Source organism: Phoenix dactylifera, chromosome 1 (genome assembly GCF_051530095.1).
Source record: "Phoenix dactylifera cultivar Ajwa chromosome 1, Ajwa_hap1_PhDact_Kaust_v1.1, whole genome shotgun sequence".
Classification (NCBI taxonomy): Eukaryota; Viridiplantae; Streptophyta; class Magnoliopsida; order Arecales; family Arecaceae; genus Phoenix; species Phoenix dactylifera.
This window is the reverse complement of record NC_143190.1, coordinates 68,261,554-68,402,390: the sequence shown is the minus strand read 5'-3', so window position 1 is coordinate 68,402,390 and position 140,837 is coordinate 68,261,554. Positions and strand designations below refer to the sequence as shown.

Below are 140,837 nucleotides of genomic sequence, written 5' to 3'. Positions count from 1 at the left end.
TTATTGTATAATATTATGTAATGTTTTTTTATCGTTATTTTGTCATAACAAAATTATTTTTTCAATTTATTTATCAAACAAAAATTAAAATTTTATAGTAATTTAAAAATATAGTTATCAAATAGTAAATAATATTTAATAAAAAAATATTTTTAAATAAATTCTATTTGGAAAGTTCCTGCCCTGCCAAACGGGGCAAAGTGGGAGTGACCCGCTTACCGTTTACCGTAATCGAACGCACTTCTTGGAAGGCATTCTTCTATGTCGACGGCCCTTGTCTCCGCGATCCCCTCGCCGTCACCTCGCTGAGGAACCCTTTCCCCTGTAGATGTCGCTGCCGTTGCTTCACTGCCGCCCTGGATATCTCCTCTTGGCCTCAAGTACTCCATTCCGCTGCCGCCACCCTCATCGAGCCTGCCTTCGGCGGCACAGCCTCGAATTCGCGGCAATCCCGCTCCATGGGCTCTTGCGGCGCTTGTTGACCAGAATGTGCATGCCCGAGCGATGAACATGAGGACAGCGAGAGCCCCCAGCGGGTAGACTGCCAACAACGCCCACAAGTTCTGAAAGAACTGGAGGAGGAAGAGGGAGGAGATCGTCGGGGCTCGCCCACTGATCTTCTTTCTCGCGGAGATGGCCAGGGAACATGCCAAACCCACAATCATCATCGCCGACCCCAGGACCAGGGCTGCCCACCGGAGTCTTGCCGCCAGGCCCCGGTCCGTGTCTCTCGCCGGATCCGCCATCGTGGTAGGAGACTAGAGAACAAGAATGGAGTGAAGAGGAGATCTAGAGAGGTAAGCTGGAGTTTTCTTTTCTTTTCTAATTCCCTCCTCCTGAGGGCATGGGAAATTCAAGAAGGGAGCATTGGAGGATGGCCGCTTCAGGATTCTTGCTTTTTCGTGCCCTTGGCTTCATACTTCTACTACTACGCTGGTGGTTGTGGATGGCCACTTGCTACCTAAAAAGATAAATAAATAAACAAAGTAGTTGTTGTTACCTTTTAGCGTAGAGGAGGGGAAAGGAAGTTGTCAAGGTGGGAGAAGGATGGAAGAGAGAGAGAGAGAGAGAGAGAGAGAGAGAGAGAGAGCTCGTCTTCATTTGGATTTGGAGGGAGGAGGAGACCGAGGGAGAAGGTGACGGTATCCGGAGGCGGGGATGTTGGAAAAAAACAATAAGGAAGAAGAGCAGAGTGCGTGGGGACTGGGGAGAAGGAATTGTACTTGATTTTGTTACGGTGAGAGATTGGAGGCTAGATCCAGCGGCTCGTCTGATGATCAACGGACCTAAACCGAGAAATATGTGTGTACATTTGATGACGCAAAAAAAAAAAAAAAAAGTTGTTTGGTGACGTGACACCATTTGAAAATGATCCTCAAGTGGTATCTGAATCGTGCAGCACATTCAATAGACCTAGACGCATGTCATGGCCGTACGTTAAGGTTCAACGTTCACGGGGGAGGAAAAAAAAAAGTTTGCTTAGCAAAGATGTATTTATTTAAATTTCTTTGAAAGATGTATTAGATTTTTGTTTTCATTTGATGAATCTTGTAATTTCCTAACAACCACGATACATTTCGGTGTTTAGAAAACAACATAAGGTTTTCGAGTCTCATACCATACGAGCACGTAAGCGTTTTTAATTGCCAAGTTGACCGGAGGGCACTATAATTAAATGGTGTGTCCAAGGGGTCAATCTCAATGCTTATTGAACCTTTCATCTTTCATCTGCTTTAGGATATGCTTCATGCACTGCCCTACGGAGCTTGCCTCTGCACATGTGATTCACGAAAGGATTCATCACCATCACCAATTGCTTGTTCACTTTCACATTCACTACGAAGAAAGAACATGCATGCACATATGCATGCATGCAAGTACCAAAAAAGAAAAATTACCAAAACAAAAACAAAGAAAAAGAATGACTATTTTCTTCAACAAAATAGATAAGAATCGAATACTTATATCAGGTTGAACCCTAATGCACCTCATCCAAAGATGAACCAACATCATACTATCACAAATCTATACTATCTATGCTATCATACAATGAAAACGCCTGCATGATATATGGATACATATATCCGGCCGGAGATCATCGAATGCAGATGTTTCATCATCTAAATCCTCTGACGTTAAATCCCACGAGGAGCAGATGCTCCCTCACCTGCATCGCAGGTGGCTTGCACTAGTATCATAAAAACCTTCTCTCTCTCTTTCTTATATCGCAGTCTGTTTTCTAGGGCACAATCCCCCACTTCGGCAACTTGATGGATGTACCCGTTTCGGGATCCCAAATATGCCTGGTAGACAATTCTTTCAATGCTGCCGGTTTCGTTCCTTCCTCCAAATCCCATTCCCTTCGCTCTTCCTCGCTGCAGATGCTTCCTTTCTTCCCAAAGTCTCTTCCCTCATGGGCCTCATCCTCCCCTGATCTATCGTCGCTGCCGGCTGGTCGTCGGCTTCGTTGCCAAATCTTAATCTTGCCCACCATAGTGTAGACCAAAGCGAGGAATACGAGGACGCAAAGCACCGCCAACGGGTGCTCTGCCAAGAACCCCATGAAGCGTTGGAAGGAGCTGAGGAGGGAGGAGGAGGAGGATATGGTCAGGTTCCGGCCAGTCTTCTCGACGGCATAGAGTGCCAGGGAGCATGAGAGCCCGATAATCGCAATCGCCGAGCCGAGGAACACTGCCAACAACCTGACCCTCGCCGCCATCCCACGGTAATCGCCGCGCGCTGGAATCGCCATTGCTAAATGGCTAGCTGAGAATGAACTGTTTTTTCTTGAGAGAAAGATGCTCGGACCAATTGAGATATATATATATATATATATATTCCTTAAGGAGGAGGGAGATCGAGGAGATACCTCTATTAGTTCGGCTTCTTGCTTTATATTTGTTTAGGGTGGTTGCTGTGGGATGGCGCCTATCCACCGGAAAGATGTTAGGAAAATGAAAAAGGACAGTTGTTGATGGTTAGCGTAAAGGAGAGGAGAACCGGGGAGGGGGGGGGAAGGGGTGGTTGAGAGAGAGGTGATTCGTCTTCATCTGGTTAGCTTTGTGCGTGAGTTAGAGCGAGGGAAGCCGCGGGCTATATATCAGAGAGCTTCGGAACGAGGGATCTCGTTGTCATCGTTGGCTCGTTGCTTGGTTTTGTAACCGGGATGGGGTTTGCCCCCGAAGCCTCGCTGGTTTCCGCGGGAATTGGGGCGCCAATTTGAACGTACGTCCGTCCGCGAGCGATTTTTTTTTTTTTTCCCCTTCCCCTCTATTGATACCTTTAATATATATATATATATATATATATATATATATATATATATATATTAAATTTTAAAATGCTCTAAATAACTCGCTTTTTCTAATCCACAAACTTTTCGAGTGATCAGCACATATAAGACGGGCGTGAGACTTTGGGTCCCCTTCGGCGCACGTTTCATGCCGAAGATAAAACCACGAGATATCATTTATCTTGAAAATTAGATGGCTGCAACATAATTTGGCCATAGATGGCGCAATACATTTCGAGACGAAAAAAAGCCTTTTATTTTTCAGTTGAATGATGTGATAGTTATTCAATACAAAATATGCATAACAAAGTACTTAGATTCTAAACAAGTTGTTGTTTAATAGTTATAACGTTTACAAGTATAAAGAAATTATCACTTTCCCTCCCTCTCTTTAGAGACACATAATATACATTGTCTATATAGCATCCCAAATAAAGTTAGTCTAGGCTAGATGACCTGAGATCTAACATTGATAATCCCAATTAATCAATGCAATCAATTATTTTACTTTCAAAAAAGTCATATGATATGAAATTTTCTAACTTATATATGTATCCAATGATAAAAAAAATACACATCCATCGTGTTATTTCAACCGTTAATTTTGAATGAGATGAAGAAGTTATCTATGTGAGGAATCTCCTAAGTGCTCATACTATATTGTATCAAAAACTTAACCATTAAAGAAAGCAATAGGTATTAATAGATTTTTCTTATCCAAAATAAAATTTATTTAGTTTTTATTTAGTGCCACTCAATTCTTCCTCATTGACTCCTGCACTATCCTAGTGCGACCATGACGCGTTTATAGACTCTACCAAGGATTGGCAACGGTCTTGTACGTTTTGCAGCATTCTTGCACATCTTTTTTCTCTCTCAATATTGAAATTGAAATTATAGGGGCCTGCGTGGGCCTTCCCCCAGCGTCACAGCTTATTCCTTGAATGGTTGATATGGGACAGGCCTTAAATCGACAAAGCTACCTGGGGTCAAGCCCATTCGATCCCAAAATCCAAGGGAATGGCATATGAGAAAAACATTATTTAATTAGAGTTTTTAAATAAAAAAAGATAAAAAAATAATCTTCCTATAGAAATAAAATTTCTATATTTCATGAAAAAAAAACTCATATGGGACATAAGAAAATCCAATTCCCAGTGGCTAGCAATTAAATTTTTTTTTTGAAAAGTGCCCTAAAGCTTTTAAGCTTTTAGATAGAATAATATAAGATCTTTTTAATTTATTAAGAGTATTAAAGGTATTTTATATAATTTTTTCAGAAAAGTAGATACTCAACCAAATATAAATTACTTTAAAATATGCCACTTTTTCATGATCAACTAAATATTTAAAAATTATTTTTTCAGACATCATATACTTACTCATTAATTTTTTAGAAAAAAAATTTAATGAGGAAAATTTTTTTCTGAGGAAGAAAAAGATGAAGGGATTAGGTCTGCTATGCTTGCTGCGAGAGTGATGATCGCATATGAATTATCTGCCAATTTTTATGTTTGTTAATTTTTATCAGTTTTTATGTGCATGTTAAATTGAAAAGGAAAAGAAAAAAAGAAAAGGATGAATCATACGTTGTTGTGTGGAAACATACATAATTCAATTATGCTCTTATCCTCGACAAATTTTATATATGATTGAGGTGCACTCACAGCGAAACATGATCTTGTCCTCTCTACAATTAATTCAATATACATATAATACAAAATAAGTTTCAATTAACAAGGAATAATTTCTATTGTCTGCTATTGGTTTCCATAGCTAGTTCCCATATTCCATTAATAAAGTGGAAGCCACATTTTTGCTTTCATAGGTAGGGTAAAATCAAGTGGTTTGCTTAAAATAATGTTTCAAATAGTTATAGATTAAGCATTATAAGTCTTGCTAAGTAATTAAAAATGAGAGGTCGCGGTGTTGTTTTCATAAAATATTAATTAATATCAGGTGGAAGCATGTAAGCTAGCCTAGCTCAACTCCTAGAGGAGTTGGTGTTAATTTTCTATGTGACTTGACCCATTCAATACATGATCTTTTAATTTACTTAAGGTGCTACAACCTATAAGAAAGGTGTGATCAAGATATTCATAGAAAACCAAATCATGCATTCCATCCATACTAATATTATAAGAAGAAATGTGTATTGTATATAATCAGATTCATCTACCGTGTTATCTGATATTTTCTTCATTTTTTTGGGTCAACAATATATATAATCGAGGGTAGGCAGGTAACACTTGCATAGTACCCTAAGAATCTCCCAAATTAAGAGAGGATGGTGTCAATCTCAAATTTCTTAAACTACTAGTATGAGGCAATCAATAGTCTAGATGGCACCTAAGTGATGCCAATCAACTCATACCATCACTATGTATCAAATTATAACACCAACAATGGAAAACCATGGTATTTTTCGCAGTTGAAATATTTGAAAAAATAAGAATAATAATAAAAAAGAGAAAAAAAATAAATTTATTATTTTGTTGCTTCATATTCGGTACATCTCAGAAATTATATATATTTGTATACAGACTGTATACATGAATAGTAATTTAGGTTGATATAGGATCTCATTAACAATGAAAAATATTATAGGTAATACAAATTGTCATATAATACCTAAAATCATTCTAACAAAATTATGCTGATAAAGAAAACTAATATAGATTGATACGGAATCACGCTAATAAAGAAAAATATTATGAAGGATGCAGGTTGTTACGTGATTTCTAAAATTATTCTAACAATAACAACCATGACGCCATATTTATGCTGTTGATGTTGCTGGGAAAAAAAAAAAAAATTCTCTTACTACAATAGCCCAGCATTATATCTCAAGATAGCCAAGCAAGTATATACGAGAAAATATATCAAGATACAGAGGCTCCTAGCGATTGGAAAAGCAGAGTACTATTTTTTGGTAACATCATGGGGTCAGGACTCTGTTGAAGCGCCTCCGCCGCGCTCGCTGGCTCCCTTATCCTTCTCCCGTGGATCACGTGAGACGACGGTAAGTTACACTGGCCGGCGGCCCCCACAGTATTTAAATTCAAACTCTTTTTGGTAACCATTTAAATTCAAACTTTACGACGGTCCCATTCATCAGACCTTTTAGAGGGAGGGAAGCATATTCCCCAATCCCCCAAGGCTCAAAATTCGGTGCAGAATATAGAATAATTAGGAAAGAAATCCCTAATTACATTCTCTTTTCCGGATTGCCTGCTTTGGAGGGAGACGTAAAAAGCCAAAAACACAGTGTAATTAAGAATCTTCCGCAGAAAATTCTCAAATTAATCAAGAACTACATCTTAATTAATTAATTAAACGAGCATAAGAAGGTTTAACAACTTAAACACGCTACCTAATATTAAATTAAACATTCTTGGCAGCTTTCGTATACGGGGTCAACACCCCCCCGGTCCTTTTTGCCCTTCTTTTTGCCCAATCGTGCCCGATCCTGTTCCCTGTTCTCCCTAAATATCCAATCCTCCATTCTAAACCTACCCTCCTTCGAAGGTATCCAATCCTTCATTGAAAAACACGTGCAAAACGGAACGTGAACGTTTACACTACTCCGCGGACTATTATATCAGAAGGCTCGTTTGAAAAACAAACTATTAAAAAAAAAACAAGCAAGGCATCCGCCGGTGTCCATACCGCGCTGGCGTAAATTAACTTCGAACCCGAGCCCCGCCGATCCCGTTCTCCCTTGTTCTCTCCTTCCTTCTCTGTCGGAGCAACCAAGAAGACCAGCTCCGGGGAACTCGTTTACCGGAAATCGGTCGCCCGTAAGTCGTCTTCCCGACCTCTTATTAAGGCTTTCTTTCCTGAATCCAAGATTCCCGATTCCTGTTTTTGTATGCATCCGTGAGGAGCGCAATCATCGGTAACTTGGATTCCGGGGAGGTCATGTTGGGAAAACGGGTCTCTGGCAAGGGAAACGCCGCCGGCGACCCCGGGAACGCCCGATTCCTCCACGAGATCGAGACCCTCAGCAAGGCCCTCTCCCTCGATCCCAAGAACCCCCGCCGCGCCCTTCCCCCCTCCACCGCCGCCACCGGCGGCGACCACCACCACCCCCGATCCGTCTCCGCCGGCAGAATCCACTCCTCTGGCGATCCGAAGGAGAAGCCGCCGTCGTCATCGTCGTCGTCGCGCAAGGAGAAAAAGGCCTCGTCGTCGTTCTGGAGCTGGAAGCCCCTGCGGGCGCTCTCCCACATCGGCCGCCGCCGCTTCGACTGCCGCTTCTCCCTTACCGTCCACTCCGTCGAGGGCGTGCCCCCGGCCCTTGCCGACGCCGCCCTCGCCGTCCACTGGAAGCGCACCACCGACCCCGCCGCCGCCGCCGCCGGCACCCGCCCCGCCCGCGTATTCCACGGCGTCGCCGAGTTCGAGGAGACTCTCACCTACCGCTGCGCCGTCTACGGCACCCGGAGCGGCCCCCACAACGCGGCCAAATACGAACCTAGACATTTCTTGATCTATGTCACGGTGGTCGGCGCCCCTGGGCTGGACCTCGGGAAGAATCTGGTAGACCTCACCAGGCTGCTGCCGCTCACGCTGGAGGAGCTGGAGGAGGAGGGGAAGGGATTCCGGAAGTGGAGCACGAGCTTTCGGCTCTCAGGGAAGGCAAAGGGGGCGTCGCTTAACGTGAGCTTCGGACACTTGCTGGTCAGGGATGGGTCGGCAGAGCCGGCAGGTGGGGAGAAGAAGATTACGGAGTTTTTGAATGCGCGGGCAAGGAAATTTGAGAGGCAGGGCTCGGTGGGGCAGGTCAGGAGCCAGGTTCAAGGCCGGGATCGGTCTCGGTCGGTGGAGGACGTGAAAGTGCTTCATGAGGTCTTGCCGAGCTCGAAGTCGGAGGCATCTGTTCTGGCTGATACTGAAAAGGAATTGGCGTGTGGGAAGTTTGAAGGTGACGAGCTGAGTACTGTGGAAGGTGGTTCAAAATCAGAGCATGAGGTTTTTGTTCAAAAAGAGGAATCAAAGGATTTGAAGCCTTGCACAGTGCCAGAGCCCATCGAAGGGAATGAGGAGTCGCCCAAATTGAAAACTTGCACCTCATTGGAAGAGTCCATTGAAGGCAATGAGGAAAAGGAGTGTGATGAACCTGAATTCAGTGTAATTGAACAGGGAATAGAGATTGCCTCAAAGGATCAAAATTATGAACCTACCTCAAAAAAGGTTGAGCCTGAGGTGGTTGATGATAGGGGTGGTGGGGTTGATGAGAAAGAAGCGGAGGTGGGTGTGAAGCCAGAGGAACAAGAAGAGTCTTCACACCAACAAGAGTCTTCACACCATGGTCATAATTCTGAATGGAGCAGTTTGGATGCAACCATTGATGATTTGGCCTCGGTCTTCCATAGCCTCTCAATTCTTGAATCAAATGTGCCGGAGTCTCCGCAATCCGAAGCCAAGCCATCTCTGCAGCGGAATTATGTAGATGTGAAGTCTAGTTACAAGACTGCAAGCATGAAGTGCAAATCCCAGAGCTTGGATGATGTTACAGATTCCGTTGCTAGCGAGTTTCTAAGCATGCTTGGTATAGAGCATAGCCCTTTCGGATTGAGTTCTGACAGTGACCCAGAATCACCAAGGGAGCGATTGTGGAAGCAATTTGAGAAGGAATCACTAACCTCTGGTAATGTTCTCTTTGGTCCTGATGTTGAGTTGGGGGACGAATCTGATTGGGATAAGTATCCAGACAATTTTGATTTCTCGCCTGTTGTTCGCGAAGCTGAAACAGAGCTTCAGAAAGCAACTCAAGTTGGGTGCAGCAAGTCGAGGGCTAAAGTGCTGGAAGATGCTGAGACAGAAGCTTTGATGCGTCAGTGGGGTTTGGATGAGAAGGTCTTTCAGTGCTCGTCACCTGGAAGCAGGTGTGGATTTGGTAGTCCAATTCATCTTCCCCCAGAGGAGCCACTTGACTTGCCTCCTGTTGGAGAGGGCTTGGGTCCATTTATTCAGACAAAGGATGGAGGATTCCTGCGATCCATGAACCCAGCCCTCTTCAGGAATGCAAAGAACAATGGTAGTTTGGTCATGCAGGTATCTAGTCCCATCGTAGTTCCTGCAGAAATGGGTTCTGAGATTATGGAGATATTGCAACGTTTAGCTTCAGTTGGAATTGAAAAGCTCTCAATGCAAGCAAGCAAGCTAATGCCTTTGGAAGATATCACTGGGAAAACGATGCAACAGATAGCCTGGGACGCTGCACCAGCACTGGGGGCATGTGAGAGGTTTGCGAGTTACCTTATTTAGTTCTTTTCGGTTGTGTTTTGACATTGGGCCCTTCAGTACTCATTTTGTCTAATCCTGTTTTAAAATTTCCCATCTCCTTTCGTTTGTACAGGCAAGATCTGTTGCAGTATCAGAACACAGAAGCAGAGTCAAGGATTGGTCAGAATGCTGCTGGTAGGAGGAAGAAGGGTAAAGGCTTGAATCTAGCTTCATCAGGTCATGTGGAGATGGGCTCAGAATATGTTTCACTGGAGGATCTTGCTCCATTAGCAATGGATAAGATTGAAGCTCTTTCAATTGAGGGGCTGAGGATACAATCTGGCGTGTCAGATGAGGAGGCACCTTCTAACATTAGCCCCAAATCTATTGGGGAAATTTCTGCTTTGGAAGGAAAAGGGGCCAAGAATAGTGTGTCACTGGGTTTAGAGGGTACTGCTGGATTACAGCTTCTGGATGTTAAGGATTGTGGGGATGACGTAGATGGCTTGATGGGTTTGTCTTTGACTCTGGATGAGTGGATGAGGCTTGATTCTGGAATGGTTGACGGAGAAGATCAGATCAATGATCGAACATCGAAGATTCTTGCAGCCCATCATGCTACTTCAATGGACTTGTTTAGTGGGGGGTGGAAGGGAGATAAAAGAGGAGGCAAGAGATCTGGTAGAAGGTGGGGTTTGTTGGGGAATAACTTTACAGTTGCACTTATGGTGCAGCTTCGGGACCCCTTGCGTAACTATGAGCCGGTTGGAACACCAATGCTTTCATTAATTCAAGTGGAGAGGGTTTTTGTTCCCCCAAAGCCCAAAATATACAGCACGGTTTCAGAAAAAGGGAACAGTGAACAAGATGATGAGCCTGAGCCCAAGCCTGAGCCCGAAACTAAACCATTGGCAATGGAGGAGAAGAATGAGGAAGAGGATGCTATTCCTCAATTCAAAATAAAGGAGGTTCATGTTGCTGGTCTGAAGACCGAACCTGGAAAGAAAAAAGTATGGGGTAATCCTACACAGCAGCAATCTGGTTCTAGGTGGTTGCTTGCTACTGGAATGGGAAAGAGCAACAAGCATCCGTTTATGAAGTCAAAGGCTGTGACAAAACCTTCTCAAGGGACGACAAAAGTGCAGCCAGGAGATACTCTTTGGAGCATTTCTTCACGTGTTCATGGCACTGGAGCCAAATGGAAAGAGTTAGCAGCTCTCAACCCTCACATACGAAATCCCAATATCATTCTCCCAAATGAAACTATTAGGTTGCATTGAGAACTGTCAGCCATCTTGCAGTCTATCATTATACCTTTGGCAGCGAAAACAGAGTTAAAGTAGGTGAAAGTCATCAAGATTGGTTTTTCAGCTTATCAGGGCATATATCTGGTATGGATGAATTCCATCTAATTGGGGTCAGAAGGTGGCTGTATCTGATTGTGGAGCTTTTCCCCCCTGTATTTACTTCGAACTCATTTTCAAGATCCATGAAATAAAATTTAACGGTAAATGGATTACCTCTTTGTAGGAAAGAAATATATGTTTGTCTTTGCACTATATACAGGTTTCAGGTCTTATCTGTTCCTCTATGTTTATCTTTGTTTTGAACTGTGTACATGCATGTCTGCTCAGGTGAGTAGCCAATGCATTTTTTATGGAAAATATGACATTTTTAACATCATTTGCCTTGTAATTGGTTTCTTCATTTCTAAGTTGCATATGAACATGTGTTTTCCCATAAATAAAAGCTATGTACTTTTTGTGTCTGTTTTAGTGTTTTGTCCACATTCTAACCCTTGTCATGTTGGGCATCTTCCTAATCGATGGCAATCTAACTACCTGAATGGCTGCTTACCTTCTGTTGTTGGTTATGTTCATGTAGCTGAGCAGCACTGACATTGCTAGAATAGATGGTACATTGCATCCTGCTAATTTGCAGACTTCATTGTATTCCTATGACTTTCCATAATGACAACATTAAAGCAATTTCTTGGTATTGATTATTGGTCCTTATTTTTTGATATTAAGCTTTATGAGCTGCGCCCCTACAATTTTAAGGAGTTTTTCCTGTTTATATCGTGAATGATTGAAGAGTTTATTGAGTCCAAAGTCAAGAAAGAATTTAATACAAGGCAAATTCATCCTACAATCTTAAGCGGAAGAACATCCTGAGAAGAGGTCAAGACAGACTGCAAATCCTGGATGTCTAACTGGTGAATATTTAAACAAGAGTTAAGAAGCTGTCACCTGATTAAAATTACATTTTTCATCGAATGGAGTTGCATGGTTGCTAGGAGTGAGGTTGATTTAGATAGGCAGTTTATGCAGATTCCAGTTATTGTAGGTAAATGAGTCTCTCTTTCATTTGAGTTACTCTAGTCGAGGGGAGAGAAAGATGGAAGGAACATATTAGAAGGCCATTATAAAAAAGATATATAGCCAAGCAACCTACAAACACCATTTTCAAGCATTGTTTAATATCCAAATGAAGCTTGATCCCAATTCCCCATATTACCAACTTAAAGTAACTGCCTTAAATTAAAATTATGCGCACCTCCCCATTTCCCACGTCCTTCAAAACTAATTTTTAATTTTCTTGTTAGGAAGCAAGGATACTTCAAATCACATATTGTGTCCTTATTGGATAGGTATTGTATTCCGATACTTGTCGAATTCTTCTTGGATATGTGTCTGATACTTGTATTAAGTATCCTTTTCTTAAAACTAAAATAAAAAAGAAACAATCTTGATGCTTTGCAAATACACCTCAGATACTTCCCCAATACCTCCAAAAGTGAGGGGAAGCGCTTTTGTTCCTTTTTTTCATGTTAACCTTTCTAATAGTTAATGGTTAATTTCAAAATCTATGATGTTAGTGTTGAGAAAATATGCCTCGAAACTCGAAACGACTGCAGTTGAATTTCGGCTTAAGTTTGCTTGAAAAAGTTTGTGCTAGCTGAATGGAGTCGACCCCTAGCATCTAGGAGTCGACTCATGTGAAGCTTGAGTCGATTCAGGGATGAGAGGGTCGACTCGCTACGTGCCACAGGGAGAAATAGAGAGCTGTAAAATTCTGAGGCTGCAGGAGTCGACCTCACACTTAGTCGAGTCGACTCTAGGTTTCCTGAAGTCGACTCCTGGACTAAGGGAGTCAACTCGCTAAGTGTTGCAGAGAAAGATAGAGAGGTATTTTTCGGGTTGCTTGCAGGAGTCGACTCGAGGTCTGCTCGAGTCGACTCCAAGACTGAAAGAGTCGACTCGAGCAGATCTTTTGAGCCGACCCGAGGATTTTCGAGTCGACTCGAACTTATCAGGAGTCGACCCCTGAAAGTGACGAGTCGACTTCTGATCACGGGATTAATTGAAACAGATGGCAAGATGGACTTTTGTGAACCCTATGTGTGTTTTCTCTCTCTTGTAAACCTTAGAAAATTTTGATCTCTCTTGTAAGCCCTAGTTGTGAAATCTCCAACGGAGAAGAAAGATCGTTGTAATCCTTGCTGAATATATTGAATCTGTGTGTAGCCTCCATGGACGTAACCCATATTGGGGTGAACCACGTAAAATTGCTGTCTTTGTGATTGTTTGATTTTATTCTCTACTACTTCTCGATTCGTCTTTCCGCAATTTGGATCCAGAAAAGAAAATAGTACGATCGAAGGGTGAGTGCTTTCCTCCCCAACAACTGGTATCAGAGCAACGTTCCTGTGTTTCAATGGCTGATGAAGGAATATTGAGGATAAAGAAATTCAACGAACAGAACTTTAGTGTATGAAAGATGCAGATGGAGGATTACTTGCTTTCAAAGGATCTAGATCTACCACTGGGCGGAGAAGAAGCGAAGCCGACGAAGAAGTGGGAGCGTCTTGATAAGAAGGCGCTCGCCGCTATCCGTTTGTCCTTGGCATCGGAGATCCTCGCCAATATATCCAAAGTGAAGATTGCAAAAGATTTGATGGACACACTGGCTTCCATGTATTGATGAGCCAACAGGAGGGAACAAGGTATTCCTGATTCGACGATTGTTCACTTTGAAGATGAGAGACAGTGGGAGTGTTCATTCACATCTAAGTGAATTCAACACCCTATGTGCCCAATTGGAATCTGTGAAGATCACGTTCACTGATGAGGTGAAGGCGTGGGCTCTTCTAGGTCAGATGCCTGAAAGTTGGGAAGGTTTCATCATGGCTGTTAGTAATTCTTTGAGGAAGATTACAGCGAGGTTTGATGAAGTGGTGGCTCTTATTCTGAGTGAAGAGGCTCGAAAAAAAATTCTGGATCCATCAGTGAGTTCATCTGGGAATGCGCTGGCTTTTGAAAAACGTGGAAGGACTTCAAAGAAGGGAGACAAAAACAGGAGTGGACGATCCAAGTCTAGAAACAAGTCTAGACCTCTTGGAAAGTGCTGGAATTGTAGGTAGAAGGGTCACTTGAGGAAAGACTGCAAAGTGCTGAAGAATAATGGTGGTTCTGACACTAAGGCAAGTGCTAATCTAGCCGAAACTGAAAAGTGAAGATGATGCTCTGATACTTTCCTGTGATGTTCATCCAGAGTCGTGGATAATCGACTTAGGTGTCTCATTCCATGCTACTGGGAACAAGGCAGTCATCTCGAACTATGTTGCAGGTGATCACGGCAAGGTGTATCTTGGTGATGGCGACAGTTGCAACATTGTAAGAAAAGAAGATGCTCAGATAAAGACATCAAATGGGATTACTTTAACTCTGAGAGATGTGCGGCATGTATCCAAATTGGCTCGAAATCTGATTTTAGTAAGTCAGTTGTCGGATTTGGGGTTTGTGACCACCTTCAATGATGATGCTTGGAAGATCACTAAGGGAGCCTTAGTGATTGCTCGAGGCGCAAGGTCGGAAACACTATACATGACAGCTGATACTGATTTCACCGTCAGTGCTGCAAATCCTACTGTTGATGCAAGGACATGGCACATGAGACTCGGTCACATGAGTCAGAAAGGGATGAAGGTGATGATGTCCAAAGGAAAACTGGGAGACCTGAAATATGTGGATTTGAAATTCTGTGAAGACTGTGTACTGTCGAAGCAGAAGAAGGTCAGTTTTTCAAAAGAAGGTAGTACCAAGAAAAATTCTAAGTTGGAACTCGTACATACTGATGTGTGGGGACCAACTCAAGTGGCTTCTCATGGAGGAGCAGGGTACTATGTTATGTTTATCGATGATGCTATCCGAAAGCTATGGGTCTACTTCTTGAAGCACAAATCTGATGTATTTGAGAAGTTCAAGAGGTGGAAGGCTCTAGTGGAGAATAAGATAGGTCAGAGATTGAAGTGTCTTAAGTCTGACAACGGAAGCGAATACTGCAGTGATGAGTTTGAGGTTTATTGTGCCTTAGCTGGAATTCGAAGACTGAAGACGGTTCCAGGAGCGCCACAACAAAATGGTATTACAGAACGCTTGAATCGCACCATCAACGAGCGGGCACGGTGCATGAGGCTTCATACGGGGTTGCCGAAGAGTTTTGCGGTCAGTACAGCAGTATTCTGATCAACAGAGGGCTTCAGTTGCATTGGAGCTTTGACTGCCGGAGGAAGCATGGTCTGGAAAAGAGGTGAAACTATCTCACTTGCATACTTTTGGTTGCATCTCTTACGTGCTTGATACTGCAGACAATAGAACCAAGTTGGATGCAAAGTCAAAGAAGTGCACATTCATTGGATACGGTGGTGATGACTTTGGATACCGATTCTAGGATGCGACAGATCAGAAAGTTATCAGGAGCAGAAATATTATATTCAATAAAGAGGTTCTGTACAAGGACATGCGGCAACAGACAGGCCAAGGTGCCAAAGCTATGAAGTCAGAATATGTAGAGCTGGACGATCAAACAGTGTTTCGAGACGATGAAGTTGTTGAGCCAGTGGAAGAAGCACAGCAAGAAGAAGAACCGCCAGCTGATATTCTGATTGTTTTGCGCAAGGGTAAAAGAAATAGAAAAACTTCGTCTAGATATGCTGACTCTTACAGTACTTGTTGCTTACGGATGGTGGTGAGCCAGAAAGCTACAAGGAGGCTTTGCAAGTCGAAGCCAGTGACAAATGGAAGCTTGCCATGGATGATGAAATGGATTTTCTATCATCCAACAAGACGTGAGATTTGGTTCCACTTCCGAAAGGGAAGAGAGCTTTGCACAACAAGTGGGTATACAGACTAAACCTTGAACCGGATGGTTCTGAGAGGTTCAAAGCGAGACTTGTTGTCAAGAGTTTTCAACAGAAGGAGGGCATTGATTTTGACGAGATCTTCTTTCCAATTGTGAAGATGTCTACTATCCGGATGGTGCTAAGTATAGTGGCAGCCAAAGACTTACATCTTGAGTAGCTTGAAGAGAAAATCTACATGTAGCAGCCAGAAAGATATGTAGTGAAGAAAAAGAAAGATTGGGTGTGCCGACTTCAGAAAAGTCTGTATGGGTTGAAACAAGCACTTCGTCAGTGGTACTTGAAGTTTGATCAATTTATGCTGAAGAATGATTTTCAGAGGTGCTACTTCAAGGGATTGAAGAGCTCATATATCATTCTACTTCTGTATGTAGATGATATGTTGGTGGCAAGTGCCAACATGGGAGAGATTGTGAAACTGAAGGAACAACTGTCCCAGGAGTTCTCAAGGACTTGGGTGAAGCCAAGAAAGTCCTTTGGATGCGTATCAATAGGGACAGGAAACTTAAAATGTTGAAGTTGTCTCAGGTAGAGTCCATTGATAAGGTGCTGAAGCGGTTCAATATGGACGGGGCTAAAGCTGTGAGTACTCTGCTGGGCGCACACTTCAAGTTATCCAAGCAGGAGTGTCCTACTACGCAGGATGATCGAAATGAGATGAAGAATGTATCCTACTCATCAACGGTCGAGAGTCTTATGTATGCCATAGTTTGCACGAGACCGGATATTGCCCATGCAGTGGGAGTAGTGAGCAGATACATGAGCGATCCATGCCAGGAGCATTGGAGAGCTGTGAAGTGGATATTGCGGTATTTGAAAGATATCAGAGATTTAGTACTATACTATGGTGGTTCTGATGTTTGCTTACATGGTTTTGTGGGTTCTGACATGGCTGGAGACATGGATAGCAAAAAGAGTACTACCGGGTATGTGTTCATGCTGGGAAGTGCTGCAGTTTCATGGGTTTTACATATTGATATCAGATATCACTTTATTCGGTCACTCCTCGAAGAAGATTTTTTCGGGCTAGAGAAGATACATACAATAGACAACCCAGCAGATATGTTGACAAAAGTGGTCACTCTTGAGAAGTTGCACATCTGTGCATCTTCTGTTGGTCTTCGCAGCTAGAAGTGAAGACAGAAGTTGACACACATAGAGGATGCTTGGAGATTATGTTGCTGATGGGGTTACGGTTGCTTCAGGCTTGTTTCTCGACAAGTGGAAGATTGTTGAGAAAAGGTGCCTCGAAGCTCGAAATGACTGCAGTTGAATTTCGGCTCAAGTTTGCTTGAAAAAGTCTATGCCAGCTGAATGGAGTCGACCCCTAGCATCTAGGAGTCGACTCATGTGAAGCTTGAGTCGACCCTAGGGATGAGAGGGTCGACTTGCTATGTGCCACAGGGAGAAACAGAGAGCTGCAAAGTTCTGAGGCTACAGGAGTCGTCCTCAAGCTTGGTCGAGTCGACTCCAGGTTTCCTGGAGTCGACTCCTGGACTAAGGGAGTCGACTCGCTAAGTGCCGCAGATAAAGACAGAGAAGTATTTTTCGGGTTGCTTGCAGGAGTCGAGTCAAGCCCTGCAGGAGTCGACTCGAGGTCTGCTCGAGTCGACTCCAAGACTGAAAGAATCGACTCTCTTAGGAAGGCAAAGCGTGCCAGTTCTCGGTGCCGATCTTTTGAGCCGACCCGAGGATTTTCGAGTCGACTCGAACTTATTAGGAGTCGACCTCTGAAAGTCACGAGTCGACTCCTGATCACGGGATTGATTGAAACGGTGGGCAAAATGGGCTTTTGACTTAGGGTTTCGTAGAGAAGTTTCCTTATATGTTGGAAACATATAAATAGGGATCTTTTATGAATCTTATGTGTGTTCTATCTCTCTTGTAAACCCTAGAAGGTTTTGATCTTTCTTGTAAGCCCTAGTTGTGAAATCTCCAACGGAAAAGAGAGATCGTTGTAACCCTTGCTGAATATATTGAATCTGTGTATGTGGCCTCCGTGGACGTAACTCGTATTGGAGTGAACTACATAAAATTACTGTCTTTATGATTGTTTGATTTTATTCTCTACTACTTCTTCTTCTCGATTCGTCTTTCCGCAGTTTGGATCCAGGAAAAAAAATAGTACGATCGAAGGATGAGTGCTTCCTCCCCAACAGTTAGTATTAGAATATGCAATATAGATTTGGGTCTTTATAGATTTGAATGATGACTAAATGATGAGCTTGTAAAAGGTGATGCTACCATATAAGTATGGACTACATTATTCTGATAGCTCAGTATGTTTTTTGGATTTTTTTTACATGCATACATATGTACATATATATGTATGTTGATGTTTATACATGTATATACTGAATGTATGTATATTCATTGGCATATCCTAGTCATATCGTATCCTACTTTTTAAGATTTGTTGTATCGGCATATCCTATCGTCTCACCGTATCCCATGTCTATATCTGTGCTTCCCAGTTTGCTTGATAATGTAATCCAGACAGAACTTGCTTTGTTGGTCCTTCAAGATCTTCCCGTTGTGCTATTCATCAAATTTCATGGGCCTTCCATTTGGTTAGATCTGATTGTGCTTGCTATAACATTGGGCCAGATCAAAATGTTTGCAGAAAATGTGGTGGAGATTTGGAAGCATAGAAGTTTATCCACTCATGACTCGAGAGTTCAGGAAACACGAAATTGAAGGTGATGCTGGGTGATAACTGAAAAGGAGCAACGCAAACGGTCCTTAGGAGTTCTTCGGATTTGGATTTCAAATGAGGAGTGTATATTGGACTGTAGAGTTAAGTAAGAGATGCATTATTGTTATGCTGAGTTTTCTGGTATATATTATTGTTAATTTAATTGCTTTATTGCTTTGCCCTCTTGGGAAGGGTTTTACTCTTTGCTCCTTTCTTCTTCTTACATTTTGAGTACATCTAAGTTGCACTGCTTTGCAACAAAGCTGTAGTTATCTTTGCGCTTGGTTTCAAGGATAATAATCAGTCGCCTGAATTCCAAACGGCAGCATCTTCCTGTCAAGTGTTGTGAAGTTAGAAAGATCTTAAAGCTTAATATCATAATTCTGAGAATTAATTTTTCAGATTCTCATTGGTCCTCATCATAAGGATTCTTTAGCTTCAAGAATGAAATATTTAGGGATTGTTCAGCTTCAATCACTATACATGCTATGCGATAATCAATTAATCTAAGGAACCCCAATAGATATCTTGAAAATATTAATGTATCAATAATAGTAATTTGGCTAATACCATGAATATTTATGAGTCCTTCTGGAATTTTTTCTGACCATTAGTATAACTGATAGAATATTTTTTTCTTAATTGTAAAAAAGGACTGTCGAGCAATCGTAAAAACTTTTCTTGTTTGTTGAAAATCTGATAGGGCGAGCACAAACAGTCAGTGTAACATGATCTTATAAGTTTAGGAGGAGACCATGTTCTAAAGGTGTATTAAATGTTGTTCCCATGGCTTATATGTGATTTTTTCCCCCAGATAGTAACCCTGGCATGTAAGAGCTCTTTGTGATTTCACAGGTTTTCATGTACTTTAAAATGATTAAATTTATGTCTTCCATGCTTGCTTTGTTACTTTATTTTTAGGTGATTATTGAAAACATGATATTGCGTAAAGACATCTCATATTTTCTTTTTCTGGCAGCACAATATTGAATCATAAGATGATATTGACTCATTTAGAGCCTGGGTCACTCAATGAATGCCTCTGAATTTCATTTGCTTGTATAGAAAGCTGGTATGCCAAGAAGCTGAACATCTGAATTTTTATCTTGTGCCACCAAGGTATTCTGATCATTGTTATTACCATTTGTTTACTTGGTGTGTAATGTAAAATCATCAATATTGTCCTTGAATCATGCATGTCTTTAAGCGTCTGGTTTTCCTAGACTAAACTCATCTTTTCCACATGTGCTCAGGTTGTTAAGTGTTTAATTTGTAGCTAAAGAGAGAGATGTTAACAAACTAAGGCACCGAATCTTTTAATTCCTGTAAAACAAGAGCAGTTTTGTCATGTTCTTTGAGTCAAATGTGCTTACATTGTCAATTTTTATTTGTAACAAAAAGCATCTAGTCATTGCTAAGTCTTGTGAATGATAATTTTAACCTGGAAACTTTAGAACTACTGGTTTGACACAAGCAAACTGTCATATGCTATGAAACCTCTTACTTTTATGCTCTACCATAATTGACAGAGGTCATTAGAAATGGAAATATTTTGGCACATTAACAATGCCAACCACCAATCATCATGAAATTATTGGGCCACCAATTATTGTGAAGTTATTAAGATAAGCAGAACTTGCCAATGCTTTAGAAAAAGGGTGTCGAATAATTGCCACATGTCTTGAGATGTATCTATGCAACTGTATTGTACTGATTAATAGTCTAGGACATAGAGCAATATCATTGTACTGGATGGATTCATGTTTAGTGGCTTCCCTAAGATATGTAGTTTGGTTGCATTGACATGTTCACAAGCAGATTTATACAAAGTATTCAGATACTTGGCAATAATTTTAACCATTATATTCTTTGCTTCGAGGCTTTCTTCTTTCTAAGGAATTTACTTCAACACTGTTGGATAAATTTATTTTTTAAGCCATATATTCCTTTGTTTCTCCTTGTGTCAGAGGCCTAGATAACTATGACATATCCATTGTTGTTATTTATAGGAAATATTGTTGCCTGAGTCTTACTGGCTTGTGACAATTATTTTATAAAGAATCCTTTCTTCATTCGTTACATATTTTATTTGGTAGCAAAAACATTTTTATTCAATTCAATTTATCTGTATAAAGCCTAGGATCGAAGTAGTATATTGGGTTCAGTAGTATCCCTTAAAGAGGCAGGGTTTCTAAACTTCTGAGGAATCAACCTTTAACATACAAGTGATTAGGAGTACTATGATAGATATCCAAGCTGCTATGCAGACTTGAAGGTCTAAAATCGAATAAAGCAATGATCATGCGAGAATTACTAATAATTACAGCAGCCATTTTATCAGAGTGGGTAGCTATACGAGATCTGTTGTGTAAGCCTAAACTTGAAGTCAGCTGGTGCAAGACTGCAAGGTAAATTCTGATGGCTCTATCTCCAAGTCATCCTATATTTGATGAAGGAATTTGAATATAGTTAAAGGGGAACCTCTTCTCATTCCATGTATACTGGTTAAAAGGGATGGATCTATTAACTTGCTTGAGCTACATGGGCATTGGTTAATTTACAGTGTGCAAACTAGTTACTTTTGCTAGATCTTGACATAAAGATATACTTGGGTAGAAATTGGTCGCTCCTAAACCCCTGTGGGATGTTATTATCTTGCTTAGCAGAATTTTGGATGCTTCTGATCATTTGGTAGGATTTTAGGTTCAAGTATTTGGAGGTAGGACAGTGTGTATTAGATCCTTGCCAGTTTATTCCTCCCTGTCGATCGAAACAACACCCCTCTCCCCTTCCCCCTCAAAAAAAGAGAGGAAAAAACACATGCACATCATCTCTGAATTAATGACCTCTATGCTGTTTGGGAGTTTATGATAATGTGCAAAGGAGGGTGGGGGGGTTGTACCAGAGTTGAGAATGACATCTTGGAAAAGGTCTACAATTTTTGCTGATTCTATTTTTTCTTCCCTTCAATTGACTTTTGCTGATAGAATCTTTCTTTAAAGAAAATAAAAGAGAAAAAAAAAGAAGAAAAAAAAAGGAAGAGAGATAAGTAGATAAGAAAATATATCTTGTTTTTTCTTTTATCTTTTTCATTGAAGTTCTTTGTGGTTCTTTTATTGCAAAGCTTCATCTTTAACATAAGAATTATCCTAATTGAAGTTTATGTGTGACCCATTCCCAAGATCCTACCCTTTAATCAGCACTACTCATACAGAACTCTGTTTGCATGGTTTGGTACTCTGTTCGATTGTGAGGATGTTACACTTAGGTTTCAAATGGTAAACAAAAAAGCTGCTTGTGGACCTGAAACAGGAAGTCATACTTGGGCCAGTTTGTAGAAAACATTTAGTTCAGCTCAATCCTGCTTCTAGCGATTGCTATTGATCTACTACTCCATAAGGAAATTGAAAGGGTATCCTTTTGCTCATTCCATTTATATTTGGCAACAAGATGATAGATGATCACATACAAAGCGAGATTCTATGGGCAACTAGAAATGGCAATGGAAGGGAATACAGCTATTGATGCTAGCATACTTGTCACCTCCTACTGTAAGATAGTCCTACATGAACCTTGTTGATATATCAGATATGGAATGATTAATTGGCAGAGATTGTTGAAGAGGAAAACAAGAGCAAATCAGCTTATAATTATATTAATTTATTGTTATGATTTAGCATCGAAATCTTTTGCATGATTACAGTTTTTGGTTTGAGGACATTACTAGGTGTGGAGTGTGGACTCTGAAATCAGGAAGCAGCTTTCGACATCCTTGACTCTCTCTGTGCCCGCGCGCATGCGACTTACATTACATCCAGGCTTTCAACAGAGCAGGGTTGCTGTAATGTGTACGGTTTTGACATACTTCTTTTGGGTTATGTCTTGACACAATAATGGGTTTCCTAATCTGCATGTGCATGCAATATTTTGTTGGTTCCTTTTGAGTCATCTCTAGGTGCAAGAATGGGTGTACTGGTCTTCATGTGCATGCAATATTTGGCTAGTTGTGCACCATGTTTGCGTGATTCTGTATCTTCCAAAATGACTAAATAATATTTCCATAGCATTATATAATCAACGAGTCAATTTCCAATAGACATCGCAGCCCTGAAAACCCACAATGCAAAAATCATAATCTCGTGCCCCCATGTTTTTCAATATCCATTCCCCAAAATATCAGATACTGTCTTCATTTTGAAGAGGTGCACACTAGGATTTAAAATAATGTTGAAGCAACAGCACTTGATGCAAAAATGACTATCATATACCTAAATGTACATTTTAGTTGAAAACTCTCAGTTCTTTTGATTGGTGAAGTACGTAGGCAGTACACCATCTTAGTAGGCTATGAGCCTCCAGTACCTGTCTTTAATTGATATCTAGAAAAAGCATAATGTCTCCCTTAGTTCATGGCCTGTGCGCTGCCCTTTCTATTATTCTCATTATTGAAGTTAAACATATCTTGCAGTGGATCAAAAATGAGAGAATGATCCAATGTGTGACTGCTATGCAATGACATCTGTTAAGTTGTAAAAATATACATCTTGGTACCAGTGCTGGAACTGGGGCCCGGACCGATTGCCCGGCAGCACGGAACGGTACGCTCTGTACGGTTTCGTGCCGGCCCCGTAGAGGAGGCGGGAGAGAGGGCGAACGGGAGATAAAAAGAGAGAAGGGGGGGAGAGAGGAGGGTGGCGGAGGCCGGCACGGAGGCGGCGGAGGAGGGCTCTGCCACTGAGTCCCTTCTTGCCGACTTCACTTAAAAGTCACAAAAATAAAAAATGGGCCGGACTCCTGTTTCGAACGAAATAGGGGACCCGACCATGGAGCCCGAAGGAGCTTTCTCCGTGCAGTTCGCCGACCGGCCTCCACCTCCCTCTCTCTTCCTTCTTCTCCCTCTTCCTCCCTCGTCCTCTCTTTCCTTCTCTTTCTCCTCCTTGGGCGACGGATTTCGTTTCCGTTGCCGGAGCCGTCCCGGTCCGCTGCCGGGACGATTTCGTTTCCGTTGCCGGAGCCATCCCGGTCCGCTGCCGGGACGATTTCGTTTCCGTTGCGGACCGGGATGTCTCGGTACGATTAGAACCGCTCAGTTCAAAACAGTGCCGCCGACCCTGTTTGGTACCTTGACAGACCATCAGCCAACTTTAGTTTGTGAAAGCACTCTCTTGATTGTCATTACAAAATACAAATATTTATCATGAAGAGAAATCATGGAATTGAGGTGTATCAGGTGCTTGAGGTCGAGATGTTACAGGTAAGGGAGCATGGTGATTATGGACACCCTCATAGGTGGTTAACACATAGCTTGAGTCTTCACGCTCTCTCTCCACTCTCTTCTTGACTTTGCATCCTGCACTTGAGCAGCGATAATAATTCCTGTCAAGTGTCAACCATTTTGTTAGTTTCTAAATTACAAGTTCAGACTTATCTATAAAGCACTGTGAATAACAATAATGTCATTTGGCCGTCGCTGCTGTGCAAAACAAGAGAAAGAGTATAGATGATATTAAAGCTTTTCTGAATTGACATGCATATTATTATCGATTGTTTTCCAGTATTTTCTGTATTATACATCTTTCACCTATTGCTCTCTCTGTTTCTTATTTTCCTTCTAAAGTATGTGCTGTATTCTTGGGCAGATTTTTACCTTGGATTTGGGCTGTTCTTTACCATCTTCTTTCCATACTTCCTCCACTTGTATCCGTCATCCAATATCTCAAGCTCTGATTTTGTTTTGAATGCAACTCTGGTAGTACTCCCCTTCGAAGCAGCCTCCACAACATTCTTATTTCTTCACACATGCACACAAAAGCATCCAAAAACAAATGATTATCTCCTGGTAATATTTTGAAGAATCACAGCTCAAATGTGTGATGAAAATTATTTGAAGTGAAAACTTGCTTGCTGCAGCCACCGGTGCAGGTTTTGTTATCATGACCGCCATTTGCTTGCAGGGGGGAAGGACTCTGCTGACAAGTGGGAGGCGGCACCAGGTGTGCTTTGTCGTCCTCGAGCTGATCATTGAGGGCCAGGTAGTCGGTGATCTCGAACAGCATGTCATCAGGCCAATTGTTCTCCGAAGAATTTGACGATGGCAAAGAGTAGGAAGACATGGCTGCAAATCCCAACTCTGTATGATCCTCTGCTGGAAGATGTAACTTGAAGATTTTGCGAAGCGGGCATGACCATTCTAACGGAGGAGTGCCGTGGTTTCATGGAGACCTTCCAAGTGAGATGGAAGGAAACTTCAAAGCTGACGACACGTGCTGCTCTTCGGGATAACAGACGAACTTGTCCCAAGTCAAGCGGACAAGGACCCATTAGCGACGACTTGGTAGACCTGTTGACCTGAGAGACTTTGTGCATTCTGCCACCATTTTCTTCTGGTATCACCACCTTTAATACTCCTGATATGTATGAAAGACATAATTGTTAGCCGGCCAGCGTGGTCAAGAGAATCCCAAGTCTTCCCCCTGGATTTTGACTTTGGAAGGGAGGCCTGTTCCTTGTGAGATTTGGAGAACCAATGAAAAGCTCTGAGGGTACCAGTTTTTCTGGCCTTCTCTTCGGTTGTTTCATGGCCTTATGCAAATGCTTTGATTCTCAATGCGGCAAACGAGGAATGTTATTCTGACAAGCTCCCAGGGTGACAGTTTTTTCTCTTGTGGGACCTTCACATCAGTGTTTTGTGGGGCCCCGTGGGAACATTTGGTTCTAATTGGGCAAACAAGGAAGGGCTCTGTTTTTGACACGTTTTCTCTTGCATTACATTTTTTTTTAAAAAGAAAAGCCAAACCGTCAATCTCCTAACTAAAAAAAAATGAAAAAAAAAAGCATGCACCAAAAGAGGCCATTTGTGAAGAAAGATCATTCGCGTCCTCTTTCTTTCTCGCCATGTCTCTTTCATCTATGAGGGCTTTTTTTTCTTTCCGAGTTTCTTTCTCTCTTTCTTATAAAAACTGTATATTGTTTTATCTAAAGATGTATATTGAAATATTAGATGACTATTTTGCTAAATATGTATCATCTGATCATGCAGTGTGTAGCCATTAATATCATATTTTAGAAACTATGTATTCAATTACTTGAAGATATGTATCGGATTGCTACTAGGTGTGTATTACAAAAGCTTATAGTATATATCAGAAAAACCGACAAATATGTACTTAACCTTATAATGTATACTGTTGAGCATCATATTGTGGACTGTGTATTGATTTACCAAGAGATGTGTATTGGGATGTTGGATGATTATATTGCTAGGTGTGTATCGATAAGTCATATATTATGTACGGGTGAACATCATATTCTGAAAACTATATACCGATTTATCTGGATATATATATTAGGTTACTATTAGTTGTGTATCAAAAAAAGCTTACGATATATATCAGAAAACCAATGAGTGTTTATCACTTAACGAGGAAGAAAGAAAATGCGACGGTCTTTCTTTGCGCACGGTCTCTATTTGGGCATGAATTTTTTTTATTTGTCTTTTAAAGTTATCATGGACTCCAGAAAAAATTTTATCTTTATTTAATTTCTGAATTTTTTTTAAGATAGGCATAAGAAAAAATATGGCAAAAAAAAAAAAAAGTCCCATCCTATATTTCTTTCTAAAGTGCCCACCCATATGATTTTTGCTCCTTACTCTTCCTACTGTTTTCCACGCAGTGGTGTGAACTGAAAGCCATTTTGGTGCAGAACGGTCAATTCGTGTTCTTCCAACGCAGCCTGAGGCCATGACGCGAAATCTGCTTTAACGGGTCCTCCGCAGGTGATGGCTCATCAACTTCGAGGCCAAGTCATGGGGGGGAAGACCGAAGACATAAATTGGGGAGTTCATTCAGTGCATGCGATCCAACTTGACCGAACCCCTCCGTTGGGGTGCGATGACTGAGATTCCCGGTTCCTGGGTTAACACACAAAAGGTCAGACTTCTTTATGATCTTCATTAACACCATCATTTTCAAATGCGGACGCGCGAGCTCATACTTTTCGCAACTCCGGGGGAAGTTGACGGTCTCTTTCGGACCAAGGTGCTGAAATTGACTGGAGGACAGCTTTAAGGCCCGCCGGCGATGCCCAATGACTCTCGGTCAGTGGGCCTGGTAATAGTTGGTAGAGAAAGTTCTTTGTTAGATTGGTCTACCAGCGTTAAAAATATCAGCTCTAAGGACAGCGGAGGAATAAAATATTTAAAAGAATATTAAGTGTGACCTGCATGTGCATTGGACTACATTGTAATCAGCATATTTTTGGTTGTAAAGTTAAACAATTTTATTCTTCGGGGCCACCGACATGAGATGCGTGTGCGTAAGTACATTGCATGCACCAAGTTGCCGTGCACGCCATCAATCACAACTACTTATTTCTTAACATTGTATCTGAGATACAAACTTGATTAAATGGAGTCCATAGAAACTAGGGTTTATGATTGGTGGCATGCATGGATGGCTAGATTATGCAAACAGTATAAAGTACAAGTAAGAAAGAGAGAGAAAGAGAACTAGTATTTAGGTGGGCATTATATTGGTGTTGTTGTGGTTCAAATTTGGCCTGAGGGTGACCACGCCGGAGAAGTCGAGGGAGCTGCCGGCCGGAGCGGAGAAAGAGGAGAGCCACCTCCCACGCGATGGAGTACCTGCACAAAGCCTCACCAATGATTTCAATGAGGACCCTTCGATGCTCAAGTTAGGGTGGATCTTAGTTGGTCCAAAAAGTCCCCATAGCGTTACCTGATAGTGCTATTTATAGTCCTCGCAAAGGTATCCAGGTGACGGAGGTATGACCCATCCTCATCATGGAAGGAGGTGGGTTTTAGACAGATGGCGCTCAGTTAAAGCTTGCTTGAGGCGCACGACGTAGGCCATCCTTGCGAACAATAAGGCGTGGATGAGTGTGACGGGGTATGGCCGAAGCAACATGGTGTTGTCTTTGGCTGTCGTTGGCCAGCAAGCAAAATATAGCGTGGTGGCGTTGCAATGTACGGCCACATAGGTAGGCGTGGGCACGCACGTGGATGCGACCGTGAGCGAGGCTGTTGCCCAGATAGACAACCCAAGAGGGGGGGTGAATTGGGTTTTAAATTAACTTAGATATTTAAAAACTTATGGATGATTAATTAAAAACTATTGCAAGTTATTTAATTAATGCTAAGTGCTGTGAGTGATGTGAGAGGAAGAAGAGAAGAGACAATCCAATGCAAACACAGAGTTTTATAGTGGTTCGGAGCTACCCCTTGCTCCTACGTCCACTCCCCAAGTCTCTCTTGGGAATTCACTATAACCCCCTTGGATTACAGCCGGTTGTTTTGCAAGCTCACAACCAAACTTGTTGTTTTACGAGCTCACAACGAACTCGGTCGGTTTTCCCAGGCTCACCGACTAGAACCAACCCCGATTGTTTTCCCGGGCTCACAATCAAACCCTTACACACGTTGGTTTTTAACTTGGCTCACCAACCAACCTTAGTCCCCTTGATTCAATCCCCCGATTGAACCAAGTAAATACAAGTTATAGAAAGAAAGGAAAATAAGCTTCTCAAAAGCAGATGTAAAACAATATAATCAAAAGAGGAGTTTAGAAGCCCTCAAACGCTTTTAAGCTGAAGTAGAGGAATGGCTTCTTGAACTCCGATCTCCTCTCGAATGAGTAGTCGACTTGAATGCAGGAGGAGGAGGCTTTAATTGCTGGGAAGATGTAGTTGGTTGCAGTAAATGCTGATCTTCCCCTTTTTCGTTGAAAAGCACGTTGCAGAGCTTGAAAGCTTGAATGCTTGGAGTGAAATGGTTGTTCTCTGCCTTGCTACAGTCTTCTGTGGCTATTTAAGCCAACCCCCACGGAAACTAGCCGTTACACTGCTTTTTCTGTCCGTTCTGCACACTCTGCGCAGCCTGACAATATGACCGTTGGTGGGTTGGAGTCGACTCGCGCGATCAGGAGTCGACTCGACTGTAGCGGGAGTCGACTCAAGTTTTTCCGGAGTCGACTCGGCAACTGTTCCAAATTTGAATTAAAGTTGCCGTCTTGACCCAGAGTCGACTCGTCTTGACCCGGAGTTGACTCGCCAACTTCTGGAGCTGACCTGGCAATTTTGGAGTCGGCTCATCCACAGAAGTCCGTGGATCCAATTTTGAATTTTGTCCACTCGAGTCGACTCGACTGTCCTTGGAGTCGACTCGAATCTCAGAGCCCGAACTCCCGATCCTCTGTCTTTTGGCTCATCCAGTCTTGGAGTCGACTCGAACTTCCTTGGAGTCGACTCGGCTCTCAGTTTCCGAAAGTTGGTCTTCTGCCTTTTGACGTGAAGCTTGTCTTGGAGTCGACTCGAGCTGTCTGGGAGTCGACTCGAATCTCAGAGGCAGTAACATGGTTTTCTGTCTGTCGATGGTCGCGGAGTCTCGGAGTCGACTCGTGCAATGCGGGAGTCGACTCGAATCTCAGAGTCCCAAAAATGCTCTCTGACTTTTTCCTTGTGTTCCGCTGAGAGTCGACTCATGCTTTCTTTGGAGTCGACCTGCCAACCATCGGAGTCGACTCGCATTCCACTGGAGTCGACTCGAATCTCAGACCCGAAAAACTGCTCTCTGACTTTTCTTTGTGTACCTCTTGGAGTCGACTCGTTGAACATTGGAGTCGACTCGTGCACTTCAGGAGTCGACTCGTTGACAGGTTCTGAGATGAGGCTTTCTGTTCTTCTTTCTGTTCTCAGTCGGAGTCGACTCGTACTAGTCTGGAGTCGACTCGAGCTCGTGCCAGTGAACTTGATACGCTTGGAGTCGACTCGTGATACTCGGGAGTCGACTCGAGTCTCAGACTTTGGTTCATGCAGACTTCTTAACTTATCCAAAATACTATGAACCAAGTCTAGAGACACTTGGACAGGATTTTCACTGAAACACTCAATTGAATTCATTAGTAATCACAAGATATACTCAAATGCTTTGAGCTCATCAAAATCAAATAGGGTTTTAACCAATCACTCCACAATCTCCCCCTTTTTGATGATGACAAAACTTTGAGTATATGTAAAATGTCTTGCTCAATAAATAATGAAATAAAATCCATAAATGAATTCAAATGTCTGATAATTTAATTTATCCAAGTTTGAAAGGAGTGAAACAAAAATTTCGGAGTTAAAGCTCCCCCTTTCATTTGGAATTATATAAGCCTTTATATTATGCAATCAATTGTTTGGCTTATATGTCATTAATGATTTAGTTTGATTAAAATTCAGATTCTCCCCCTCAACATATGCATTCAACTATGTTTTGATTCTCTGAATTTCCTTTTAATGCTTTGAAGTTTTTGAACTGAATTTTTTGTTTTTAGAGGAAAAATCTGTCAATTTGTTCTTGAGTAGGATTCAGCTAATCTCCGAATATCCCTTGAATAGATTCTGGAGATTACTCCATTAGGAGCCCCAAAAGAGAGATAATGAGCCTCGAGGTACCGAATCCACTTAGAACAAATTTGTGTGTGTTTTTAAGAGTTTATCTTTTTATTTATTTCCATTGATTTCTTTTACATATTTTTTCATATTTCTCCCCTTTTACACATTATTTCTCCCCTTTTACACATTTTATACATATTTCTCCCCCTTTTTGTCATCATACCAAAAAGGAGGAAATCAACCACAATCAATGCGAGGAGTTCTTTGAAATGTTATGTGTTCGATCCTTCTCAAGGCATCGCTGGGTAAAATGCGAGGAGTCAGTCAATAATGGCCCGTTCTCCGAAACAGCTCTTATAACCATTTCGGTCTTCAATGTTATGATCTCGGAAGATCCATCAAGGGAGCCTTTGGACATGCCACGTGGTGAGATCCGGCTATTTGGGCGTTTGGTTATCCAATCTGAGTCGTCGAGGTAGGCTATATAAGACCCTGGAGGGGATCTTAGAGCCTTCACTCGATTTCTTTTACTTTCATCTTCTTCCCTGGTTGCCATCTTCGCTGTGAGAAATTGTCGGGATGGTCTTCAGCAATAAGACCCCAATGTCTTGACACAACGAGGTGGTTGCGTCGGATGGAGGTCGTTCTGAGGAGAGGTCGAAGAACCTCATCACTGGCGTCACAAAGGGCTTCCACTACAGGATGTGCTTCGTCTATGCCCACAGACGCCGAGTAGATGATGTTCGGGGCGAGCGGGCTGGTCGAGTCGTGCGAGCCCATCGTCGAGGTGATGGTTCGGGATGCCGCAGAGGTTATTGTTGCGGCCGGGTCGGAAGCTGCTCAAGCTAACAATTCTTTTCTAGTTTTCTTTCTCCTTTGCCTTTGCTAATTAGGCTGCTTAGGCATTTTTGTATTTAGCTCGACCTTAGGTTTGGCTATTTTTGTACTCGGCCCTTGGCCTTTCAACATGAATGAAGTGGTCTTTTTTTTACTACTTTGTGTCTTGAAATCTGGCATGGTGTTTGAACTCATTTTGCTCGGAGCTTTAGGCTTAGCTAGTAAGACTTGAACTGCATAGTTTAGGTATTAGCTTAGCCTCCATGCTGCCATGTAGCTCCACCAAGTTGGCAGAGAGCTGGCCGAGGCCGGGACGTAGACCTGACCATGGTTCGGTTCTAATCGGAGAACCGGACTGGAACTGAACTGTTGGCGAAGGCCTGAGGGGCCGAGTCAACGTTGGCGGAGGCCTGAAGGGCCGAGTCAGTCATGCCGCCTGCCAACGTGGATGCGCTGAAGGAGTAGAGTGGGTTATACCATTAGGGGGTCCCTGAACCCACTGGCGAGGCCCTATCGGAGTCCGGAGTCGGGCGAGGCTTGGTCGGAGTCGACTCGTGGCACTATGGGCCCCTGTGCTAGTTTAAGAAAATAAAGTTGCGCCTTTACTAACACCTGCGGATTTTAGTGTAATGGTAGCGCTTGATCCTGACAATTGGTATCAGAGCCATAGCTCTCGAGTTCGAAACCCAAGCATCACGTTTGGGAGGGATTGTTGGCGGAGGCCTGAGGGGCCGAGTCAACGTTGGCGGAGGCCTGAAGGGCCGAGTCAGTCCTGCCACCTGTCAGCGTGGATGCGCTGAAGGAGCAGAGTGGGTTATACCATTAGGGGGTCCCTGAACCCACTGGCGAGGCCCTGTCGAAGTCCGGAGTCGGACGAGGCTTGGTCGGAGTCGACTCGTGGTGCTATGGGCCCCTGCGCTAGTTTAAGGAAATAAAGTTGCGCTTTTACTAACACCTACGGATTTTGGTGTAATGGTAGCGCTTGATCCTGACAATCACAACTCAGGCCCTTCCTCTAGCACCAAATATTGTGGTTCAAATTTGGCCCGAGGGTGACCATGCCGGAGGAGTCGAGGGAGCTGCCGGTCGAAGTGGAGAAAGAGGAGAGCCACCTCCCATGCGACGGAGTACCTGCATAAAGCCTTACCGGTGATTCCGTTGAGGGCTCTCCGATGCTCAAGTTAGGGTGGATCTTAGTTGGTCCAAAAGTCCCCATAGTGTTACCTAATGGGGCTATTTATAGTCCCCGCAAAGGTATCCAGGTGGCGAAGGTATAGCCCATCCTCATCCTGGAAGGAGGTGGGTTTTAGACAAATGGCGCGCAGCTAGAGCTTGCTTGAGGCGCACGACGTAGGCCATCCTTGTGAATGGTAAGTCATTGATGAGTGTGATGGGGTATGGCCAGAGCAGTATGGCATTATCCTTAGCTGTCGTTGGCCAGTAAGCAAAGAATGGCGTGGTGAAGTTACAATGTACGGCTACGTAGGTGGGCGTGGGCATGCACGTGGATGTGGCCGTGGGCGAGGCCGAGCTCGATGAGAGGCCGCACCATACATTTAGGCGAGGGCGGCCTAACATCTCCGATTCTGAGGTTTGCTCGGCAGGGTGCCCCGAGCTTAAGTGTTAAGGCACGTTGTTAGATGGGGCACTTTGAACTTGGCCGAGGCATATCGTCGGATATTAAGAGCACCCCGAGCTCGAGTCGGGGCATGTCGGCGAATATAAAGGGCGCCCCAAGCTCGATCGAGGCGCGTCGGCGAATATAAAAGAGGGCGCCCCGAGCTCGGTCGGGGTGCGTCGGCGAATATAAAAGGGGGGTGCCCCGAGCTCGGTCGGGGCGCATTGGCATATATAAAGGGGGAGCTCCGAGCTCGGTCGGGGCGCGTCGGCGAATATAAAGGGCGCTCCGAGTTTGATCGGGGTGCGTCAGCAAATAGTCTCACGGTCGAAGGAGCTCTTTGGCTCGCAGTTGACTTAGCAGGGCGTTTCGAGCTTGGGCTCGGAACGTCATTATAAACATCAGAGGAGGTTGCTGCAGGTCATGGCAGCGGAGAGATTTGGCCGAGGTCGGTGAGCCTTTGGCAAAGTCCGACGTCGGACTAGCTCTTAGCGAAACTAAGGTCCGGATCAATCGGTGTTGGAGTCTATTGGCTGAAATTAGGTAGTCCTATTATTGTGAGCAGGACGATCCATTTTGCCCCCCGTCAGGTGTGTTTGCATGCTCAAGACTAATTATATAACAATGATTTTCATAAAGACGGTAAGAAAGATTTTTGCATATATATATATATATATATATATATATATATATATATATATATATATATATATATATATATATATATATATATATATATATATATATATATATATATATATATTACAAACATGGCTTTTATATATTTATCTTTTTGAAAAATTATTAGTTATCATGTATGCCCATCATTTCATCTTGTTTTTGCAATGCTACTTTCTCTGGTTGATTTGCGGCTGATGGTGCCAGTAAACAGCCATTTTAAGTATAAAATGACCCTATTTCCGTTTTGTATCAACATCAATGGTTTCCAACCTTTAACTTGTATTATAGAGAGCTTTATTTTTACATAAAATTTTTAAAGGTATTAATATGGAACAATAATAGATATTTTGCACTTAATTAGGCTGTTTATTCACACTGCCATAAAAAAACAGGATGAAATTGGAAATAATTATGCGGAGAGTGATTTTCAAAGTATAACCATGCTATAAACAAATTTTGTAAGGACTTACATGCAAAAAATTCTGTGACAGTAAAATACAAAAGGATGCAAATGCACAAAGACATTGCAAGACTGTTTCAATCCAAGCTGCAATTACTCTTGGATTGAGTTGAAAAGAGGGAAGACACTTTGATGATAAATAGACCAAAATTTGAAAGACAAACTCTACGCACGCGTGTATGTGCATGCAGGCATGTGCGCGCGTGTGTGTGAGAGAGAGAAAGAGTCTATTTAGATGCAATAATTGTCCCTTCGAAGACTTCATCAAATCCCTAAATGAATGAATAGACACATTTGGTACAAATTCACAATGGTCGAGCGCATCAAATCACAACTATTAGTGCATATAGAGAATAGATACTGAACTTGGAAACATGAGAGTAACAGCTTGCAAATGTCAAGCTCCCAACTCCCAACGGTCAAGAAAAGCATCTATCAAGAATGGATATGAGGCTGCAGCAACCAACACTCTCAACTGCTTCTTGTTTCTCAAAATTCAAAAGCATCAAAGAATCGAAAATCTTGAATATTTCAGTCTGTTGAGTCCAGTCATAAACACAACTGAAAGGAACCATGCATCTGCATTATCCCATTCTATATTTCTTTGTTCATATATTTCAAACATGAATTATTTTTCAACTCAGATCAAGTTGCTGTGTGAAACATTTCTGCCCAGCTATTCCTCATAAACAGCCAGCTCTTCTATATTCTGCACATCTGGGCGCATGCAGAAGATCGCAGGATGACATGGTGGCATTGCCTACAAACCTGGGCCAGACCAACACAACCATTTCAAAAAAGTGGCCATGATAACAATAAAATATTAACTTGCTTATTAACTAATAAGAAATATAAAAGTGCCTCTATTTGTTTTAAAAAATTTTGCCAGGAAAAGGAAATTCCGAACATTACACTTGTAAATCACAGTGAAATTGTGGGAGGCATGTAGGAAGCATCATAGATAGGTGTAAGCACATCAATATGAAGGGCATCATGTTCTTCATTAGGGCAAAAAATTATAATTTATCATTGTTTATGGTTGACAAAACCACCAATTATGCCAACAATTTAACTTGTTTCACTAATCAATGGTCAAAGAAGAAGAAGAACATTAACAATGTAGTTCACTTAGGCTTTTAAACCATGCACAAATTGGATGGATAACTAACCAGATATCAATGTCATTCAGAATTATGTTCAGAACATCAGGATATATCTCATGAAGACACTGGAAGTGCTGGCAAAGCAGGGCAGGATGGTATTCCATGAGACTTTCTGCAAACAGGAGCTTCTGAAGTACAGCACATGAGGCTGGGTGGTACGTGTCCAAGATTACCAACTGGTGCATGCAGATATGGATCAACAATGATATATTTGCTGATAGACAAAAAGCAATTGGAGTTTCAAAAGAAATGGCTTCTTGAATGGGACAATCTAAAAATGCATGCTTGTTCATTTTAGCTGTACTTGACTTTAGAGGCCACATAATGGGATGGAAGACCCGGGAGATAGATAACTAAATGTGCATCACTGCCATGTCTAAGGTGCAGGAAGCCCAATCACAAATAATGTTTGAAGTAGAACACAATAGCACTAGTAAATCAAAACAGGAATTGTTACAGAAATTGTTTTTTTTTTTAAAAAAAACACTTTCATAAAAAAAGGACGAGCTTTATACATTTGGTTCTCTGAAACTTGAGAAGCAAATGTTGTACAGATTGCAAGACTGCAATAAGTGCCAGGTATAGCAATAAGGAGAAGACCATTAAACCATCATGATGAAGGACAATCCTAAGCAGGTGTTGAAGGTGTGACCCCTAATGAAACATGGAAAGCAGTTTGGCCCCAAAGAAGCTAGCAGATTGAAGCACACTTCGGACTTAAAGAATATGCCAGAAGATAAAGATGCCATTCATGGATGGAATTCAGCTTTTCTGTAACATGGGCGTTGTAATGTAAGGTCAATGGTCTAGACCTTGCTGGCAATTAGGAAGCTAGCGGATTGTGGGGACAAGATCTAGGAGAAGCAAGGTCCAAGGTGTATCATTCAAGGTGGAGAGAAGAACATGCATAAGCAATGAAGCAATCATCACAGGACAAATGGAAATGACGAGCAAGGATCTGATGACAGGACCTTTAGAATGGCCGATATGTAGCTAATTGCATCTAGCCCATCATGCCCTAGAAGAATAGATGATGAAATATTTTCTGTTAAGGGTTGGGAGAAGCCCAATTGGGTGAGATCAAGATGAAGATACCAACGAGTGTGGGGAGCTGGGATTTTAGGTTGAAATCATGAAGTTGTGAGGGGGACAAAAGTTAATGCCTGAAGTTTTCTAGGGATAGAGGCAAAATGAAGACAATAACCTGAATGGTCTGGCCAACGAAATGCTCCACTATGGGGAGTGGTGTCGCCACAATGGACCTGATGATGTTCCTTTAGGTAGCCAAAGGTATCCTTGTCTTGGGTAGTGAATTGCATGACCGATGGTGCAAAATTCATGGTTTCTCTATTGTCTAAAAACAAGGGAAGTTAGCATGGAATGTTTTAAGGTAATCGAGAAATTGTGATGGGCAGCAGTTTGGACTTAATATATTAAATAAGGGAGAAATATGTTAGGCAGCAACACAAGGATTTGCGCGACAGCTTAAGGCAACCGAGATAATATTGTTTAAAATGTCTTCTCAGTTCAGTGCATGGTATGGGTAAAAATTCAAGTAAAATAAGAAGCTAGGCTTAGTTTCTAGTGGAAGGGATGGTTTGTATAGTAAGAAGGATGATTTGTGGTAGACATGATGGTTTGTCTCACTGGAAGGACTGTACTGTACGACTAAAAATGTGGGTGTCGAGGGAGATTTGACTAATGCAAAGGGAGTCTGGATAAGCATTGCACTAGCTCAGAGCTTGGAGGATCTCCAATGCATGGAAACTTATGCTACTGCTCTTAGCAATCCACAGTTAGTTCAAAAGAATATTATCCTCGACAATACCAGAAAAAATTGTACACAGTTAATCCTGCAGTCATATTAATGAAAGATGTACCAAGAGTCCTGAATAAAGAATTTCAATGGCAATGCTGATTTATAAGGAAGATCACTTTAGTGACAATTATGAATTTCTGTTGTAACCACTAGATACAGAGCACCTCCTGTATAAAGCCATCACTATCGAAAAGCACCATCTGCACCCACCGAGGAGCCAGCATCACCTTTAATAGAATATGCAGAGGCTTCTGCTTCCAAGAATATACGCCTCAGATGCCTGTCTTCCAAATGTTGCTGCCAAGAGTGATGGTGGAAATTTAAATTAAAAAGTTGGAACATGGAGTTTGAGACATCAGAAGCTCAATCCTGAAAAACAATAATCACTAAGAGAAGGAAAAAAAATCTTCCTTATCAAGAAAAGCAAAATGCACGCCAGTCAATAACATTTTCATATGATAGATCAATGCATTTACCATTAAAGAGAGTGAGTTTCCAGTTTATGAACCTAATGGTAAGAGATAATATGCCGGTACCATTAATGGTGCTTGAGATGGAATTTTGTTTCTTTTATTGCTCAACTTCTCCTTTGATGCTTTCTCAAATCTTCATTTATTTTTCCTAAAGACACCTTGCCGATTAGAGAAAATATGTTTGATTAAATCACATAAGTTTATAGCTTTTTCACAATGCAGACCTCCTACTACTACTCATTTCAAAATAGTTAGAAGATTGCATCCCCAACTTCAATTATTCCATTTCTTTACAGTATCCGCAACTAAGATCGACAAGCATAAAAAAACTTGCTTTTCGCTTGCCATGTAACCAACTCCATTATCTCATATCTAGCATAGTCTTCTGTGCATATGGAACTCTAACTCCATTTACCCTAATATAACAGAAACTCAAATCAACCTCAAAATATTGCATCTATATGTAACAAGGTTTCCTTTTTTCTCTTTGATATGCAATTTTACCTCCATACTTCCATTTGAACCAGAAAAGGCACGCCAATTAAATACATTTTAACCAAGAAGACAAAGTAAATAAAAGTGTGACTAGAAAATGACAAAAAATCATGCAATAACAAAGGGGAACTCACAGCAAGGCAGGCTCTGTACTTATCCCACTCTGAGACGCACTCGTCTTTGTCCCAGTGACCCTTTGAGAACTTCTCGGAATACCACCTGACCATTTTTCCCGTAAAAATTCGATCTTTCTTCAGGGAAAAGAAGCAAAAAGAAACCGTACTACAGAACAAAATTTTCGCGTGATGGGATGCTATAAAGGAGAGAAATCAGAGACTTAGAGGAATAGAGAACCTGTTGAAGCAGTCGTGGTAGGCGTTTCTAAGCTGAGCGCAAGGAGACGCAGCAGGGGCTGATGGCCTCCTCTTCGAATTATTTTCGACCCCCATGGGATCCACGGCAAGTCGTTAAGTATCCGGAATCCTAGAAAATCTCCTCGGATATCTAAAGATGAGAATTTCTTTCCCTTTAATCTCGCTGGGATCTTGAGGCGGCGACGGACGAACCCTTCCCGGTTTGCTTGCAGCCTTGGGAGACCTCGAGCAACCGAGAAGGTCGTCGCACGTTTCCCGTTCCCGAATACAACCTGTTTGGCGTTTTGCTTCTTTCACATCGTTTCCCTTAATGGCTGAGTTTGGTTTAAGAGAAGCGGATTAATTATTGGATGCAAGAAAAAATTCTCAAAGAAAAAAAGTAAATGCAAGAAAAGGTTTATGATAGGTTTATGCTACGATAAAAAGGCAAGAAAAATAAATGCATGTTAGACTGAAAAATATGAATGTGGTTTTTTTTTAAAAAAAATAAGTTTTATAACATAGAAAGGAAAAACTTGTAAAAGTATCGATAAATGTAAGAAATTATAAAAAGCAAGCACCTTGGTTCTGCCATGGATGGAAAGATGAGAGACATTGGTATGAGAAAAAGGAGAGAGATTGATTGGGTTGATAAAAGGAGAATGATTGGATGCCTATGTGAGAGATAGCAGAGTGGGAAACATTTTAGATTTAAACAAAAAAAGATTGAGAGGGGATGAACATTGGAAGATGGAAAGCTAGAGAAAAAGGGGATGGCCAAATGAGAGCGACCATGAGGATTAGGAATTTGGTCTTGATGCCGGACTAACTTTTAAATGGAGGCAGGGGAAGAGGGGAAGAGAAGGAGGAGGAAGAAGAGAAGAAGAAGAAGGGAGGAGAAGAGAAGAAGAGGAGACGTGGGGAAAAGAGTTCTTTAATTCTGCATTAAAAACCTAATCATGAAAATAGTTCCCTATGTATAGGGCACAAATACACAACTTGCATAAACCCCCCTTACACAGAAATAAATCCTAATGAACCCACAAATAACACAAATAAGCCCTAAAATGCAAATAAGCCCAGAAATAAAATAAACCACAAATAAACCCTAGAATGCAAATAAGCCCAAAAATAAAATAATAAAATAAATATGCAAATAAATGGATCTGGCTCAATCCGGGGGCTCAGGATCATCTGGATGAAGGGCTCTGATGTCCCCATCAACTCCTCCCGGGTGAGAAAAACTCGACCCCGTCGAGTATAGGTCTGGTCGGCTGTCGTACTGCTCTAGAAGATCGGGGTCAATGCGCTGCAACTGTGCTTTGGAAATCCACGTCACATCAGACTTTGGTCGACCTTTCCACCGAACAAGGTAACGTTGGTAACCACCGTTCCTGCTTGAAATAACCTGCTCATCCAATATATGTTCTATTTGTTCTCTGCGTGCATGAAATTTGGGAGGTGGTGGCTCAACAGCAGGTAATAGGGCAGGGTGTCCAACATGGGCAGGTATATCAATAAAGGGGTCAGAAGGCAGGAATATTATCTTTTTGTATGGGACTAAATCTTCAATATTAAATGTCGCACTAATCCCATAGTCATCAGGAAGATCCACAACATATGCATTCGAACTGGTTTTCTTTAAGATTTTGAACTGTTCTGCACTACAAATTTGCAATTTCTTAAACGTTTCCGAAGAAAGTCGTTCAAACCTAATTCTTATCATGACGTAATCTCTTTCACTTAACTCATTATAACGTCTAGTTAAATCAGCAAGGGATTTATATTTTAAGTTATTAAAGTGACTACAGTTGCTGATTTCTTGATGCAATGAATGTGGATGTGATGCGATTGATTGTGTAGACTCAAAGACTCTATACTGATGAGACATGAAAAATAGGTCTATGGGTTGCCTAGGTTTGTGATCATGCACCAATTCGAATGGATTATTACATGCAAACTCAACTGTTGGTAACATTAAATTCCAGGTCCTAGCATATGCATTCGGTCTGAGCCTATGATGTGGAAGGTTGGACAGGGATGCTCCAGGAACTAGATCGATTGCGCGTTGGATATCACGCATTGGAGAAAGTGCATCCGGAAGATCATCAGGGAGTGCATCATGAAACTCCTCTAGAAGAGAAATTACTACTGGGGAATGTTCAAGGTTGGACTCTGCATGGGTATCTTTAGCTACAAGTGCCAATTCAGGTGACTTGCTCTCAATATCTGTCACTACCTCTTCCACAGTAGTGATGTGAAGTGGCTTGGTTGTACTTAGATCAATAGTCTCCCTTTGGGAATCATTTTGGACAAAGTCTAATTCTGTAGGTTCGTCTTCAAAGTCTTCTTCATAGTCTTCTATATTTGGTTCATAGACTTCTTCGACATATTCGGCCTCTTGGTTCCTAACTTCTGGTTCAGTAATCGGGTAGGTCTTAGTGCAACATTGGGGCGCTATATAGCCGAATTGTTGACACCTAGAGTATTGGGTTTGGTGCCTAGGAGAGTGGGGAAGGACTACAGGTGGTGCGACCAAACCGATTTTAGGTTGGGCTGTAACAGGGGTTGGCGATTTAGGGGTCCTAGAATGTTGCACGAGCTCACGGATCTCTTGTTGGAATTCTTTGTATCCAGCCCGTATGGCAACTATCTGTTCTAGGACAGATCTCAAAATGTCGGAATTCATGGTAGCTACAGGGGTTTTAGGTTTATTGAGATAGTGCTCCATATCACTACAGGTTGGCTTGCACTGATGACACTGGGTGATGATGTGAAATGTAGTGTCACTAATGAAACCCTTATAAGTATGATGCAGGACCAGATTTGATGCAGGACAACCTACTAATGCAATCTATTATGATTTCAGAAATCAGCAAGTTTTCACAAAATAACTTAAAATTTAAATGTTGCTGATTTTTACTTCGGTTATTCAGAATTAAGGATTAAGATTATTCAATTTAAGAAATTAGATTGCAATCAAGTAGTACAGTTGTTTTGATCCTAAAGTAATCTGATCGAAGAATGCCGAGAAATGTCCAGATGCTAGGGTGTGCTAATTTAATATCTAGATTTTCAAAGGCGAATAGGATGGGTTTGAAAGTAGGGCTTCTATGTTCTGAATTTGGACAGCAAAAGTAATTTTTTTTTTTTTAAAAAAAAAATGTAGCTATCATGCAAGAGAACTAGAACATAATTAAATGAACAAGCCCAAGAAAAGTGGAAACCTTATTACCTGTCGTGAAGTAGGCGACCAGAATGTGTGCTCGTGGGCTGGGGCGACGATCGTTGCTTGGTTGCAGCTGATGGACCTTTTCAATTGGCTTAAATTGGCTTCCATTTGGATCTGATCACAGCACCTTGGCTAGTCTGCTGGGCTTGTAAAATGGAGGAGAGTGGACCTGCTGAGTTCGTGAGATGGGATCAGGCCTCAGTAGTGAGGGCCTGCTGGCTTGGGCCTGTGAGGAGGCAGTGGGTGGCCCGGCCCAAAAGGGGCCTGTCTGGGGTCGATGGAGAGGTGCTCGGGTGAGTTGCAATGGGCGAAGAAGAAAGGGATGAGGGCCAGGGGAAAGGGAGGGCGGCGAGCTGTGGGTGAGGAAGCGGTGGTGAGTGGTGGAGGGGTGCGGCAGTGGTGCAAAAGATGGGGAGAGGAACACGGCGGGGCAGTCGGACCGTGAGGAGGAGAGGACGGCGGAAGGAGGGCGGCGGGCGGCCTGTGGAGTCGGCCGGTGGTGAGGAAAATGGGAGGGGATGTACGATGAGGCCGTCGGCGTCAGCTCGGGCCCCGGCGGGATGGTGGCGTCGGCTCGGGCCCCGGCGGGATGGTGGCGTCGGCTCGGGCACCGGCGGCTCGGGCGGTGGACGACGGAGGAGAAGGAGGGGCTCGGAGGCGACGACGCTCGGCGACGGGGAAGCACCGTGAGGGAGCGGCGGCACCTCGGCGGTTCGGCGAAGACGGCGGCGGAGGAGCCACGACGACGGCAGCGGCGGCGGGGCGACGACAACAGCGGCGGGCAGACGATCGAGGAAGATGAACAGGTACCCTTTCTTTTTTTTTTTTTTTTTTTTTTTTTTTTGGTTAACTCTTTCGGGTTCGGATTATCGGATTCGGGTTTTTTTAGAACGCAACCCGCTCCGATACCCGTTAACGACCGCACGTGCAATTCACGTGCACGTTTTTTTTTTTTTTTTTTTCCTCCGGAACGGATCCGGGCTAGTGGGGCGGGCTAACGGGTCTGAGACTTACCCGTGGCCCCAACCTTCTTCAACCTCCCGACGGATTCGGGAGGGCGTCCCGTACTTCGCGGTGGCGGCGGCGGGGCGGGCTCCGATGGCCGTGGCGGAGAGCGGTGATCTCGGCTGCGGCTCCGTGGTCCGCGGCGACGGGCAGCGGCCGGTGGCGCGAGGGTCTTCTCCGGCCGACTGTGGACCGCGTGGTTGGAACCCTTGGCGGCGTTCCTCTCCCGTATCCGGCCACAGACGGTGGCGGCAGGTCGCGGCCGAAAGGGCTTTCCGTCGGACCAGGGGCGGCGGGTTTCCGTGGGGATATGGATCCTTCAACGGCGGGCTCGGGCCTTCACTGGGCAGCGGCGGCGGCGAGGACGTCCGACGGTGGCTCGGCGCTGCTGGCGGCGACTGGTGGCGGTGGTGGGCGCAGGTGTGACGGCGGGTGGGGTGGACCTGGCGAAGGGATTTAGGGCCTGTTCCTTGTGTGAGAACCGAGAGAGAGGGAAGAAAGGATTTTCTTTTTTTTTTTTTTAATCTGTTGAAAACCGAGTGACAGAGAAGGAAAGAGCTGGATCGTGGCCTTGGCAGCAGGGGCAAAGCCAGCCTTGCTCTGATACCAAGTTGATGCCAGACTAACTTTTAAATGGAGGCAGGGGAAGAGGGGAAGAGAAGGAGGAAGAAGAAGAGAAGAAGAAGAAGGGAGGAGAAGAGAAGAAGAGGAGACGTGGGGAAAAGAGTTCTTTAATTCTGCATTAAAAACCTAATCATGAAAATAGTTCCCTATGTATAGGGCACAAATACACAACTTGCATAAACCCCCCTTACACAGAAATAAATCCTAATGAACCCACAAATAACACAAATAAGCCCTAAAATGCAAATAAGCCCAGAAATAAAATAAACCACAAATAAACCCTAGAATGCAAATAAGCCCAAAAATAAAATAATAAAATAAATATGCAAATAAATGGGTCTGGCTCAATCCGGGGGCTCAGGATCATCTGGATGAAGGGCTCTGATGTCCCCATCAGGTCTGCTAGATAAAATTTGAAGAGGGAGAAGTAGCGCTATGTAAAATTTAAAATTTTATTACTAAAAAGTCTATTCTTATAATCTTATTTTTCAAACTATCCATGCATACTATATTCATACAATATGGTTTTAGATATCATCTCATTTATATTCTCTTTATAGGCAAATTTGCTAGAACCAAGGGACCCGAATGCTCTTTGTAATATAGTATAGATTTATTAAATATTTAATCTACATATTCCATATCTAGTATTTAGAGTTTTAGACTAGTGCAAAATTATTGAGAGTCATCTGAATATGTATCATGCTACAAATAGTAAATATATAAGTATAATGGAATTAGTGATTAACTGGATATTTTTATAAAATGACTTTAATAAAATGGAATTCAAAAAGTTTTGCTTATTGAAATAGTCATGACACATCTTGTTCATGTTTTTATTTAGGACATTTATTAGAACAACATTTAATATACTTATTTTATATGCTTATTTTCAAAAGAAGGTGATGTACTGTATCAAAGAAAAAGAAAAGAAGAAGGTGGAGAAATGTTAGCCTCAACGAAACATCAAAAGATTGTAATTAGGTACGGAAGAAATTAATTGTTCTAAGCAAGATTTGATCTAAACTTAGAAGTTGGAAAGCAAAAAAATAATTTGAAAACTAGGAGACTAAGAAAACTAGATCTAAAAGCTAAGGATACCTGGTGGCTTTTTCAACTTGTTGGGGGGAAAAAGGATTGTGTCCGAGCAGGAGGCGACCAAGCCCCCCTCCGAGCAAGAGGCGACCGAGCACCCCTCCGAGCAAGGGGCGCCCGAACGGGTCCCAATTCAAAGGTTTGAAAGTGCCCAAGCGGCTCCTCCGACTAAAAAATATCCGAGCGGTAGAACGCCATTATCATGTTCTCCCACGAAGCGTGCCCTGTCCTTGCCAACAATCGATACGTATGACCTCCCCAGACATTCAGCTTACGCAACAATTAAAGCGTATGGCTTCTCCGAACGCCTGGTTCACTCAACAATCAATGCATGAGACCTCTGCAGGCATGTGGCTCGTGTGGCTCACTTAACAATTAAGGCGCATGGCCCCAGTTGACTACAAATGTTTAGCTCCATACGGCAAACCTGTCTGGCCATAAACGATAGCATGGTTCAGCAATAATTCAAAGACTTCGGCCTGATCTCCTACGAGGATAGTGTTGATCTGTACGATTGAGCATTAACTTCCACTGTACGGCAGCGTCTTCGCTCTATCTCATCACAGGTAAACCCTTTCCCCCTATAAATAGGAAACTCCTGAGGGGGAGGGGGGGAGGATTTTTCGTCCAGACTCTCTGACTCGAGCTCCCCTCTTGCAAATCTTTAGCCCATCTCTCTGACTTAAGCATCGGAGGGCCGGCGCCGGAAAAATCCAGCCACCGGCTTCTTGCAGGTCTCCCGAAGGACGCCACCCATCGCCGGATCGCCGCCGTTCGCCAAGCTCTCCCGGAGCTCCTCCTTCCCGGCCCAGTGGTCGCCCCCGGGTCCGAATTCCAGCAACAGTTGGTGCTAGAGGAAGGGCCCCTCGCGGCCATGAAGCTGAGAAGCAAGGGAGCCTCTACTGCCTCCCGACGTCTTCCACCTAGTCCTGGACACTCTGTCCAGAACTCACCACCTCCGGCTGATTCGGCTCCTCAAGTTCGACCGGAAACAGTTCGATGCCTTGGTGCAGCAGGTTCAGGCCTTGGCTGCTGCCGTCCAAGGCCTGCAACCTAGGGGCGTCCCGACGGTGCCACTTCCTCAGGCTCCGGTTCAACCGGTGCCCCCTCCTAGTGGACCGGCCCTCCAAGGCCAAGATCTCCACGCCCAGGCATCCCCCTGGAGAGAACCCCCAGTGAGGGGTCCTGGTGACTGGCCGCAATCGTCTGAAGTCGAGCCAGTCCCAGGGCAACCTGCACCAGAGCGGACTGCCGCGGCGATCCTCCAGAGCGACGAGCTCGACAAGAAGGTCGAGAAGCTGGAGCGCCAGATTGAGGCGCTCCATGGCAGGAGGACGGGACATGATGGCGACTTCGAGTTTACCACGAAGTCCCCTTTCTCCCAACAAATCGAGGATGAGCCGGTCCCGCCAAGGTTCAAGATGCCCCAGGTGGAGCCCTACAACGGCACGACCGACCCCTTCGACCACCTGAAGAGTTACGGGGCCCTGATGGCCTTGCAAGGATTCTCGGAGGCCATGCTCTGCAAGGCCTTCCCAGCAACGCTTCGAGGAGCAGCTCGGCTCTGGTTTGCCGGGCTGAAACCGAGCACGGTCTCCTCTTTCGAGCAGCTCGGCAGGCAGTTCGCCACCAACTTTGCCGCCTGCCGACCCCAGCGGCGGACTTCAGACTCCCTCCTCGATATAAAGCAAAGGGAGGGAGAGTCGCTTAGGGAATATCTGGACCGTTTTACTGCTGCAACGTGGGAGGTCCGCGAGCTCGACCAGTCAATCGCCATGTCGGCACTCAAGACTGGAGCTCGGTCTTATAGGTTTCTCTTCTCCATCGAGAAGAATTTTCCAGCTGACTTCACCGAAATGCTAGTCCGAGCACGGAAGTACGCAAAGGCCGAGGAAGCCGTCGCTTCTAGGCGGGGTGGGGCCGAGCAGACATCCAAAAAGCAAAAAAGGCATCGTGAGGAGCGCGGCCGTCCCAGAAGCCCATCTCCGCGCCGAGTCAAGAACCCGCCTCGTCTGAAGAGTCCACCTCGGCTGCGGGGATCTCTCCGACCAGGACCCCCGTCCCGTCCGAGATCTCCACCGCGGTCCCGCATATCCAATGGGAGGTACGAAAATTACACTCCCCTTAATGCTCCTCGGACCGAGATCCTCATGGAGATCGAAGGCCGAGAGTATTTCCGGCCTCCGCCCTCGAGGCGGGATCCCGGAGCTTGGCGCAATCCCCGGAAGTACTGCCGCTTCCACCGGGACCACGGCCATGATACGGAAGACTGCTTCCAGCTCCGAGATGAGATCGAGGCACTCATCCGCCGAGGAGTGCTCGACCGGTTCGTACGGAACCGGCGTGAAGAGAAAAGGCCAGCGGAGGATGCCGCACAGCCCGAAGATCCAAATGCCAACAGACCCATCGCCGGCACCATTAACACCATCCAAGGCGGAACCTCGGTCGGACGAGCTGCAGAGGAAGAAACCGCCCCGAAGCGCCTGCGCGCCTCCGAAACAATCTCGTTTTCGGATAAGGACTTGGAGGGAGTTGAAACCCCCCATGATGATGCTGTGGTCATCTCTATAGTTGTGAATAAGTTTGATGTAAAACATGTTCTAGTTGATAATAGAAGCTCAGCGAATGTTTTGTATTTTGACGCCTATTCTAGAATGAGGATGATGGAAAAGCAATTACGAAGGATGAACGCCCCGCTGGTCGGATTTACTGGGGACTCGGTTCCGGTAGAGGGCGAGATCGATCTCCTGGTTACGGTTGGGCTCGCTCCCCGAGAAAGTACTGTGAGGATGGATTTCTTCGTAGTACGTCTGCCCTCGGCCTATAACGCCATCCTCGGACGACCTGGGCTCAACGCTTTTCGAGCCGTGGTCTCAACCTACCACCTGCTTATGCGATTCTCCACCAACCAAGGAGTCGGCGAAGTTCGTGGAGACCAGATGGTAGCAAGACGATGCTACATGACGACCCACGAGGCAAAGCAACCAGCCAAAGCATCGGTTCCGACGCTAGAAGGCAAGCTCCCGGCCGAAACCTTAGAGGCACGGGTTGGCCCTCAGAAGAAGTGGGTAGAGCCTGGTGAGCTGCTTATCCAAGTTCCTCTACGAGAGAATTTTCCCAAGCTAACCGTGCAGGTTGGCTCCGGCCTTGATGCTCGCGAGAGAGATCACCTCGTCAGCTTCCTGCGGAACAACATAGACGTCTTCGCCTGGTCGCCCGCCGATATGCCAGGAATAGATCCGGAGGTCGCGGTCCACCGACTCCAAGTGAAGCCAACCTGTAAGCCTGTACGATAGAAAAAGCGAAGTGCTGCTCCAGAGCGACAACGAGCAGCGGCCGAGGAAGTCGACAAGCTCCTCGAGGCCAGCTTCATCCGGAAGATATCTTATCCGGAGTGGCTCGCCAATGTGGTCCTTGTCAGAAAGGCTAGCGGAAAATGGCGCATGTGTGTGGACTACACCGACCTGAACAAGGCCTGCCCAAAAGACAGCTTCCCACTTTCTAGCATCGACCAGCTTGTGGATTCCACCTCGGGGCACGAGCTACTGTCTTTCATGGACGCATTCTCAGGGTACAACCAGATTTGGATGGCGCCGGAGGATGAAGAGAAGACAGCCTTCATCACTGACGGGGGCACCTACTGCTACAGAGTAATGCCTTTCGGCCTAAAGAATGCTGGAGCGACTTATCAGCAGCTGGTCAGCCAAATTTTTAAAGATCAAATAGGCCGAAACATGGAGGTCTATGTTGATGACATGTTGGTAAAAAGCCACATGGCGCAAGATCATGTGACCAACCTCAACAAGGCATTCTCTATGCTCCGAAGGTACCGGATGAAGCTCAATCCTGCCAAATGTGCGTTCGGAGTCACCTCGGGCAAGTTTCTTGGCTTTGTAATTACACAGCGGGGAATCGAGGCCAATCCCGAGAAGATCCGAGCGCTCCAAGAGATGACGCCCCCGAGGACAGTCAAAGAAGTGCAACGGCTTACAGGCCGAGTTGCAGCTCTCGGGAGATTCGTCTTCCGATCGGCCGAGCGCTGCCTTCCATTCTTTGCGGCTCTCAAGAAGCCAAAGGACTTTTTGTGGTCGGCAGAGTGCCAGCAAGCCTTCAAAGAGCTCAAGTGCCTTCTCGCCTCTCCTCCACTGCTTACGAAGCCTCAGCAGGGCGAGCTTCTCTACCTATACTTAGCCGTTTCTCCCGTAGCAATGAGCTCGGTCCTGGTTCGAGAGGAGAGCAAGCTTCAAAAGCCGATATACTACACCAGCCGGGTTTTGAGAAATGCTGAGATCCGATACTCCAAGCTGGAAAAGATCGTCTTTGCCCTGGTCGTCTCAGCTCGAAGGCTCAGGGCCTTACTTTCAAGCTCACACGGTGGCCGTGTTGACCGACCAGCCAATAAAGCAGATCCTGCAGCGATCAGATCGTGCTGGTCGAGTTACAAAGTGGGCCATCGAGCTCGAAAAGTTCGACCTCGAGTATTGACCCAGACCGGCGATCAAGGCACGGCACTCGCCGACTTTATAGTCGAGTGCACTGTGCCAGACGAGGCCGAGCTCGAACCCGCGCCAGCAGAGCAGACCCCGAGGTCGACGTGGACTCTGCACGTTGATGGTTCTTCGAACTCGGGGGGTAGCGGAGCGAGCCTCATTCTCACCAGTCCAGATGGAGTGGTCGCCGAGCAGGCTTTACGCCTCGAGTTTTCCGCCTCTAACAATGTGGCGGAATACGAAGCGCTCATAGCCGGGCTTAAGCTGGCTAGAGAACTGAAAGTAGAGAACTTGGAGGCCTTCAGCGACTCCCAATTGGTTGTAAGCCAAATTTTGGGGGACTTCGAAGCAAGAAAGCCAACAATGCAAAAATATCTCCAGAAGGTGAGGCACCTCACTTTCGACTCTGGGTTCCTTCCACATTCAACATATTACTAGGTCGGAGAATCTCAGAGCCGAACAATTATCAAAATTGGCGTCCTCCCGCATGAGCGAGCTTCCAAAAGCGGCGGCACTGGAGTACCTCCAGATCCCCAGCACAGAGGAGCCCGAACCGGCTCTTTGTATCGACGTTGAGCCAAGCTGGATGGATGAGCTCGTTAGCTACCTACAAAATGGAGTTCTCCCCAACGATGAGCGTGAGGCTCGTCTAGTCAAGCGCCTAGCCTCGAGATACATACTGTATGAAGGCAAGCTCTACAGGAGATCTTTTACCCATCCCCTCCTCAGATGTCTCCGCCCGTCGGAGGCGGATTACACGATGCGCGAAGTCCACAAAGGCATCTGCGGAAACCATTTGGGAAGCCGAGCACTGGCATACAAAATTTTGCGCCATGGATACTATTGGCCGACACTCCAGAAGGATGCGCTGGATTTTGTTCGGAGATGCGACCGGTGCCAGAGGAATGCCAACGTCCAGCGCCGACCCTCAGCCCCCTTGACTTCAATCAGCTCCCCCTAGCCATTCGCTCAATGGGGAATCGATATCCTGGGACCGTTCCCCTTGGCGACTGGGCAGAGAAAATTTCTGATCGTCTCCATTGATTACTTCACGAAGTGGGTCGAGGCCGAGCCAGTGGCCCGGATCACCGAGCAGAGATGCGGGACTTCGTCTGGAAGTTCATAATTTGTAGATTCGGGCTCCCCCACATCCTCATATCAGATAACGGCCGCCAGTTCGACAACGCTCGTTTTAGAGAATTCTGTTCGGAGCTCGGCATTGACCACCGTTTCACCTCGGTCGCACATCTTCAGGCAAATGGAGAAACCGAGGTAACGAATCGTACTATTTTGCAGGGACTCAAAACTAGGCTCGATCAGTCCAAAGGACAGTGGGTCGAAGACCTATACAACGTCTTGTGGGCTTATCGGACCACATTCTGTGTACCCACCGGTGAGACTCCCTTCAACTTAACGTACGGAACGGAGGTCTTCATCCTGTTGGAAATCGGACTCCCTTCTCCAAGGGTAGAATGTTATGATGCCGACTCCAGTGCCACGCAGCTCAGGAGCAACCTGGACCTCATCGAGGAGACGAGGAAAGCCGCCCGGGTCCGCATGGCGAGATACCAGCAAAAGGTGGCGCAATACTACAACGCCAGGGTCAAACTCAAATCCTTCAAAGTGGGAGACCTCGTCCTTAGAAGAGCTGAAGCCTCCCAGCCGGCCAAGCAAGGGAAGTTGGCCCCGAATTGGGAAGGATCCTATCGGGTCGCGCGCGTCCAACGATCCGGAGCATACAAGCTGGAATCCCTCGAAAGGATCCCCATTCCACGAAGTTGGAGTTCCGAAAACCTCCGGGTGTATCATCAATCGGGCCCCAAGGGGTTTTTTGTTCTGAGCATAAGTTTTATCTTCCTTAGTGATTTTTGCTATTCTTCATTTATGATCGCGTTCGTCCTAATAGGAAGTTTCGTGATTTTTAGACAACCTGATATGCGATCCTGCTAGGATGCTATAATCAATGCCGGACGACGCTAGACGCCTCGGCCAAAAGATCGAGATGCAGCTATCGAGCTCGACTCGATCTCCACCGACCATCGAGCTCGGCTCGATCTCCACCGACCATCGAGCTCGGCTCGATCTCCATCTATCGAACTCGGCTCGATCTCAATTAAGTACCTCGACTGAGGTCGGGATGCTCCGAGTGTCGACAGTGCGTGCCCAGACCCCTCGACACTTCGAAAAGACGGGGTAGTACCTTCACGGTCCCCCATATGCGTCTCCTCGACTAAGGTCGGGATGCCCCGAGTGTCGACAGTGCGTACCCAAACCCCTCGACCTCGGGATGATGGGATAGTACCCTCGCGATCCCCTCCGAAAATAAATATTCGTGATCATCTAAAAGTTCGAGACGCAGCCATCGATCTCCATCATCTATCGAGCTCGGCCCGATCTCCATCGACCATCGAGCTCGGCTCGATCTCCATCGACCATCGAGCTCGGCTCGATCTCTATCTAGCGAGCTCGGCTCGATCCCCATCAACCACCGAGCTCGGCTCGATCCCCATCGACTATCGAGGCTTGGCTCCGATGTCAGATACCTAGATCGAGATCTGGGCGCCTTGAAGCCTGCGACAGCTTCATGTACGAGCTCAAAGGGTTACAACCCCATGCCTCGGATTAAACTCGGGGTCGTCCTCTATGACAAGCTGAGGTACCACTAAAAATAATTCGCGGCACGGGGCATATAGCCCCGAGAAGGTACGCTCTGATTGGCGCATATGTCTTGTTCGATACGCACATTCTATTCATTCTTATGTTGGATATGTAAATGAAAATCCCGGCCAATATCGGGGTCCTCCGCCGAGCCGATTACGAGCTGAAATCTAGTCGAACACGCCCGCACGAACCCTAGTTTGGTTTTTTGGCTGCTCGGTGAAATTTAATCCCGAGCTCGGGCCACAAGCTAGTTACCTAGTAAGATGATTAGAGCACGGTGCCCCGCAGCTGGGGCCCCGAGCTCTACGACCGCAAAACTGCGACTCAAGCTTAGGAGCTTGGCAAGCTCGTGCATTTTTTCGGTCTAAAGTGCCTTAACAGCTCGGGAACCCGAGCAGCAGAGCCTTGGAGAAACGTTAGCTAAGAAATGAACTATAAAGGAATTGAAAGAACGAAAGTTGAAAAGGAATATTTCCATTCAAAAGCCCGGAGGCCAAGTACAAAATTAAGGCTCGGCCGTGCGATAGACAAGGGCTGACCTCTTGTTACAAAAAGGAAAAGAAAAAGTACAAAGTTTTAAGAGGCGGCTCCCGTGGCATCTCCAGCCGAGATCTCCCCGGGCTCGATTTCGATGCCCTCGATGACTTCGACCGCCGGATCTCCTTCGGCAGTGGCCCCAACCTCGCCGCCTTCGGTGCTTTCAGGCACGACCTCGGGAGCGGTTCCCCAAGCAGCTTCTTCCGTGGGAGCCTCCGAAGCTGCCTCTCCGGTCGTCTCGTCCGACCTCGCCCCGAGGCCTTCGACTGCAGCTCCGGGCTGAAGTAGATTGAGATCAAAATTGGGGCAAAGCTGGCGCAGTTGATTGCGGAAGTCATTGAACCCTTGAATAAGGCCATTCATGGCTTCCTCCTCGAGCAGCTCTTGAAACTCTTCCGATTCTCGGAAGAGCCGGACGGCATCCTGAGCCCGTTCTTGGGCCTTCCATTCCCGAGCTTCGAGATGCTCGGCCTTCCGCTCCGCTTCCTTTACTCTCTGCTCATGGATGGCGAGCAGAGATTGCGCCTCGGCCAGGCGGGCCTCGGCGGCCCGCAACTCTGATCTAGCGAGAGTATGAGCGGCCTTCTCTTCCTCAAGCACCATGGTCAGAAGTTGGACTTCGTCCTCGGTGGCCCCCACTGTAAGCAAAAGCTCCTTCTTGTGGAGCTCGAGCTCCGCCGACTTCTTCTCGGCCTCCTCTTGCGCCCATAAACACCGACGAGCTCGTTCCTTGTAGTCTGCACCGATTGAGATTAAGGTCTCGATCTCGTGAAGGTGCTGTGAGCAAGACAAAAATTAGGCCAAGGATAAAATTAGGGCACGAAAGCTAAAAGCGTAAGGAATAAGCAACAGCGAGCGATGAAGACTTACCCGAATGGCGGAGAGGCGAGTCGACTCCAAAAATTGGTTCAGGCTTATAGCCTGAATCTTTGCCCTGTCGGCGGGAAGGAGCGCGACGCGGAAGATCTGCCGCGCCATCTCGATATTCTCGAGGGCTGAGTCGCCCTCGGACACCGTCCACTCTAGAATGTAGGGCCGCCTTTCTTGTTGGCCCTCGTTCGGCGGGTCGGGGAGGCCAGGTCTTGTTGCCTCCGCCGAAGGCGGCCTCGCGGCCCCATGGCTGCTGCCCGGCTCGGATGCCGGGCGCTCGGGTCGGACGGGCGACCGAGGGGGGACTTGCGAGATTGGCGCCGGGCATGCAAGCGCCATTGTGGCTCCAGCCGAGCTCCCAGGCTCGGAGCTCAAGCCTCCCCTCCGAGCAGCTTCGGAGGGCCCGATCCGGAGAGCACTCTTCTCGGCGGCTCCGTCAGCCGAGACCTTTGCCTTCTTCTTCGGTTCGAGCGGTTCTCCTCCGAGCTCGGCGGCCCTCTTTCGGAACCGAGCGTACAAAGCTTCGCTCTTGGTCACCATCTTTGCAATATCTGCAAGGACGAGCAAGATAAGTTCGCAAAATGTTACGCAGAAAAAGAAAAAGAAGGAAAAGAAAAAGGAAAAGGAAATCTTTCTACTACTACCCTTACCCTGAGGACGCGCCGAGCTCAGACCGACATTGACTAGAGCGTCCTCGCTCACGAGGCCGCTCAGAAGAATACCATCCCCGAGGCCGCGAACGGCGTTAAGGATCTCCTGCTCACGTGAAGAAAGCCTGGGGAGCTTGTTGGCGGTTCTGAGCCGGCTCTGCCTCCACCTGGGGTCGAACCTCCACGTCCGCTGGGAACCCAAAAAGAAAAACTTTTTCTTCCAATCATGGATGGACGACGGAGCGCCCTGGAAGAGCGGCCGACCCGCCCGAAGGGCGATATAGAGCCACTCCCCGTCTTCCGGATTGGACTTCAACATGAAGAGCCGCTGGAAGACGTTCACAGAGGTCGGGATCCCGAATGCCATGCACAGGGACAAGAACCTGATAATCGTCCTCCATGCGTTCGGAGCAAGTTGCGCCGGGACGAGTTGGTACTCCCCGAGCAACTCGTTTACGAACCTGTGGAGGGGAAATCGTAGGCCGGCCCAGAGTGCCTCCAAGTACACTCCGATCTGACCTACTGGGGGGTTCGTTACCCGATCCCCCAACCCAGCGGGTTCCAAACGAAACCCTCGCCGAGGAAAAAACCATTCCTCGGCCATCTCGACCTCTAACTCACTCATCATGGATCCGATGTCAGTCGGACCAAGACCCATTAGAAAAAGAAGAGAAAGACGAAGGGAGAGAAGAAGGGTTCCGAGCAATGAAAAGAGGGACCTGTGGGAGTTCACTGGGAGTATTGGAGGATCGGCTGCTTCGAACTGAGAAGGAGACGGGAAGAAGATGAAGACGATGGGAAAAAAATCAAAGATGGCTAAGGAGGGGTTTATATATAGGCCCCACCAACGACTCAGATCCGCTCGGCAGAACGCTCCTCCCTGTCCAGATCACGACACGTGTCAACCCAAGGAGTTAAGGCGCAGCATTCAATTCGGACCGACGCTTTGGAAAAGGAGATGCCTCGTCGGATCGTGCAGCCCCATCATGAGCTCACAGCGCAAAAACGCTTGGGAAAACGGAAGGTACTAATGATGAGACGCTTCAGGAAAGAAGGGACGCCGTCCACCTACTCCCATTAAAGTGCCTCGTAGCGCGCGATAATTCAAAATTCCTCCCTTAATCCACTTTAACTACTTTCCGCACTCGAGCCTGCGAGCAGCTCGAACTCGAAAGTCGGGGGGTAGTGTTAGGATGAAAAAGGATTGTGTCTGAGCAGGAGGAGACCAAGCCTCCCTCCGAGCAGGAGGCGACCAAGCCTCCCTCCGAGCAGGAGGCGACCAAGCCTCCGAGCAGGAGGCGACCGGGCACCCCTCCGAGCAAGGGGCGCCCGAACGGGTCCTAATTCAGGGGTTTGAAAGTGCCCAAGCGGCTCCTCCGACTAAAAAGTATCTGAGCGGTAAACCGTCATTATCGTGTTCTCCCACGAAGCGTGCCCTGTCCTTGCCAACAATCGATACGTACGACCTCCCCAGACATTCAGCTTACGCGACAATTAAAGCGTATGGCTTCTCCGAATGCCTAGTTCACTCAACAATCAATGCATGAGACCTCTGCAGGCATGTGGCTCGTATTGCTCACTCAACAATTAAGGCGCATGGCCCCAATTGACTACAAATGTTTAGCTCCATACGGCAAACCTGTCTGGCCATAAACGACAGCATGGTTCAGCAATAATTTAAAGACTTCGGCCTAATGTCCCACGAGGATAGTGTTGATCTGCACGATTGAGCATTAACTTCCACTGTACGGCAGCGTCTTCGCTCTATCTCATCACAGGTAAACCCTTTTCCCCCTATAAATAGGAAACTCCTGAGGGGGGAGGGGGGAGGATTTTTCTTCCAGACTCTCTGACTCGAGCTCCTCTCTTGCAAATCTTTAGCCCATCTCTCTGACTTAAGCATCGGAGGGCCGGCGCCGGAAAAACCCGGCCACCGGCTTCTTGCAGGTCTTCCGGAGGACGCCGCACATCGCCGGTCACCGCTGTTCGCCAAGCTCTCCCGGAGCTCCTCCTTTCCGGCCCAGTGGTCGCCCCCGGGTCCAAATTCCAGCAACACAACTCACTAACCAAAGGCTCCTACATGCTAAGAAATTCATTTGCCAATGCCTCCAAATACATCACAATCAAGAGATTCATCAATTGGTTTCATCCTTGTCTCCGGAATCCAGCAGAGCTTGCGCAAATCTATCACACAAGGAAAAGGTGTAAGATAGCACACAAAAAGAATATATAATTCTTAGGCTATGAGACACTTATAGGGGATAATAAGAGTAACTAAGTATCCTCAAAATCCTTGAAAATCTCAAAATACAACTTCCAAAAAAGTTAAATTAAAACTTTTAATTGAAAGGATTATTCTAGAAGAAAATGTTTTCCAACGACGACTTAGCTGCCACTGGAATGCTTCAGATGGTACGGCTGGTTGTTGTATGAGGATTAAAGGTTCACTAACAATTTCCTTAGTCTTGGTTTTGGATTTGAACTTGGTGACTGGTCCTTTTGATGGCTAGTAATGTGCTAACGAATTTTAAAAAAGTTTGGCTCGGACACAATTGCTTCATTTACAGCTTTCTAGAAGGTGGTTTTGGCGGTGAACATGAAACCATCAAATGTCTTGTTGTAACGATCTAGAACCTCATCCAAAGAGACTACCTGGAAGGTATTATTTAGATTTTCTGGTCTTGTATAAGTATCCAAGATCTATCTAATGAATAATTGATGTGAGACTAAATACACACCCGCACGGGTCCTCACATACTCCTCTTATTTAAGCCCTGACACCTCATCGGGCTAAGGGTTCAAATCCATTCAAATCTAATCATACGCATCACTTGGCCCATAATCGACCTTAATAGATCCGTACTATAATGTCCTCTAATTTACATAGGTTATAGGCCGGATCTGCTCTGATACTATTTGTGATAACCCAGAACCTCATCCAAAATGGCTAGCCGATAGGTATTAATTTAGATTCTTTGATTCTGTATAAATACTCAAGATCTACTCAGTGAATACCCGATGTAGGACTAATACATATCTGTACGGGTTCTCACATTTATCATCAGAATATAGGTGGGACATGGACCTTTTGGGTTCTGGTAGTGATCGCAACATTGCTGGAAATCTTTAAATGATGGATATGATGTACTTGGGTACTTCTAACGAAAAAAGTATTCGCCATTAATTGTCTTATGACATCAATTAGTTCGCCATTATAACATGTCTAGCGAGAAATATTTGCCATAGGATCGAAGCTTAATCTACATGGTTCCTTGAGAGTTCTTGAGCATTCATATGGCCCTTTCCAAGGTAATCATGACCAAGGTAGTCGAACCAGAGTCAAGTGTCTCTGGCAAAGGGTATGCCTAAATTAAATTTTTACGCCAAGCATGACTTACGACTGTTTTCTATAATAGTCCCAAAAAAATTGATTTTTTAAAAATCATTTAGTTGGTATAAGATTGAGTGCAACTTTTATACATGAATACTTTCTAGCCAAAATTGGCTTATTGTTAGAGCTGATCAGGGGTCAGACTTGAGTATAAAAAATACCAAACTTTAAATAGATCTAGCCTAAAGCTTAACTAAAAATGAATATATAAGTTCAAAACTCTCTCTCCTCCATATCTATCTGGTAGCTTGTGTCAGCGTCTCTCAAAGAGATAATCTTCTCCCTCCCCCTCCCTCTCTCTTGGATGGACAAAAAGACAGGTTCAGGAAAGCGAAGGCTAATCTACAACATCACGTGGTCATCACAAAATGCAGCACCCTCCACTCATTCACGTGGTCATCATCAGCCATTAAGTTCTCATCAACGAGCAAGTAGCATCATAAGTAAGGCTGCCAATAGGTTGGGTCGACGTCAACCCGTGATCCGACCCGATCCAAATTTTAGGACTCGCTGGTACGGGTCAGGTCCTAAAATTAGACTCGAACCATTTTCTGGGTCGGGACTGGATTCAAAATTAGAATCCGAACACAAAAAATCGGATTGGATCGGAGTCACTCAGGATCCGATCCGACCCATTTGTACCCCTAATCATAAGCATACCACCACCCATCCATACCCTTTAAACCTACTTTTTTAATCGATCCCCACGCCATCACTTAGTTAATTGGAACACTTAACGTGTGACAAATAAGTCTATCCGTAAGAAGACGACCACACACTTAGGAAAGGCTTTGCGTGCCGTACAATATCACATTTGAGTGCTCGTAAAAGCTACCATGAGGAAAGCCGTCATCAGCCAGAAAACTAAAACCCGATTCCAACCATCCGGTCCAGATCGAATAGCCTTCATTGCTTTTGCATCTGATCCCATAAACCTATAACCCATACGCATGCTTGTTTAAAATGGCCCCTAGATTCCAACTCAAATGGGAGGTAGAAATATACTATTTGCTTTAGCTAACAATCTAACTCATGATGTGTAATGTCTGTTATTCAATCAATTATTTGCTTAAAGAAATTAGTATTTAGCGTTTGCTATGCATGTGGCTTGAGATGAGCGAGCAACATGAGAGGAAGGAAAAAAGAAAGATTTAATAAAATGAATAAAAAGTAAAGGGGGGTCAGGACATGGGTTTAGAATTGGATGATCATATCTAAAGATGCATAGATCCCACATACTTTTTACTTCCTAGGATAAGACTCTAAAATATCTCTAGATTTCTTTTTGCAACTTTACATTTAGAATAATCAACCTCTAGTTACACGAGAACACTAATAAAGGCAATTTAGCCATAATAATAATAATAAAATAGTCCATCTACGCCTACATAGAGATACTCAGGTCGTATGCAAAAAGTTCGGCCATAAAATTTTCTTTCATTGGGTTTACACATAGGAAGGATTCATCTTTTTTTGCATGAATCTGCCGCTGAATCATTCACTGGTCATCTTGATATCTATGCAAGTAGATGAATGGCAGAATTTAGAGTACTTTAAAATCTGTATGATGGGTGATTTAATGATGAATTCATGTGAATAGAGGTGAATATTTTGCATCAAAGATGACTCTTTCTAGTAGGAATAAATTATTTTTCTACAGCACTCATTGCAATATGGAGACCTCTAAATGGATTTTTTTTTATTTTTTTAATTCCTTATCATGGTATATATTTTTCTGAAAAAATAGAACCATCAGAAAGCACAAAGCAGCCGTCGCAACACCCAGCTTCATTCAAAATTCTAGTAATTGGCCCAAGCGGACAAAACGCGGACATTCATTCCTTCGAAGTTCAAAACTTTAAACCTTTGCAACTCACAACGGCTAATGACGTCATGATATCCAATGTTTAGAGCCGTCGTAATCGAATAACGGCGGTATGAAAAATATTCACGGTGAAACGGAGGGGTCGGTGACAAGGGCAATTTGGTCACACAAGGGGATAGGATACTTTTGTCAAGCATGGGAAGCCGCAGCTGCTTCGGTATTCCGACAGGAATACGCAAGCCAATGCGAGTGGATGATTAGTATATACCGCGACCCCTCCGCCAGTGATATCGTCCCCTGCAAACTCGCGCCTGCCAGGATATGATATCCGCCTTGTCGCATACGAGAGCCTCGTGGAACCCGAAATTTGACCGACCACCCCTGGTTTTGCGCTTAAATTACGTATATACCATTCCGTTCTCTGAGGGCGTATCCTTTGGGATAAAAAAAGGGCACATGATTTCTTGGATTTACATAACTACCCCCGCCCCAAAGGGTGTCCATCCAGTTGTAAATTATTAGATGCTGGAGAACCAGCCAGGGTGTATTTTTGGTTTATTATATTTATTTATTTGATATATTTATAAGTTTCTTTGGTTGTCTTAGTTTCACGAGTCTGTTTGAAGATATATGGTGGATTTGAAGAGAGGGCTAGTACATGATGAAACATAATGTCTATATTATTATTGAAATTGGACATGTTGCCAAGAGATTGATTGTTTTCTAGTGACGACCCTAAATCCAACCAGGGTGTCTAGATGTTTAATAATTTTGAGTTGGGTGCAATCCAGGGTGTTTTAGTTGATCCAGCTGGTTTACCAAAAACTTTGGGACCTTCTATGACCGAAATATAGACTTCCTCTTAAATTCCTTGCATATATGAGATACCTCAAGTATATCAAGGCAAGGGTACCCGCATCTAAAAAAATGTGGTTCTGCCATGAAACTGGATCAATATCGATGATAAACAAAAATATAAAAAGGAAATAAAGAAAGAGCCTTGTGGCCAACAGCATGTGTCGTTGTTACGTAAAATAGTATAATCAATGATGATAATAACCAAAAGTATGCAATGATGATATATGGAAATGTAGAAAGGAAAAGGTTATGGAGTCGAAAAGATGACATGTCTGAAAAACAATGACAACGTCAAGTTGGTGCCCTCCTTTTGGTTATGGAGGTTATGATTCTTGTTCCATTCTTAATAGTCTTTTTATGACTCTTTTTTTCTTTTGAACCAGATGATTCATACAATTCTAGTACAGATAATCCAAAAAGGTTAAAATACAGTATATTTTGGACTGCATTAGGCAGCTCACTTTCCCCAACCCAAAGAGTGTCTTCAGAATGGTTGGCCACGTATGAGGCTATCCAGTTTGCAGCTCTATTGGCCTCTCTATGGACATGCTTAGCCTAAAAAGCCATTCCATTACCGACTATGGTTCGGATGTCTTGGATCAAAGGGCGGCACTTGCCCACACCGCCAATAATCTGTTGAACCTATTCAATGACCATAGCCGATTTTTTTTTAAACAGTACCATACTAGCCAGCAACATACGCCGAGCATAATCTAGACCGGCCTATATTGCTTTCATGTCTCGTTTAAGCACGCTAGAAATTTTAAGCTAGTGTAATATTGCTATAGGCTTTTGAGATACCATGAGCATGATGCACAGAAAGAGGCAATGTTGGTCCACCCTCTTCATATTGCTCTACCAACCACACTTTCGCACAAGACTGATGAATTGAGCCATAATATGACCTGTGAACTCTAGCATTTTTCTATTACAAGATATCACCAAGTAGATGATATCTCTTGCTTGTCCGACCCATCAACTGGGCCACGGCCCACCCAAACCATGGAATGAAGAGGGCGTCCGATTTTAAAGCCACGTAGGGGTATTCTCGTCATTCCGTGACCCAAGACCCGACCGTAGCGAGAAGCGCGTATACGGAAGGGGCAATATGGTCTCCACGTCTTTGTCTCAGGTATTATTATTATTATTATATACATTATTAAAAAAAATACTGTCCGAACGCCGACTCAGAGCACATTTTCGTCATTTATTTAATTAGAGCTATTATTTAGAATTACCATGTCCCATTTTAACGGCAGCGGCAGCAGACCACGAAGCCTCTCTTCTTTTCTGACGACCCACCCCGAAACCTAGAGAGAGAAACAGCGACTCGAAGATAGGGAGAGAAAGAGAGCGACGCGGAGAGAAGTGAGGAGAGGCTAAGGGGAAAAGCCTCGGAATCCTCCAAGAACGATCCCCCCTCTCCTCCAGGACTTCGTAGATCGTCGCGTCGAAAGAGAGGCGGTTCTCCTCCGTCTCCGATCTGATCGCCCGTTATCTGTCGGATGATCTATGGTACGGAACCTGAATCCCTTTTCGCGTTGTGTCTGAAATCTTATTCGGTCTTGTTTCTGTTATTGGGCCTTAATTTCATATTGTGTTATCTGTTTCTTGATTTCGTGTGCTCTTCGTCGAAATAGAAGGTCGCCATGATTCTAGGGATTCGGGTTGCGATTTATATGGTGCAAGGGCTAATTGGGGATTGAAAAGTGATATGTAGGGGGCGAGGCGGCGGATTATTTGGGATCGGACGATTGGACCATGAGTGGTTTCTTGATATTTTAATGTTGTTATGATGATACGATGGCTGATGTTAATGCTGCGGATTTTTGGGTTTTGTCGATGGTCGGGCATTTTGACATTAGTTTGCAGAAGGGCTTTTCAGATTGATTATCAAGAGGATCACTTGCTAATTCTTGAATTGCCTGGGAATAGATCCACCCCCTGCAAAATGAAATGAGAAGTAAAGCTAGAGTGAGGTTTTCTTTGCCAGCTAAGACATGCAATAACTAAAGCTGGAGTTGGGTTGGATTTTTCTAATTGATTTCATCCTTTTAGAAGCTTTGATATCCCTTGATACACCATACGAGAAGTTTCAATTAAGGGAGTAGCAGACAATGTAGTGAGATGAGACGATATTGCCCTCAGTCTATTTGTGGTTTTACAGATCACGCTGCGTCTTGCCCTTTCATTCATACATCAATACTCGCCAAGCCTTTCACCAAACCATAGAGGAACTTAAATCCTACTAGTAATTCATTTTAGCAAGCGGGCATGGCTCCAGACGTTAAGAAGCTCATCAATTAGGGTTGTGAACATGCCATGAAGTCCTACATGTCTCCCTGTTTCTATCACCAAAATCCAGGGAAATGTTAGAGTCCATATGCAAATGTACCTAATAGAGCCTAATTACCAATTTTTCCCTGTGGCAATAACAACATGTGAGGTGCTTTCCTAGGACCACAAATGATCCAGACTTCCCAAAAGGAATTCAAAGATTTCTTGTATATGCTAGAAAGATCATATCGGAGTCCCACCAGTAAGGAAGGTATGCAACAAATAAATAATGAAACTTTCCTCATCTTCTCAGTTTTGACATATCTGATGATCACATCAGGAGACCAAATATCCTGTACAAGATTGAGGAATGAGGCAGTTTTACTTGGTCTTCTCTTTGTAAGATGCTTTTCACAGGGAAGACTGCTAAACCATGGCATTCCTATGTATTTCTGGAAAGCTTCTGGGGCCAAGGCCTTCTGTCTGAACAAAAAATTAGCACTGGGCGAGGTCAAGCAACTCTCTTCATGTTCTGAAACTCTTTCCTGTCCACATCTTAAATGGTGCTTACCTTTCCAAAATCTTCAGGACATTTGAAAAGTTCCTGCAGAGCAAGTAGTCTTGCTTAATCACTCTATCCAGAGATACCCAGTCCATAACCATTCATAACAAATCGTAGCACAAATAACTTGCGTTAATAGCGAGCATGGCAGACATAAGTTTTTAAATGCCTTATAGAAAAATACCCTTTATAGTAGGAGATCAAGGGAAGGAGGATGATGACTGCTTTCTCCTAGTCATTGCAACATGCAATAAGGTGGTCCCATTGCCTGGTTGAACAGCATATTAAGACAAAAAAAAGAGTAAATATAACCAGTAACCCATACTTGCCACTAACATGTTAAATGTGGTTATCATGATAGTTAAAGATTGTATGATTTGAGTGGATAATCATGATTTTGGGCCCGATTAACGTAGTGCTGCACACCTGGTAATACATCATGTACAATATGCATAACCAGTATACAAAATATTATACAGATGGACTAAAATGCATGCATGACATGCATGTCGAGTGCAAGAATACCAGAAAAAGTACGTCATGATTTTAAAGTTTTCTTAGCTGGCATGACATCAAATTCAAAACAGTACTCAACAATATGTGAAGATATTGTCAATGTTCTATTGTTCATGGCCATATTATATTCTAGCATGCTTCTTTTGTTATGAAAATTAACATGATTCATGGTACAGTGCACACAGTCAATGGGCCTATCACATCTAACAACTCATATGCTAGAATTTTTTTTTTTTTCAATTATGTGATTTAGATTTTTTTAGAAAAACTTATTATGAAATTCAAAAAAATCACTAGAAGTTAATTTTGAGTATGTTGTGACTTTATTAGATGTGCTGTTATATGCTCCAGACTACGTTTTTGTACACTAAATTACGCAGTAATAGTACCGGAGCTTGGTTATTACTTGATATGCAATTGATTAGCAACACTTTTACAGATGCAGTTGATTTGCATTTTGCAAGCAAGAACAAAATTTGGAAAAATATCATATAATGAAAACACCTACAATCTGAACCCTTTTCTTTATCAACGAAATCAGGTCTTATATCTAGCTTAGAGGTTGTATATTACAGGAGTTCTAACATGCTATGTATTTTATACTTATTGTGGTTTGTACATGCTTTTGCAGGCAGCCTCAGTTAACATTATTGTAGGTTCCCATGTATGGATTGAAGATCCCATTTTAGCCTGGATAGATGGGGAGGTTTTTCAGATCAATGGTAGTGAGGTCCATGTGCGTACTTCCAATGGAAAAACGGTATGTATGCAAACTATAGACCTGTTAATTTTGGTTGCTACTCTATGAACAACCTCCTCAAAATCCTTGTAGATTACTATCGTCCAATCTACAAAACTTTTTAATTGTGCTTTCTTATGTCAGCAGCAGAAGTACTTTGTCTTAATTAAATATAATTTAGCCGGTGTTTTACTAAAGTCAAAGCAATAGGATTTTTATTCTTTAATGATGTACCTTGCTGCTTTGTAGGTTTACTCCTCTAGCAATCTATCTACTGTTTTACTGGCTGTCTAATATATTTTCTTTTTCAATTCTCCTACTGTAATATATTGCTGTCATAATTATGAGATGAAGATTTAAGTGATGCATATTCGTTAGAGGGAGCATCATACCTTCTGCCTCCTACTTCCATGCCATTTCATGTTCCCTCATATTTCAGTTGGTGCTGCAAACTGATGATAGGTGTGTTAGATGTTTCAAGTGGGTCTCACCTGAATTTCAAGTAAATGAATGGCTGTGATCTACAAAACATGCAAATCCTTGCTAGAGGTTGAGTGGGAGTATGGAGTGATTGGGCGGACATCTGCTGTCTCAAGTCAGAATGGAGGGGTTAAACAGCACGCCTGTGATCACTACATTAGGGAGAGATTATAAGAATCTTCTTCTTCTTCCAAAAAATTGTAGATTTGGTCCATCTATCATGTTCTCCCATTCTTCATAGGGTTGATTGAAAGTATTGGAGCTGAGAATGTGCCAAGATAGCAGATGTAGCCTATTTAGAGCCAGTCAATATCTCAGTCTATTTTTAGATAAATTGTAAAATACCATCAGAAAGATATGATAAACAACAAAGTCACATAAAATTTGTTATTGGGTGTAGTGATTCTTGCACATAATCAAATCCTTTGAACTTCAAAATAAATTTTGGTTATAACTTATAACAATTAAAAGATAAAGAGAAGACTTCTTGAGGAAGATAACAAATCCTTAGAGAGGTAAGAGAGTTGAGGATTAGATGGTCTCTTTTTAATTTGATTTCATTTACTATAGAACATTCCGTGGCCATTTCCGAATGAAAATTATGATAGAATACCATCTATTTTTTAATTTTTTCATGTTTGTTAGTTTAAAATTTACTCTACAAATGTTTTTTCCTGTCACACAAAGTTTGTTATTGGGTTTAATTATTCTTGCACATAATCAAACCCTTTGAACTTTAAAATAAATTTTGGTTATAACAATAAAAAGATAAAGAGAAGACTTATTTAATTTCATTTACCATAGAACAACCCATGGCCATTTCATCATTTTGTTCCAAATGAAAATTATCCTAGAATACCATCTATTTTTTCATTTTTTCATGTTTGTTAGTTTAAATTTGATCTACAAATTCTTTCTTGTTTTTTTAAAATGTATTTATTGCATAACTGCAATATTCAGTGCGTATTGAAAAGATATCCTGTCTCCCTGAGGATTCCACAAATCATTTGTATCATTATTTCCTCGTTTATCATGGTTCAGTATAGCAAATATCTTCATGTTTTCTCGAAAAAATGAATCTTCATTTAATTATAGTCTTAAACAATTCTCTACTTTTTCTGAGGTAAACCGTTGTAATTTTTTTGTCGTCCTCAATCCTCTCTTATAATGTTTTAATCTCACAAAATATTATTTCTCCATAATCTTTTCCTATCATGAGATTTTGGAAATTTGCAAAAAAATGTTCAACTTTGACAGTCCACAAGTTGACAATTAGATGGATGACTGCGAATATAGAAGGAAAATATCGAAGGATTATCTTGGAAGAAAAAAGGGAAAGAAATGAGATATATAATGAGATCGTGACCTATAGCTGATTGGTGTTTAAATTTCTTTTTTGAATTGGTATAATCAGTAATCGTATCATTGAAATCTTTGCAAAATTTATGGTTAGTGAGGTTATTCCTGGTTAATATTTGCATACAGGTTGTTGCAAATTTATCGAAGGTGTTTCCCAGGGATACAGAAGCTCCACCTGGAGGTGTGGATGACATGACAAAATTATCATATTTGCACGAACCTGGTGTACTGCAGAATCTGGCTGCCCGTTATGAACTCAATGAAATATATGTAAGCTGTTTATCATGTCTTTCATACAATGTTAAAGTCATTGACTGGAAAAAAGGATTGTTCGTGACACTAGGTTCTCTTGCATTCTCAGACATACACTGGCAATATACTGATTGCAATAAACCCCTTTCAAAGGCTGCCTCATCTTTATGACACTCACATGATGGAACAGTATAAAGGAGCAGCATTTGGGGAGCTAAGCCCTCATGTTTTTGCAGTTGCAGATGTTGCTTACAGGTGATGTTCCATATCTTTTTTTTTCCCCACAAGTGGTTGTATCTAAGTGGGTTCTGATCTGGATTTTTCAAATAAAAAAGGGCAATGATAAATGAAGGAAAAAGCAACTCCATTTTGGTCAGTGGAGAAAGTGGTGCTGGTAAAACTGAGACAACAAAGATGCTCATGAGATATCTGGCATACTTGGGTGGACGATCTGGAGTAGAAGGAAGGACTGTTGAACAACAAGTATTGGAAGTAAGTTGGAAAAAGTTGTCCCATGAAATTCAGTTTTTTCCCACAACATTTCGTTTTCTTCCCATCACTTCCAACAAATGGCATTTAAGGTTCAGCCTGGATTAATGCTTTCTCATTCTAAATTCAGTCTAATCCAGTTCTTGAAGCTTTTGGGAATGCCAAAACCATTAGAAACAACAACTCAAGGTAAGTTTTTGTTAAATGTGTTCTTGTCAACAGTGACATGCTCTTAAATGTCCATTCAAGGTTTAAAACAGATAGTTCTATTAGTGGAAAATTGTAGCAAATTATTTCTCCTGTTTGTTACTAGATAATTGTTAATTCCAATCGGCTAATTGTGCTCTTCTCATCTCTGTGCATTAAATTGTGTTCAAGTCGGTTTGGTAAGTTCGTCGAGATTCAATTTGACAAAAGTGGAAGGATATCAGGTGCTGCTATCAGAACCTACTTGCTTGAAAGGTCTCGTGTCTGCCAAATCAACGATCCCGAGAGAAATTACCATTGCTTTTACCTTCTTTGTGCGGCCCCACCTGAGGTCTCTATTCTCTAATTCCATATCTATTGTACATTTTAATTGTACTTGTGGAATAATTTGAGGAATATGACAGTATTATCAAACTGGCAGGATATTGCAAAGTATAAGCTGGGAAATCCTAGATCATTCCATTATCTTAATCAGTCTAATTGCTTCGAGTTGGATGGGGTTAATGATTCTCATGAATATCTAGCAACTAGAAGGGCCATGGATATAGTTGGAATCAGCGAGCAAGAACAGGCATGCAATATGAGTTGTTTTCAAGGCATAAAGCTGTGCAAATATTGAGTACACTTTATTCTATTGCTTAATAGTAATATTATTGTCTTAATAATGTAACTGTCTTCAGGAGGCAATATTCAGGGTTGTAGCTGCGATACTACATCTTGGAAATATAGAATTTGCAAAAGGGCCAGAGATAGATTCATCCGTAATTAAGGATGAGAAGTCAAGGTTCCATCTCAACATGACAGCTGAACTGCTGGTGTATGTCCAAGTTCTTTTGTTCTGTTAATTTGAAATATTTGAAATTACTTTACCAAATTTAATGTTGATGAATTATCAATTTAACAAACTTCCATAATTAAATGCTCAATGGCAGATGTGATGCCAAAGGTTTGGAAGATGCACTAATTAAACGTGTGATGGTAACACCAGAAGAAGTTATTACAAGAAGTCTTGATCCTTCTTCAGCAATTGTCAGCAGGGATGGTCTAGCAAAAACGTTATACTCCCGCCTATTTGATTGGTATGAACCAAGAATCTTATCTGTTATCTGAGAAGTTTTTTGGAAGATTTCTCATTATTTCAGAGTTTCTTATTACTATTTTTGTAAATGATATTATTTTATGACTGATTATAATATCTGCAGGCTGGTAGATAAAATCAATGTATCTATTGGGCAGGACCCAAACTCAAAGTCACTGATTGGAGTTCTTGATATCTATGGTTTTGAAAGTTTCAAATGTAATAGGTAAGCCATCTACAGAGAAATGCAAGTGCATGTGCAGTATGTGTTCTGAGAAACTATTAATCATTAGCCTTGATTTTTGTAAACCTAAATTAATGCATTTTGTGGGAAACAGTTTTGAACAATTCTGCATCAATTTTACAAATGAAAAGCTGCAACAACATTTCAACCAGGTTTTCCTGAAATCCTGACCTTAATTTTCAGGCAGCTTTTCTTACAATTTTATTTTTAACAAATGATGTTGTCCTTGCAGCATGTCTTTAAAATGGAGCAGGAGGAGTATACCAAGGAGGAGATTAACTGGAGCTACATTGAGTTTGTTGATAACCAAGATGTGCTGGACCTAATTGAGAAGGTGCATTTTTTCCTTCTCTTGACATATGGTAGCCAGATTACTTAAGTCTGCCCTAGGAGCACTCCATTATTTAATTTAATCATAAGATTGGCCTTTTACACTATGCTTTTGAAGAAAGATGGATGGGAGATTGGTGAAGCATTGATGTAATAGTTTATATATAGAACAAGTGTTCTAAAATTTCAGTTTGGACGGTGTTTGGAATCAAGGTCCGTCGAATCGATTCCGGGATCCGTACCGGTCGGCGCCCGGTACGGTTCAGTACCGGTTCGGGCTGAGTCGAATCGACTGAACCGGTAGGGCGTGTCAGTTCACGAACTGACACACCCTATTCTTTTTGTAGTTTTCTCTTTTCGAACTTTTTCTATGAATTTAAGTTTAATGTGATGTTTTTTTTGATGTTTTCTTGATTTTTTTGATTTTTTTTGATGTTTTTTGATATATCAGTGATTTCGGTTTATTCTAGATGATGCATCTTATTGCTTTAAAAAGAAACAAATCATAAAATGAACAACATAAAATATTTTCAAATCAAGATACAATCAATTACATACTTTTAAAGTGCAACATACATACTGATATCTAAAATCAGATCGAGTGGCGATGCCTCTCGTAGATATCCGGATCATTAGTATAATCAGGAGGCACATCAACACACATTTTTAACCAAGCGGCGTTGTAGTTTTGTATGTTCATCCCATGAGAAGCGCGCTGGGTTATAAGCACTCTCGGATCTCTCGCTGAAGCTTTGACTCTAAGAGGTGTCCTCTAATTGATAATACAACTGTAAAGGGCTCATCCGAATATGCTGGCAGCAAAATCTGACCCGTAAGATGCTCTAGGCTGCATAGGGTAGTAGTCACCGAAAAATGCCTCAAACGCACCATATCCATATCCATATCTATATGGGTCATAGGCTGCTTGTGACTGCGGATAATAGGATCCGGTATACGGCTCGAAACCTGATACATCTATGGATCCTACTCCATTTCTTCCATGGCCAACAGATTCATGACCACCAGAACTGTCATTGCTGCTGCTCCAGGACTCTTCGACCCTCTCTATTAGGGCTGCAGATGCCTTTTGTTTTTCTTTTTTGGTCTGCTGGGCAGCTGCCTTCTTGCCTTTCGTGCCCCTCTGTTTGGTTATATAGCCCTTCTGATCGAGTCAACCGGGTAGCATAGTGGTCTTGTCTAATCATCTCTTGATCATATCTTTGAGAGGATGTCTCGAACAGAGTCATGTGGTGACTGGCTTTCCTGTGGCTGTGACTGATTAGCTGTAGGAATGCGTGGAATGTTGCGCTCAGCTCATTGCCCTGCATCGACCCTAGTCTCGTTGGCTACAAAGCTGGCCGGTTGTGGAGGTGATTCTGGCTTGTCAAGCTTTCGCTCATGCTGTTGGTTCACAAGCCATCCGATCATAGGATCATCCTCATCATCAACGAAAGCATTATGGATCGGATCTGTATATTTGTGCTCCACTTCCTTTTGAATGCACTTCAGCCTCAACTTCAGATTGTAGTGAATATATATAAGGTCGTTGAGGCGCTTCTGTGTCAAATGGTTCCTTCGCTTGCTGTGGATGAGGGCAAAGGTGGACTAGTTGCACTCATAGTTACTCGAGGAGACCGTCTGGGAGAAGATCCACATAGCTACCTGCCTAAGATTTCTCGCGGACAGTCCAAAATGAATCTACTATTCAGCTGCAAAAACATTGAAAAACATAGATATAAGATAATACCATATTAGTAACCATCCAATACCAACTAAATGTCCTCTTGATGCGTAACATACCTGGATTCATATTTGTCTTGCTTACAACAGTTGCCCACACTTCAAAGCTGTCGCCGCCCTATCTAAATAATTTGGTCTGTAAAAAAGAACCGTGTTGTATTATGTTAAATAATACAAGATACCAGGTAACTTACATATGCCACTTAAGTTAAGTAATCTCTTCTAGACATAGGGCCGCGACTTCTGGATCAAGCTCCATCTTGTATATGATATTACATAGAGCGGCCAGAAGTTCGTCATCCATACTAATTTCAGTTATGCTGTACTAGAACCGAGGGTTCAGAGAGTATGTTACACACAGAGGAGACCGTCTTAGCAAAGTTGTACAAGTACACGAACAGTCTAATTTTCAATGTTCTTGCTTACTTACTAGATGCAAGTCCCTACCCATTTGGTAGTTCCACCACTGCTTAATGATGTCTCTAAATACGTTTCTGATTTTACAGTTCTTTTATTTTTATTTATTTTTTTTTAAAAATATTTTTTTAATCTAAAAATATATTTATAATTTTTAAAAATTATCTATAATTCAAAAATTAAAATTTTTATGTTAGCATGTGCATCGTCCATAGATCTACAACATATACAAAAATCAAGCCCAAATCGAAAAATTTGGCATAATCTCCTCTTTTTTGTAATATTTGAGCTATTTTTTCAAGTCACCCCCTCCCGAAAAGGAAGAAAGGAGATAGGGAAGAGGAAGCACACCTTATTTAGCCTTGGCTTTTCCTTCTGATAGCATTAATCAGTGTTGTTTGTGGAGTTTTTGGAAAGGGGAAGTCTTGGCTCTGTGTGGACTGACCGTTGGGAAGGCCTTCTCGGGCCTTCCCCTTCGGTGATGTTTGACTTTTAAAGCCAGCGGCCACACTATGGCGGCCGGGCTGTGACAATAATGCCACGGTGCTTGACTCGGTGCAAACCGATTGGTTCGCACCGAGTCCACCGTGAACCAGACGGAACCGTCCGGTTCTAGCCCAAAAATGACCGGTTCCGGTTTTTATAGAGCGAACTGACCCGGTTTGGCACCTGATCGGTTTGGTACTGCATGAACCGGGCGGTACAACACGATTTGGCAGACCTTGTTTGGAATAGCTGTGGACAAGAACTTAGCAGTCTCATATTGGACAATGTTTTACACAGAAGTTAATGAAATCGTGCAGGCTAATTTCAACAAAGTCCTTCAATAAAATATATTTTTGATTAATGCAAAAAAGGCAATATAACGCATGAAATTATTTACGAATAATTTCACTTGTGGAGATATATTTGAAATACTGCAAAAATCAATTAGGCTCTAAAATTTCATGTTATCTTATCAACCACCTGTATTTCTTTGAACAGTTAGCAAGAGCCACCAATCATTTATTTCGCTGATGGGCAAAATGAATATCATATCAATCATCAATATGATCCATGTTTATTTTGTGTTCATAACTGTTAAGTTTCAAATAAATTGAAAGGATGTGTGTTCATAACTGTTAAGTTTCAAATAAATTGAAAGGATGTATAGTGAATGCATATGTTGGGTTTTGTAAAATCAATTGCTTCTAACAAACAATAAAAGCAATCTAATTCCATAATGTAACACTTTGATGAGGTTGACATGCATCATCATCATCCTGATCAGCACAATAATCTTGACACTTGTAAAGGTGGACATAACAACATATTAAGTTCCTGGGCCCAGGGATACACACATTAATTGGTCAGCTGTGCATGGTAGGGCATCTATGTAACCTGCCCTTGCCATTATTAAGATAGAGTTTTGGTTATAATCGCCATGAGTATAATGTCCACAAGTTCTGTTGTAATAGTGCAGATCGTTACCTATTGAGGTAACACCAGAGTGAATTTGTGGGTATTCATTTCTGTTCATGACATAATTAAAACTAAAAACTGCCCTATGGTTAGATAGCTAGAAATATGCCCATCTAGGTAAAGCCACCATAAATGGAATCATCCCTAAGGCTACAATCATCACCATTTAAGCACCTGTCACCATTGTGATCATCACCATTTTTAACCACTGTGGTTTAACATGTAGTTCGTATCTGGCAATCTTGCTACTGTATCCACTGGATATGGCAGTTTGGAGTATGTTAGATGCGATATAGGAATCAAGTTTCACCATATTTAGCAAACATAAGCATCCTGAAACTCCTTTTCCAAGATGCTCCTACAAAGTTCCTGTTCCATGAATCTTTAGGGTGTTTTGTTTTATTTCTGGCATTATCCAAGCCCCTGGATTAACTTATCAATTCTATTATGATACATATTTATCTGCATGCATATTTTATGGATCCAACTTATGATTCAGTGATAATAACAAAGCTTCTACTTTTCTCTTTTTGTGCAGAAACCTGGTGGAATCATTGCACTTCTTGATGAAGCCTGGTAAGTGGCTGGTGTTTTACCTCTGCTAGTCTCCACCATAACTGTTCTTGTTAAGGCCTGATATAAAGCTTTTGGAGTCTAGTGGTTACTTAACAAGGTCTCAGTGCCAATGTTCATGGGTTCAAATCCCATTCAGGCCAATTTTACCCCTTTTTGTGAGTCCTTTTGTCATATTGACTTGTTCCCGGTTATTACTTGAGTTTGTTGATTTGTTATCTCGAGTCATTCTTGACTCATTCATGCCTTCACGTGCATGATCCGGGCTGCATGTATGGAAGGGTGTTAAGGCCTGATATATGTTAGTGACCTCTTCCCTAACAGCTTAATCTTTTGGGGTCTAGTGGTTGGCAAACGCTTCTTAGCTTTGCATAGTGCTGACATTTAAATTTCAAAGCAATCCTTGAATTCTTATTCTCCCAAATATACATGCTTTGCAATGTCTGTTGTGGACATATGTTATTCTTTGCAGTATGTAACCCTGCTTATCTTGTGTTATGATGTGCCAATCAGCATGTTTCCCAAGTCAACACACGAAACGTTTGCTCAGAAATTGTATCAAATGTTTAAAAACAACAAGCGGTTCAGCAAACCAAAGCTTTCTCGTACTGATTTTACCATTTCCCATTATGCAGGGGAGGTATGTGTTGTGCTCAAAAGATCTTGTTCTTTCACATGAACTGTTTTCGTCTTTCCTTCATAATCTCTTTATGCTCTGTGCAGGTATCATATCAAGCCAATCAATTTCTAGATAAAAACAAAGACTATGTGGTGGCAGAACACCAGGATTTACTGAATGCATCTAACTGTCCTTTTGTAGCGGGTTTATTTCCGCCACTTCCTGAGGAGACATCAAAATCTTCCAAATTTTCCTCCATTGGGTCACGCTTTAAAGTAAGATAGACTTCATATGTTATTTATTTTTTATTATAATCTCCTTGGAGATAAGTTCTCTCGTACTATTTATCCTGAAAATGAAAATACTTGAAGCATTATCTTTTTGTCGTCTTAGAATTTCATATGCCTCTTTAATATTTTTATTATTTCATATTTTTATTTAGTTTAGTATCTATGCTGAATATGTATCTATACATGTTATAAATGAAATGTTTATGCTTGACTATTGAAAATGACAATATTTGATCTGATTAGCTACTAATTATTTTATTCATTTTTGGACTGACGGTTGTAAATAAATTTCAGCTGCAACTTCAATCTCTCATGGAGACCTTAAGCTCTACAGAACCTCATTACATCAGATGTGTGAAGCCAAATAATCTCCTTAAACCTGCTATTTTTGAGAACTTCAACATTATCCATCAGCTTCGCTGTGGAGTAAGCAACTGACTTTATTCTCATTATGCCTTATACATTCTACATCTTTCTCTACAAGCTTTTCATTATCTAAAATCGTTTTCCTTTTGTATACATATTTTCATACTTGTAGGGTGTTCTTGAAGCAATTAGGATCAGCTGTGCTGGATATCCAACTAGAAGAACTTTTTATGAATTTCTTCATCGTTTTGGTGTTCTTGCCCCAGAAGTTTTGGAAGGAAAGTAAGTCCTATGTAATTTGAAACATGCATTCTTGGTGCAGTTTTCCAGTACTTAATTATGCTTAAATTTCAGCTGTATATCAACTCAGTGTTTTTGTTACTGTTCAGCTGTGATGACAAAGTTGCGTGCCTAAAAATTTTGGATAAAATGGGACTCAAAGGTTACCAAGTAAGTTACTTGCTATCAAATTGCATCGACTGGTACTGATTTCTATTATATCTTTCATATAAGTGGCTTGTGAATTATTTAAGTAACTTGAGTACAATGAAGAAAGTAAGACAGAACATATCACTTTATCGAATGGATAAAGGGATTACTTTGCTCCAGCTTATCCCTGTATGCATTGAATACTTTGAAATGACATCTTAAATCGAGTAATCTAATTCTGCATGCCTAAAAGGAACCACTTGGTCTTCCGTTTATTTTGTTTCTTCTAATAAATGTATTTTTACTCTGTTATATTTTGTGATTTATATTAATATCCTACTGCCCTTGTTTTTTAGTCATTTTTTCTTGCAAGTTATATTGTTATTTCAAATGCCAATTTCTTGCATTTCATGACATGGTTGGCTTTGGCAGATAGGAAAGGCCAAGGTGTTTCTGAGAGCTGGCCAGATGGCTGAATTGGATGCTAGAAGAGCTGAGGTACTAGGAAGAGCTGCCAGAACTATTCAGAGACAGATTCGTACACATATTGCTCGCAAGGAATTCCTTATGCTGCGTAAAGCTGCTATTCATTTGCAAGCTCGTTGGAGAGGTATACTCCTAATTTAGATTAAAAAAATGCAAATACAGTGTGATGGTTGCTTTACACTACCCTAAAGTATATGCCTCTGTATGCTGCATGGCTGTCTTCCTATTGAAAGTGCCATAATGCAATTAATTATTTCTGGTCTGCATGGTCTATGGTCAATATGTTAAATTACCATTTTTTCTTCTATTTTTTTGTTAATTGCAGGAAAATTGGCTTGTAAGTTGTATGAGCACATGAGACGGGAAGCTGCAGCACTGAAAATTCAGAAAAATTTGCGTCGGTATTTTGCCAGGAAATCTTATACAACACTTAGATCATCTGCAATCACATTGCAGACAGGCTCCAGGGCAATGGCTGCTCGTAAGGAATTTAGATTCAAAAAGCAAACCAAAGCAGCAATTCTTATCCAGGTGTGTTTTCTTTCAGTACCAAGATGTTGCTATTTTTCACTATTAATGAATGGTTTCACTCTTTTCTCCATATCTGCTGTTTTCTTTTTATCTTTCTATGAATGGTTTTGCATCTTGAATTCACTTGCCCTCACAATGAAGCCTCTGTTGCTGAATCTTTTCCTTATGGATGCAGGCTCAATGGCGTTGTCACAGAGATTATTCATACTACAAAAATCTGTGGACAGCAACACTTACTTATCAGTGTGCTTGGAGACAAAGACTTGCAAGGAGAGAGCTCAGAAAGCTCCGAATGGTTTTGTCTAATTCCTGTCTCTTTTCACTTTTGAGATGCATTTATGTTTTGTAATGAGGCTTAAATCTGAACTATTTTTATTTGAATGTATCCAGGCTGCAAGAGAAACAGGAGCCCTCAAAGAGGCAAAAGACAAACTTGAAAAGCGTGTGGAGGAATTGACATGGCGTTTGCAGTTGGAGAAACGATTAAGAGTAACTACTGTGTCTTATTTTTCCTGTTGTTCAATCTCATGCTCTAGACAGATGTGCCTTCTGCATTACTTCATCAAACATGTCCATTTTCTGTCCATGCAGAATATGATCTTGAAATTTAATCATGTTTGGTTCCAATATGCAGACTGATCTAGAGGAGACAAAAGCACAAGAAATTGCTAAGCTGCAGGATATGTTGCATGAGATGCAGCTGCAGCTAGAAGAAGCAAGCTCCACGCTCACCAGGGAACGAGAGGCTGCTCGAAAGGCTATTGAAGAAGCACCGCCAGTAATCAAGGAAACCCCTGTCTTAGTTCAGGACACAGAAAAGATTGATTCATTGACTGCTGAAGTTGAACACCTGAAGGTAGGATCACTGACTTCTGTGCTAGCGATTCATAGTTTTATGCATGAGAGTACGTGAGTAAAATCAGAAATTTAATAGAAAAGTAATCAACTAAATCATGTAGATGTAGGCCGAGGTAGCCTGATAATTACTTTGTTAGATGACAAGCAAATATATATGTGGTATGAAATGAATTTAGCTAACTAGTGGAGAGCCATTTTTTAGCTTATTCACATGAACCTTTGACTAACTTGTTAGATGTGTATTTATTGAATTACTTGATATATCAGATTTGTAGCTAATTAGTTGAAAGAAAACATGGTGACCTTGCTTTTCCTCCTTTATCTATGATTGCAGGCCTTGTTGCTAACAGAAAGTCAGGCAACTGATGCAGCCAAGAAAGCACACTTTGAAGCTCAAGAAAGGAATAATGAACTAGCTAAGAAAGTTGAAGATGCTGAGACAAAAGCCGATCAGCTCCAAGAAACTGTTCAAAGGTTCTAATTATGATAAGAACTGAGTTGTTTGTCAGTTTTATCTCCGTTACACAATTAATATGATGGAAATTTGACAGTTGAATGCTTTAGAGTTTTAGTTCTATCCAATATTAGGAGTCAGCAAACTTTAGTTACAAATCTATAAGCTAAAACTTCCTATCAACTTTGTGTGGTAACTTGTCAACTTTCCTTCCATACATGCAGACTTGAAGAGAAAGTATCCAATCTGGAGTCAGAGAATCAAGTACTTCGTCAACAGGCACTTTCCATTTCACCAACTGGCAGGGCATTGGCTGCACGTCCAAAAACAACTATCTTGCAGGTGCTTGTCGCATCATTTGTGGTCTCTTTTTTGATATCCTTCTTTCTAGTTCTTGCTTGTATATGCTTGTTTTTTATGTTGTGTCTTATCAGAGAACTCCGGAGAATGGGAATATTCCAAATGGTGAAACTAAACTTGCATTGGTAGGTGCAATATTGTCCTTTGGATGCAATTGTGGTTTGTTGATCAAGTTAATTGACAGACTTTTGGGTTCTTTCCCATCCATAAAAATAATTTTAGGATTTGAGTCCTGCCTTACCTAATCCGAAGGATCTTGAGAGTGAGGAGAAACCACAGAAGTCACTGAATGAAAAGCAACAGGTATGTTTTTTTTTTTCCTTTTCTGATATAACTTGCTGTATCACTCAGAGATAGTGCCGTAAATGTTCCATATATTCGTCATGACAATGTACTTCCATTTCTCTCACCAATTTCTCATCACTGTAACCTTTTTTCTACAGGAAAACCAGGACTTGCTGATTAAGTGCATCTCTCAAGACCTAGGGTTCACTGGGGGCAGACCTATTGCTGCTTGCCTCATATACAAATGTCTTCTTCATTGGAGATCATTTGAAGTTGAAAGGACTAGCGTTTTTGACCGTATCATTCAAACGATAAGCTCAGCCATAGAGGTATTGTATAATCTTTGCTTTTTGCTGAGGCTTGTAATCTTTCATGTTCCATAGGTTGAATAAGAAAAGAAAAATTTCAACCTTTGGGGTAAAATGTGAGACAGGCGTATGTACGTACTAAACCAGTCACTCTCCTGCATCAGAGTCATATTGGTCAATTTTTATCTCATGTCATATTTTGTACTAATTTTGCAAATTACTGAAATTTGTTTTGCCGTTTATTTCAAGGCCCAGGATAACAATGATATATTAGCCTATTGGTTATCCAACTCATCTACATTATTGTTGCTCCTGCAACGAACATTGAAAGCAAGTGGAGCAGCCAGCTTGACTCCACAGAGGCGGAGAACATCAGCTTCTTTGTTTGGGAGAATGTCTCAAGTAAGAAACAAAATTTTTCTTTTCCATATATCAATTCATTTCCCTTTGAGTTTCTCTTCATAACAGTTTTCATCATTCATTTTAAAATTTTCCACTTATTTTAGGGTATCCGGGCCTCTCCTCAAAGTGCTGGGTTTCCTTTTCTTAATAGTCGTCTGATTGGTGGATTAAATGACTTGCGCCAAGTTGAAGCCAAATATCCTGCCCTGCTTTTTAAGCAACAGCTTACAGCTTTCCTCGAAAAAATTTATGGAATGATAAGAGACAATTTGAAGAAAGAGATATCCCCACTACTTGGTTTGTGTATCCAGGTACTATTAGAACTTTCTAAATTGTTTGAAAAATAAAACAATGAAAATTGCTGCACTTCACAATTCCCAGCAACTAATTTCTTGCCAGTCTTTCTCAAATAGTTTTGCTTGGCATGTTTGTTAAAATTCTGCTAAATGTCAGGCTCCTCGAACATCTCGTGCAAGCTTAGTGAAAGGATCGCGCTCTCAAGCAAATGCCATAGCCCAGCAAGCTTTGATTGCACACTGGCAAAGCATTGTGAAAAGCTTAACCAACTACTTGAAAACACTGAGAGCCAATTATGTATGTTTCAGAGTAGTAAATGTCTTCGTTTATCTTTGTGAATATTTTCACCTTCTCATGTTTGCCGACTTTACAGGTTCCCCCATTCTTAGTGCGCAAGGTTTTTACCCAGACATTTTCATTTATCAATGTTCAACTATTTAACAGGTATATCTTAATTTCTACTCAGCATTGGTTGTCCCTATGCTGTTAAACTCATGCGATAAGATATAAAGGAGTAATTTCTCCTTTTCCTTTCTTACTCTTCTGTAGCCTTCTTCTTCGGCGCGAGTGCTGTTCATTTAGCAACGGTGAATATGTCAAAGCAGGATTGGCTGAGCTAGAACACTGGTGCTATGATGCAACTGAAGAGGTGATCATCTGTCTTGTTGTCTTTCTCCCTCTTTTTTAAGTAAACATCTGAAGTGTATTTTCATAGAGAGAACATTAATTAAGAGCTTTGCTAAAATTTATTTGCATACAGTATGCAGGTTCAGCTTGGGATGAGTTGAAGCATATTAGGCAGGCTGTCGGATTCTTGGTACATTTCCTTTAAATATTGAAACACGGTCTGCTGTTCATTATTAATTTTTTTGAGCAATTATCGTATCCAACTCTTTCCAACTTCAGGTCATACATCAAAAGCCCAAGAAGACATTAAAGGAGATAACCAATGACCTATGCCCAGTGCGGATCATTCCATTTATCCTTTTCATATGTTCTTGTCTCATTTATTTGTTCAGCTGTAATCCTTATATTTAACTACAATCTGTATCTTACTCTGTTTTCAGGTGCTTAGCATACAACAGTTATACAGAATCAGTACAATGTATTGGGATGACAAATATGGCACACATAGTGTTTCTTCAGATGTAAGTGTAGTTGATTGGCGTACTCTTTGATTCATGTTCTGTTTATACTTCAGTAGCAATCCTGAGTGGAGAGGAGCTTGACTTCTTAAGCCAAGTGTTTCTGTCTGATGATAATCAAGTTCCCTAAATTTTTGTAGGTTATTTCAAGTATGAGAGTCATGATGACCGAGGACTCAAATAATGCTGTAGGCAGCTCTTTCTTGTTGGATGATGATTCTAGGTGAACTTTTTCACCAAATCTATGCAGAAAATGTTCCAAGTTTAGTAGCTCCAAGAATTTCTTAATGAGACATGCTTCCTCTTTATATTTCTTAATGCAGCATACCATTTACAGTGGATGACATCTCCAAGTCAATGACAGAGATAGATATAGCAGATGTTGATCCACCACCTTTGATTCGTGAGAACTCAGGCTTTGCTTTCTTGCAACAGAGAAAGGAATAATGATCCTTTCTTGGGTCCTTTTTTCTCTCCTCCCATGCATCTTTTAGGCTTTCTCCACCATTCCCCGTAACCTGTGCATAAATATCAACCTCATCTTCATCATGTAAATACAATATCATTCTATTCCTACAAAATCAGTTGGTCAGCCCAGGGTAGTTGGTAGATCTTCTTTTCTAGTATTTGAATTTGATTGATTGAATTTTTTCATATATATATTTTTTCATGTGTGAGGTGTATTTAGAGGCAGCAAGCCACTATTCCGACTCTGGGCTGGTATTGAAAATGCCCGGGGTATACTATAGTCACTCCAAAGGGTTCCACAGTTACAAGTTGTGATTTGACTATTACTGTGTGTATACTTTGTAAGTTATGAAAGGAGCAACGGAGGCACCATCTTGGGGCTTATATCTGTTGTATGTCACAACTATTGTAATGTAATGCATTATTCTTTCTGTTAAGAGTCTTCTGAATCTAGGTTTTGTATATTATGATTAGACAGCAGTTTCAGCTGGATCTCTAGAGCCACAAAACCATGGATTCAATTTGCTGCTACTTTGTGGCCGAACAAAAATAAAATATCTACTTGGTGTGATTGCATGTCTTGTTCAGGATGATATTGGATGGTTATCAGAAAACCAAATTGCAGGCTTGAAGTGTTTGGATGTGTTCTTAAATTTACAAAACCCCAGAAATAAAGCTTTGACTTTGATGTTATATCGTTAAAGCTGAAAGGGAAGATTACATAACTTGGCCCTTAGCTTCTTTCTAGAATCCTAGTTTCCTAGCATGTGTGCTTTGTATGGATGAATTTAAATATGTCGATGTAAAATATGAGTACATAATTAATTTAACACAATCTCAGCATGCTTAATCTTAAGTTTTTATTAGGTATGACGCGAAAGACAAACAAACTGGGGCTTACATCAATCAATCATATGCTTGTGACTTGGAATAACAGGCAATACAGGTTCTGAATACTTGAATCATAATGTCCATGAAAACTCTCTTACTCAGAGCTCTTACATGTCAATTAATTTATGCCTCGAAAGAGAGTCTAATAGCTTAGGTAATGTGGAAAATTTTTTCTCTATTGATGCATTAGCATTTATCAAATGTCTTATAATCCCCCCGTCCTTGCAAAACCACGGGAAAAAAAATCAATAATAAAATAACAGGGAGGGAGGGCCATCTCATCTAGAAAATCCCTTGCAAGAACCCACAATAGTTTATTTACATCAATTTAAAGAAATAAGTGATAGATGCTCTTAATTAAATCATTAAGATATTTTATATACGACATGTACCATGCGTGTATGGGAAAATCCTTCCATGATCCAACAACTTTTTTTTTAAAAAAGCTAGAGATATATGTCATCTGATGTTGTTCTTAACTATATAATATTTTTTCAAAATATTAGAATAGTTTATATGAATAAAGATTCCCTGCTATGATGTGCTGGGAGTTATTGCGGAATTGGTCACCAATATTGCTTTTAATTATATGATAAATTATTAATTTTTTTTAGTTTAGATCTATTTACTTCACATGTATCATACATATATCTTTTTATTAATTTAAGAAGGATGCCAAAGCTAACATTAACCCTTAGAAACCATCAGGAATAGCATTCATTAGATGGGAAACGCCATTGATCGGTAACTACGGGGAACGCTGCAATTCCTCATGCAATAGCCCACCGTGATGATTGTGTTCTAAACCTAAACCCCGTGGAGGCAAAAGCTGCTTGCACCCACATGAGACTCTCGTTACTTCGATAAAAACCCAATAAAATACATCCGATGTCAGCCCACTATTAAAACTCTCCCTCCCTGTTGAGACTCGCACGACTACCACTGCCTGTAAGAATTCGAATCCCCGAGGGGGAGCGACCACGCCTCGGCACCGGAATTCACCGAGCGAGCGAGCGAGAGAGAGGGAACCGGATGGCGGAGGAACAGAGCGTGGAGCAGTTCAAGGGTCAGCCGCGGCTTCCGGAATTCGCCGCCCCCCGGCGCTACGATCTCTTCCTCAAGCCCGACCTCTCCGCCTGTGCCTTCGCCGGCGCCGCCGAGATCGCCCTCGACGTCCTCGCCGCCACGAGGTTCCTCGTACTCAACGCCGCCGACCTCGCCGTCGACCATGCCTCCATTTCCTTTAAGAACCAAGAATCGTCTCAGGTTTCACCCTAACCCTGGTTTCCTGCATCTTGGAGGGTGTTCTTGTTCCTTCCTATTTCTTCTCTATAATGATAGCCGTGGGCTTGTGATGTCTCGTTCAAGAATTAAGAGTCGTCTCATGTGGCTCTGACCCTACTTCTTTCTACATCTTGGAGGGTGTTCTTGTTTTTCCTTTTTGTTTAGTAAGGAATTCATGGGTGGTTTTAGGAGCTCCGCCCTTTGGAGATCGTCGAGGTGCAAGAAGATGAGATCTTGGTGCTTGGGTTTGATAGAGTTCTTCCTTTGGGGAAGGGAATTCTTAGAATCCGGTTCACCGGAACCCTAAACGACCAGATGAAGGGGTTCTATAGAAGGTATTTGGCTGTCTTTGGTCTTCTTTACCTTTGTTCCTATCGTCTTTCCGTTTACCTTTTTGTTAGTATCATGCTGCTTTTTGCCCTGTAGTGTATATGAGTACAATGGGGAGAAGAGAAATATGGCGGTTACTCAGTTTGAGGCTGCTGATGCCAGGCGATGTTTTCCCTGCTGGGATGAACCCGCTTTTAAGGTCATTAATCGTATCAGGAGAACTGATGAATTCATTTTCGCTGTTTCTGAATCCTCTTTGATCATTTATCTTGTTAACTTTTACATTCCTGTTTTTGAATCCTCTTTGATCATTCATCTAGATCTTTAAGTTCTTCTTGATAGATTGACTTTGCCAAAATACTGTGTAAAAGAAGGAAAAAAAATCTACAAATGTGTAGGATGCATTAAATTACTGCTTGGATCCACATTTTAATAAGATAAAAGGTTAAATGTGCGACTTCATGTGATAGGTTAGGATATATATGGCTGTGAATAGATATGACTGATGCTCTTATGCACTGTGTTTGATCTCTTACCATGATGAAATAAAGAATAATCTCCATTCTCTCATTGTGTTAGACCTATAGGTTTCCATCTTAATCATGCCAGATAACTTTCCCAGATGATTTATCATGTTGTCTTGCACTCTTATTATGATGGATTGCAAATTCATTTCTATGCACCTTTTTGAAAAGTGCTTCTTAAGAATATCCTTTGAAGCAGGGGGAATGCCAAACACGGGGAAATGCCGAAGTTTGCATGAATTTATGCCAACCAACAAATACATTTATTAAGCCTTGTAGACAGGAATATCTTGTCAGTCTTGATTCTGAATGATTCTTGTGCTTGTTTGCATGTTGTCAGCTCAATTTAAATCCCTTACTTGTTTTATGAACATAATTTTTCAGGCCACATTCAGGATAACATTAAAAGTGCCATCTGAACTGGTAGCATTGTCCAATATGCCAGTAATTGAAGAAAAAATTGATGGGCTTCTTAAGACTCTCTCTTTCCAGGAATCACCAATTATGTCAACTTATTTGGTGGCTGTTGTTGTTGGTTTGTTTGATTTTGTAGAAGCCTTTACACCCGATGGTATGGTCTATCTATGTATTACCTATTGTTAAACCCCTTCCCCTTATTTTCTTCCTCCTTATTGCAGAACTCGTTTCATTATCATGTAATTGCTGCTTGTTTCTTCAGGAATCAGGGTTCGTGTGTATTGTCAGGTTGGTAAGAGCAACCAAGGAAAATTTGCTTTAGATGTTGCTGTGAAGACACTGGATTTGTACAAAGGGTAATTTCTCTCAATTGAAGTTTTGATGTACTCATCCATTTATAAGTTTTGTATCTTATTCACTTGCAGCTGAAGTACTCTTCATTATTCACCATGATTTCTATGGCCACTGTTACCACTTACCACTATTGTTGCTGTTGTAGTTGTTGTCATTGTCATCATTACTTCTCTTCATACTTTTAAAATTGTGAAATAGATATAGTTGAAAGTTTTATACTGGCTATATATTCCACTTCTACTGGTTTTTTGATGTTTACTTTTATGGGAAGTTTAAGGGCCTAGTAAGTCTTCCTTGGTGACCAACTTGACTGACTAGTTCTTCTTCAGATATTTTGCGGTGCCTTATCCACTTCCCAAATTGGATATGGTCGCTATTCCTGATTTTGCTTCTGGAGCTATGGAGAACTATGGACTGGTTACGTATCGCGAAAAATCTTTGCTTTATGATGAACGCTACTCGTCAGCCTCGAGCAAACAATGGGTAAGCAGAAATTTGATTTTCTACTTGATTTGGTAGCGGTGCTTATCAATCAATGTTCTAATTAAACTGAATATTAGATTTTGTTTAAATCTTACTATTCATCAGTTTAAAAGTACTTGTTGTAGTTCTTAGCTTCCAAGGTGCTTCACCATGCACACTGTCCGGTTTGTGTTGGATCAAGTTTGATGCCTTAATTTTTTGCCTTTAGAAAAAGCTAATTGTCAGTGCATATGGTGATTCTATCCAGGTGGCAATTACTGTAACACATGAATTGGCTCACCAATGGTTTGGAAATCTTGTGACAATGGAATGGTGGACACATTTGTGGCTCAATGAGGGATTTGCATCATGGGTAACCAAGCTGCTCTACTGCTGTCTGTTATTATTATAATTTATACTAAAAAGCTATTATCATCAGTTGTGCTGGAAAGCTCACACATCATTTAGTTTTAACTGCTCTTGAACAGATGAGCTATTTAGCAGCCGATTCCTTATTTCCTGAATGGAACATTTGGACTCAATTTCTTGATGACACTACATCAGGCCTTGTGCTGGATGCACTTTCTGAATCACATCCTATTGAGGTAATATTCCTTTGTGATGTTTTGGAGTTGAAACTAAAACACTTCTAGCCACACAAACCTCTATGCTCGAGAACAATGTTCAATTGCTCGGCTGTCCTGTACTAGTTTCGTGTACCTGCAGTATGTGGGGTAACCACATCCAGCGCACTCACACATATACATACATACACAAAGTAGAAGAAAATATCATTATGCCTAAAGAAAATTCTCTCACATGTACTTCTTCAGGACATGAGGGTTAAGACATTCAAAGTGTCCATTTGCTGGATCTGATTCATGCGTTGACATTGTAATTAAAACATGTGTGATGTTTGGGCAAATATTAGGCAGGGCTGTCAAACTAGTAAGCTGTCTGAGCAGCTCTTGTTTGCCTAGGAATTGTGTGTTTGACTCGATTAAGCTTGAATAGAAATGAATAAATCTATGATATGTAATACATCATATATCATTTTAGTTGTTTGTCATAAATAAAAACCAATTCTTATCATTATTTAAATAAGAAGATTGTATCTCAGCTGCAAGGTTGAGATTAAACATTGAAAATTATTTAAATTACAATTATGTACATATATACATACATACATACATATATACATATGTATGTACGGACATGTATGCATATGTGCATACATGCATAAGTACATGCATATATACATACACACATACATATGGTTCACTGTCTCGGTACCGAATTCCATACCGGTGCCACACTAGCACAATATTGGTATGGTATGGTACGGAATTTTTTGGCGTACCGAGTGTCAGTACGTCATCCGTACTAGGTATCGGTACCGAACTGGTACGGTATGGTATGCCCCATAATGTTTGATTCGGGTCGGTACGACATACATTGCAAATACATATATACATACGTGCATACATAAATACGTAGGTGCACACATACATAAATACGTACGTGCGCACATACATAAATACGTACATACACACATATGCACATACGTACACATATGCACATACATACATATGTACACACACATATGTACACACACATACATACATAAATATACATATATATGTACACACCGACATACATGCATACATATGTAAGTACATACTACATACGTATATGTACATGCATCATAAATAATATATGAAAGCCTCAGGAGACCTTATTTTTTCACCAAATTCTTTAAACAAGCCATTCATCATCAGCTATAAATCAAGCTATTTGGATGATGAACCAACCTGTGCTTGAGCATGGCCTGGCTTGCATAAATAGGCACCCCTAATCCCAGTTCGAGATGTCAACTAGTGCATCTGAAATCTGCACACTTCCTCATTCACTTAAAGTAAGTTAAAGAGAAACAGGGAAATCAGAGAAGAAAAATACTTAATTGTTTAATATCACTATCTAAAGACATCATCATTTGATTAGCAATAGTTTAACTGTACCTATTAAGTACATTGTCATTTCATGCAGGTTGAAATAAATCATGCAAATGAGATTGATCAAATTTTTGATTCGATAAGCTATGACAAGGGAGCCTCTATTATTCGAATGCTGCAAAGTTACCTTGGTGCCGAATGTTTTCAGGTTGATTGTTTGTTTCTCATGACCGTCTCTTATGTTATTCTTTGTCTGAACAAACCATTCCTTAGTTAATATATGGGAAGAATCCTTTGATCATCCACGTTATATTAGTTGATTTGCTCAATATATTATTCAAAATTACAATGCCAAAGAATATGAATTGCCAACTTTCTTTCTGATAAAGAAGGCAGTTGTCTGTTATTCTTGTCGAAGGGTGAGCTGGGTCACAAGGTATTGTTAACATTGCTGTCAATCACTTGGTAATGTGTCATGAGTATTTTTTTTAAATCTTTCAGCTAAAGAAGCCTAATGATTATTTGGAGAAATTTGCTTTTGTCTTATTTTTGTTCTGCACATTCGGCTAGTTTTGAATAAACATTTGTTCATTCACATAGAGAAAAATTATGTGCCTATTATATTACTGAATGTGGTGTGCATTTGAATCTTCAAGCTGTACCACTCTGGGTATGGGCTGAAAATAGGAATTTCATTATTATATTGTCTCACTTCTTACGTTGCAAATAAAATCTTAATGGTAAAGTAAGATTTGGTCATTGGAAATTTTGCACACAAACCCTAGAAGAAGGGATAAATGTTGTCATGGTTGATATGTAGGCTGTACTCATGAAAACATTGCAATGTTAGGTAATAGGTTCATCAAATGATTTTTATGAAGTACTATACTTCAATAAATGCCAGCAAGGTTCATATCTCTGCTGGGATCCCCTTTTGTATCGGTATTGGATACTTCCCTATATGAGAAATATAAAATATCAGCCTATATTATGTCATCCTATACAAACTGATAAATCTTAACATGCTAGGCAATGATATCATCATATTGGCTTATATTTTGTAATCACGTATTTATTTTCTTAATTTGATATTTTGACTGTTAAATTTCAAAATTCATGCTTAAATTAATTGCTAATCTAGGATTTGTCATATGGGCTAAGATTCTAATATCTCAATCAAGGTTCGCCAAATCCGAACTGGGACTTATATCGGCCGGTGACCAGCTTGGTATAGTATGGGTCTATATCATGCTGTTTTGAGGCGTATTGAAATAGGGAGGAGGAGAGGGAGGAAGAGATGAAGAGAGAGGGAGGGAGAGACGAGCTGTGGAAGTTCGAGCCATCGCCAGGGAAGTTTGAGAGCTTCATATCTGGTGATGGGTATGCTTTGAGGATTGAGGGAGAGAGGGGGAGGAAAGAGAGACTCACCTGGTATGCTTTGAGGATTAGGACTTTGGGGATGGAGGACTTTGAAACCGAGCGACCGATCGAGGAAGAGCCGCTCGAGGCTGGAAAAACTCAGCTGTTATATGCCAAACCGACCGGCTGAACCTTGATTTCAATCCTAAAATCTTGGTTGAGATCTCGGAAAATCTTAGATGTTTCCAATTTTTCTCCAATTACCATCTCAACCAAGATAAACTAAGATCTTAAGTCATCTCGGTGGTGATCATCCATCAAGATGGATGATATCTTGGTTATTAAGAACCCTGATATCAAGTAATAGGCTTTGTCTTTAAATATGCTTGGATGGCAGTATGGGAGGTTATAGTAGTAAGATATTAATAGCATGGTATGGTAGTGTATTGCAAAGATTTTGGCAGTTTTTTGGTTTATAGAAATATTTGAGGATTTTTTTTTAAAGGCCAAACAGTGATATTATACTTTGTTATAGATTGTCTTCCCATTGAGGTCACAATTAGAGGCAAGGTTCGCGGGACCGATTGTATCGGCGTACCGGTGAGCACCGGCATCGGTACGGTTCCGGTTCGGTACTGGCTTGGAACCGGTACCGAACCGGAGCCGCGCGCGCGGAAATTAAAAAAAAAAAAACAAAACAAAACGCGTCCGCGCGCGGATGCTTCAAATGCCACTCTGTGGCATTTAATGCCCCCACGCGGGTTGGCAGCCCGCGTGGGCACGGTGCCCCGCGCGGGGAACCGCGCTCGGGCGCGGTTCCCTGCTGGGAATCGCGCGCGGGCGCGCGCTCCGCTCGCGCGTCCGCGCGCGTTTCCCAATAAAAAAACGCATCCGCGCGCGTCAAATGCCACAGAGGGCTGGCAGCCCGCGTGGGCACGGTGCCTCGCGTGGGCTTGGACCGGTGCGAACCGGCCCGGTTCGCACCGGTACTGGCTTGTACTGGGCCGGTTCGCACCGGTACCGGCTTGTACTGGGCCGGTTCGCACCGGTCCAGGTACAGAACCAATCGATTCCGACCCAGTTTGGGTCGGAACCGTTTTATACCCCTGTACCGGACTGGTGCCAGTACGGGCTGAACCGACCGGTACAGGTCGGTTCAGCAGACCATGATTAGAGGTAACATAAGCTCCCTATTTCTATAGTTAATTAAAAATATTATGGTAGAGAGATCGAAGTTACATATTATAAAGGAGAATGGGGTCATTAACCAAGGTTTGCAGTCGTGGTACTGGATTGATGGTCGTACCCACGCCCTATACATTGTCTTGGTATTGTACTATAAGACACTCGGTATGTGGGGTGTGCTAAGTATTGGACATATGGTCCAGTAAAAACAAATCATGTCATCAACAGAACTATATTGATGCCTTGTTTGGCAATTAGAGTTTTCAAGGTCAGTAAGAACTCCATTAAAGAGGAGAATTCCTTGATAAACTGCAATGATTTTGAAGAAGAGCACCCTATCGAGGCAAATGTGAATATCAGTTTCATTTACTTAATTATTTTATATGTTAAGAACCTAAAAGAACCAGTAGGTACTTAAAACACTTTTGGATGTGGAAGTACTTGATTGCTGCATAGGCCTGTCAAGTTCAGTTATATCGATTGCAATCAAGTAGGAAGTTTCTTTTTCATTTGCATCTATTGAATTATAGGTTGACCACCAGTCCATATATGTTAGTTTCTGGATCTTTTCCATTGGATGTTTTCTTTAACATTCCATTGTGGATTGCTTCTTGCTCTATATTTAGGGATAACAAGTGCGGTAACTGCTGAATATTTATACTATCTGGGTTCAACTAATGTATTAGGTATTCTTATCTTATGTATATTGATATCAAATGTGGCAATGGGGGATATCCTACTTTTATATGTCTGAATCATTTTAAGCATGCAGCTAATCGACACAATAACCTGAAACACTGTATTAACACCAGAATATCAGGTCATAAATCAAAGAGAAGAAAAAGCATAGGTTTCTTAGTAAGATCAGTTGTACCTTGTTGCAGTAGCATAAGACAACTTTATATAGCCAGCAGTAACTTTAACCTCTTGAAAACAAAAAGCAAATCTAACTACTCTGTAGTATATACCTTTCATAGGTGCCGCATTTTTGAAGAGAAGCCCTTTCTATAGTTATTGAAGTTTTTTGTTGCATCAAATTCGGGACAAATATAGGCGTTGTTTGGCATGGTTGTAAATTTCCAGTTTTTCATTTTTTAAAAAAAAATAGAAACTGAAACAAAATTGGTGTTTGGTAACCCAGTTTCCATTTTCAGTTTTCTGAAACTTGCTTCAAGTTTCTGAAAATCATGGAAACCAAAAGATATGGTTTTTACTTGTTTGAAAGCTAGCAACCACTTACCACCACCTCCATTGCCCACTCTCAGCCGCCACCACCACCACCATCAGGCACCAGCCACCTCCTCCTCCCATTGCCGGCCACCACCTGCTGCTGGCTGCCGACAGCCATCGCTTGCTACCCACTGCCACCCACAATCGTCGCCACTGATTGCCACTGGCTGCCACTCCACCACTGTCACCATATTCGCTGCCAAACAAGTTTCAAGTTTTTGGTTTTCAAAATAGAAAGAGAAACTAGTTTCAGTTTTTAAAAGTTAAAAAATTGAAAACTGGAAACCATATCGAATGCTATGATAGTGACCCATGGTTACTCCTAATTACTGATACTTTTCTGATTTGGCTGGAAACTGCGAAACTGAATCATGTGCTTGGCACGATGCTGTTTTGCAAGTTTACAACTTGCTAAAGGAACAATAGTTTATGCTATTAACATATGAGCTGTGATCATCATGTCCTGAGAACTTGATTTTTTGTTCTTTTAGACTGCCGTCAGGTACTCAATTTTGTTAACTCGAGAAACTTATGTTACAGTATTACCTGTGGAGCTCATTATATGTTGCTTTTTTTTTTTCTTCAATCAATTTTCTATAATACTTATAAGTTCTATCAAGTGACACTATCTGTGTACGATTCAGAATGGTGTGTATTATTTTTATATTTAACTTCTTCATATTCTCCAGAGATCACTAGCTTCATACATAAAGAGATATGCCTACTCAAACGCAAAGACTGAGGACCTGTGGGCTGTACTTGAAGAGGAGTCTGGTGAACCTGTTAAGGACTTAATGAGTTCATGGACAAAGCAAAAAGGATATCCCGTTATATATATAAGACGTAAAGAGCATGGGTTGGAATTTGAGCAGGTTTGTCTTTGGAATGCTTTCTTTGCTTTCGGGCTTTGCGTAAATGAATAAGACTGGGAGTACTTCTTGTTGTCAACTGATATATTTCACATACCCTGCGGCATGCAGAGAAGATTACATCATATTGTTTATAGTTTATACTATTATCAGCATTATCACCTCCCCGGCCTCTTCCTTCACGAGAAAGATTGCATCATAGACTGTTCCACTTTATTGTTACAGCACATATATAGTCGGTGTGAAGTCCTGTTGTGTGTGCATGTATTTTTTATGAGTCTGCCAGCAATCTTTATTTGAGCATTGCTCGACTTTGACAGTCTTCTAGTCAATCCTGTAGGTTCTGTTAGACAGTATAGAAATTTTCGGGCATTCAACTCTTATTAGAGGGAAATCTATTCCTACTATTTGATTGTTAGATTCTTGCCAATGTTATAGATTTTGAATGGCCTGGTAGGTGAATAGCAATCATGAGTATGCTCTTGTCTTGTGGTAGCTTTTTTGGGGCACCTTAGATGAGCTTACTGGGTCACAAGGACCCTTCCATGGTTCCTCAATTTGCTGCCTTCTTGATCTTATAGTGAACCAGTAAAAAGGATAATGAATTTGTCGATGTTATTGAATGATGTGAAATTGTGAACCATAGTAACAACATTTGATGAATTTTTGAAAAATCGTGAATTAATGGCTGAACAAAGACAAACATAATCTCTGTTCAATTTATTTATCGATCTGCGAATCAGTTGTAAATTATTCTCAGAAATTGTAAATCTCATGAATAGGGGCGGCAATGGGTCGGGTTCAGGTTGGGCTAAGTTAGGACAACAACATACAAAAACTTGACCTGTACCTGGCCAGACCCAATGTTGGGTCAAGATCTGTTGATCCGTACCCACTAACGTGTCATTCTGCGTCACATATTTGACCTAACCTAATTAATTTTGCATGACAGTACTTAAACGACCTAGGTTAATCTATAAAATCCAATCTTTATGATCCTTATTAATTAATTTCCAAATTGATTTCAAACAACTACTGAAAAAAAGAAATAGTGGTCCAAAAAATCTCATCCAAAATTATGACTCAACCCAGTTTAAATTGTTTTGTCCCAAATAATAGAACCCTACCCTCATGATGAGTCTGAGTCAAAGCTTTCACCCATACCTGACCCAATTAAAGTTCAGGTCAAAAAGTCTGACACATACTCAACCCTAACTGGAAAAAAACTTGACCCAAACCTGACTTAAATAGGGTCATTCGGATTGGTTTCTTCGGTCGGGTCAATTTTTGCCATGTCTGATCATGAATATGTTCTGAAAGAACATTCAGGCTCGAAGGTTGCTTGAGGTAGAGTGAGTGGGTGACTAGAAAAAGGCCAAAAGAGGATGGGATGTGGGGGATATGTGGGCTGACAGCCTGGTGAAATGGGAGTAAGGATTGGGAACAGGAAAAGGCAAGGTGTGAGTCCTGTTCTTTATGTTTTTTTGGATAAATAAGTTAAGGTTGGGAATGATGTCTCTTCCTTTCTCGGTAGAGGTGTTATTTTAACTTTTCTTTTTTATATTTTCTCAAAAAAATATTTTTTTATATTTTGAATATAAGAACAATTGCATCTCGACGGAAGGGGCACCCAATAATGAGGAACTTGCTAGAATCATTTTTGTCTTCTGTCTTGTGTGAAAAATGAATTGGAATTTATAAATTCGAAAGCATCATCTATTCAAAGGAGTTTTTCATTTTTGTCGTTTCCTTGATTGGATTGGAATTTAATACATCAAAATATTTGGACTGGAAGATGATAAATTATAAGTATTAAGAAAGTGATTTAATTATGAAAATGTGTTGACAATAATGAGTTCATGTAATTATTTATATCTAAACATTTATATTTAAATATTATTTTATTGATTACTAATCAAATTTGCGAATTTTTCCCAAATTTGTCTGAATTTGCCTATTTTTTCCAAATTCTGAAATTTCAATGTTGCTAAATTGTTCCTAAATACCGAACTTGTAACTGTGGTGTGAACAAATCTAATATGGCAAATTAGTGTTCAATTTTAGGTTGTTCTGATTTGAAATGAATTTCAGGTGAATCATTTGTTACGTTACAAGCAAATTACCTAATTATTCATCTTTTGCTTGCTTCTTTTTCATGATTTTGTTTATGTCTCCCCAGTTTGCAGAATCTTCAAAATAAACTGATTTTATGAACTGTGCCGACACTTTTCCTAATTTTCCTGTCCATTATAAAATTTTGCAATAATGTTTCCTCTCTATATGCCTTATTTGAAATTGCTAAATCCCTTTAACCTTATTTCTAAGCCCTTGGCTCTTTTCAAGCTGTTATACTATATTTATTGGGAGTCAGACATTTCCCCCCCTGTTTCCATGTTTTGGGCTACTTCTGCGATTTTGTTAATACATGGAACACGTCCTGGTTGTAGTGACACCCAAATGCCTTCGCATTTACTGATTTATCAGTTGATAGTGTTTTCTGCTCATCTGCTCAAGTCATGTCGGTACAATGGTGTAGATTTTCTGGCTTGGAGCTGGACACCATGGCAAAGCAATGTTGCATATTATTGAAGCATGGGTAGATAAATCTGCAAAAGTTTTAAAGACACCCAGTAAAAAGCAACATCAAAATGAGAACAAAAAGCTTGCTAATGAAACATAATGAACTCTGTTTGTTAAATTGAATTGGAGGTGGTGGGATGGTCTTCTTAAATTCAATTGTGTTGTCAGTTTTGTTTATGTTTGTGGTTCTCATTTGAGGATTGATCTTGGATCATGATTTTTTGTAGGCTTTCCTTGAAAGGCATATTTTGTGATCCCATCTTTGTGGAGATAATTTTGCCTATATATTTTGTATTGATTCCTAATATGTAGAAATTGAAAAGAACTCTTTGTTTGGAAAATCTAATATCCTGTTAAAGTTTACATATCATGCAGCTGAAATATTTCCATTGTTCAACACGTCTAAGTTGTTATGGACCTTCACACTCATAATTGGTATTTTACTTCCTTCTATTGTCTGGAGGCCCAAAAAAGAGGTTTTGTTATAGATCATATCAAGGTCCGCCGTACCGGGTCCGGTAGGCGTACCGGTTGCCTACCGGACCGGTACGGGCCGATTCGTACCGTGCTCCGGGCCGTACGAACCGGGAAGCTCTTTCCCGCCGGAACCGGGGAAGAAGAAGAGAACCAGAGAGAGCGCGGGGAAGAGAGGGAGAGCCCACCTTCGGCCGCCATCGGAGAGCCGCGGAGGGGCGTCGGAGGCCGGTGGGGGGCGGCGGAGCCCGCGGGGGCGCTGCGGAGGCCGCGGCCGCGTCCACTGTTTCCGCCGCCCCCCACCGGCCTCCGACGCCCCTCCGCGGCTCTTCGATGGCGGCCGAAGGTGGCTTCCCTCCCTCTCTTCCCCGCGCTCTCTCTTTTTCTCCTCGTCTTCTTCGTCTCCGGCAAGAAACCGGCCTGTATCGGTTTCCACGGCTCCGCCGTACTGGTAGCTGGCCGACCGGTTTGTACCGGCCCGTACCGGCCGGTTCGGCATACGCTGGATCATATCATTTGATATACTTTGTTTTGGAATTATCATCATGAAGACAGATCATTTATTATGTTTGGGAGTAATCCTTTATCATAAGTCATGACAAGTGGTATAGGTTTGGACATGACAGAAATTGGTGCTGGATATGCGCTTGGTTATTGATAGTTAATTAGCAGATTGTCCATTAAAGAGAACAGTTCTCTGTTCCCCCTTCCCCCCTCCCCTCTATCACTAGAAATAAATGTGATAACATGGATAGATATAATTATAGTAGTTAGGCAATTCCCAAATAGGACCATTGCGCACATGATCCTCTAACCATCTTTATGCAATGTGCTTAGCATAAAATTCCCATGTATATTTAGCTTTTGGACTATTTGAGGCCAATTTCTCAAGGGAATTTGCTTCATATTCTTGTAGTTATGATCTTTCTTTAATCTGTCAGGATTTTTCTTTAATAAAGGAGTTAAACTGACATTTTTTTTTTCATTTAAATTGCAGTCACAGTTTCTGACAGATGGATCATCTGGTAATGGACAGTGGATTGTTCCTCTTACTTTATGTTGTGGTTCATATAATACTCAGAAAAAGTTTTTACTAAAAACAAAATTTGAGGAGTTGGATATCATGGATCTTATTGGTTCTGCAAATGGTAAGGCTAACTTGTTAGAGAAAAGCAGCCAGGGGAACTCTGAACGCTTTTGGATCAAGTTTAACATTGACCAAACAGGCTTCTATAGAGTGAAATATGATGATGAACTTGCAGCTGGACTTAGATATGCAATAGAGGCCAATAAGTTGTATGCAACAGATAGAATTGGTTAGTTGACTGAGCATTCTTCTTTTGACCTATACTTATGTTTGGAAAATCAGTAACATTATAACATTCTGATGTGTAGGCATTTTAGAAGACTCATATGCACTATGTGTGGCTTGCAAGCAGACATTGTCATCTTTATTGTCTTTGTTGGATGCTTATCGGGAAGAGTTTGATTATACTGTGCTGGGGCACATAGTCACTGTATGTTATCCTCCAGATATCATTTTCTTTTTCAGATTGCCTAGAAACATAAATACTTATTTTTTTTGCCTTGCCAGATAAGTTGCAAGATAGCAAATATTGTTACGGATGCCACTCCTGAATTGGCAGATGAGATTAAAGTATTTTTAATCATACTTCTCCAAATTTCTGCAGAGTAAGCCCATGCAAGATGTATTATAAATATTATTAATCCAAGTCATATTTCTGTGGAGTAACCATTATCTTAGACATTGATATTCAACTATCATTTAGTTTATCTTGATAGCTTTAAGATTTATAGCTTTCTTTAAAAAGAAAGATCATAAAGATATGTATGCTCTCTGTTGGTCCAAATAATGGATATTCTTGAAGTTAAATGCATATGTTGTGGGTATGTTATTCCTTTGAATTTTACAAGTTCCTACTTTTTTTTGGTTTTGGGACCCACTTAGAATTCAAAAAAAATGTTTTAAAGTGTGACATTTGGCAGAAGTGGATGTCACGGATCCCATAGACACCAATGCTTGCTATGATCAATGAAAAATGGGATAAACACAGAATTAGCTTACTAACGACTGATATCAGATCATAACATAATCAAATTCATGTTATTCAGTTACATATACATTAAAACTAACCCTTGAATTTGGACCTTCCATATTCTTAGCTTGAAAGAGTTGATCAAATTTCCATAAGGTTTAACTTGAAGATGCATACCTAATTGCAAATTATTATGTGGCATTATTGGTGTGTCTTGTTCAAGAGTTCAGCATATGAACAATCCAAGCTCCAATAGACTTTCGAAATTTGCAGCTGTGATATAGATTCCCTATACATACTTTCGAGTCATGGGATCATCTTGTTTTTGAATTTGCGATCATTTCCTATTGCTGAGATGATTTTTTTTTTCAAGTATTTGTTGTTCGTCAAGATATGGTATGATTGTCCAACTGTAGCTATATGTATTATGATTTATAACTTTGATTGTTTTGTAACGATATGGTGTAATACATGGCGAAGATATACATGACTTGGATAAAGAGTAATGCTTTAAGTGCTATTGGCACAGGGCTTGTCAGCCAGGGGCCACACAGCTTGTGCCTTGCTGAAACTATGTATATAAATGCTTGTAATGTAACGACTAAAGAGGTAAGGAACATTAGTGAACATATTGAACCTGTGGCAGACTGCACAAGTTGATATGGTGTGGCATGGTTTAAGATGTGATGCACAGGATTTCCTGGCATATGTGCATGCGTTGTGCCAGCAGTGGTCTGGCACAGCTGACATGGATTCACATTTAAAACCTTGGGAAAGAATGTCAGAACAGTACCCCCACCCCACCCCACCCGCCACACACACAAAAGGAAAAACCTACCCCACAGACACACCCCGAAAAAAGGTCTATCACATGCCATAGTAAACCTCTTGATAGCCTTGAGAGCCTGGCATGTGTCCTTCCAGCATAATCTATTTTTTATGCATAAAATTTGTGTTGCTTTCAATTGTTTGGGATCACATGCATGATGAATAAATGAACTGCAATTTTGTACTCGATCAACTCAAAGTTATATTATACATATATATATATAGAGAGAGAGAGCATATTTTTTGATGATCTTTAATGTCCAAATTGTAATTAATTTATGGTTTTTGGCTTTCAGAAAGTTAGGTTGGGACCCTAAGGAAGGTGAGAGCCACTTGGCAGTAATGCTAAGAGGGGATCTTTTGACTGCTCTTGTTCGAATTGGGCATGATATGACTAGAAATGAAGCAGTGAGGCGTTTTTATATCTTTTTAAATGATAGAAATACATCACTGCTGCCTCCCGATACAAGAAAGGTGGTCAAATTTCACCTTTGTAATTATTCTTCACATTGCTTCATATGTATATTATTCTTTTATTTTAATATAAGTTATCTTGTAGGCTGCATATATTGCTGTAATGCAGACTGTTAGCGCCTCAAATAGATCCGGATATGAATCTCTTCTAAGAATTTACAGGGAAACTGATGAAAGTGAGGAAAGAGTGCGTGTCCTAAGTATGTGAGCTTACGAAATCTATTAAGGTCTGATATGCTTAACTAATACTGGTTGGTATTGAGAATTCTCTTTTAACCTTGTTCCTCAGGTTCCTTGTCATCTTGTCCGGATCCAGATATTGTCCTTGAAGTCCTGAACTTTCTCTTGTCTTCTGAGGTGATCTTAATACTTTTACAGTTTCAAGTATTCTCTTGATGATATAAGTGAAGTGGCCTGACTTTATCTTGATCTGCTTATAAGGTTCGGAATCAGGATGCAGTTTATGGACTTCGAGTTAGTAGGGAAGGACGTGAAACTGCATGGAGATGGTTGAAGGTATATTATTGATTTAAACAGATTCATTGCCTTCATTATGCCAATTAGAATTAAATAGCATTTGTCAGTGTCAAATCGGCTCTGTTTGATACAGTTATTATTCATATTACATATTAATGCCCAGGCTATATCGATTTATAAAGTCATTGTAATTTTATTGATTTGCAATTAAGAAAGGAACGATATTTGGTTTGGCTGAGACCCATAAGAGCCTATTCTTGGCCTATTGGTTTTCACGAATATCTTATGTTTTTGGGTACAAGCACAACTATGTTATTTTACTTGCATATTTTGTTCGACGTTAAACATTTTTCCCTTGGTGTTTTTGAGGTATTATGGGTACTGTTTTGGGGTTATAGAGCTTCTGGTAGATGTGCAGCCATCCCAGCTCCTCTACCTATATGCTTTCTTTCTTGAGTCTTCTGGGCATTGTGCTAGCTAGCACCCTCCTCTTCCTATTTTTACTGCATCGAGCATTGTGTTCCTCATGTACACCTGTTTTGGCTCTATTTGGTACATCTCATTGTATTACTAATGGTTCCCCTCTTGTTTTGGCCCCATGACAACTCAGTTTTAGGTGGTTTTGTTCTGGGCCAGAGCATATAGTCTAAAATTCATGCGATTAGGTTGTGTGGTTTCTCTCCATTTTCACCCTCCAAAGAAGGCATTGGGCTCAATGAAACTTTATACTATGTATATTGAAGAAACATTAATCAGGGCTAATACGTGTTGGATAAAGATGTTTATTTACTTCTAGTCCAGAATGATGATGTCAAGAGCAACATAGAGAGGATATAATTTGAAATTCATGCAACTAAGCTGTGCTTTCTCAACATTTTTTCCCTTCAAAGAAGGCATTGGGTTCAATGAAGCTTTCTACTATGGATACCGAACAGGCTTTAACAGGTCTAGTACTTAGTGGATACAGATGTTCATTTACTTCTAATCTGGAATAATGATGTCGAGGACAACATAGAGTGGATATTTGCTAATATAAAGATAAAAGAAAAGTGGTAGGAAATTCGATAGAATAGGCTAACTGTTAGTGATTTCTACGATAGATTAATAGATGTTCTGTTTAATTATGTCTTTTTCTTGTTTGCTAAATCTTAACTGTGCTTGAGTTTTGAATGCAGGAAAACTGGGACTATATATCAAAGACATGGGAATCTGCTTCCCTAATTGCAGCTTTCATTGGTTGCATTGTATCACCGGTATGCTAAAGAACAAATATTTTGCGCTTTTTGGACTTTTCTACTGTGGCAAGTGTAAACCCAGGTCACTCAATAGATTTCCATCTCATAATTTCAGTTTTCATCCGAGGAGAAAGCTGAGGAGATGGAAGAATTCTTTGCAAGCCGAACCAAACCTTCATTTGCGAGAACATTGAAGCAGAGTCTTGAGCGTGTAAGAATCAATGCAAGGTGGGTCCAGAGTATTAGGAATGATCACTCCCTTGAAGAGGCGGTGAAGGAGTTGGCACACAAGAATGGGATTTGACACAAAGCTGGAGGTTGAGCAGACACCCTGTTGGATCATGGTGTTGCATGTTCTTGTCCACCGAACACCAAAGAATAAAGATGCTATCTCTTTTGCACTCTAATTATCGGGAATTCTGCATCTTCAGGGTGGCTTGTGTGATGGTTCTTGTTTTTGGATGTTATAATAGTGGCTAGTGCTTCCAGTGGATGATAAACATCGATATATGAACTGCGTGATATGCACCCGCAGCAGAACATTGGAGGCGGAACAGGTACGTCTGTTAGTGGCTGGCATGACAGCTGCGGGGGGGAAAGGATTCAGAAGAAGCTGGAGAAGGCTAAAGAAACTGCTACTTGCTTTTTCCTTTTCTTTTTTCAAAAAATATTACAGGGTTTTTATTTTTTTTGTCATAGACTGCAAGAAGAATTGGAAGACCGAGCCTACGAAAAAATACGCCATAGGATTGAGTAGACAGCATATGAGATAGCTCCGAGTGAAGGTTACGGCGAGGTTGAAGATTAAGTAAGCTTGGAACATACTTAATCTAGTATGGTATACAGTTAAATCATATTGGAACACAGTTAAATCTTCTCTGCAATGGGGTTAGTAAGTGTGGTACATAGGTAATATAGCATGACCCATATTTAAGTAATTTTGGCATGTAGTTAATCAATGTTTGAACACTTAATTTAGTCTGACACAGTTAAATTTTCTCGGCACACAGTTAAGTAAGTTTGGAACATATTTAATCTAGCATGGCACAAAGTTTACTTAACTACGTATCAGGCTAGATTAAATGTTTAAATATTGATTAACTACGTGCCAAGATTAGTTAAATGTGTGTCATGCTATATTATCTGTATATCAAGCTTACTAACCTAATTGTAATAATGAGTTAACTGTATTCGAGGCTATATGAATTGAGTTCCAAGTTTAACTAATTGCAATGGCGACACTGTACCTATCAATATCATAAATATTAGATTATTTGTTATTCATTCATTATTTTTATTTATTTATTTATTTATTCATTCATTATTTTATTTCATTGAAATATATTTATTTATTATCTTATTTATTTGTTTATTCGTTCATATATATATATATATATATGTATTTATTTATTTATTTTTTTATTTTATTTTTTTTCTTTTCTTACTTTTTTTTTCTTGTTTTTCTTTTCTTTTCTTTTCTTTTTTTTTTTTCTATTTTCTCCTCTCGTGAGGCTGGCGGCGCTAGAAGGAGGCTGGGTCGTGATAGCCACGACCGGCGGTGGCCGCAGCGACTTTATTTATTTATTCATTTATTATTTTATTTCATCACAATATTTTTATTTATTATCTTATTCATTTATTTATTTATTTATTCGTTCATTCATATATATATATATATATGCATTTATTTATTTATTTATTTATTTTTCTTCCTTTCTTTTTCTTTTCTTCTTTTTTTTTTCTTTTCTTCTTTTTCCTTCCTTTTCTTCTTTTTTCTTCTCTTCTTCTGTCTTCTGCTTTCTTCTCCTCCCGCGAGGCCGGCGACGCCAGAAGAAAAGAAGAGGCGATTGCATGATTGGGCCGCGGGAGGCGGCCGGGCGGCAGCGCCTGCGGCAGGCGCGGCGGCCGCGGCGGACAAGGGAGGGGGTCGGGCCATGGCCGGCGTCGGTCGCGGCAGAAGCTGGAGGGGGCCGGGCTGTGGCCGGCGCCGGTTGTGGGATGCGGGAGGGCGCCCCTTCTTCCTCTTCTTTGGCACCTCCCCACTGTGGGGGCGAGGGCATTCCGGCGCTGCGGGCCGTGGCCGGCCGTTGCGACTGACCCTCTTTTTCTTCCTCTTCTTTGATAGGAATGGGAGATCAGTAGCGGTGGGGGCATTTTCGTCTCATAATGGAATATTGAAATATAGCTGGACCGGTTGTAAAACAACCAGTCGACGTAGATTAAAAATTAGAGTTCGGTCAAAAAATGGACCGGTCATTAGTTTTCCTTAAGTATTTGTAAGCTAAATCATGTTCAAAATTCAAATGATGAAAATATCAGGCATTGGAAGTCATCACCTTTTAAGAAAATTGGCTATTTAGTAAGCCTAGTGAAATGTGTACATAACTGGATGACGGATGAAAATTCTCGATAGTAGGGGCCGAATTAGAGATAATAGGGCTCTACAGAATGTGATATTATTCGATAACTGACCGACTTCCAGATGAAAATTGGCTCTTTTGTTGCTGAGACGACGGATGGGACAACCTTGCCATCCAGATGTATTCATATTAGATCCAGATGAAAATTTACTTCCAGATGTATTCATTTTCGATCTGAGTCATCCGGTTAACGTTTTGATTTTCCGTTTATGATGCCATGCGTCATAACTTACTCCATTTTTTCTTAATTATGTTTTTTTTTTAAAGTGTATTCAATTAAATGGCAAGTCAGTTTGAGCTGCGTTCAACTGTAGAATAAATTAAGAGGATAATAAAACTTATCCGGGCACTATTAAAAACATAGGATTTATTCCGAGTTTTTTTTTATATATTTGATTGGATGTATATTTAAATAAATAAAGTGATACGACAACTCTCTCTCTCTCTCTAATTATTCATTAATTTGTCCTCGTCGTCATTAAAACATCGTTAATTACGTTGTTAGCCGCTCGCTGCATCGGACGGCGCCGCATCATCGCGTCGGCGCCGTTCGATGGGAGCGTGCGGCCATCCACCCAATGCACATAGCAATGTTATTAGCTCTGCTTCAATCCTGGATGATATGGAAGGAGGATTTCGATAGTAGGTGCGGAATTCCAGAGATAATAGGACTCTACAGAATGCGATATTATTCGCTGAGTCACCGACTTCAGGATTTAAATCTCTCAGTTCTGCAAGCTGTTTAAGTTCTACAGCAATACACCGTACATTGGAATTATCATGTATCTGGCATAATCAAACTGCAAGCAGCTTCAATTTTTTTGGTACAACAGATTGCCGGGTGCTTCCAAGCCTAACCAAGAAAAGCTTTGTGCACTCTGTAGAGAACAAAGACAATTAGGCCTGTCAAAGATTGTATAAACCATAAAAGGTAGAAACTTGAATGGCCCATTTACCTTAGGTGTGTGTGTTTCAGGTGGCAGCTAAAAAAGTAGTAGCAATTCGAGAGGATCACCCGACTCGACCATAAATCACTTTGGCTACTACAAGTATTCAGAAAGATTATCAAACTCGATAGAGATCACTTTGGCCACTACGAATATCTCGGGGGATTACCAAACTCGATATGGAATACTCTAACCACTTCGAGTATTCAGGAGGATCATCAAATTTGATGCGGATCACTTTATCCACTACGAGTATCCAAGGGCATCACCAAACTCGATATAGAACACTTTGGCCACTACGGAATCATTAGACTCGATATGAAATACTTTGGCTACTACAAGCAGGGTTGGACATGGTTTAGAAGTGAGATCCGCCACTTCGGAAAGCCGAATCACATGTCAAACTTTTGAATGCCATAATTTGGTCATACGTTGCTGGATTGCGATGATTTTTTTTTTTTTTGAAATTAGGTATCCTTTGGAGATCTACAATTTTGCGCCAACCTCCTAGAAGGTTGAATCGGGCCGAAATATCATCGTTTAAGCTCCAAAACGGAGTGGACAAACCAAAATTTTCTTTTTGGATAAGATTTTGATCGGACGTAGCTCTCTATTTGAGAAGAATTAGGTGAAGTGACAGAAAGCAGAGTTGATATAGAAGTAAAAATCTACCTCTTCAAGAATTTCAACTTTTTTAGAATATTTTTATTTTTTAGCTTTTTCTAGAATATTTTTACTAACTATATTTATTTTAAGATATCTAGTCCGATTTGAACTATAAGAGGAATCCAACTCAAATTGTAAAAGGGAACCTCACTAGTATCATTAATAGAGGCTATGTACCTTAGTTTAAGAAGTGTAAAAGAATTAATAGAAGAAAAAGAGACTTAAAGCCCTACTTTCGAGATTTCTCCACTTTCTTCTATTTTTTTTTGAAAGATTCGAGTTGAGCAAGTTGAAGAAAATATTCTTTCTCCCCGATCGGATCAGGTAGCCTAAAAACTCAAACCTCCACCAAATTCCTATGCATTTATCTTCCTGGACGTCGAGATGTTTAAGTATTCTATTACATTATTAGGAATTTCAACAAGATTGTAAGAGCAAAACTGAGATCCTTTGCCAGTCATGTTTTAACCCTACCCGCCACTCATCATTTGTGCATCTCTAGTCAAGAGAGAGCTTTCTTGAAAGCTTGCATTTCAGTCCTTAAATATCTAAAAAGAATTCCACATGGATCTTCCTCAGTGTCAATATCATCATGAATCCAAAATTGCATCTCCAATTTCACTTCTGTTGTTGCACAAGATCCTGAGGATGCATTTCCAATCTCAATGCATCTGAAAAGGCTGGCTTTGCCAGCGATTTGTAGAAAAAGCTGTCTTTGTTAGTGATTAGTAGAAAAAAGTCGCGTGTATCTTCCTAGTTTCAGCCTTCAAATCAAAGCAATGTACAAAGAATGGACAAAGATTCAAATACGAAGCACAGGCTCAGTAACCCGCTCGTTAAAATTTTAGGGTGTAAGGCTGCATATGGTATCTTTTACATATCCAAACATGTTTAGGATATGTATCATGCATGGATGACATATCCAAGGACGTACTCATAAAATATGTGCATTGTAAGCCTCCAACCACATCCAAACAAGGGATACCACTGTGATTGCGATAACAAATTCTCTAATCCCCCATACTCCCTCTGCCTCCTATTCTAACATGGAATTGAAGAGATTTAAGTTAAATCCTCACTTATGGAATATTATATAGATGGATTAACTGTGCATTTGAACAACCCCCTTCCCCCAGGCATTGAGATTTGGTATGACGCCATTCTAAAAATAGTCTGCTGATACAGAATGTAAAGTCCAAAAGTCCTGTTGTTATAGAAGATGAAGTCCCGCACAATTAGCACAAACCTTATTCACCAGGTCTCAGATGGCCTCTCGGAAGCTTAAAGAATGAGTTTTTCAATTAGCCCATGAGAGTGTTGAAACAATTTGACCTGTTATGGGGGGAAAAAAATCTTTAGGTCCCTCCTATAGCAGAATTTATAACTAATTTCTGATTTAGTAAATGAATTCCCAAAATTTCACTATTTCATCCAGGTCTACATGTTAGAGAAAGATCAAAAGCACATCCTAGCAGGATAAATCACTGTGTAAAATTCAGGAATCAATAGCAGCAGCAGTAATCCACTGCAGTGTGATCTGCTGCTCACAAAAAAGAGCAATGGTGTTCAGAGAAGATGTCGTGTATCACTCAGAGGTTAAGCAACATCAAGTGTGATGATAAAAACAACCAACTAGCATGTTGACACATTAAGAGGAGCTTGCAGTATGAAGAAGGCACCAAAGAGCCGATCAGCTCCAAGAAACTGTTCAAAGGTTCTAATTGTGATAAGAAATCAATTACACAATTAATATGTTGGAAATTTGACAGTTGAATGCTTTAGAGTTTTAGTTCTATTCAATACTAGGAGTCAGCAAACTATAGTTACAAATCTATAAGCTAAAACTTCCTTTCAACTTTGTGAGGTAACTTGTCAACTTTCTTTCCATACATGCAGACTTGAAGAGAAGGTATCCAATCTGGAGTCAGAGAATCAAGTACTTCGTCTACAGGCACCTTCCATTTCACCAACTGGCAGGGCATTGGCTGCACGTCCAAAAACAACTATCTTGCAGGTGCTTGTGGCATCATTTGTGGTCTCCTTCTTCTTCTTCTTCTTCTTCTTCTTTTTTTTCTTTTTTTTTTCTTTTTTTTTTGAAAGAAAAAAGGGGGGTGTGGAGGACCTCGCCTGTGTAGCAACCTCCACTGGGTCTCCTTTCCGCTGGAGAATATTCGATACGGGATGCCCTTCCTATCCGTCAGGGAGCCCCACCAACGTGGTATCCCCTTCCACGTATGAGTACGTCACATCAGCACCATCTAAGTACCGGCAGACCAGATGGCGACTCCACCGGACAAACCAAGTGGGAGGCATCTGGTTCCCGCATTTAATCGACGCCCGCACGTTTCGAACCTGAGCTACTTCGGTGGAATCTTAGGTCCGCATTTGTGGTCTCCTTTTTGATGTCCTTCTTTCTAGTTCTTGCTTGTACATGCTTGTTTTTTATGTTGTGTCTTATCAGAGAACTCCGGAGAAGGGGAATATTCCAAATGGTGAAGCTAAACTTGCATTGGTAGGTGCAATATTGTCCTTTGGATGCAAATGTGGTTCGTCGATCAAGTTAATTGACAGACATTTGGGTTCTTTCCCATCCATAAAAGTAATTTTAGGATGCATTAACATTTATCAAATGTCTTATAATGCCCCCACTTTGCAAAACTAGGGAAAATAATCGATAATAAAAAAACAGGGAGGGCCGGCCATCTCATCACAATATCAGCTAGAAAATCCCTTGCAAGAACCCACACTAGTTTATTTACATCAATTTGCAGAAATAAGTGATAGATGCTTTTAATTAAATCATTAAGATATTTTATATACGACATGTACCATGCGTGTATGGGAAAATCCCTGATATTGATCTTAACTATATAATATTTTTTTCAAAATATTAGCATAGTTTATACGAATAAAGATTCCCTGCTATGATGTGCTGGGAGTTACTGCAGAATTGGTCACCCATATTGCTTTTAATCAAATGATAAATTATTAAATTTTTTAGTTTAGACCCATTTACATCGCATGTATCATGCATCTTTTTATTAATTTAAGAAGGATGCCAAAGCTAACATTAACCTTTAGAAACCAGCAGGAATAGCATTCATTAGATGGGAAGGGCCATTTATCGGTAACTACGGGACCACTATTAGTAAAAGTTCAAAACCCTGTTCCCTCAAAATATTTGTTGGGTTAATATTAATACAGTACTCCTAATTTTATATGAAGGAAATGCTTGAGCGATTTGCACGTTCTACCAGATCTGGCTGGTTAGGAAAGTGCGAATCTTGGACGAGTGCATTGCATCGCCGAGATTTGTGGTGGAGAGTGTCCGTATGCAGGCGGTGGAGCTCATTACATTATACCGGACGTAGGGACCTTCACAATTCAGGAAAAAAAAAATATTGAAAAAATATTGTATAGTGCTCGAGACGGACGTCGGGAACTTGACTATTCAGGAAAACCTAGAGTGCCCGTTGCGTCCACCCTTTACTCCGAGATATCTGGACAATGTTGAGAGATGGAGGGCCTTCTAGGCCAAGCATATTTTTCGTAAAACTAACGGGGCTGTGGACTGGGTGGCTGCTTATGTAACCAGTCATTCAGGTAGTACCCTATGGGCTGGAGATGGGAAGTTGCTCTTGGCACTCAGAAATATTTTGTTTTTTGATTTTATTAGGTGCATCCGTACTTATCAGGTATGATTCATAGATTTTTAGCAAAAAAAAGAAAGAAAAAAAAGAGAGGAAGAAATGCCGTAATTCCTCACTTTAAAGCGCGTCACCGCGTTAGCCCACAAAACCTCGTATCTCATGCAATAGCTGTAGAGTTAGGCCCTGTTTGGGGGAGCTTTTGGAGGGCCAAAAAGCACTTTCTGACCCTCCAAAAGTACTTTTAGCTAAAAAATGGTGTTTGGTAAATTTTTTGAAAAGCTATTTCAGCTTTTGCGGGAAGCTGAAAACAACTTTTGGAGAGAAGCTCCAATTTGGAGCTTTCCAAAAATGCTGTTTTCAACTTTTTCGGAAAGCTATATTTTTGACCAAAATACCCCCATGTAAAAAAAAAATTTCTCTCCCGAAATCTCGTCTTACCGCCTGTTCCTCTCCCAACCGACCCGCCCCCCTTCCCCGCCGCCCTGTTCCTCTCCCAACCCACCTCCCAACCCACCAGCACCCCCACCCCTCCCCCCGCACCGCCACCGCCGCTGCCGCTGCTGTGCCTCCCTCTCCCCCGCCGCCGCACCCCCTTCCCCGCCGCCCTGTTCCTCTCCCAACCCACCTCCCAACCCACCAGCACCCCCACCCCTCCCCCCGCACCGCCACCGCCGCTGCCGCTGCTGTGCCTCCCTCTCCCCCGCCGCCGCACCCCCTCCCTCTCCCCCGCACCCCCTCCCTCTCCCCCGCCGCTACAGTGCCGCACCCCCTCCCTCTCCCCCGCCGCTGCACCCCGTCCCTCTCCCCCACCGCCGTAGTGTCGCACCCCCTCCAGCGCCGTCAGCCACCGAGACTGCCACCGACCACGGCCCGGCCCCCTCCGGCGGCCGCGCGGGAGAAGAAGAACGGAGAAGGGGGCAGAGGAAGGAAGGAGAAGAAGAGAAGAAAAAAAGAAAAGGAAAAAAAGAAGAAAAGGAAATAAAATAAAAGAAAAGAAAAGAAAAGAAAAGAATAAATAAATAAATAAATGCATAAATAAATATTTATATAAATGAATGAATGAATAAATAGATAAGATAATAAATAAATATATTTCAATGGATAAAATAATAAATAAATAAATGCATAAATAAAAATATATATACGAATGAACGTATAAATAAATAAATATAAAGAAAAATAACGAGTGAGTGGCAAATAATCTGATCCATATGATATTGATAAATACAGTGAATTTGTCGCCATTGCAAATAGTTAAGTAAAGAGATAATCTATTAAACAGATAAATGGTTATTTATTATTGTATTATACTATAAATATATTATTATATTACATTATATCATAATACATTAATATGTAATGTTAAATAATTTAATATTATGTTATATTATGAAAAATTAATTTATACTAATAATATATTATTTTATACCTTTATTATTGTATTATACTATACATATTATATTATATTACCTTATATCATAATACATTAATATGTTATTTTAAATAATTTAATATTATGTTATATTATGAGAAATTAATTAATACTAATAATTATAATATTTTATATCTTTATTATTGTATTATACTATAAATATAATATATATTACATTATATCATAATACATGTTATGTTAAATAATTTAATATTATGTTATATTATAGAAAATTAATTTACTCTAATAATTATATTACCATTATGCTATGCTATGCAATATCATATTACTATATTATAATAATAATATTTTATATTACAGTAATATTATATTATATCGTATATTATGTATTAATATATGTTATGTTTTATCATACTCTATTGTATAATACTATGCAATGTCCTTTATGGTAATTTTGTCATATAAAAGTACTTTATCAGTTTGTTTACCAAACATATCTTAAAGTGCCACAGCACTTTAAAAATATAGTTACCAAACAACAAACAGCTTTTTATAACGGCTCTACTTCCAACAGCTCCCAAACAGAGCCTTAATAGCCGATGGTTGCGTGGTAATTGTGTTCTAAACCTGGACCCCGTGGAGGCAAAATGTTTACACCCGCACGGAGACTCTCACAACTTCCATAAAAATATGACCGATAGAATACGCATGATGAAGCTTTAACACTCCATTTCATCAGTCTGCCAGGTAAAGTTAAGCGCCAAAAAAAACGCCTCGGCACCGGAATTTCCCGAGCGAGCGAGAGAGAGGGAACTTGATGGCGGAGGAACAGAGCGTGGAGCAGTTCAAGGGTCAGCCGCGGCTCCCGGAATTCGCCGCCCCCCGGCGCTACGATCTCTTCCTCAAGCCCGACCTCTCCGCCTGTGCCTTCGCCGGCGCCGCCGAGATCGCCCTCGACGTCCTCGCCGCCACGAGGTTCCTCGTACTCAACGCCGCCGACCTCGCCGTTGACCATGCCTCCATTTCCTTCAAGCACCAAGAATCGTCTCAGGTTTCATCCTAACCCTGGTTTCCTGCATCTTGGAGGGTGTTCTTGTTCCTTCCTATTTCTTCTCTATAATGTGAACCGTGGGCTCGTGATGTGTCGTTCAAGAATTAAGAGTTGTCTCATGTTGCTCTGACCCTACTTCTTTCTACATCTTGGAGGGTGTTCTTGTTTTTCCTTTTTGTTTAGTAAGGAATTCATGGGTGGTTTTAGGAGCTCCGCCCTTTGGAGATCGTCGAGGTGCAAGAAGATGAGATCTTGGTGCTGGGGTTTGATACAGTTCTTCCTTTGGGGAAGGGAATTCTTAGAATCCGGTTCACCGGAACCCTAAACGACCAGATGAAGGGGTTCTATAGAAGGTATTTGGCTGTCTTTGGTCTTCTTTACCTTTGTTCTTATCGTCTTTCCGTTTACCTTTTTGTTAGTATCATGCTGCTTGTTGTCCTGTAGTGTATATGATTACAATGGGGAGAAGAGAAATATGGCGGCTACTCAGTTTGAGCCTGTTGATGCCAGGCGATGTTTTCCCTGCTGGGATGAACCCACTTTTAAGGTCATTAATTGTATCAGGAGAACTGATGAATTCATTTTCGCTGTTTTTGAATCCTCTTTGATCATTTATCTTGTTAACTTTTACATTCCTGTTTTTGAATCCTCTTTGATCATTTATCTAGATCTTTAAGTTCTTCTTGATAGATTGACTTTGCCAAAATAATGTGTAAAAGAAGGAACAAAAATCCACAAATGGGTAGGATGCATTAAATTACTGCTTGGATCCACAGTTTAATGAAGATGAAAGGTTAAATGTGCGACTTCATGTGATAGGTTAGGATATATATGGCTATGAATAGATATGACTGATGCTCTTATGCACTGGGTTCGATCTCTTACCATGATGAAATAAAGAATAATCTCCATTCTCACATTGTGTTAGACCTGTAGGTTTCCATCTTAATCATTCCAGATTACTCTCCCAGATGATTTATCATGTTGTCTTGTACTCTTATTATGATGGATTGCAAATGCATTTCTATGCACCTTTTTGAAAAGTGCTTCTTAAGAATATCCTCTGAAGCAGGGGGAATGCCAAATATGGGGAAATGCCAAAGTTTGCAAGAATTTGTGCCAACCAACAAATACATTTATTAAGCCTTGTTGACAGGAATATCTTGTCAGTCTTGATTCTGAATGATTCTTGTGCTTGTTCACATGTTGTCTGCTCAATTTAAATTCCTTACTTGTTTTATGAAAATAATTTTTCAGGCCACATTCAGGATAACATTAGAAGTGCCATCTGAGCTGGTAGCATTGTCCAATATGCCAGTAATTGAAGAAAAAATTGATGGGCTTCTTAAGACTCTCTCTTTCCAGGAATCACCAATTATGTCAACTTATTTGGTGGCTGTTGTTGTTGGTTTGTTTGATTATGTAGAAGCCTTTACACCCGATGGTATGGTCTATCTATGTATTACCTATTGTTAAACCCCTTCCCCTTATTTTCTTCCTCCTTATTGCAGAACTTGTTTGATTATCATGTAAATGTTGCTTGTTTCTTCAGGAATCAGGGTTCGTGTGTATTGTCAGGTTGGTAAGAGCAACCAAGGAAAATTTGCTTTAGATGTTGCTGTGAAGACACTGGATTTGTACAAAGGGTAATTTCTCTCAATTGATGTTTTGATGTACCTATCCATTTATGAGTTTTGTATCTTATTCACTTGCAGCTGAAGTACTCTTCATTGTTCACCATGATTGCTACGGCCACTGTTACCACTTACCACTATTGTTGCTGTTGTAGTTGTTGTCATTGTCTTCATTACTTCTCTTCATACTTTAAAAATTGTGAAATAGATCTAGTTGAAAGTTTTATACTGGCTATATATTCCACTTCTACTGTTTTTTTGATGTTTTCTTTTATGGGAATTTTAAGGGCCTAGTAGGTCGTCCCTGGTGACGAACTTGACTGACTAGTTCTTCAGATATTTTGCGGTGCCTTATCCACTTCCCAAATTGGATATGGTCGCTATTCCTGATTTTGCTGCTGGAGCTATGGAGAACTATGGACTGGTTACGTATCACGAAAATTCTTTGCTTTATGATGAACACTACTCGTCAGCCTCGAGCAAACAATGGGTAAGCAGAAATTTGATTTTCTACTTGATTTGGTAGCGGTGCTTATCAATCAATGTTCTAATTAAACTGAATATTAGATTTTGTTTAAATCTTACTATTCATCAGTTTAAAAGTAATTGTTGTAGTTCTTAGGTTCCAAGGTGCTTCACCATGCACACTGTCCGGTTTGTGTTGGATCAAGTTTGATGCCTTAATTTTTTGCCTTTAGAAAAAGCTAATTGTCAGTGCATATGGTGATTCTATGCAGGTGGCAATTACTGTAACACATGAATTGGCTCACCAATGGTTTGGAAATCTTGTGACAATGGAATGGTGGACACATTTGTGGCTCAATGAGGGATTTGCATCATGGGTAACCAAGCTGCTCTACTGCTGTCTGTTATTATTATAATTTATACGGAAAGCTATTATCATGAGTTGTGCTGGAAAGCTCACACATCATTTTGTTTTAACTGCTCTTGAACAGATGAGCTATTTAGCAGCCGATTCCTTATTTCCTGAGTGGAACATTTGGACTCAATTTCTTGATGACACTACATCGGGCCTTGTGCTGGATGCACTTTCTGAATCACATCCTATTGAGGTAGTATTCCTTTGTGATGTTTTGGAGTTGAAACTAAATCACTTCTAGCCATACAAACCTCTATGAGCTCGAGAACAATGTTTAATCGCTCAGCTGTCCTGTACTAGTTTTGTGTACCTGCAGTATGTGGGGTAACCACAGCCAGCGCACTCACACATATACAAACATACACACAGTAGAAGAAAATATCATTATGCCTAAAGAAAATTCTCTCACATGTACTTCTTCAGGATATTGAGAGTCAAGACATTCAAAGTATCCATTTTCTGGATCTGATTCATGTGTTGACATTGTAATTAAAACAGGTGTGATGTTTGGGCTATAATATTGGGCAGGGCTGTCAAACTAGTAAGCTGTCTGAGCAGCTCTTGTTCGCCTTGTAATTCAGTTTGATATGGACTCTTTCAATTAGTAAATGAGCTGAATTACAGCTTTGCCTAGGAATTGTGTGTTTGGCTCGATTAAGCTTGAATAAAAATGAATAAATCTATGATATGTAATACATCATATATCATTTTAGTTGTTTGTCATAAATAAAAACTAATTCTTATCATTATTTAAAATAAGAAGATTGTATCTCAGCTGCAAGGTTGAGATTAAACATTGAAAATTACTTAAATTACATACATATGTACGTACGTACGTACATACATACGTATGCATGTATGGACATACATGCATATGTGCATACATGCATAAGTATATACATATATACATATACACATACACATAAGGTTTGCCGTCTCGGTACCGGACCTCGTACCAGTGCCACACTAGCATAGTGTCGGTACGATACAGTACGAAATTTTTTTGGTATGCCATCTGTACCGAATAACGATACCGAACCAGTACGGTATGGTACGGTATGCTCCGTACTGCCTAGTTCGGACCGGTATGGCATACCTTGCACATACATATATACATACGTGTATACATATATACGTACGTGCACATATGCATACATAAATATGTACATGCACAGATATGTATGCACATATGTACATAAGTATATATGTGCGTATATACATACGTATATTGGTACATACCTACATATGTATAGATACATATGTATGTACTTACGTACACATACGCACACACATACATACATACACATACATATGTACACACACACATACATACATACACATACATATGTACACACCCACATACATGCATACATATGTAAGTACATACTACATACATACATATATGTACATGCATCATAAATAATATATGAAAACCTCAGGAGACCTCATTCTTTCACCAAATTGTTTAAACAAGCCATTCATCGTCAGCTATAAATCAAGCTATTTGGATGATGAAACAACCTGTGCTTGAGCAAGGCCTGGCTTGCATAAGTATGCACCCCTAATCCCAGTTCGAGATGTCAACTAGTGCATCTGAAATCTGCACACTTCCTCATTTACTTATAGTAAGTTAAAAACAGGGAAATCAGAGAAGAAAAATGCTTAATTGTTTAATATCACTATCTAAAGACATCATCATTTGATTAGCTATAGTTTAACTGTACCTTTTAAGTACATTGCCATTTCATGCAGGTTGAAATAAATCATGCAAATGAGATTAATCAAATTTTTGATTCGATAAGCTATGACAAGGGAGCCTCTATTATCCGAATGCTGCAAAGTTACCTTGGTGCTGAATGTTTTCAGGTTGGTTGTTTGTTTCTCATGACCTTCTCTTATGTTATTCTTTGTCTGAACAAACCATTCCTTAGTTATATGTGGGAAGAATCCTTTGATCATCTAAATTATAATAGTTGATTTGCTCAATATATTATTCAATATTACAATGGCAAAGAATATGAATTGCCAACCTTTTTGCTGATAAAGAAGGCAGTTGTCTGTTATTCTTGTCGAAGGGTGTGCTGGGTCACAAGGTATTGTTAGCATTGCTGTCAATCACTTGATTGGTAAAGTGTCATGAGTATTTTTTTTAAATCTTTCAGCTAAAGAAACCTAATGATTGTTTGGAGAAGTTTGCTTTTGTCCTAGTTTTGTTCTGCACATTCAGCAAGTTTTAGTAAACATTTGTTCATTCACATAAAGAAAAATTATGTGCCAATTATATTACTGAATGTGGTGTGCATTTGAATGTTCAAGTTGTACCACTCTGGGTATGGGCTGAAAATAGGAATTTCGTTATTATATTGTCTCACTTCTTACCTTGCAAATGAAATCTTAATGGTAAAATAAGATTTGGTCATTCTAAATTTTGCACACAAACCCTTAGAAGAAGGGATAAATGTTTTCATGGTTGATATGTAGTCTGTACTCATGAAAACATTACAATGTTAGGTAATAGGTTCATCAAATGATTTTTATGAAGTACAATACTTAAAAAAATGTCAGCAAGGTTCATATCTCTGCTGGGATCCCTTTTTGTATAGGTATTGGATACTTCCCTATATGAGAAATAGAAAATATCAGCCTATGTTATGTCATCCTATATAAACCAATAAATCTTAACATACTAGGCAATGATATCATCATATTGGCTCAGGGTCGGCAGAGCCGTCTCGAACCAGGCAGTTCCGATTGTAACGAGCCGTCCCAGCGGCGGACCGAGATGGTTCCGGCAACGAAAATGAAATCCATTGCCGGAGGGAGAGAAGGAGAAAGAAAAAGAGAAAAAGAGAGAGCGAGTGGGGGAGGGAGGGAGGAGGGTGGTGGAGGCCAGCGCTTGGGCAGGAGGTGGAGGTTGCGACTGGATTTTCTATTTCGTTCAAAATAGGGGTCCGATCGCTTTTTAATTTCGCGATTTTTAAGTAAAATCGGCAAATTGACAGAAAAATTAAAAATCGCTTGCCGACTTTACTTAAAAATCGCGAAATTAAAAAGCGAACGAACTTCTATTTCGTTCGAAACAGGAGAGCTGGCCGAAGCCTCAGCCTCTTGCCCAGGCGCTAGCCTTCGCCACCCTCATCTCTCCCTCCCTCTCCCCCTTCTCTCTTTTTCTTTCTCGTTCGCCCTCTCCTCCACCTCCTCTATTGTGTCGGTACAGGCTCGGCACGGCGCAAGCCTATGCTGCTGGGCAACTGGTTCGGTGCCCGATATCAGCATAGCAGACCATGTACTGGCTTATATTTTGTAATCATGTATTTATTTTCTTAATTTGATGTTTTGACTGTTAAATTTCAAAATTAATGCTTTAAATTAATTACTTATCTAGAATTTGTCATATGGGCTGAGATTTTAATATCTCAATCAAGGTTCGCCAAATCCGGACTGGGACTCATATTGGCCGGTGACCAGCTTCGTACGGTATGGGTCTATATCATGCCATTTTGAGGCGTATCGAAACAGGGAGGAAGAGGAGAGGGAGGAAGAGAGAGGGAGAGATGGGCTGCGGAAGTTCGAGCCGTCGCCAGGGAACTTTGAGAGCTTCAAATCCGGCAACGGGGACCAAGGGAGAGAGGGGGGAGAGAGAGGGAAAGGAGGAAGTTGACCTGTTGTGGGAGAGCTTCGAGAGCTCTATATCCGGTGACTGGGATTGAGGGAGAGAGGGGGAGAGAGGGGGAGGAAAGAGAGACTCACCTATTATGCTTTGAGGATTAGGACTTTGGGGATGGAGGACTTCGAAACCGAGCGACCGATCGAGGAAGAGCCGCTCGAGGCTGAAAAAACTCAGCTGTTATATGCCAAACTAACCGGCTGAACCTTGATTTCAATCCTAAAATATTGGTTGAGATCTCGGAAAATCTTAGATGTTTCCAAATTTCCTCCAATTACCATCTCAACCAAGATAAATCGAGATCGTAAGTCATCTCGGTGTTGATCGCCCATTGAGATGGATGATATCTTGGTTATTAAGAACCTTGATATCAAGTAATAGGCTTTGTCTTTAAATATGCCTGGATGACAGTTTAGGAGGTTATAGCAGTAAGATATTAATAGCATGGTATGGTAGTGTATTGCAAAGATTTTGGCAATTTTTTGGTTTATAGAAACATTTGAGGATTTATCTTAAAAAAGGCCAAACAACGATGTTATACTTTGTTATAGATTGTTTTTCCATTGAGGTCACAATTAGAGGTTACATAAGCTCACTACTTCTATAGTTAATTAAAAATATTATGGTAGAGAGATCAAAGTTATATATTATAAAGGAGAATGGGGTCATTAACTAAGGTTTGCAGTCGTGGTAACGGACCCATAGTCATACCCAATAGGTACACCCTATACATTGTCTCGGTATTGTACTGTAAGACACTCGGTATGTGGGGTGTGCTATGTATTGGACATACAGTCCAGTAAAAACAAATCATGTCATCAATAGTAATTATATTGATGCCTTATTTGGTAATTGGAGTTTTCAAGGTCAGTAAGAACTCCATTAAAGAGGAGAATTCCTTGATAAACTGCAATGATTTTGAAGAAGAGCACCCTATCGAGGCAAATGTGAATATCAGTTTTGTAACAACCCAAGACCTCACCCAACATGGCTAGCCAGAAGGTATTATTTGGGTTCCTTGATCCTGTATAAGTACCCAAGATCTATCCAGCGAATAACCAATATGGGACTAAACACACGCCCGTTCAAGCCCTGACGTTCTCGTCAGGCTAAGGGTTCAAATCCATTCAAATCTAATCACAAACACCACGATCGGCTTGTGGTCAGCCCTAATGGATCCGTGCTGCAGTGTCTCCTAGTCTACATTGGCTATGGGCCGGGTTGGCTCTGATACCATTCGTAACAATCCAGGACCTCACCCAAAATGGCTAGCCAGAAGGTATTATTTGGGTTCCTTGATCCTGTATAAGTACCCAAGATCTACCCAGCGAATAACCGATGTGGGACTAAACACACGCCCGTATGGGTCCTCACGAGTTTCATTTACTTAATTATTTTGTATATTAAGAACCTAAAAGAACCAGTAGGTGCTTAAAACACTTTTGGATGTGGAAGTACTTGATTGCTACATAGATCTGTCAAGTTCCGTTATATCGATTGCACTCAAGTAGGAAGTTTCTTTTTTCATTTGCATCTATTGAATTATAGGTCAACCACCAGTCCATATATGTTAGTTTCTGGATCTTTTCCATTGGATGTTTTTTTTGTGAGGAACATTCCATTGTGGGTGACTTCTTGCTCTATATTTAGGGATGACAAGTGCAATAACTGCTGAATATTTATACTATCTGGGTTCAACTAATGTATTAGGTATTCTTATCTTATGTATATTGATATCAAATGTAGCAACGGGTGATATCCTACTTTTATATATCTAAATCAATTTAAGCATGCAGCTAATCGACACAAGAACCTGAAACACTGTATTAACATCAGAATATCAGGTCATAAATCAAAGAGAAGAAAAAGCATAGGTTTTTTAGTAAGATCAGTTTTACCTTGTTGTAGTAGCATAAGACAAAACTTTATATAGCCAACAGTATCTTAAACCTCTTGAAAACAAAAAGCAAACCTAACTTCTCTGATGCCGAACAATAATCAAATGAAAGACCAACCCGCGGAATCCACTGGCGGGGTGTTGGAATCTACCAACAAACACAATAAAGAAGGGAAAGCTCAATTCATTCACTACCAACTAAAATGTTAACAAGCCCTACCAGCCCTTATATAGGCAACATGACAAGAAAAAATCCCCAAAATACCGCTACAAAGGAAAAGACCCAAATACCCACAAATAAGCTCTCTCATAATTCATCACCTAGCCAAAGGGTTACCGGGTGGGCTGTCCTCCTGCGTCTGTGACTATACACATGCCTGATCGACGATCTAGGGCTGGTGTTCGCACCAACTCTTCCGGGATGGGAGAAACTCGACTCAGTCGAGTGGAATAGTGGGCGGCTCTGGTAGTGCTCCAAAAGATCTGGATCGATCTGCTGCAGCTCCTCACGAGTAATCCACGTGTTATCAGACTCTGGACGGTCCCTCCATCGGACTAGGAAACACTGAAGGCCTCTGTCAGTAGTAGATATTACCTGTTCATCCAAAATAATATCTATCTTGTCCTGCCGTGTGGGTTGAAAAGGAGTGTGAGGGTCGAAGGCAGGCATATCTGGTAGAGGTGGAGTTGGTGTGTCAAATGGGGCATCCGGGACAGGCAAAGGAGGTGTGTAAGCAACTAAGTCCTCAATATTAAAAGTGGAACTAATGCCATAATCAGGAGGGAGATCAATCACATATGCATTTGGGCCTACCCGTTTCAAGATTTGAAAAGGTCCTGCACTATGAGCCTACAATTTTCTTGTGGTTTCGGATGGAAACCATTCGGGTCGGACACCAATCATGACGTAGTCGCCAACATGAAACTCTTTAGCGCGTTTATGTAAATCGGCTTGTAATTTATGACGAAGATTACTAGATTCAATTCGCTTACTGATCTCTTGATGCAATGAATGTACATGATGTGCAAATGCTTTGGCCGACTCATAAATTCTAGCAAGCAATGACATGGGAAGAAGGTGCAAGGGTTTGCGAGCTTGAAAGCCATGAACAACCTCAAATGGACTCATACCAATAGACCGATTAATGGAAGTGTTGCATGCAAACGGAGCAATAGGAAGAACAGAGTCCCAGTTTCTGTTATGATCATCCACCAGATAGCGTAAAAGATTTTTCCGACTACGATTGACAACCTTTGTCTGACCGTCCATTTGAGGGTGGTAGGCGGTCGAGAATTTCAATTTCGTGCCCACCATGTGCCATAGGGTTTTCCAGAAGTAGCTCATGAATCGAACATCGTGATCTAACACGATAGTTTTCAGCAAGCCATATAGCTTGACTATATGCTCAAAATATAACTTTGCAACGTTCGAAGTGTCAGAGATTTTGGAACAGGGGATAAAGTGCGCCATTTTGGAAAAACGATCGACAACCACAAAGATAGAGTCATGCTTGCGAAAGGTACGTAGCAACCCAAGTACAAAATCCATGCTCACGTCCTGCCGGGGGCAATTAGGCACCGGTAGTGGGGTGTACAAGCCAGTGTTTTGCTTGCGATGTTTATCCAACTGACACGTTCTACATTGTCCAATTAACTTGGAAAGAGAACAGTGGAGCAAAGACTTCTGCTTGGAAAACAGTGGATGTAGATCTTTCACACTGGCACACCTCTGGTTGCTGGGGTAGCAAAGACCTTTGCTTTGAAAGAGGAGTCTGGGATACGGGGCCGTCAGGTGAGGTGGAGGCGCCCGAGGGGGCGGGGGGAGGGCTTCTTGAGCTGCAACTCTCTCAGCTTAGGGTTTTAGAGGAAGGAGAGAGAGAGTAGACCGGCGGCGACGATGGTGGAGAAGGCGAGCAAGGGGAGGGCTGGGGGGGTGGAGACAGATGAGTGAAGATGAGCTATGATGAGGCGGAAAGGAGGAAATTGAAGAGAAGGTGGCGCAGGGGAGAAAACAGTGGTGGCGGGGAGGGAAAATGGTGGAAGGGCGAAGTGGTGGGGGTGCAAGTAGGATCGCGGGGTGGGGAGGTGGGGCCTCAGTGGAGGGCGGCGAGGAGAAGGTAAGGGCTCGGGAGAAGAAAAGGGCTCGGTAGTGGGAGCAGGAGCAGAAGAAACACAGTGGCACGCGCGTGACTTATGGGTCACGTGCGGCCACCTCTTTTTTTTTTTTTTTTGGTCACGTTGAATCATGTGCTGCTCTTTTTCTTTTTTTTTTGGTCACGTGCAAGTCACGCGTCCCTCTTTTTTTTGTGCTGATGGATTCGGGCTAAAGGAGGAGGGTAACGGGCCGGAACTTACCCGTTAAAGGGACCCGTTAGGGTTTCTTCGCCTCCTTCGCGAAGAGGGAGAGGGGGGGCGGAAGGCGGCGGCGGTGGCTCGCGCGGCACAGCAGCTTGCGGTGACGAGGTGAGGACCCCAGCTGTCTTCTTAGTCGGGTTCGTCGACGACGGCGGAGACTAGAAATCCAGCGGGGCACGGCGTCGGTGACTCGGTGACGGCTCCTCGGCGGCGGAACTCCTGAGAGTGAAGGCAGAACCCTCGGATCCGGACGACAGTGGTGCTCGAGGATGATCCGCTCGGATCTGGTTGAAGCCGGCCCGGACAGTGCCTCCTCCTCGGATCCGGCCGATGGGAGGCGGTAACGACCACGAGCGGCGGCGATGTCGTCGACGGGCGGTGTTGATGGCGTCGGTGATGTCATTGGGGCCGACTCCGGCGGTTGCAGAGGCCGCACGCAGGGGTGAAGGTGGTGAGCGATGGTGGATGGTCAGGGAAGTGATGAAGGGGCTCTCCCCTTTCGTTCGGGATGAAGCAGAAAATAGTGAAAGAGCTGAAAATGAAGAGATAAGGGAAGAAAAATTGCCCCTTTTCTTGGTAGTGCGCAATGTGCGACGAGCTTTGACACGTTCCGACGTCCGCGGTGCGATTGCTCTGGTGTAGATCTCGTGAGGCAAAAGAAGAAGAGGGATCGGGGGTGGCCCATCTATCAACTGGATCTCAAGGCTTTGGCAACAGAGGCAAAGCCTGATTGCTCTGATACCAAAGTTGATGCCAAACAATAATCAAATGAAAGACCAACCCGCGGTATCCACCGGCGGGGTGTTGGAATCCCACCAACAAACACAATAAAGAAGGGAAAGCTCAATTCATTCACTAACAACCAAAATGTTAACAAGCCCTACCAGCCTTTATATAGGCAACATGATAATAAAAAATTTTCAAATTACCCCTACAAAGGAAAATACCCAAATACCCACAAATAAGCTCTCTCTCTCTCTCTCATAATCCATCACCCAGCCCAAGGGTCATCGGGTGGGCTTCCCCCCTGCATCTGCGACTATATATGTGCCTGATCGACGATCTAGGGCTGGTGTCCGCACCATACGTAGTATATACCTTTCATAGGTGCCGCATTTTTTTGAAGAGAAGCCCTTTCTATAATTATTGAAGTTTTTCGTTGCATCAAATTCGAGACAAATATAGGCGTTGTTTGGTATGGTTGCAAATTTCCAGTTTTTCAGTTTTTTCAAATGCACAGAAACTGAGACAGAATTGGTGTTTGGTAACCCTCCATTTTCAGTTTTTTGAAACTTGCCACCAGTTTCTGAAAATCGTGGAAACCAAAAGGTATGGTTTTTAATTTTCTGAAAGCTGGCAACCGCTTACTCCACCACCTCCATTGCCCACTCTCAGCCACCACCACCACCATCAGGCACCAGCCGCCTCCTCCTCCCATTGCCGGCCACCACCTGTTGCTGGCTGCTGACAGCCATCACTTGCTACTCAGTGCCCACTGCCACCCACAATCGTCGCCACTGATTGCCGCTGGCCACCACTCCACCACTGTCACCATATTCGCTGCCAAACAAGTTTCAAGTTTTTGGTTTTCAAAATAGAAAGAGAAACTGGTTTCAGTTTTTAAAAGTTAAACAATTGAAAACTGGAAACCATGCCGAATGCTATGATAGTGACCCATGGATACTCCTAATTACTGATACTTTTCTGATTTGGCTGGAAACCGCCAAACTGAATCATGTGCTTGGCGCTACGCTGTTTTGCAAGTTTACAACTTGCTAAAGCAACAATAGTTTGTGCTATCAACATATGAGCTGTGATCGTCATGTCCTGAGAACTGGATTTTTAGTTCTTTTAGACTGCTGTCAAGTACTCAATTTTGTTAACTTGAGAAGCTTATGTTACAATATTATCTGTGCTCATTATATGTTGCTATTTTTTTTTCTTCAATCAATTTTCTATAATACTTATAAGTTCTATCAAGTGACACTATCTGTGTACGATTCAGAATGGTGTGTATTGTTTTTATATTTAACTTCTTCATATTCTCCAGAGATCGTTAGCTTCATACATAAAGAGATATGCCTACTCAAATGCAAAGACTGAGGACCTGTGGGCTGTACTTGAAAAGGAGTCTGGTGAACCTGTTAAGGACTTAATGAGTTCATGGACAAAAAGGATATCCCGTTATATATATAAGACTTAAAGAGCATGAGTTGGAATTTGAGCAGGTTTGTCTTTGGAATGCTTTCTTTGCTTTCGGGCTTTGCGTAAATGAATAAGACTGGGAGTACTTCTTGTTGTCAACTGATATATTTCATATACCCTGCGGCATGCAGAGAAGATTACATCATATTGTTTATAGTTTATACTATTATCAGCATTATCACCTCCCCAGCCTCTTCCTTCACGAGAAAGATTGCATCATAGACTGTTCCACTTTATTGTTACAGCACATATATAGTCGGTGTGAAGTCCTGTTGTGTGTGCATGTATTTTTTATGAGTCTGCCAGCAATCTTTATTTGAGCATTGCTCGACTTTGACAGTCTTCTAGTCAATCCCGTAGGTTCTGTTAGACAGTATAGAAATTTTCGGGCATTCAACTCTTATTAGAGGGAAATCTATTCCTACTATTTGATTGTTATATTCTTGCCAATGTTATAGATTTTGAATGACCCGGTAGGTGAATAGCGATCATGAGGATGCTCTTCTCTTGTGGTAGCTTGTTTGGGGCACCTTAGATGAGCTTACTGGGTCACAAGGACCCTTCCGTGGTTCCTCAATTTGCTGCCTTCTTGATCTTATAGTGAACCAGTAAAAAGGATAATGAATTTGTCGATGTTATTGAATGGTGTGAACCATAGTAACAAAATTCGATGAATTTTTGAAAAATCGTGAATTAATGGCTGTACAAAGACAAACATAATTGCTGTTCAATTTATTTATCGATGTGCGAATCAGTTGTATATTATTCTCAAAAATTGTAAATCTCATGAATAGGGGTGGCAATGGGTCGGGTTCAGGTTGGGTTAAGTTAGGACAACATACAAAAACTTGACTTGTACCTGACCTGATCCAATGTTGTGTCAAGATCTGTTGATCCGTACCCACCAACGGGTCATTTTGCATCACATATTTGACCTAACCTAATTAATTTTGCATGACAGTACTTAAAAGACCTAGGTCAATCTATCAAATCCAATCTTTATGATCCTTATTAATAAACTTCCAAAGTGATTTAAAACAATTACTGAAAAAAAGAAATACTGGTCAAAAAAATCTCATGCAAAATCATGACTCAACCCAGTTTAAATTGTTTCGTCCCAAATAATAGAACCCTACCCTCATGATGAGTCTAAGTCAAAGCTTTCACCCATATCTGACCCAATTAAAGTTCAGGTCAAAAAGTCTGACTCATACTCGATCCTAACTAGAAGAAAAACTTGACCCAAACCTGAGGTTATTCGGATCGGTTTCTTGGGTCGGGTCAATTTTTGTCATCCTTGATCATGAATATGTTCTGAAAGAACATTCAGGCTCGAAGGTTTCTTGAGGCAGAGTGAGTGGGTGACTAGAAAAAGGCCAAAAGAGGATAGGATGTGGGCTGACGGCCTGGTGAAATGGAAGGGACCGTTGCGCACTTATTTCGGATAAATAAGTTAAGGTTGGGAATGTTGTCTCTTCTTTTCTCGGTAAAGGTGTTATTTTAACTTTTTTTTTAATATTTTCTCAAAAAAATATTTTTTATATTTTGAATATAAGAACAATTGCATCTCGACGGAAGGGGAACCCAATAATGAAGAACTTGCTAGAATCATTTTTTTCTTGTGACTTGTGAGAAAAAAATGATTTGGAATTTTTAAATTCGAAAACATTATCTATTCAAAGGAGTTTTTCATTTTTGTCATATCCTTGATTGGATTGGAATTTAATACATCAAAATATTTGGACTGGAAGATGATAAATTATAAGTATTAAGAAAGTGATTTAATTATGAAAATGTGTTGACAATAACGAATTCATGTAATTATTTATATCTAAACATTATATTTAAATATTATTTAATTGATTACTAATCAAATTTGTGAACTTTTTCCGAATTTGTCTGAATTTTCCTATTTTTTCTGAATTCTGAAATTTTCAATGTTGCTAAATTGTTCCCAAATACCGTACTTGTGACTGTGGTGTGAACAATTCTAATATGGCAAATTAGTGTTCAATTTTAGCTTGTTCTGATTTGGAATGAATTTCAGGTGAATCATTTGTCACGTTACAAGCACATTACCTAATTATTCATCTTTTGCTTGATTCTTTTTCATGATTTTGTTTATCTCTGCCCAGTTTGCAAAATCTCCAAAATAAACTGATTTTATGAAACTGTACTGACACTTTCTTAATTTTCCTGTCCATTATAAAATTTTGCAATAATATTTTCTCTCTATATGCCTTATTTGAAATTGCTAAATCCTTTAAACCTTATTTCTAAGCCCTTGGCTCTCTTTTCAAGCTGTTATACTATATTTATCGGGATCAGACATTTCCCCCTGTTTCCATGTTTTGGGCTACTTCTGCGATTTCGTTAATACATGGAACAATGGTTGTAGTGACACCCAAATGCCTTCTCATTCACTGATTTATCAGTCTATAGCAAGGTCCGCCGTACCGGTACCGGTCAGCATACCGGTGACGGCCCGTACCGGTACGAAACCGGTCCCGTACCGGTTCTTTAACAATAAACTATCGGTACCGGATTCCACGCTGATCCGGTACCGGTTTCATGCCGGACCGGTACGTACCGGCCCATACCGGCCGGTACGACAGACTATGGTCTATAGTGTTATCTGCTCAAGTCATGTCAGTGCAATGGTGTAGATTTTCTGGCTTGGAGCTGGACTCTACGGCAAAGCTTTGTTGCATATTATTGAAGCATGGGTAGATAAATCTACAAAAGTTTTAAAGACACCCAGTAAAAAGCAACATCAAAATGATAACTAAACGCTTGCTAATGAAATAATGGACTCTGTTTGTTAAATTGAATTGGAGGTGGTGGGATTACTCCCAAAAAAGAGGTTTTGTTATAGATCATATCATTTGATATACTTTGTTTTGGAATTATCATCATGAAGACAGATCATTTAATATGTTTGGGAGTAATCCTTTATCATAAATCATGGCAAGTATTATAGGTTTGGGGATGACAGAAATTGGTGCTGGATATGCGCTTGGTTATTGATAGTTAATTAGCAGATTGTGCATTAAAGAGAACAGTCCTCCCTCCCCCCCCCCAAAAAAAAAAAAAAAAATCACTAGAAATAAATGTGATGACATGGATAGATATAATTATAGCAGTTAGGCAATTCCCAAATAGGACCGTTGCGCACTTTTTCTTTAATCTGTCAGCCCAAATAGGACTGTGCCCAAATAGGCACAGTTTTCTTTAATCTGTCAACCCAAATGGAAGGAGTTAGACTGACATTTTTTTCATTTAAATTGCAGTCACAGTTTCTAACAGATGGATCATCTGGTAATGGACAGTGGATTGTTCCTCTTACTTTATGTTGTGGTTCATATAATACTCAGAAAAAGTTTTTACTAAAAACAAAATTTGAGAAGTTGGATATCATGGATCTTATTGGCTCTGCAAATGTTAAGGCTAATTTGTTAGAGAAAAGCAGCCAAGGGAACTCTGAACGCTTTTGGATCAAGTTTAACATTGATCAAACAGGCTTCTATAGAATGAAATATGATGATGAACTGGCGGCTGGACTTAGATATGCAATAGAGGCCAATAAGTTGTCTGCAACAGATAGAATTGGTAAGTTGACTGAGTATTCTTCTTTTGACCTATACTTATGTTTGGAAAATCGTTAACATTATAACATTCTGATGTGTAGGCATTTTAGAAGACGCATATGCACTATGTGTGGCTTGCAAGCAGACGTTGTCATCTTTATTGTCTTTGTTGGATGCTTATCGGGAAGAGTTTGATTATACTGTGCTGGGGCACATAGTCACTGTATGTTATCCTCCAGATATCCTTTTCTTTTTCAAATTGCCTAGAAACATAAATACATGCCAGATAAGTTGTAAGATAGCAAATATTGTTGCGGATGCCACTCCTGAATTGGCAGATGAGATCAAAGTATTTTTAATCATTCTTCTCCAAATTTCTGCAGAGTAAGCCCGTACAAGATGTATTATAAATATTATTAATCCAGGTCATATTTTCTGTGGAGTAACCATTATTTTAGACATCGATACTCAACTATCATTTAGTTTATCTTGATAGCTATAAGCTTTATAGCTTTCTTGAAAAAGAAAGATCATAAAGATGTGTATGCCTTTTTGTTGGTCCAAATAATGGATATTCGTGAAGCTAAATGCATATGTTGTGGGTATGTTATTCCTTTGAATTTTGCAAGTTTCTACTTCTTTTTGGTTTTAGGACCCACTTAGAATTCCAAAAAATTTGTTTTAAAGTGAAACATTTGGCAAAAGTGGATGTCATGGATCGCATAGGCACTAATGCTTGATAAATGGGATAAACACAGAATTAGCTTACATAACGACTGATATCAAATCATAACATAATCATATTCATGTTATTCAGTTACATATACATTAAAACTAACCCTTGAATTTGGACCTTTCATATTTTTAGCCTGAAAGAGTTGATCAAATTTTTATAAGGTTTAACTTGAAGATGCATACCTAATTGCAAATTATTATGTGGCATTATTGGTGTGTCTCATTCAGGAGTTCAGCTTAAGAACTATCCAAGCTCCAATAGACTTTTGAAATTTGCAGCTGTGATATAGATTCCCTATACATACTTTCGAGTCATGGGACCATCTTGTTTTTGAATTTGCGATCATTTCCTATTGCTTAGATGATTTTTTTTTCAAGTATTTGTTGTTCGTCAAGATATGGTATGATTGTCAAACTGTAGCTATACATATTATGAATATAACTTTGATTGTTTTGCAACGATATGGTGTAATACATGACCAAGATATACATGACTTGGATAAAGAGTAATGCTTCAAGTGCTATTGGCACGGGGCTTGTCAGCCAGGGCGACACAGCTTGTGCCTTGCTAAAACTATGTATATAAATGCATGTAATTGAACGACTAAAGAGGTGAGGAACATTAGTGAGCATATCAAACCTATGGCAGACTGCTCAAGTTGATATGGTGTGGCATGGTTTAAGATGACACAATACCATTTGATGCACAGGATTTCCTGGCATATGCGCATGCGTTGTGCCAGCAGTGGTCTGGCACAGCTGGCATGTATTCGTATTTAAAACCTTGGGAAAGAATGTCAGAACAGTACCCCCACCTCGCCCCCCCACCTGCCACACACACACAAAAGGAAAAATCCACCCCCCAGACACCCCGAAAAAAAGGTCTATCACATGCCATAGTAAACCTCTTGATATCCTTGAGAGCCTGGCATGTGTCCTTCCAGCATAATCTATTTTTATATGCATAAAATTTGTGTTGCTTTCAATTGTTTGGGACCACATGCACGCTGAATAAATGAACTGCAATTTTGTGCTCGATCAACTCAAAGTTATATTGTACATATATATAGAGAGAGAGCGCATATTTTTTGATGACCTTTAATGTCCAAATGGTAATTAATTTATGGTTTTTGGCTTTCAGAAAGTTAGGTTGGGACCCTAAGGAAGGTGAGAGCCACTTGGCAGTAATGCTAAGAGGGGACCTTTTGACTGCTCTTGTTCAAATTGGGCATGATATGACTAGAAATGAAGCAGTGAGGCGTTTTTACATCTTTTTAAATGATAGAAATACATCACTGCTGCCTCCCGATGCAAGAAAGGTGTTCAAATTTCACCTTTGTAATTATTCTTCACATTGATTCATATGTATATTATTCTTTTATTTTAATATAAGTTATCTTGTAGGCTGCATATGTTGCTGTAATGCAGACTGTTAGCGCCTCAAATAGATCCGGATATGAATCTCTTCTTAGAATTTACAGGGAGACTGATGAAAGTGAGGAAAGAGTGCGTGTCCTAAGTACGTGAGCTTACGAGATCTTTTAAGGTCTGATATGTTTAACTAATACTGGTTGATATTGAGAATTCTCTTTTCCATTGTTCCTCAGGTTCCTTGTCATCTTGTCCCGAACCAGATATTATCCTTGAAGTCCTGAACTTCCTCTTATCTTCTGAGGTGATCTTAATATTTTTACAGTTTCAAGTATTCTCTTGATGATATAAGTGAAGTGGCCTGACTTTATCTTGATCTGCTTATAAGGTTCGGAATCAGGATGCAATTTATGGACTTCGAGTTAGTAGGGAAGGACGTGAAACTGCATGGAGATGGTTGAAGGTATATATTATTGATTTAAACAGATTCATTGCCTCCATTATGCCAATTAGAATTAAATAGCATTTGTCAGTGTCAAATTGGCTCTGTTTGATACAGTTATTATTCATATCACATATTATGCCTGAGGCTATATCGATTTATAAAGTCATTGGAATTTTATTAATTTGCAATTAAGAAAGGAACGATATTTGGTCTGGCTGAGACCCATAAGAGCCTATATTCTTGGCCTATTGGTTTTCACAAATATCTTATGTTTTTGGGTACAAGCACATCTATGCTATTTTACTTGTATATTTTGTTAAACGTTTTTCCCTTGGTGTGTTTGAGGTATTATGGGTACTGTTTGGGGGTTATGGAGCTTCTGGTAGATGTGCAGTCATCCCAGCTTCTCTACCTATGTGCTTTCTTTCTTGAGTCTTCTGTGCATTGTGCTAGCTAGCACCCTCCTTTTCCTATTTTTACTGCATCGAGCATTGTATTCCTCATGTACACCTGTTTTGCCTCTATTTGGTACATCTCATTGTATTACTAATGGTTCCGCTCTTGTTTTGGCCCCATGACAACTCAGTTTTAGGTGGTTTTGTTCTGGGCCAGGGCATATAGTCTAAAATTCGTGCGATTAGGTTGTGTGGTTTCTCTCCATTTTCACCCTCCAAAGAAGGCATTGGGCTCAATGAAACTTTATACTATGTATACTGAAGAAACATTAATCAGGGCTATAATACTTGTTGGATAAAGATGTTTATTTACTTCTAGTCCAGAATGATGATGTCAAGGGCAATATAGAGAGGATATAATTTGAAATTCATGCGACTAAGTTGTGTGCTTTTTCACCATTTTTTCCCTTCAAAGTAAGGCATTGGGTCCAATGAAGCATTCTACTATGGATACTGAACAAGCATTAACAGGGCTAGTACTTGGTGGATAAAGATGTTCGTTTACTTCTAGTCTGGAATAATGATGTCAAGGACAATATCGAGCGGATATTTGCTAATATAAAGATAAAAGAAAAATGGTAGGAAATTCGATAGAATAGGTTAACTGTTAGTGATTTCTACCATAGATTAATAGATGTTCTGTTTAATTATGTCCTTTTCTTGTTTGCTAAAGCCTAACTGCGTTTGAGTTTTGAATGCAGGAAAACTGGGACTATATATCAAAGACATGGGAATCTGCTCCCCTAATTGCACGTTTCATTGATTACATTGTATCACCGGTATGCCAAAGAACAAATATTATGTGCTTTTTGGACTTTTCTACTGTGGCAAGTGTAAACCCAGGTTACTAAATAGATTTCCATCTCATAATTTCAGTTTTCATCCAAGGAGAAAGCTAAGGAGATAGAAGAATTCTTTGCAAGCCAAACCAAACCGTCATTTGCGAGAACATTGAAGCAGAGTCTTGAGCGTGTAAGAATCAATGCAAGGTGGGTCCAGAGTATTAGGAATGATGGCTCCCTTGAAGAGGCGGTGAAGGAGTTGGCACCCAAAAAAGGGATATGACACAAAGCTGGACGTTGAGCAGACACCCTGTTGATCATGGTGCTGCATGTTCTTGTCCACCGAACACCAAAGAATAAAGATGCTATCTCTTTTGCATTCTAATTATCGGGAATTCTGCATCTTCAGGGTTGCTTGTGTGATGGTTCTTGTTTTTGGATGTTATAATGGAGGCTAGTGCTTCCAGTGGATAATAAACATCAATATATGAACTGCGTGATATCTCCAATTTAAGTTTGGCTCGTAGACGGGCATGGCTTCAGTTTTGTTTCCGTTGTAGTATGTCTCCTTGATGAACAAAAAAGAGACTTGCATTGTTGTGCAGCAAATGAACTGGACTGCTAGTGTACGGTGTGGGTCAGCTTGATTCTCGCTGATGATGATTTTGTACCCAAACGAGCTGTGCTCAAGCTGCATTCAAGGTTTGGCTTGCAAACGAGCTACTCCCGGACCTATTCATGTAAGCTCAGTCGTGGCTCATAAATATCCTGCATCAACAGATGACGGACAAAGTTTGTATGCATCTGTATCAGCTCCAGCCCACCGCTCTCCTGGGTTGACAGGCCTGGGTTCAAGTTGGAAAGGTCCCGCTTAATTTGTTTGTTTGTAGTTGTGAAAGCAGCTAATTTCTTCTTGGCTGCCTTCGAAAGTTAATGGCGGAATAAAAAAAGAAACTAGTATGGTCATCGGTGGCTGAACCGCAGCAAAACATTGGAGGCGGAACAGGTACGGCTGGTAGTCGCTGGCATGACAGCTGCGGGGGGCAAAGGATTCAGAAGAAGCTGGAGAAGGCTAAAGAAACTGCTACTTGCTTTTTCCTTTTCTTTTTTCAAAAAATATTACAGGTTTTTTTTTGTCATAGACCACAAGAAGAATTGGAAAACCGAGTCTACGACAAAATACGCCATAGGATTCAGTAGCCAACATCTGAGACGGCTCCGGGTGAAGATTATGGCGAGGTTGATTGGCTTTGCAATAAATGTGAGTACTCCTCCATTCTTAGAATATCATATTACAGGCGTGGGATTGATGGCTTGAGTTGGCTTTGTCAGTCCAGTGAATCACAGCTGCTGAGCCTCCCTCCATCCAGATTTTGGATTTGTGGAGTTTTGTGAAGAGTCTCTATAAACCCCTCCCAAGCTGCGCGTAGCTTGGTCTCCAGCACTGAATTGAAAGAAAGGCATCCAGATCTGGAATGAAGCAGCAACTGCCCCATATAATTTCGAATGAGAATTCGAGCTCAAAGTTGATTTAACAAAGACATGGGGAGGGGACGCCAGAAACACTACTTGATCAGACTTTGTCGATTTGCCCTTATTTTTTGACAAAGCCAGGTTTATATTTGTGACCAAATAAAATATGTAGTTGACTGCTGAGAATAATTTTGATGCATGCACATGGAATCAAGTCGACAACAGGGGGAGCAATCTTAACTTTGATTAAGGAGATATTCCTTATCGAGCAATAGCTCAAGGCTGGATTTTTGCTCCGGCGAGCAGGAGCTAGGAACATCTAGATTTTTATTTGGTGAAAGTTGTCTGACGAAAACTTGAATCACCTATAAAAAATTTATCCGCGGTTGCTCCACATTTTATTTTTTTTGGATGCACCTGAAATGGAACTGTTGAGTTTTGATCTCAGCTTACGTAAGTTTAATGAGTTCGGTGGATGGCTACATTCTACCATGCGGGAGGGTGGATAGCTATGTTGAGTTTTAACGCTGGCTCTTTTATCATAGGATCCTATAACAAGGATAAACCATCACATCTATAAAATAACATCTAATTATTCCCAGTATATATCCTTGTATGGTGATTATCTATGGGATATTCTTCTATATGGTCCAAACAAATAAATTTTATTCACAAAGAATAACCGTGTACCAACTCAACATCCTCATCTTAAGTCTTTAAATGATCATATGCCAACTCAAGAATATTTTTTAAAAAAAATATTTATTGTATGTGTTACAATGAAGTGACGAACGAATCCTTTATTCAGTTATCTAAATTGCATCATCACATACTGCCAATGCAAGCCTGGCCAATTAAAACAAGATGACAGGCTCTCTCTCTCTCTCTCTCTCTTACCCATCCAAATCTATACGACCACCCTTCAACCATGACTTCATTACCCAAATAAATAAACACACGACCAATCCATAAACAAGAGCAAATGCCACACTCCAAATTTCTACCACTACTTGCAGTCGCTTCTCTCTCGATCCGTATATAAAAAACCAAGAATTCCAATATAAAAACATAGGTTTTTAAAGGGGAAATTAGACAATTTCACTGCATCCGGCGGCGGCGGAATGCTTACGTCGGAATCGGGTCGTCGTCAAAAACCCGTCATGACATCATAAATTCCTCCGCTTGCTGCTGTTCTTGTTGCTGTCTTCGTTGCTTCTCTCGGAGGGAGTTCAACTTCTCGAGCTTGAGGCCGGCTCGGAAGCGGGCGATGAAGAGGTCCGCTTTATTGTTCACGTCGGGGCTCGGGCAGAACACCGCTATCCCTTCCTTTCCTTCTCTCTCCTCGCTCCCCATCCCTCCTCCTCCAAGGACTCCGTCCACCGCGATCTCTTCCTCGGAGAACCGAAGCTGTAGATCGGACGGCGGCGGCGGCGGCGGCGGCGGCAGGGGAGATGATGGAGGGATGGAAAACCTAAAAAGATTAGATTTTTCTCGCTTCTTGTACAGATTTACCTGTGGTGGGGCTGGCGGTGGGGCTGGCGGTGGCGGTAGCGGAGAGCGAGAGACCTGCTTCCTGGATTTCTGGGTCGGCGGCGGAGGTGGCGGCGGAGGAGGGGCGGAGACATTCTTCTTTGATCGTCGTTTCGGAGTAGAAGGTGGCGGCGGCGGCGGCGGGGGGGGCGGCGGCGGCGGCGGCAGCGGTGGTGTTTGAGGAGAAGCAGCGGCATTGGCCGGAGGCGAGGTATCGTCGTGGAATTTCTTCGTCTTGTTCCCTCTCATCCTCTTCTTACGGTAGAACAAGGCGATGGCGATGTCCTTCGCCCTTCCGGCGCTCTTTTTCTTATGACTGCTCTTCTGCTCCTGCGTCGCTGGCGGAGGCGGCGGCGGCGGCGAGGGAGGCGCTGGCGACGGTCGCTGGGGCATCTCCTCTTCCATTTTCGTTTCTTGCTCTCCTTCCTTCTCCGGAAGCTCATGGACGCTGCTCCTCGAATGGCTCTGCGGCAGCGGCGGCGGCGGCGGCGGTGGCGAAGGAGTGGGCAGCGGAGATCGGGATCGCGGCGAGCTCTTCCGGAGAACAAATGTATCCACCGGGATGGTCTTCGACTCCGCCTCCGGAGTGCTCTCCCATCCCCGGTGGTTGTTCTCCGATCTCTGCCCTCGGTGGTGCAGCCGGACGTCGTCGCCGAACCGCCACCCCTCGCTGGAGCCCACCGGGATCGTCTTGGCCTCCACCTCCGATCTCCGGGAGCGGTGATAGAGCTGGATGTCGTCGGAGAACCGCCAGGCCTCGGCAGCGCCTCCCCACGCAGCCACCGCCTCCTGCCTGAGATCTGGGTAGGAGCTGCTGCTCCTCATCCGCCGAATCCCCCCCATCGGAGCGACCGCGGGATCACCGCAGCTATTCTGCCCCGACGGAGGAGCGGAGTAGCCGACCGCGGGCCACTCAGTAGAACGCGGCGATTTGTCGGCGTCGTTGTCGTCGTCGTTGCGGCCGAGGAGTCCGCAAAGAATGGCGAAGAGGACGAGGCAGAGATTTAGGGTGTCCCACCCGTTCTTTATGAGGCTACCTGGGCGGAGTCCACGGACAGAGGAGGAGAGGAAAGCCGGAAGGAAAAGAATAATAAAAATGGAAGACAAGAGGACGAGAACCCAGGGCCTGAGGCCGGAAGTGGGAGGCGAGGGAGAGCGTCTTCTTCGGTGTTGAGGCCAAAAGGGAGGGGAGTACTCCCTTTCCCCTTCCATTCCTTCGAAATCTTTTTGGCGAGACCGTGCGAGAGACAGATAAAGAGCTTTCCTCGCTCTTTCTTGCCTCCTTGCTTTTGCGTTCTGCCTTCCTTTTGGCCTACCACCCTTGATATCGGTGCGCCGTTAGATGTTATTGGAGGCAAGGTTGGTTTAGTTTAATGAAGGTTAGGGAGTGGAGCCTTTGACGGGCATGATTAGCTATGCTAAAGTTTTTGAACGATGTGAACGCGAGCGGCTGGCTACTATGGTGTTTTTCAAACTAATGCATATATTTTGAAAGATGAATAGAACGGCAGGTTCGATCGTTTTCTTTACCATCTAACATTTTAGAAAAAAATTTTGGACCCGTTTTTGTATCTGTTTCTTAGAGTATTTTGTCTCTTAACTTTAAAGATAATACTCACACAAAATTAATGTGAGCAGCCAGTATACAATAATAATAATAATAATAATAATAATAATAATAATAATAATAATAATAATAAAGACAAGTCTTTATCTTATAAGACTTTTGTGGGTCCCCTTTTTCGCGTGAAGGCGACCGTTTTGCGGGCAGTCATGATATTAAAACTGGGGTTTCTGGAGTAAAACTATGACTCTAAAAGTGCGCCACCTTTCTAGGGTACATCCCTGCGCATCTTTTATCTGGATTAACGTAACGTAAATCTCTCCGTGGTCCGGAGTACATGCATCTTCATCGAACGGTCGAGAGTGTAGGATCTGGCGTCTGTTGGAAAATCTAGTGGACTCTGGGGTGCTTTTTGGAGGGGAATCCGAGAACCGACGCAAAGGCAAGCATATGGCGCTGCGAGCAGGAGATGGACCGATGGCCGACTGGAAGAAAATATCTTTCCAAAAGTTGATAGAAACCTGGTAAGCTTATGCTACAGGATAACCTGCATGCTGACGTTAATTTGATCCTCCGATGGTATTATTATAGAAGAAAGAATTGATTTGAAGATCTTGTTTTGTGTTGAAGCCTGCATACTTATGCAAGCCAAACGCATTACTTCTCAAGCCATCGAATGCATTGGCAGGAGGAAGAAAAGGAGTCATGTTCCTCATGTTTGTGATGGAAGGAAACACCCACCATTTTTGATGACTTGATTAAACTGTGGGTTCTTGAATCAGAAGGTAATCCCGAAATCAATCTCTCTCTCTCTCTCTCTCTCTCTCTCTCTCTCTCTCAAACAAGTGAACGTATATCTTTTCAATTGTTCTGTTTATTAATCTACTGGTATGTTGCACGGCGCCAGGTATAGGTAGTGAATCGACGAAACAACCACCAGAAAGTAACACATCGGTTGTCTCGCCTCTTTGTGTGAGATTTCCCTCTCTTTTTGGTTCAGAGGAGAAACGAGGCCTGCGCTCGGTACCCAAGGCAAATTGAAAGGATTCATTTAAGCTTAAGGGAGGGAAGCTAGCTACAATTCTATCATTAGATGAATCTCTCGTGATACACTTATTATTTGATGATTTGGACAGCTGCCGAGTTGTCTGACAAAGATATCAAATATTGGTAACAGGGATGTGGGAGATTGAAAGAAAGAGAGTCGTACAAGGCAAAACACTACAACTCTCCAGCAACTTAACGCTCTTCCCCTGTCGTCCACGCGTAACAAAAGCATGCCTTCTCTTCCAGGGTTCAGTGATGTCATGACGTTTTACTGGAAGCCAAACAAAGGAAGAAAAAAAAAAAACTGTTGTTGTTTGAGATGCACGTAGAAACCAGAAGAAAAGCATGGAGAGAATAAGTGCATCATGTTTTTCCGAAACTTTATCATATATGACTGCTTAGGTATTACCAATTTTTTTTTTTTTTACTAAAGCGGACATTTCATATATTACGAGTATAGATACATCTAATAAAATCAAAAAATAATAAATCATAAAGTGCCCTAGGCAACTCCCTCTCCCTGGCTCACAAGGTGTCTTCAGAGTGGCAGGCCACATAAATAGCCACTCAGTCTGAAAGTCTAATTGGCCTCTCTGAATATATATTTAGCCTAAAAGACCGCTCCATCTCTCACCATCGCCCAAATATCCCAAATCAGAGGATAACTCCCTCCACTACTGCTTAAACCCTCTTGGATCCAACTGATCACGGTGGCTGAGTCACCTTCTAATATAATCCAGGTAGCATGTAGCACTCCTTGCACATAACACGGCCCAAGCCGCCCATAGCTCTGCACCAGAAATTGAGGTGTCGAAGATCTGGCAGACACCACTCTAAAGTTCGGGCCCTTAATGACAAATCCAACACTTCCTCTCCTACCTCTATCCAGTATAGGGTGCCAGAGTGCCGGAGTGATTCTTTTTTTTAAGCATCTATATATGCCCAAAAGTTTATCACGCATTCTCTTCAAAGAGATCTTTAATGATTGAAGTATCAAACAGTCTCAACAATAATATAATTTTTTTGAAAGTCACCATCTTCTTAGTCCCTCAAAATCAATTTTGTAGTATTGTGCAAGAAAAAATAAAAACTTTTGGCGGAGCAGGCCTTATTAAAAATAAATGATGCTACAGTTCGAACTACATGCAAAATTTGACTTATATGTTACAGAGACATTAATCAAGGGCATCCCACATCTGTCTCATTGGGGACTCTACGACTATCATCCAATAACTTTTTGATACGCCACCAGCCAATGCCAGATCTCCTCCTCTTGTATATTATCGCCGGTTACGCATACTTCAATTTTGTTACGGGGGGTTCCCCGAATTTAGTCCCACATCGGCTAATCAGCGGGAAGGTCTGTGCCATATAATGGGGGGCTCAATCACCCTTCCCTTAGGAGGCGCCTTTTGTGGAGCAAAACCGTGAGGCGCCGTGAGGAGGGCTCCGGGTACGCTCGACCCCCAAATCGGACCCAAAGCGGACAATACCTTCTTAGGGACACTCTCTCTTCCCCTGCTCGGCTGGTGTGTGGGCTCTGCTCCAGCACGGGGTACAAATCCCGCATCAGATGGCGCTAGAAGGAGGGCTTGAACCTCCGCCTATCCAGTAAGGAGCCGACCCGGGCACAGGACCTCCCCGCTGGGGGGCTGTGTTACGGGGGGTTCCCCGAATTTAGTCCCACATCGGCTAATCAGCGGGAAGGTCTGTGCCATATAATAGGGGGCTCAATCACCCTTCCCTTAGGAGGCGCCTTTTGTGGGGCAAAACCGTGAGGCGCCGTGAGGAGGGCTCCGGGTACGCTCGACCCCAAATCGGACCCAAAGCGGACAATACCTTCTGAGGGACACTCTCTCTTCCCCTGCTCGGCTGGTGTGTGGGCTCTGCTGGTGACGGGGTGCAAATCCCGCATCAGATGGCGCTAGAAGGAGGGCCTCGGCCCTCCGCCTATCCAGCAAGGAGCCGACCCGGGCACAGGACCTCCCCGCTGGGGGGGCTGTGTTACGGGGGGTTCCCCGAATTTAGTCCCACATCGGCTAATCAGCGGGAAGGTCTGTGCCATATAATGGGGGGCTCAATCACCCTTCCCTTAGGAGGCGCCTTTTGTGGGGCAAAACCGTGAGGCGCCGTGAGGAGGGCTCCGGGTACGCTCGACCCCCAAATCGGACCCAAAGCGGACAATACCTTCTGAGGGACACTCTCTCTTCCCCTGCTCGGCTGGTGTGTGGGCTCTGCTGGTGACGGGATGCAAATCCCGCATCAAATTTTATTTAAGATGCATATATTTACAGAAAAAATTGCCGTAGATTGGTTGATGGCTTATGTAGCTAATTACACAGAAACTACATTATAAAATTCTGTATTTGATCTGTCATTTAATTCTTGAATATTTTATTTTTTATTCTCATAGATATATCTGTACAGTAACATATCTGAAATAAAAAATATATAAGAAGAAAAGCAGGGAGAGAGAAAACACAGGCATGGAGGCGTTAAAAACGTGGTCTATAGTAAATTACGTTAACGTGACAGCCGGCGGTTTCTTCTTTAGATTAATGAATGCATGAGTGATGCCCAATGAACGCGTCTCATTCGGGACTTGCTTTTGGAACACGCATTCACCAGCTCAAAAACGCTCGGTAGAGGTGCGGAGAGAGAGAGGCCAACTGTCAAACCGGGTTCTTTAGCTGGGTCAGCCATTATTATACCGAAGAAAGAAAAGAACTACCAAATTTTATTGCGGAGAAAGACCGGACAGGATTGCAGTGGTCGGTGTCGTCAGCCTGGGGGCGGCCCCCAGCGTCATAAAGCCTGTCGTTCCATTGATGTTCGAACATCGTTCAGCATTTGGCTCACGTTTTTTTTTTTTTTTTAAATATAAATTTATTATTATTATTATTATTTAAATACGTGTACCAATACATCTAATAAAGTCAAAAAACACCAATCCGTGGAGTGCCTCTAGCAGCTCCTCCTTTCCTGAGGGTGTACCCTGAGTGGTGGACCGCATAGACAACCACCCAGTTGGCCGCCCCATTGGTTTCTCTGAATATATATTTGGTCTGAAAGGCCACCCCATCCCTCATCATCATTCCTATGTCCCCAATCAGGGGGTGGTCTGTGCTCTCACCCCTCGGCCTCCCCTGAATCCACCAGATAACCATAGCCGAATCGCCCTCCAGAATGATCGAACTGGCCTGTAGCACCTGCCGCGCATGTCGAAGCCCAACCCAGGCGGCTCGCAACTCTGCCCCCGAAACCGATGTGTCAAACAACTGACAGCCACCTGCTACCACCATCCTGGAGTGCGGGTCCCATATAACAAAACCCTACACCCCGCGTGCCTCCATCCAGCACCGATCCGTCGAAATTGACATTGAGAAAGCTTGGGGGTGGAGGCTTCTAGGTGAAAAACACTATCTGAAGAGTTGCCTGAGTAGAAAGGGAACTCTAGATGTTCCAAGCTATCAAAGGTCTATCTGAGAGCATTTGGCTTACGTTTGATTTAGTATATTTTCTTAATAACTTCCGTGCATTATTTCGAGCAAAAGAGGTCTAAAAATTAGATGATGTATTTTTCTCAAACCTTGCGAGTACTTCAGAATAGTGTCTTTTGTTGCCGATCACTCCAGTAAAATACTATAGACGGATGGGATAACCCTGCCATTCTTTTTTGGAACATTTTACTTTCTAACTTTTGGAGATGTATTCATAGTAGATCTATGTTTAGCCAAAAAAGAAAAAAGGTTTGATGGTCCCATTTCTCTACTCTGCTGCAGACTGTCAATGGGCTGAATCAATGAGGGCTGAAGAAGGGCCCATCCAGCCAAGTTCATATAATCTTCCTTGATTCAGACTTATTCATGCATGATATTACTTATCCCATGTGCAGATAAACAAGGAAATCTTGCTTCCTTCAAAGAGAACAGCATACTTCCCCAAAATAACTAAAAATCCAAAAGCAATATATCCATATTCATCTCTAACATGCCTCAGGTATCAAGGCCACTGTACTTCAAGGATCTTGTGCCCACAGCAAAAAAAAGTTCAGCCACAAACAATTCTAATCTCACAAACCTCATAGGATTTTTATGGATGTTCTATTGATCGTTTAACACATACATAGCATCTTGTTTTATCAAAAATCTGATGTCAAAAAGTACTCATATTTGCACCACAGCAGTTTCTATTTAGGTGTTATATAATTTGCATGCCGCAGTCAACAGAAAATGCAAAGCCTCCACTGTTCTAACCATTTGACTCACAAAGAGCCACCAGGACAATATCAACTGATGTACAGACTCCTAGATCAATCTCTCTTTTGCACTCGAGCAATTGCACACATACTTCATGCACCCAACGCACATAGCAATGTTATCAGCTCTGCTTCAATCCTGGATGATATTGAAGGAGAATTTCAATAGTAGCTGCGGAATTCCAGAGATAATAGGACCATATGTCTACAGAATGTGATATTATTCAATGATGAGTCACCGACTTCCAGATTTAAATCTCTCAGTTCCGCAAGCTGTTTAAGTTCTACACAATACTCTGTACCGTGGAATTATCATGCATCTGGCATAATCAAACTGCAAGCAGCTTCAAGTTTTTTGGTGCAACAGATTGCTGGGTGCCCGGCAGCCTAACCAAGAAAAGCTTTGTGCACGCTGTAGAGAACAAAGACAATTAGGCCTGTCAAAGATTGTATAAACTATAAAAGGTAGAAACTTGAATGACCCATTTACCTTAGGTCTGTGTGTATCAGGTGGCAGCTACGAAAATGGTAGCAGTCCAAAAGGATCACCGGACTTGATGTAGATTACTTTGGCCACTACGAGTATTCAAGAGGATCACCAAACTCGATGTAGATCACTTTCGCCACTACGAGTATCTAAAAGGATCACTAAACTTGATGTGGAATACTCTGACCACTACGAGTATTCGGAAGGATCATCAAACTCGATGTGGATAACTTTGGCTACTACGAGTATCCAAGGGAATCATCAAACTCGATATAAAACACTTCGGCCACTACGAATATTTAGGAGGGTCACTAGACTCGATGTGAAACACTTTGGCCATTACGAGAATGACTGGACATGGTTCAGAAGCGATATCTGCCACATTGAAAAGCCGAATCATATGCGAAACTTCCGAAGGCTATAAGTTGGTCATATGATACCCGATTGAGATGACCTTTTTTTCCTGAAATTAGGTATCTTTTCGAGATCTATAACTTTGGGCCAGCCTCTTAGAAAATTGAATTGAGCTAAAATTCTATCGTTTAAGCCCCAAAACGGACTAGACAACCAAAAGTTTTCTTTTTGGATAAGACTTTGACCGGACGTAGCTCTCTATCCGAGAAGAATCAGGCAGAGCGATCAAAGGCAGAGTTGATATAAAAGTCGAGATTACCTCCTCAAGAATTTCAGTTTTTTTCTAGAATATTTCTAAATTTTAGCTTTTTTCTAGAATATTCTTATTAATCATATTTATTTTAGAATATCTAGTCCTATTCAAACTATAAGAGGAATCCAACCCAAATTGTGAAAGGAGGGACCTCACTAGTATTATAAATAGGGGCTATGTACCTCAGTTTAAGGGGTGCGAAAAAATCAATAAAAGAAAAAAGGACTTAAAGCCCTACTTTCGAGATTCCTCCATCTTCTTCTAGTTTTCTTTTGTAAAATTCGAGTTGAGCAAGTTAAAGAAAATCTTTTTTCTCCTCGATCAAATCAGGTAGTCTAAAAACTCAAACCTCCACCAAATTCCTATGCATTTATCTACCTGGAAGTCAAGATGCTTAAGTATTCTATTACATTACTAGGAATTTCAACAAGATTGTAAGAGCAAAACTGAGATCCTCTGCCAGCCATGTTTTAACCCTACCCGCCACTCATCATTTATGCATCTCTAGTAAAGAGAGAGCTTTCTTGAAAGCTTGCATTTCAGTCCTTAAATATCTAAAAAGAATTCCAAATTGATCTTCCTCAGTGTCAATATTATCATGAATCCAAAATTGCTACTCCAATTTCACTTCTGTTGTTGCACAAGATCCTGAGGATGCATTTCCAATCTCAATACATCTGAAAAGGATGGCTTTGCCAGTGATTTGTAGAAAAAGCTGGCTTTGCTAGTGATTAGTAGAAAAAAGTCGGGTATCTTCCTAGATTTTCAGCCTTCAAATCAAAGCAATGTACAAACAATGGAAAAAGATTCAAATAGAAACATTTTACTATGCCAGCATACGAAGCACAGGCTCAGTAATGGACTCATTAAATTTTTAGGGTGTAAGGTTGCATATAATATCTTTTACATATCCAAACATGGTTAGGATATGTATTATACATGGATGACATATCCAAGGACGTACTCATAAAATATGTGCATTGTAAGCCTCCAACCACATCCAAACAAGGGATACCACTGTGATTGCGATAACAAATTCTCTAATCCCCCATACTCCCTCTGCCTCCTATTCTAACATGGAATTGAAGAGATTTAAGTTAAATCCTCACTTATGGAATATTATATAGATGGATTAACTGTGCATTTGAACAACCCCCTTCCCCTAGGCATTGAGATTTGGTATGACGCCATTCTAAAAATAGTCTGCTGATACAGAATGTAAAGTCCAAAAGTCCTGTTGTTATAGAATATGAAGTCCCGCACAATTAGCACAAACCTTATTCACCAGGTCTCAGATGGCCTCTCGGAAGCTTAAAGAATGAGTTTTTCAATTAGCCCATGAGAGTGTTGAAACAATTTGACCTGTTATGGGGGAAAAAAATCTTTAGGTCCCTCCTATAGCAGAATTTATAACTAATTTCTGATTTAGTAAATGAATTCCCAAAATTTCACTATTTCATCCAGGTCTACATGTTAGAGAAAGATCAAAAGCACATCCTAGCAGGATAAATCACTGTGTAAAATTCAGGAATCAATAGCAGCAGCAGTAATCCACTGCAGTGTGATCTGCTGTTCACAAAAAGAGCAATGGTGTTCAGAGAAGATATCGTGTATCACTCAGAGGTTAAGCAACATCAAGTGTGATGATAAAAACAACCAACTAGCATGTTGACACATTAAGAGGAGCTTGCAGTATGAAGAAGGCACCAAAGAGCA

At 41.6% G+C, this 140,837-nt stretch overlaps 6 protein-coding genes, 1 long non-coding RNA gene and 1 pseudogene across 11 annotated transcripts; 5 read left to right on the top strand and 3 right to left on the bottom strand.

Moving 5' to 3' along the window:
- The first annotated feature begins 6,937 nt into the window (after positions 1–6,937).
- LOC103724349 (protein PLASTID MOVEMENT IMPAIRED 1-RELATED 1-like) lies at positions 6,938–11,291 on the top strand. Its single transcript, XM_008815579.6, has 2 exons — positions 6,938–9,543; positions 9,657–11,291. The coding sequence occupies exons 1-2, from the start codon at positions 7,214–7,216 to the stop codon at positions 10,801–10,803; spliced, it is 3,477 nt and encodes a 1,158-aa protein (XP_008813801.3). The 5' UTR covers positions 6,938–7,213; the 3' UTR covers positions 10,804–11,291.
- An 11,946-nt stretch (positions 11,292–23,237) lies between these two features.
- On the bottom strand, positions 23,238–24,533 carry LOC113461100 (putative WRKY transcription factor 75). Its single transcript, XM_089926899.1, has 4 exons — positions 24,322–24,533; positions 24,068–24,211; positions 23,673–23,796; positions 23,238–23,542 (listed from the first exon to the last, which is right to left on the bottom strand). Exons 1-4 carry the CDS (start codon positions 24,531–24,533, stop codon positions 23,507–23,509), a joined length of 516 nt encoding a protein of 171 aa, XP_089783025.1. The 3' UTR covers positions 23,238–23,506.
- A 9,310-nt stretch (positions 24,534–33,843) lies between these two features.
- On the bottom strand, positions 33,844–38,065 carry LOC103724348 (protein phosphatase). Its single transcript, XM_088710768.2, has 5 exons — positions 37,715–38,065; positions 37,495–37,579; positions 36,620–36,689; positions 34,580–34,787; positions 33,844–34,178 (listed from the first exon to the last, which is right to left on the bottom strand). Exons 1-5 carry the CDS (start codon positions 37,807–37,809, stop codon positions 34,094–34,096), a joined length of 543 nt encoding a protein of 180 aa, XP_088566894.2. The 5' UTR covers positions 37,810–38,065; the 3' UTR covers positions 33,844–34,093.
- A 22,122-nt stretch (positions 38,066–60,187) lies between these two features.
- LOC103696269 (myosin-17-like) lies at positions 60,188–79,410 on the top strand. 3 transcript variants are annotated; one of them, XM_008777832.6, is made up of 39 exons: positions 60,188–60,466; positions 62,938–63,066; positions 65,011–65,154; positions 65,246–65,391; positions 65,472–65,628; positions 65,756–65,814; positions 66,004–66,163; positions 66,254–66,403; positions 66,513–66,649; positions 66,765–66,911; positions 67,035–67,136; positions 67,249–67,306; positions 67,387–67,488; positions 71,641–71,678; positions 72,189–72,315; positions 72,399–72,569; positions 72,879–73,010; positions 73,123–73,232; positions 73,340–73,400; positions 73,812–73,989; positions 74,191–74,396; positions 74,572–74,691; positions 74,787–74,885; positions 75,031–75,252; positions 75,589–75,728; positions 75,933–76,050; positions 76,143–76,193; positions 76,291–76,371; positions 76,512–76,682; positions 76,911–77,063; positions 77,168–77,374; positions 77,517–77,657; positions 77,734–77,804; positions 77,910–78,009; positions 78,121–78,177; positions 78,267–78,323; positions 78,428–78,508; positions 78,646–78,728; positions 78,829–79,410. In XM_008777832.6, exons 1-39 carry the CDS (start codon positions 60,464–60,466, stop codon positions 78,950–78,952), a joined length of 4,593 nt encoding a protein of 1,530 aa, XP_008776054.4. In that variant the 5' UTR covers positions 60,188–60,463; the 3' UTR covers positions 78,953–79,410. The 3 variants fall into 3 exon arrangements, with proteins under 3 accessions (XP_008776054.4, XP_088566888.2, XP_088566891.2); XM_088710762.2 differs by lacking the exon at positions 60,188–60,466 and having other exon boundaries at positions 62,926–63,066; XM_088710765.2 differs by lacking the exons at positions 60,188–60,466; positions 62,938–63,066; positions 65,011–65,154; ... (2 more) ...; positions 65,756–65,814; positions 66,004–66,163 and having other exon boundaries at positions 66,290–66,428.
- A 1,128-nt stretch (positions 79,411–80,538) lies between these two features.
- On the top strand, positions 80,539–98,455 carry LOC103696266 (aminopeptidase M1-B-like). 2 transcript variants are annotated; one of them, XM_008777828.6, is made up of 19 exons: positions 80,539–81,130; positions 81,338–81,483; positions 81,575–81,677; positions 82,387–82,573; positions 82,682–82,775; positions 83,103–83,256; positions 83,504–83,608; positions 83,724–83,840; positions 85,282–85,395; positions 89,651–89,833; positions 93,882–94,200; positions 94,280–94,401; positions 94,479–94,576; positions 96,066–96,243; positions 96,329–96,443; positions 96,533–96,600; positions 96,685–96,759; positions 97,896–97,973; positions 98,071–98,455. In XM_008777828.6, exons 1-19 carry the CDS (start codon positions 80,897–80,899, stop codon positions 98,257–98,259), a joined length of 2,679 nt encoding a protein of 892 aa, XP_008776050.4. In that variant the 5' UTR covers positions 80,539–80,896; the 3' UTR covers positions 98,260–98,455. The 2 variants fall into 2 exon arrangements, with proteins under 2 accessions (XP_008776050.4, XP_026656624.4); XM_026800823.4 differs by lacking the exon at positions 89,651–89,833 and having other exon boundaries at positions 80,755–81,130.
- Positions 98,456–103,271: 4,816 nt separating this feature from the next.
- On the top strand, positions 103,272–105,134 carry LOC120110412 (uncharacterized). The gene is made up of 3 exons (XR_005511312.3): positions 103,272–103,702; positions 103,885–104,002; positions 104,450–105,134. It is a non-coding gene; the product is annotated as an uncharacterized LOC120110412 (long non-coding RNA).
- A 2,608-nt stretch (positions 105,135–107,742) lies between these two features.
- On the top strand, positions 107,743–128,637 carry LOC103696268 (aminopeptidase M1-B-like; annotated as a pseudogene). Its single transcript, XR_016398185.1, has 19 exons — positions 107,743–108,082; positions 108,290–108,435; positions 108,527–108,629; positions 109,340–109,526; positions 109,635–109,728; positions 110,053–110,206; positions 110,454–110,558; positions 110,673–110,789; positions 112,349–112,462; positions 120,566–120,743; positions 124,011–124,329; positions 124,409–124,530; positions 124,594–124,691; positions 126,184–126,361; positions 126,447–126,561; positions 126,650–126,717; positions 126,802–126,876; positions 128,015–128,092; positions 128,190–128,637. The product of XR_016398185.1 is annotated as an aminopeptidase M1-B-like (transcript).
- Positions 128,638–130,353: 1,716 nt separating this feature from the next.
- Positions 130,354–132,397, bottom strand: LOC148715511 (uncharacterized). Its single transcript, XM_088710758.2, has one exon. It carries the CDS (start codon positions 132,308–132,310, stop codon positions 130,727–130,729), a length of 1,584 nt encoding a protein of 527 aa, XP_088566884.2. The 5' UTR covers positions 132,311–132,397; the 3' UTR covers positions 130,354–130,726.
- Positions 132,398–140,837: the final 8,440 nt, after the last annotated feature.

What these genes read in the sequence shown, in the direction of transcription:
- LOC103724349 (XM_008815579.6), top strand. Translation starts at nt 7,214, where the DNA reads ATGTTGGGAAAACGGGTCTCTGGCAAGGGAAACGCCGCCGGCGACCCC. An exon ending in GCACTGGGGGCATGTGAGAG is followed by an intron (nt 9,544 to 9,656) that starts GTTTGCGAGTTA and finishes TCGTTTGTACAG; the next exon opens with GCAAGATCTGTTGCAGTATC.
- LOC113461100 (XM_089926899.1), bottom strand. Translation starts at nt 24,533, where the DNA reads ATGTCTTCCTACTCTTTGCCATCGTCAAATTCTTCGGAGAACAATTGG. An exon ending in TGCACCGGTGGCTGCAGCAA is followed by an intron (nt 24,212 to 24,321) that starts GCAAGTTTTCAC and finishes GCATGTGTGAAG; the next exon opens with AAATAAGAATGTTGTGGAGG. An exon ending in ATCACCATGCTCCCTTACCT is followed by an intron (nt 23,543 to 23,672) that starts GTAACATCTCGA and finishes TGGTCTGTCAAG; the next exon opens with GTACCAAACAGGGTCGGCGG.
- LOC103724348 (XM_088710768.2), bottom strand. Translation starts at nt 37,809, where the DNA reads ATGGGGGTCGAAAATAATTCGAAGAGGAGGCCATCAGCCCCTGCTGCG. An exon ending in CTCTGCATATTCTATTAAAG is followed by an intron (nt 34,788 to 36,619) that starts GTGATGCTGGCT and finishes TTTGTCTATCAG; the next exon opens with CAAATATATCATTGTTGATC. An exon ending in CTGAATGACATTGATATCTG is followed by an intron (nt 34,179 to 34,579) that starts GTTAGTTATCCA and finishes GGTCTGGCCCAG; the next exon opens with GTTTGTAGGCAATGCCACCA.
- LOC103696269 (XM_088710762.2), top strand. Translation starts at nt 62,926, where the DNA reads ATGCTTTTGCAGGCAGCCTCAGTTAACATTATTGTAGGTTCCCATGTA. An exon ending in TGGGACTCAAAGGTTACCAA is followed by an intron (nt 73,401 to 73,811) that starts GTAAGTTACTTG and finishes TGGCTTTGGCAG; the next exon opens with ATAGGAAAGGCCAAGGTGTT. An exon ending in CTCCAAGAAACTGTTCAAAG is followed by an intron (nt 75,729 to 75,932) that starts GTTCTAATTATG and finishes CCATACATGCAG; the next exon opens with ACTTGAAGAGAAAGTATCCA.
- LOC103696266 (XM_008777828.6), top strand. Translation starts at nt 80,897, where the DNA reads ATGGCGGAGGAACAGAGCGTGGAGCAGTTCAAGGGTCAGCCGCGGCTT. An exon ending in AGAACCAAGAATCGTCTCAG is followed by an intron (nt 81,131 to 81,337) that starts GTTTCACCCTAA and finishes GGGTGGTTTTAG; the next exon opens with GAGCTCCGCCCTTTGGAGAT. An exon ending in ATGAAGGGGTTCTATAGAAG is followed by an intron (nt 81,484 to 81,574) that starts GTATTTGGCTGT and finishes TTTGCCCTGTAG; the next exon opens with TGTATATGAGTACAATGGGG.
- LOC148715511 (XM_088710758.2), bottom strand. Translation starts at nt 132,310, where the DNA reads ATGGAAGGGGAAAGGGAGTACTCCCCTCCCTTTTGGCCTCAACACCGA.